This window comes from Colossoma macropomum, unplaced genomic scaffold, assembly GCF_904425465.1.
Source record: "Colossoma macropomum unplaced genomic scaffold, Colossoma_macropomum, whole genome shotgun sequence".
NCBI classification, from domain to species: Eukaryota; Metazoa; Chordata; class Actinopteri; order Characiformes; family Serrasalmidae; genus Colossoma; species Colossoma macropomum.
Window position 1 is genome coordinate 7,067,964 of NW_023494784.1, and position 144,179 is coordinate 7,212,142.

At 39.7% G+C, this 144,179-nt stretch overlaps 1 protein-coding gene across 2 annotated transcripts; it reads left to right on the forward strand.

The window, feature by feature from the left end:
- Positions 1 to 30,354: 30,354 nt before the first annotated feature.
- Positions 30,355 to 78,966, forward strand: wnt10a (wingless-type MMTV integration site family, member 10a). 2 transcript variants are annotated; one of them, XM_036576900.1, is made up of 4 exons: positions 30,355 to 30,758; positions 35,285 to 35,547; positions 47,571 to 47,944; positions 78,175 to 78,966. In XM_036576900.1, exons 1-4 carry the CDS (start codon positions 30,697 to 30,699, stop codon positions 78,640 to 78,642), a joined length of 1,167 nt encoding a protein of 388 aa, XP_036432793.1. In that variant the 5' UTR covers positions 30,355 to 30,696; the 3' UTR covers positions 78,643 to 78,966. The 2 variants fall into 2 exon arrangements, with proteins under 2 accessions (XP_036432793.1, XP_036432803.1); XM_036576910.1 differs by having other exon boundaries at positions 35,290 to 35,547.
- Positions 78,967 to 144,179: the final 65,213 nt, after the last annotated feature.

Genomic DNA, 144,179 nt, shown 5'->3' on the forward strand with positions numbered 1-144,179 from the left:
CACACCTGTATGTCTAGAAAACCTCACTGATCTGGGAGGGGGATCTAGAATACTTATAGACCTTCAAGGGTATCAAGTACAGTCAGTTACTCATAAAGGAATCTCAACACTCATTTATCCAAACTGATTGCAGGGGAATCTGCAATACTGGGTGTGCCTGCAGGAGTTACTACATCACTCTAAACTGCAGGGAAGTCTAGAAAAGTCACGTATCTGCAGGGTCTAGAACACTGTAGTGGTACCTTGAGGACCAGCACACCAGCAGGGTATGTAGGATACTCACTCATATGCAGGGGGATCTAGTATACACTCATATGTGGGGGGGCTCTAGAATAGTAACTATCTGCAGGGAATCTAGAACAGCAACTCACCTGCAGGGAATCTAGAACAGCAACTCATCTGCAGGGGAATCTAAAACACAGACTGCTCTGCAAGGCAATCTTAAGGACCAATGCACTTCTAGGGAAATCTACTGCACTGCATCGTCTGCAGGGGGAGGGGGTAGAACATTAACTCACCTTCAGGTGAGTGGGGAACACGTAATCAACAGCACTGCTTCATCTGAGCGTAATCTAACACACTAACTGAAGGGGATCTAGAACACTCAACTGCAAGGGAACATTGAACACTCACTCACCTGCAAGGGACCTAGAATAGCAACTCACTCACGGGGGGATCTAGAACACTCATGCTCCTGCAGGGGGATCTAGAACAGGAACCTGACTGTAGGTCTAGAACACTCACGTATCTGGGAGGGGGATCTAGAACACTCATTGACCGGCAAGAGCATCAAGTACAGTCAGTCACTCATCAAGGAGCCTAGAACACTCATTTTTCTTTCTTTGATTCACCTGCAGATGAATCCACAATACTGGGTTCACCTGCAGGGGTTTGTAGAACACTCTAAACTGCAGGAAAGTCTAGAACAGTCACTTATATGGGGGGATCTAACACTGTAGTGGTTTCTTTGGACCAACACGCCTGCAGGGTATGTAGGATACTCCAGTGCATATTCACATGTGGAGGGATCTAGAATAGCAACTCACCTGCAGGGAATCTAGAACAGCAACTCACCTGCAGTGGAATCTGAAACACAGACTGCTCTGCAAGGCAATCTAGAGGACTGATGTACTTTCAGGGGAATCTACTGCACCGCATCACCTGCAGGGGGATCTAGAGGACTGACGCACACGCAGGGGATCTAGAACACATACAGGGGAGTCTAAAGCAGTGACTCTGCAGCACCTGCAGTGGCATCTAGAACAGTGACTCCTCTGCCGGTATAGTCTACAATACAAGAATAGACATAATTTGTTATCCATACAAACACTGAAGCTGCATGTATGATCTGAGTGTTCATAAAATAATAATTTTTTAGTATCATATTTTATTTTTGAATCACATTTTCCTTGCAACACCCTGCATGTACTTCCCTACATAGGATAGACCAGGTGTCATTTTACTGTGTTAGGAAATTAGCATGTGATGCACGTTATGCTGAAATTTTGACCAATCAGTGGAATTCCCTTTTAAACTGAAGCACATTGAGGAACGGTTTTACCTACATGTCAGTCAGACTTTGCTGAACACTACAGGATTTATCTTCGTTTATAGAACCTCAATAGCAAATTTCAAAGAATTCCCACATGCACACTTGCAGGACTGTATTAACAGACATAGCTTGTCTTACATCTCATGTGATTGGTTGTAAATTCTTCTCAGAGCGGAGGAAAGAAACTGCAGCTCATAAAATCAGAGAAATACTGATGTTCAGCGTGAGCGGATTGTGGAAGCAGAGTGACTGAAGTGTGATTGGAATGTGGGAGCGGCATTTGGTCTTTATTGCATTCCCTCACTGTTTTATTCTTCATTCCTAGCTGCAGGGCTGATGGGTCGAGTGCCATTGTTTCCACTGCACTCAAACAGCACTCAGGCTGATCAGCAGTGCCAGCCTGCTGTTACTCTGCTCGACCTCCGGCACTGTCTGCACAACAGAACACGTACATCAACTCTGACACTGTGTTTGTTAGACTGGTGGGTTTGCTCAACTGATTAGTCAAAGTTCTTCAGTCAGTGATGTTTAACTTCTCAAACTTCAAACAACAGTGTTTTTCCAGATGTTGCTGGTTTTATTTTGACAGATTTTATTTCCAAAGGTACAATGGTCCTTTAACTCACTGATATGCATATGCAGTTGTTTGGAAAAGTTTGCAAAAATCAGTATACAATTTCTGTTTTTTAACATATTGCAAAAAAATAAAAAATAAAACCTAAACCATAAAATGTGCCATAACTTTTGCACAGGCCACATTTCATGCAGGCCAATATTCTTTCCCAATATATTAAATTCAGCAAATAAACAATAATTAAAATGTATACATTGTGTTAAATTTTGTTCTTTGGAGATGTATTAACTTATCACTTCAACAAAACACGTCATTTGAGTTTGGAGACATCAATATTACCCATCATTACATTTTCAATAACCTTATAATTAGCTAATCGATAATGGAAAACTTCGGGTCTACATGAGTCAGACAGTAATCAGATTTCTGCTTTGTAACCAGCCAATAAACTCACAGAAGAAGACGTGATGTAAACGTAACGTAAAACTGAAACTTGATGCCGTGGCTTTTTTAAAAATCATCGCGCCACTTTACCTGAAAATATGAACACACATCATCTAGAAGATGATGAATATTTAAATCCTTCATTTCGTCAAGTATGTAGTTGGTTTCAGCGTTGCTCCAAAAGTTTTTTGCTGCCATCTTGTGGCAAAGCTGCTCACTTATTTCCAATACCGGCGTCTGTTTTCACCCATGCACAGACTGAGAAATCTGAAAGATCGTAGTATCGGCACTGTGCACTTCGGCACTCGGCAGCCCCACTCTGTGAGTTTGTGTGGTCTTCTCCTTCGTGGGTAAGCTGTCGTTGCTTACAGTTGACAGGGGCAGATCTAGCAGGGCAGAAAATTCATGAACTGACTTGTGGCAGAGGTGGCATCCTATGACAGTGCCGTGTTTAAACTCACTGATCTCTTCAGTGCGACCAATTAAGTTCAACAAATAAGCAGTTATTGTGCATTAAAACGAGCAGAAGTATGTTTTCTGTAGAGAATGCGCCACTCAAATTAACCAAAACATGGAATTTGACCAGGGGAATTTGCATATGGTCATAATTGGTGACCCCTGGTTCCTATCACCACCACTGTAAAGACATCTGAGTCTTTACAATCAACCATTTCACACCAATTCACTCTCAATGACTCTATTTACATCTCAACCAAAAGAAATTTGGAGAATTGGGTGGAATTGCTGTTTAAAAATATGTGTTATATTTAGATGTTTTGTTTTGTCTGTTTTTGTCCCCATGAACTAGAAGGATAAGTGGCATAGAAGATGTGTGTGTGTGTGTGTGTGTGTGCGTGTGTGTGTGTGTGTGTGTGTGTGTGTGTGTGTGTTTGTTTTTGTTTTGGACACAAATTTGAAGCATTGGAGCAAAACACTCAGACTGAAGCACCTTTAAGGATTGTAAAAACATGCAGTCAGGCGGGTCCGAGCTTTTGGCTGGAGTGTGAATGTTGAAGGTAATGAGATAATGTATGTACTGTAGTTTGTACTCACTGTGACTCACAGAGCTCTGAAAGCTGAATTTACGGCTGCTCACCAGCTAAGCAAACATACTCCAACAGGGAGCGTTTAACAGCACACAACTGCAGTTTTGATAGCCGAGCAAAAATCTATTTGATATATGTAAACAGGTGTCTTTTTCCTATTATATTCCTGGATGCAGGTTACATTTTCCAGGGCTGCAGTAGGCTGTTATGCTATTTTTTGGATTTCTAGACCAGATTCCAGGTTTTTTAAAGGGATAATAGCGTGGATGCTAACGGGAAATGTCAAATAAATATTATTTCATCTGCTACGTCTCAGTTATGCACAAGTAGGGATGGGCGATCAACAACACAGTGATTTTTCTCACTCGTTGTAAAGGTTTAAATAAAAGTCTGTCCTGAGCGAGAAGTGTTTCAGATGGTGGGTTCGTCAGAATTTTAACCCTCGGGTTTTTAATCTGAGCTCTTGTACTCGTTGGGCTCCAAACACGCTGGCCTTAATGAGCCGGTCGGTGGTGGATGAGGTGTGAGAACGTTCATCTCTGACCTGAAGTTCAAACTGAGATCTGAGACTGAAATTCAGACTGAAATATTTACACAGACTGAACAATGAAGATTAGCTCACACTTTCCTTCCACTGACCTGAAGCAGTTACAGGAGTGATGTAGAGTCTCTCTGTCATCCTCTCTCTCTCTCTCTCTCTCTCTGTCTCTATCTCTCTCCATCCTCTCTCTGTCTTTCTCTCTCTCTCTCTCCCTCTCTCTCTCTCTCTCTCCATCCTCTCTGTCTTTCTCTTTCTCTGTCTCTCTCTCTCCCTCTCTTTCTCTCTGTCAACCTCTTTCTATCTCTCTCTCTCTCTCAACCTTTCTCTCTCTTTCCCTCTCTCTATCTCTCTCTCTGTCTTTCTTTCTCTGTCTCTCTATCTCTCTCTCCCACTCTCTGTCTTTCTCTGTCTTTCTTTCTCTGTCTCTCTATCTTTCTTTCTCCTTTCTTTGTTCGTCTCATTTCTCTTACTCTCTCTCTCCCTCTCTCTCGTTCATTCCTTTCTTTGCCACTGTCTCAGATTCTCTTTTCTCTCCCCTTTTCTTGCCACTTGCCTTCTTATTTATTTATTTATTTGCTTCTCACTCTCCAAGCTTTCTCTTGGGCCTAATCCCATTTCACCCCTCGCCCCTGCCACTTAGCCCCACCCCTCCGGTTTGTGTGTTCACGTCTAGGGGTAGGGTGTCCTGATTCTTGTTGAGATAGAGGGGTAGGGTGAAGTGTTGGGGCTACATGACCCTCCAAACGGAGGTTTATCAGAGACTCCAAACAGAGTGATATGGGAAAAAAAGAAAAACCGGCAAGACGGAGAACAAGAGACCAAAGAAACACACAAATGTGAGAATCTTCTCTGTTAAAAAATTACAATAACAACTGTATTATCTTAGTTTAATGTTGTTTCGGTGTATTTTGGTCATTTTCTTCATAACAAGCTTCAAAAATTGCTAATAGCATGCTAATGTTTCGGTAGCTAGCTAGCTAACTTTCCCGTTCCACCTTAAATAGTCAAGCAGTTCTGATGCCTGAAGTGCCAGAATGTAACTGCTGCTCCATTTAAGGTGCGAGAAGCTGGAGAAAATCTGACTTCAGCTTCATATCACTGAAGAATTAGTGGTGGGTGATAATAAATAATTGCCCCCCTCTTTGAAGTCATATGATGCCCTAAATGTAACTAAAGCCCAGCAGTGAGGAGCTGAACTTTACCCTCCTCTGCTGTCACTGCAGACTGGCAGGGTTGCCTAAAGAGCAGCGCTGGTAGCTGTTAATGAAGTGATGCTCTTTTTATTTGAGGGTCCCATTTCAGAGGGAAGATTTCAACCACTACCTTGTAACTCAGTTCCAAGGGGCAACACTCAAAAACAAGGGTAGGGGTAAAAATAAGAAAAGGGACTGCGCCTTATTCTCTTAGTTCTCTCTACCTCTCTCTCTCTCTCTCTCTCTCTCTCTCTCTGTTTTCTCTTTTTCTTTACCTCTTTCTCTCTACTTTCTCTTTCGCTTTCTCTGTTTCTCTCTCTGTTCTTTGTCTGTTTCTCTTCTTAATCTGTCATATTTTTCTTTGTCTTATTCTCTCCTTCCATCTCTCTCTCTCCATCTTTTTTCACCTTGTCTAATTCTCTTTCTCAACCACTCTCGTTCTGTCTCTTCTATTTGTTCTTCTATCCTTGTCTTTATTTTTTATCTTTATTTTTAGCTGTTATTCTCTCCCTCTCTCTCCCTCTCTCTCTCTCTCTCTCTCTCTCTCTCTCTGTTCAATCTCGCCCCTCCTTCTCTCTATATCTCTATTTACTTCTCTCCTTTCCTCTTTTCCTCTCTCTGTAGCTCTACCTCTCTTTTTTCTTCTTCACTGTTTTCACTCTTTCTTGTTTCACTCTCTCTCTCTCTCTCTCTCTCGCTAGTATAAAGGTGTTGTTTGGAGTTATTTATCCCTCTTTCTTCATCTGAGCCTGGCAAGTCGGCACAAGTTCCTATTTTCCAGGAATTCCACCAGCGCTGAAGAGCGAGAGAGAGAGAGAGAGACAGAGAGAGAGAGAACCAGAAGCCTCTAATGTAGAAGTGTAGCGTGTAAAACTCCCACACGGCCCACAGATTTATAGAAGTGCACATTTAATTCAGCTACTGTGTGTTTGAATAGTGATGGATCAATTTACACACACACATATACACACATTGGTTTCTGGGAATTGTGGCGACAGACTTCAATTAATTTCCTGGAGACGTACCCAAACCTTCACCACAACTACTACTAACCCTAACCTTAAAAAATGTCTTCACCTTAAAATGCAATGATTTACAGCTTGTAGTCCCCAACAGGAAGAACAGTCCCCACAATGTGCAATGTAAATGCACAAACAGATTTTGTTCCCACAACATAACATAAACCTGTTGTACACACATGTATTTGTTTTTACACAATGTCAGGGTGTGGCCCCATATGCAATGTGTGTGTGTGTGTATATATATATTTAGGGCGGCACGGTGGCGCAGTGGGTAGCGCTGTCGCCTCACAGCAAGAATGGCCTGGGTTCGATTCCCGGCCGGGTGACCAGGGTCGTTTCTGTGTGGAGCCTGTTCTCCCCATGTCTGCGTGGGTTTCCTCCGGGTACTCCGGTTTTCTTCCCACGGTCCAAAAACATGCAGTCAGGCTGATTGGACATGCTGAATTGCCCCTAGGTGTGAGTGTGTGAGTGAATGTGTATGTCTGTCTGTCTGTCTGCCCTGTGATGGACTGGTGACCCAGGGTGTATCCTGCCTTCTGCCCAATGACAGCTGGGATAGGCTCCAGCACCCCACTGTGACCCAGAAGGATAAACGGTTTATATATATAAAATATATTAATATTTAAAACGTATATATATACGTATATATTGGTGCTGTCAGAAGAAAACCTTGTATATCCATTTTTGTCGTTTTTCAGTTTTTGCCTGTTGTCCTTGGTTGTGACTTGGAAAAAAGTCTGGTTCCATTGACTTACACACACACACACATCATCTAAACCGTTTATCCTTCTGGGTTGCAGTGGGGTGCAGGAGCCTATCTTAGCTGTCATCGGGAGGAAGGCAGGGTATACCCTGGACAGGTCATTGACTTACATTGAAAGTAAAATAGGGTTTTCCTTTTCCTGTAAAGGTTTTCTTCTGACAACAGCAATACATAATATACATATACTGTCCAAAGAAAAACAAGTATCTCCAAAATAGTAACTTTACAGGAGAAGGCAAAACCCCTCTTACCTTGAAATGTAAGGTAATGTAAAGATATTTTATTCCAAGCGATTTTAGAGCATTTCTATTGGTCCATTAGTCATGAAATGTAAAGGACAGCTGGTGTGTTGAAATGATGTAGAAAAATAAAATTCACCAAAAATGGAGATACATGGTTTTCTTTGGACAGTGAATACATATGTCTATATAATAACAATATGTCCCATGTGTTATATTTTTATGTGTGCATATGTGTGTGTGTATGTGTGTGCGTGTGTGTGTGTGTGTGTGTGTGTGTGTGTGTGTCTAACTTTTCAGGAGGAGGCAAAAACACTCAACTTTTAATGGAAGTCAATATAAAGAGATTTTATTTCAAGTAATTTCATTTAATTTTGGAGCATTTCTGCTGGTCCATTCATTATGAACTCCATGTAAAGGACTGCCGTGTTCAAATAATGTAGAGAAATACAAATTTGAAAAACTGGACAAACATGCTTTTAATCTGTATTTATGCATATGTAATAATATAGATCTGTAATAATAATATTCCCATATATAAAGGCCTAGGTTTGCCCTTTCAGCTTTAAACCTTCAGTTTGGAATGTGTTGGGTGGTGAAATGCTGTGTTATTGCCTGCTGGCTTAATGAAGACCTGCCACTCAGTCACATACACACCCTAATGGGACTGTCTCATTTCCTCTAATCAATCACACACACTTACGACCCACCCTGAGGCCACCTGCACAAGAAGATGTGCTTATTTGTTATAGTTGTTTGGTTATTATTACTTTATTGTTTGTGACAACATGGTTGTCCACAATTTACTAATGGTGTCACGAATTATTATTAATGCCACACATTATTTAACACTGTTAATGGGTTTTTCTCGTTTGACCCTTCAAACCGAACCATCCAAAGTTCCACACTGAAGCGCAGCTGCTCACGCAGCCACTATGACTCTGTGACTGTGGTCTTTTTCTGCGGGCCTAAATAAACAGCACTTCTTGTAGCTCCTTCTCTTGGCAAAGAAGGGATTCTTCTCCTTCCTTGCCAAAATGCTGCATTGGTGTCAGAAGTGGGATAGCACCTTCCTGCATCAAGGAATGGAACGGCACTTCAAAGAACTTCAAGGTGAAGGTAAGGCAAGGCGGAAGGCGAAGAAGGTCCGGCCAAAGACCCTGAAGGGAACAGCACAGCGGGACTCAATGGCAGGGACGGCACAACCAGGCTCAACAGCAAAAATGGCAAGGCTCAGCAGTGGTAAAAGAGAAAGCTGAGTAAGCACCACGGTAGGGTGGGTTTGGTGTTAAACATGGAGAGAAGTAAGCCCCTATTTTTGCATATATACATGTATGCTTAAAGATGATTCTTCAAGGGTTCCTTAGTAAAGGCAATGGCTCAATTTAGAATTTTCTATATAGTATAAAAAAATGACGTAACAACAGCAGAACCTTTTTGGAGATATATAAAACTAATTAAAAACTACCACAGGTTTTGCATCACGGAGAACAATTGAATAATGCACTCAAAAAGTCTCTTTTAAGTTATCGTGAGTTCTACACAGATTCTTATTTCCCTACATTCTTAAAAAGGATGGTTCTTCAAGGGTTCTTTAGTAAAGAAAATAGTTCTAATTACAACCATGTCTTCTGTATAAAACCATTTGCATGCTTAATTGGTTCTTAACGTGGTGAAATGGTTCTTCAGATTGTTGGAGAAATGTGTTGCGGTTATATATAACACCGAACGGGTTCTACTATGGTTACGATGTCAAGCTTATAACAATACAAGAACTCTTTTTGGTGCTATATAGAACCATTTTCAAAAAGGTGTTAAGTAGAACCACCTGCAGCATATTCTCCATCAATCTGATGAACACTTTAATGATGCAAAGAGCCCCTTAACCATGCAAAGGGTTCTTTGAGTATTAATGGTTCTAAACAGAACCATTTTCTTTGCTAAAAAACCCTTGAAGAATCATCTGTTTTAGGTGTATATTGTTACGATGTCAAGCTTGTGATAATAGAAGAACCTTTTTTGGTTCTATATAGAACCATTTTCAAAAAGGTTCTATATATAACCATCTACAGCACGTTCTCCATTAGTCTGAAGAACTTTTTTATGATTCAAAGAGCCCTTTAATCATGCAAAGGGTTCTTTAAGTGTTCATGGTTCTACATAGAACCATTTTACTAAAGAACCTTTGAAGAAGCATCATTTTTAAGAGTGTGCAGGTTTTGTGCAATGTTAACATCAATACAACTGGAATTTTACCCACAAGAGCATTAGTGAGGTCAGGTACTGATGTTGGATGGTCAGTTCTGAATCTCCAGCTTATCCCAGAGGTACTGGATGGAGCTCCATCACTCCAGAGAACGCAGGTCCACTGCTCAACAGCCCAACACTGGGGGGCTTTATACCCCTCTAGCCCATGCTTGGCATTAGGCATGGTGACCTTAGGATCATGTTTGGCTGCTCCAGAGTGTCCCATTCTATTGGTCAATGCTTTTGTATGGAGATTATAATATGAGGCCTGTTTTCGACACTCAATGTTTCAGTATCTGTATCTGCTTTGGAAAGGTGATAAAAAGCTGACCACTCACAGCTCCTTACTGTGGAATTCCTGGATGGAGCCAGAGCTTCTGTTCTCATTAGCGTCCTGATTGGCTCGTCTGGAAGCAGGATTGTTTATGATATGCAGTTTGACAGTATGAGTTCCCCTGAGATTTAACCAGGCCAGACACTCACACACAGACACATCCAGCTCTCAGACAGCAGATGGAGCTGTTTGAGCAAAGAGGTTTCGTTTCACGCTTCACATCCCACACTGAGGGACACTGAACACCACCGAACAACCTTAACAAGCCATGACTTTAACTTACCAGTGTCCTGGTAAACCTGTCCTACTTCTGTCCTACAAATGAGGCCAAGAGAAGGACAGAAGGAGACTTTTGAGTCTGGGTTCTTCTCAGCGCATCTTATTCAGTGTTTCTTCCTCATGCTGGTAGCGACGCTAATTAGGGGGCTGCACTCTTTCATCTGGGAAGCATCTTTGGGACAATGTCTGATGTCGATACTGTATTTAATGGTTTTATAAAGTTTTGCCTTTTGACTGTTGGTTTCTTTCAGTGGTCAAACCTTAAGATCTTATTCAGTTTCTCCTTTTGAGTGTGGGTTCCTTTCAGTGGAACTTACGATCTTAGGAGGTTATTCCTTTTAAATCTTGATTGCTCTTAGAGGTTCTACCTCATGGTTTAGATTTTTTCTTTTGAGTCTTGGTTCTTTTCAAAGGTTCTTTCTCATGCTCTAAGAGAGTTTCTCCTTTTGGGTCTTGGTTCCTTTTAGTGGTTCTTCCTCATTCTCTTATGGAGTTTCTCCTTTTGGGTCTCGGCTCCTCTCAGAGGTCCTCCTCTTGATTTCATAGAGATTTTCTTCTTTAGTTACTTGGTTCCTCTCAGTGGTTCTTCCTCATTAACTTATGAAGTTTTTTCTTTTGAGTCTTGGTTCCTCTTAGAGGTTCTACCTCATGATTTTATTTAGATTTTTTTAATTTGATTCTTGGTTCCTCTTAATGGTTCTTCCGTATGCTTTTAGGGAACTTCTACTTTTGAGTCTTGGTTCCTCTCCGTGGTTCTTCCTTATGCTCTTCGGGAGTTTCTCCTTTTGACTCTTGGTTACACTCAGAGGTTCTACCTCATGATTTCATTTAGATGTTTGCTTTTGTTTCTTGGTTCCTCTCTGTCTCATAAGTGATTCTGTCTCATAGTTTCATTGAGTTGAGATTTTACTTTTATTACTTTGTTTTGGTCACTGGTTCTTCTTCAGGCTCTTATTTAGTTTTTCGTTTGGAGTCTTGTTTTCCTCAATAGTTCTTCTTCATGCTCTTTGTTTGTTCTGGGTTCTTCTTCGTGGTTCTACTTCATGATCTTATTTAGTTTTTCATTTTGAGTCAGTGTTTCTTCCTCATGCTGGTAGCGATGCCAATTAGGGGGCTGCACTCTCTCATCTGGAAAGCATCTTTGGGACAATGTCTGATGTAGATACTGTATTTAATTGAATTATTTAATATGTACACAGTTTCATGGTTCACAGAATTATAACCACTATGCAGAAAAATCATCTGCTGTCTATTGAAGTACTGGGTGGTAAGTTCGGTCTCACTGTTGATATTAATACTTAACTACACTCTTAAAAAATGGTTCTTCAATGGTTCTTTAGTAAGAAAAATGGTCCCTTTGCGTGATTAAAGGGTTTATGGCATCATGAAAGTGTTCTTAAGAATGTGCTGTAGATGGTTCTTTTTGGAAAGGGTTCTATATAGCACTGAAAAGATTCTTCTATTGTTAGGATGTCTAGCTTGTAACAACAGAAGAACCCTTTCCATCAATCTGAAAGACGCTTTCATAATGCAAAGAACTCTTTATTCATGCAAAGGTTCTTTGAGTGTTCATGGTTCTATATAGAACTATTTGTTTTACTAAAGAATTCTTAAAGAACCATCCTACTTACTTGATGTAATCGGTTACTTGTAGTGTTGGCTATTTGTTTGTCATTCACCAAAGACTCCAAATCTTAAGAGTCTTGCCTCCTTTGTTTCCAAATAAATAGAACCTATTTGATGGGTTCTAAATGCTTAATATGCCACTGTACTAAACCTGTTAAACATGTACAACTTAAAACTGACCACACAATGCTGTGTGTTCTCCATTCTAACATGTACACTCTTAAAACATGGTTCTTTAGGGGTCCTTTAGCTAAGGCAGTGGTTCTATATAGAACAATGAACACTCAAAAAAACATTTCCATGCTTAATTCATTCTTTGCATGGATTGACAGAGAATGTAAAGGCAATGGTTTTATGTAGAATCATGAACACTAAGGAACCATTTGCATGCTCAAAGCGTTCTTTGCATGGTAAAATGAATAGAGAATGTGTTGTATATGGTTCTAAATAGAACCTTTTTGAAAGGGGTTCTATATAGAACCAACCCTGTTACAAGCTGAACATGGTAACAGTAGCACACTCTTTAAAAAGATGGCTCTTCAAGGGTTCTTTAGTAAAGACAGTGGTTCTATATAGGAACATAAGCACTCAAAGAACCATTTGCATGATTAAGATGGTTCTTTGCATGGGCTTTGCGTGGCTCTTCAGATTGACAGAGAATGTGTTGCATATGGTTCTATACAGAACCTTTTTGAAAATGGGTCTATATAGAACCAAAAAGAGTTCTTCTGTTGTTACAAGCTTGATGTCGTAATAATAGTACACACTTAAAAAGGATGGTTCTTTAAGGGTTCTTTAGTAAAGATGATGGTTCTATAGAGACCTTTGAACACTCAAAGAAACAACTGCTTTACTACAGAACTCTTAAAGAACCATCTCACTTACTTGATGTAATTGGTTACTTGTATCGTTGGCTGTTTGCTTGTCATTCACAAAAGACTCCAAATCTTAAGAGGGTTTAACACATAAAAGGGTTTTAACAGGCCTCTCCACGAAGACGTCCATACTGAGATAAACAGACAGCAGAACCGCAGCTTTCCTCATGTTTAATGTGAACAGTGACGTTCCTCAGGTGAAAACTGTGCAATGCAGAATACAGACGTTCTCCACTGACCTCTGCTTGTGGGTTATTTGGTTTCGGTGTTCTGACCTCTTGCCTTGTCTGGTCTGTCACAGTGTCCAGCTGTTGGATCAGAAATGCTCTGACTAATTCTGGGTTTTATTATCTAAACCCAGATCTTTACAGCCTGCACTCAGACACAGCTTCTTCCCTGATTCCTATCTGAGACGTGAGCGGCTGATGGGCTAATGGCTCAGTCATATCTTCCTCTCTCTCTCTCTATCTGCATGTCTATCTAACTCCCCTCTCTTATTAATGTGCACGTTGATAGAGCAGTAAAAGCTCATTGTCAGTGTGGTCTGGGTGAATCATTCAGTCACGGAGCCGTGAGGACGACCTCCAGCACGAACAAGCGCACAACCCGTATTAACGTAGTTAGCAGACAGGTTTATTCATGGTTATTTACAACGGGGGGTAAACAGTGACCCTGTGTTCTGTTTGGTAAAAATGTTAGGCATATAAATTCCATAACTGGGACAAACTGTAATATTTGAAGTGTTATTGGTTTACTTTGGTTAAGTATTTGGAATGTTCTATTCCCAAAGTTGTGGATAAACTTTTTTATTAGAAAATTCCATCAGATAATCGTCCTGGACGAATGTGCTACGGCCAATCAGTATCTATGTTCTCTGTAGTGTTGGGGGTCCTGCTATGCCGCTGGTGGTATTGCATAGGCCCGACCCCTTGGCTCTTTTGTCTCAAAATGAATAGAACCTTTTTGATGGGCCCTAAATGCTTAATATGCCACTGTGCTAAACCTGTTAAACACTTAAAACTGTCCCTGATTGGTCGTGTCTATAATTAAAAAAAAGGGCTTTAAAAACACCAGCCTGAGCTCACAGTGCTGCTCGTTCTCCATTCTGACGTACACTCTTAAAACATGGTTCTTTAGGGGCTCTTTAGCAAAAACAATGAACACTGAAAGAACCATTTCTATGCTTAAATCATTTGTTGCATGGATTGATGGAGAATGTGATGCATATGGTTCTACATAGAACCCTGTTCTATATAAAGCCATTATCTTTTATAAAGACAATGGCTTTATAAAGAACCATAAACACTCAAAGAACCATTTGCATGCTCGAAGTGTTCTTTGCATGGTGAAATTAATGGAGAATGTGTTGTATATGGTTCTAAATAGAACCTCTTTGAAACGGGTTTTATGTAGCACCAAAATTGTTACAAGCTTGGCATGGTAACAACAGCACACTCTTAGAAAAAAAGATGGTTCTTCAAGGGTTCTTTAGTAAAGACAGTGGTTCTATATAGAAACATAAGCACTCAAAGAACCATTTGCATGATTAAGATGGTTCTTTGTGTGGTAAAGTGGCTCTTCAGATTGACAGAGAATGTGTTGTGAATCGTTCCATATAGAACCTAGGGTTCTTCTATTGTTACAAGCTTGACATTGTAACAATAAAACACTCTTAAAAAAATGGTTCTTCAAGGGTTCTTTAGTAAAGTTGATGGTTCTATAGAGAATCTTGAAAACTGAAAGAGCCCTGCATGCTTAAATGGTTCTCTGTATTGTGAAATGGTTCTCCAGATTGATGGATAATGTGTTGTATATGGTTCTATACAGAACCATTTTGAAAGGGGTTCTATATAGCAACAACTTCATTACAAGCTTACCATTTTAACAATAGCACACTCAAAAAAAAGATGATTCTTCAAGGGTTCTTCGGTAAAGAGAGTGGTTCTATATAAAACCATGAGCACTCAAAGAAACATTTTCATGCTTAAATGGTTCTCTGTGAAATCGTACTTTAGATCGATGGAGAATGTGTTGTGAATCATTCTATATGGAACCTTTTTGAAAATGGTTCTATATAGAACCAAAAAGGGCTCTTCTATTGTTACAAACTTGACATTGTAACAATAAAACACTCTTAAAACAGATGGTTCTTCAAAGGTTCTTTAGTAAAGATGATGGTTCTATAGAGAATAGGGGTGCGGGAAAAAATCGATTCTTAGATGCATCGCGATGCGGACGTGGACGATTCTGAATCGATTCACAAATGTCAAAAATCGATTTTCTAAATATTTAATTTATAACGTAATGTTGACGGAACGCAAAGGGCGGAACTGGAAGTGGGTAAGTGCAGCGCCCGGACAGTCTGTGGCGGCACACAACAAAAACACCACTGGATGAGTGAGAAATCCGACCGGCTCCCTCTGCATTAAAGCCAGGTTAGATCAGGAGTCACAACACAAATGATCAGAAGAGCCATTTTGACCTTTCAGCAAAGTCAAACTACCTTGGGAGCCACAACATTTAATGTCCAGTATGTGTTAATGTCCTAGTTTAGGCTAAAAATATAAACGAAAACACAGACTTACTCTGCTCTGCTTTAAGCTTTAGGTTAGCTCAGCTACAGCTGCTTTTCTTCCATCTCCACCAGAAAACTTTTCTTCAAAAGTTGAGTAGTTTTTTGTAAAATATCTTTCAGCTTTCGGCTGTTTTACGAGGCTGAAGTCGCTTCTCACTCGCCAGCTTCGTGCTGAACTTTCCCGTTCCGCCTTAAATTCTGACTGAGGCGCCGAATGTAATTGCGGCACCATTTAAGGTGGAACGGGAAAATTAGAAAGCGAAGCGACTTCATCTTCGCAACATAAAAGTTAGTGTTTGAGTCTCTCGTTGCAGATTTAACGTACCAGGAAACCAACTGCACTGCTTATAAATGCGAACAAGTCCATTCGTCTCCAGATGTTCGTCTGTCTTTCTCTTTTCCTTTTTTGTTCGCTACTCGCTCTGCAAAAACTCGTTGCTACGTGACCTGCAGTCTTTCGCACCCCCCCCATCACGAGACCAAACCGTAGTTATGAAATCACTAACGAAAACGGGTAGGACGGCTGTAACATGCTGCGTGGTCATCCATTACCACTGGACCTTATTTCACCTACCGCATCACTCCCATTTGTATTATGAATAAAAGATATTGGACGTAAATGCATTATGGATCATTACAAATACTTTGCTTTAAAACTACAAAGTCCTCAGACAGTAAACAAAATAGAAATCATGTACAGAAAATAGACGCATCGAGATGCATTGATAATCGTTTTATAATCGCATCGCAGCCTCTGAATCGTAATCGAATCGAATCGTGAGGTGCCTAAAGATTCCCACCCCTAATAGGGAATCTTGAAAACTAAAAGAGCCCTGCAGGCTTAAATGGTTCTCTGTATTGTGAAATGGTTCACCAGATTGATGGAGAATGTGTTGTATACAGTTCTATAGAGAACCATTTTGAAAGGGGTTCTATATAGCACCAAAAATGTGTTGTGAATCGTTCCATATAGAACCTAGGGTTCTTCTATTGTTACAAGCTTGACATTGTAACAATAAAACACTCTTAAAATGGTTCTTTAAGGGTTCTTTAGTAAAGTTGATGGTCCTATAGAGAATCTTGAAAACTGAAAGAGCCCTGCATGCTTAAATTGTTCTCTGTATTGTGAAATGGTTCTCCAGATAGATGGATAATGTGTTGTATATGGTTCTATACAGAAACAATTGGACAGGGGTTCTATATAGCAACAACTTTATTACAAGCTTACCATTGTAACACTAGCACACTCTTAGAAAAAAAGATTGTTCTTCAAGCGTTCTTCAGCAAAGAAACTGGTTCTTTATAGAACCATGAGCACTTAAAGAAAGATTTTCATGCTTAAATGGTGAAATGATTCTTCAGATTGATGGAGAATGTGTTGTATATGGTTCTATAGGCTTTTCTAGGCTAAAAACTTACTTGTATAGTCAAGACTTTGGTAATTAGTCTTCCCTGTCAGATCCAGACCTGCTGGAGTCTCTGCTGCTCTGTTTATACTGTAATCTGTGATCAGTCGCTCATTACAGAACTGACTCTCTGTGTGTTTTTCCTTTCTTTGCCGAGTTGAACAGCTGCCCATCCTGCACGTCTGATGCTGTTGCCTTGCCTGCCTTGATCGGGAGCCCACTGCTCACCAGCCCTCTGGACCTGCTTGACCACCACCGAGCTTCATGCTGAACAACGCTGTGCAAACCTCACCCTCATGAACTGACCATCCCGATGCTGCTGCTGCTTAAACTAAACTAATCAATTTAACCATTTGCTCCGCCTGTTTTCCCCGTTGTGTACTACAATACCTTATACTAACAATGTTTTGCTATCCGGTGTCGACCAGAGGAGGATGGGTTCCCCTACTGAGTCTTGGTTCCTCTCAAGGTTTCTTCCTCTTGCTCTTAGGGAGTTTTTCCTTGCCATTGTCGCCACTGGCGACGCTCATGGGGGCTTGGACCCGGATTTCTTTCTGTAATGCTGATTTTTCTGTAAAGCTGCTTTGTGACAACACCTGTTGTAAAAAGCGCTATATAAATAAACTTTGCTTGCTTGCTTGCTATATAGAACCTTTTGAAAGGGGTTCTATATAACAATAAAAAGTGTTCTGGTCAAGCTTGTAACAATAGAAGAACCCTTTCTGTTGCTATATAGAACCATATACAGCACATTCTCCATCATTCTGAAAACGATTGCACCTGCAAAGAACCATTCAAGCATGCAAATGGTTCTTTGAGTGCTCATGGTTCTAAATACAACCATTGTCTTTACTAAAGAACCCTGAAAGAACCTCTTTTTTAAGAGAGTAGTGGGTACAATGTCAGGTTTAGTCTTAATCTCATTTATCCTAATGAGAAACTGTAGTATATTCAACATTCCTCAATTTAGAGTGTGTTATTAATATGAAACAATGTAATCTGGGTGGCTGGTAGCCCAGGAGCAAGAGATTAAAGTTTAACCGGGAGGTTGCAGGTTTAAGTCCCAAGACCGACTGGCCATTCCTGGCTGTGCCCTTGGGCAAAGTACCCAACCCTCCATAGATCCAAGTGGTGCTGTTCTGCTGGTGAAGCCATGCTACTCTTAGGCCCAATCCCATTTCTTCTTTTTACCCCTACCCCTTGTTTTCGAGTGTCACTCTAACCCCTTGGGTAAAGGTAGTTTAGGTAGTTCAAAGGTAGTTCAGCGCGTCTTCAGTGATAGCAGAGAAGGGAGACGTTCAGCAACCTCGCCGCTGAGCTTTAGTTACATTTAGTGCATCAAATGCTTTCAGAGAAGGGGGGCAATTATTTATTATCACCCACTCCAATTATTTGGTGATATGAAGCTGAAGTCATCTATTCGCTAGCTTCTTGTTCGAATTTTCCCATTCCACCTTAAATGGTGCAGCAGTTACATTCTGGCGCTCCTGGGGTCAATACTGCCGGACTATTTAAGGTGGAATGAGAAAGTTAGCTAACTACTGAGAAATTAGCATGCTATTAGCGATTTTTTTGTGCTTGTTATGAAGAAAACGACCCTAATACATTGAAACAACATTAAACTAAGATAATACAATAGTTATCATATTTTTAAACGGAGAAAATTCTCACATGTGTGGGTTTCCTCGGTTGCTCGCGCAGCCGTCTTGCCGGTTATTCTTTTTTTCTCATATCACTCTGTTTGGAGTGCCTCTGAAAAACCTCCATTTGGAGGCCATGTAGCCCCAACACTTCACCCTACCCCTCTATCTCAACTAAAATCAGGACACCCTACCCCTGGGATTAATATAAAATGGAGTTGTTTCTAATGGTTTGTTTTATAGTGCTAGATTAATATAACCTGAGATTATTTCCATGATTTCTTTTATGGTATGGGTTTAATATAATTAAGTTTAAAAGAATTAGGATATTATAACCTGAATTTATTTCTATGGTTCCTTTTACAGCACAGAATTAAAATAATCTGAGATTATGTGCCTTTTATAGCATGGGTTTAATATAACCTGGGGTTAATTCTATAGTTCATTTTATAGCATAAAATTAATATAAACTAAGATTATTTCTATGGTTTCTTTCACAGCATGGGATTACTATAATCTGAGGTTACTTCTGTGGTTCCTTTTATAGCAAAGGATTAATATAATCTGAGATTATTCCATGATTCGTTTTAGAGGAGAAGATTAATATAATCTGAGGTTATTTCTGTTATTCCTTTTACAGCATGGGATTAATATAACCTGAGGTTATTTCTATGGTTGCTTTTACAGCACAAGATTACTGTAATCTGAGGTTATTTCTGTGGTTCTTTTTATAGCATGGGATTAATATAAACTGAGATTGTTTCTGTGGTTCCTTTAACCACGTAGGATTACTATAAGAGTTTTTTCCATGGTTCAAGGTGGTAATTTGTACCATTTATACCACAGGATTAATATAAAATTGAGTTGTTTCTATGGTTTGTTTTATAGTGCTGGATTACCATAACCTGATCTTATTTCTATGCTTTCTTTTACAGCATGGGATTAATATAAACTAAGGTTATTTCTATGGTTCCTTTTACAGCACAGGATTAAAATAATCTGAGATTATTTCTATCATTCTTTTTATAGCATGAGTTTATTATAACCTGGAGTTAATTCTATGGTTCATTTAATAGCATGGGATTAATATAAACTGAGACTGTTTCTATGGTTCCTTTTACCGTGTCGGATTACTATAATCTGAAGATTTTCCATGGTTCATTCTAGGACAGGATTAATATAATCTGAGGTTATTTCTATGGTTCAATTTACAGCATGGGATTAATATAACCTGAGTTTATTTCTATGGTTCCTTTTACAGCACAAGATTACTATAATCTGAGATTATTTCTATCATTCTTTTTATAACATGAGTTTATTATAACCTGGAGTTAATTCTATGGTTCATTTAATAGCATGGGATTAATATAAACTGAGACTGTTTCTATGGTTCCTTTTACCGTGTCGGATTACTATAATCTGAAGATTTTCCATGGTTCATTCTAGGGCAGGATTAATATAATCTGAGGTTATTTCTATGGTTCCTTCTATAGCATGGGATTAATATAAACTGGGGTTATTTCAACAGCTCGTTTAATGGCACAGGATTAATATAATCTGAAATTATTTCTTTTTATAGCACAGGATTAACATAGCCTGGGTATATTTATGGTTCCTTTTTACAGAAGGGAACCACTACTGAAGAGGGAGAATACAGTCAGCAAAAATAATAATTGCTGACATATGACATAGTGACAGATTTGGATGGGACTAAAAAACACAGCAAACGTGAGAAAACGTATCCCGTCCAAAAAGCGCTTAGTTAATTTCAAGGTATTAAAGGTACGGTATGCACATTTGTGCTTCCCCTCATCCAGCACACCTGATTCCATTCATTAACTAATTAACAAGCTAGGTCAGGTGTGTTAGAGTAGGGAGAACACAGAAATGTTCTAAATATTATCCCAAAGGTTTTGACATTCTGCTACCAGAAATTTCCCCGGTGAATTTCCTCGATGCGGGACTAATAAAGGATTATTTTATCTTAAGAGAAAAACAAACATAGGTGATGTTTTGTCTTCTCTATCTGTCAAGAATGGGCTTTTTCCAAGTGTGAGAGTGAGAAAGTAAAGTAGTTTGTATATGAGTGAAGGCTCCGGCCTGTATGTGAGAAAGACTGATGTATTTGTGTGTGTGCGTATGTAAAGGAATGTGTGCTCTGTGTGTTTCTGATGCAGAGTGGTAGCGTTCAGCCACCCAGCCTCTGTGTACATATCCTTCTGCCACACAGCGAAACGTCCCTTATCTCCAATTCAGCGGTTTACTTCCCATACCTCTGGAGTCCTATCATCCGCTCAGCCAGCCCAAACAGTTTCACAGAACGAAGAAAAGCAAGCAAACACGCGGGTAATTCCATCTAATTAGTGGCACCCAGAAGTAATCCGAGCAGTAAGGAAAACAAGCTACGCTCCGCTGTCTCTCAATAGCCGCTGCTGAGTCTGAGCCAGCGTATGCGTGAGCGTACCTTACTGAAGGAATCCCGGGATATAAATGCGAAAGGAATTAACAACAGACTCCAGCACTTTGCTCCAAACCACAACCGGCACGATGATCACTGTAATGAGCTGCCAGCGGCCACCAGGGGGAGCCTCCGGTTTCTGTTTTCAGTTTTTCTCATGGCACACAGCCGACACTTACTGGCCACTCTGCTGGAAACAGCTACATTCTGCTGCACAGTTGGAGACTGTACATCATCTATTGATGCACAGTTTGTGTTAGCCCTTCATCAGTGGTCAGTTTCTGACCACAGTCTCCTGGACGGGGTAGAGGAGGGCTGATAAACAGTGCAACAACAGATGGAACACAGTCTGTAATCATACACCTATATAGTGGAGAAGGTATGTGGAGCTTATAAAGTGGCCAATGAGTAGAAGTACAAGGTAGGTGTTTCCGATAAAGTGGCCAGAGAGTGGAAGCACAAGGTAGGTGTTTCCGATAAAGTGGCCAGTGAGTGGAAGCACAAGGTAGGTGTTTCCGATAAAGTGGCCAGTTAGTGGAAGTACAAGGTAGGTGTTTCTAATAAAGTGGCCAGTGAGTGGAAGTACGAGGTAGGTGTTTCCAATAAAGTGGCCAGTGAGTGGAAGTACAAGGTAGGTGTTTCTAATAAAGTGGCCGGTTAGTGGAAGTACAAGGTAGGTGTTTCTTATAAAGTGGCCAGTGAGTGGAAGTACAAGGTGGGTGTTTCTAATAAAGTGGCTGGTGAGTGGAAGTACAAGGTAGGTGTTTCTAATAAAGTGGCCAGTGAGTGGAAGTACAAGGTGGGTGTTTCTAATAAAGTGGCCAGTGAGTGGAAGTACAAGGTAGGTGTTTCTAATAAAGAGGCTGGTGAGTGGAAGTACAAGGTAGGTGTTTCTAATTAAGTGGCCAGTGAGTGGAAGTACAAGGTGGGTGTTTCTAATAAAGTGGCCAGTGAGTGGAAGTACAAGGTAGGTGTTTCTAATAAAGAGGCTGGTGAGTGGAAGTACAAGGTGGGTGTTTCTAATAAAGTGGCCAGTGAGTGGAAGTACAAGGTGGGTGTTTCTAATAAAGAGGCCAGTGAGTGGACGTACAAGGTGGGTGTTTCTAATAAAGTGGCCAGTGAGTGGAAGTACAAGGTGGGTGTTTCTAATAAAGTGGCCAGTTAGTGGAAGTACAAGGTAGGTGTTTCTGATAAAGTGGCCAGTGAGTGGAAGTACAAGGTGGGTGTTTCCGATAAAGTGGCCAGTGAATGGAAGTACAAGGTGGGTGTTTCCGATAACGTGGCCAGTGAGTGGAAGTACAAGGTAGGTGTTTCTAATAAAGTGGCCAGTAAGTGGAAGTACAAGGTAGGTGTTTCTAATAAAGAGGCCGGTGAGTGGAAGTACAAGGTGGGTGTTTCTAATAAAGTGGCCAGTGAGTGGAAGTACAAGGTGGGTTTCCAATGTACAGGACCACACAGTACCCATGAACTGCAGTGTAATGCTACATTACAATACAATAAATACACAACAGGCAAACTCAAATTGTTAGGCTCACAATCCAACAATAAATATAGTGCAATAAGTTAAAAGGCAGTAAAATATAAATAATGTGAGTAGAGCAAAAAATTACAGACCCGAGTAAACTGACTGTGCAAATTCTGTGTAAATAATAACAGCAGGATCTCATAATGTGAATGATAAGCGCACTACTGCAGACAGCAGCGTAATAATAGACTATACGAGCTGCGTGATGAACAGCGGGAGGTGCGGACAGTTCAGAGAAGAGTCTGTCGTGTAATAAAGTGACTTCCAAGTGCACGTGGAAGAGTTGAGCCGCCTGTATAGGATGAAATATGACATAAGAAAGTAAATGACACTCAGTCTGATGAACTTAGTAGCTCACGTCTTCATAAATCAGTGTTACTGACTCTCTGCCCCCCTCTTTATTAGATAAGACTATACACCAAATGCGAGATTTAGAGATCTTTTTAAGAAAAAGCAAGGAATTAACAATAATAGATGAATTAATAACATTATGAGTGATGAGTAACGCCCGTCTGCAGTAATATACGATTGGAGAAACTCTTTTTGCTCGGCCAAAAGGTCTTCGGGGGATAATGTATAGTTTCTGGAGCTGCTCGCAAAGGCCTTAAATTAGCCTCAGCTTATTACTGAAGACAGGCACACATGGTGAGCTGTTTAGAGAGACAGAGAGAGAGAGAGAGGGAGAGAGAGAGAGAGAGAGAGAGAGGGAGGAAGGTGAAAGAAAATAGAGAGAGACAACAGAAAGAGAGAGAGAGAAAAGGGAGAGAACAGGAAGAGAGAACAGGGCAAGAGAGAGAGTAGAGGGAGAGAGAAGAGGGGAAAGAGAGAGGTAGAGAAGAAAACAGAAAGAGAGAACGGCGGGGAGAGAGAGAGCACAGGGAGAAAGTAGAGAGAGAACAAGAGAAAACACAGAGAGAGGGAGAGAACAGAGGAACAGAGAAAAAGAATGGTGGGTGTGAGAGAGAAAATGAAGATGAGCAGAGATAAAATGAAAATGGGAGAGGGAGCAATAAAGAAAGACAGAAAGAAAGAAAGAAAGAAAGAAAGAAAGAAAGAAAGAAAGAAAGAAAGAAAGAGAACAGAGAATAGAAAGAGACAGACAGAAACAGGTAAGAGAAAAGTGAGAGGTAGAGTGAGAGAAAGACAAAAAGGTTGAGAGAGGAACAGAGAGAGAAAGAGAGAGAAAAACGGAGACAAGAAAGAAAGAAAGAAAAAAAGAAAGAAAAGAAAAAGCAAAGAGAGAAGAAAGAACCGAGAAAGAAAAAAGTGAGAGAGTGAAAGAAAGACAACAATGTTGGGAGAGGGACAGAGAGAAAGAGTGAGAAAATGGAAACAAGAAAGAAAGAAAGAAAGAAAGAAAGAAAGAAAGAAAGAAAAAGTGAAGAGAGAGGAAAGAACAGAGAAAGAAAAAAGTGAGAGATGGGGACAAGAAAGAAAGAAACAGAGAAAAAGAGAGAAGAGGAGAGAGAAGAGAGAAGAGGAGAGAGAAGAGGAGAAAGACAGAGGAGAGGAGAGACAAAGAGAGAAAGAGAGGAGAGAGAAAGAGAGAGAAAGAGAGAAGAGGAGAGAGAAAGAAGAGACAAAGACATTTCATCCTTTCTTTTTCAGAGACGTGACGCTCCTCTCTGCCTCAGAGGCCTCAGCTCATCGGCTCTCACAGCGCAAACAGCTCCGCTCTCAGCCAGCTGACCGTCACTACGTCCACCCAGAGCTTTGATCAGAATCATTAATGAATTGCCCATGAAAATATTTAGCTGGAGCTGGTATGAAGGCCTTTGTCTGTGTTACTAAGATAGTAAACGACAAAACTCATCTGAGGCCCCAAATATTTTCATTCCTCAGAAACGGCTCTTTAATTGTTTACAGTCGCGCCGTCTTTCACTGCAGCGGGTCAACAGACAGATCAGGCGGCGTTCCTCGGCTCCGCTCGTGCTGCGCAGGTTCTGACGCCGCGTGTTTTCCCTCCGTTCCCCCGGGCTCTTCCTTTGTGTGTTTCACAGGCCAATACCTACAACATGAGGCTCCTCAAAAAGTCATTTTTCCCCCTCATGTCCTGAAGCGCCTAATGACAGGAGGAAGATAAATACTCCCTCGAGACAAAGCAGCACTGAATGCTCATTGTTACTACAGGGGAGCAGAGTTTTCTCTGGAAGTGCCTGATGTCCTGATCGTGTGGGGGAGACGACTCCGACTCCAACTCTGATTCTTTAAAGCGATAGTTTAGCAATAAACCAAGGCCCAGTCCCATTTCACTCCTCGCCCCTACCACTTAGCCCTACCCCTCTGTTTTGTGTGTTCATGTCTAGGGGTAGGGTGTCCCGATTCTTGTTGAGATAGAGGGGTAGGGTGAAGTGTTGGGGCTACATGACCCTCCAAAAGGAGGTTTTTCATAGACTCCAAACAGAGTGATATGAGAAAACAGCAAGACGGCTGAACAAGAGACCAAAGAAACCCACAAATGTGAGAATTTTCTCTGTTAAAATTACGATATCCACTGTATTATCTTAGTTTAATGTTGTTTCAATGTATTATGGTCATTTTCTTCATAACAAGCTTCAAAAATTGCCACTACTTTGCTGATGCCTCGGTAGCTATGAAGCTAAATTTCCTGTTCCACCTTAAATGGTGCAGCAGTTACATTCTGGACTTCAGCTTCATATCACTGAAGAATTAGAGGTGGGCAATAATAAATAATTGCCCCCCTCTTTGAAGGCATATGATGCCCTAAATGTAACTAAAGCTCAGCAGTGAGGAGCTGAACTTTACCCTCCTCTGCTGTCACTGCAGGCTGGCAGGGTCACCTACAGAGCAGCGCTGGTAGCTGTTAATGAAGTGATGCTCTTTTTATTTAAGGGTCCCATTTCAGAGGGAAGATTTCAACAACTACCCTGCAACTCAGTTCCAAGGGGCAACACTCGAAAACAGAGGGTAGGAGTAAAAATAAGAAATGGGACTGGGCCTAAATCTACACAGTTTTCTATCTTTCTTCAAATGCAGCCAAGACGTTTGGCGTCTTCAGTTTACTTTGCTGGAAATTAACTCTTATTTCACAGAAGCTATAACATTTCTACCCATGTTAGAGGCTCGTCAGTTCGACTATTTCTTCTTCAAGAACACAGAATACATTTTGAAAGAAATATACTGACCGTTCTGCTGAAATAGTTCAAACTATTTGAACTGGCACAAACAGTAAAAATGAATAAATTAGTAACAAATAAAATAAAAAAACAATAATATTCATAGCTTAGAAATTTACAATAAGTGCATTTTCACGCACTCAATAATCCAATTATAATATATAATTGTATATATTAATCGGATTTCTGCAGTTATCTGATTATTCAAATGGTCATGTAAACAGCACACTCTGATTTCCTAGATCAGAGAAATCTGATTGATAAATCTGATACAGAGGCTGGATTTTAGCTCAGTAATCAGATTTCTCAGTGCATGTAAACTCTTACTCTGATTTCTTTCGGATTTCTCAGTCTGAGCATGTATGAAAACAGACAGCGGTACCGGAAATAGGCGAGCAGCGTCGCCATGAGACGCAGCAGAACACTTTTAAAGTAACACTGAAACCAAATACATTCTTAACAAAATGAAGGATTTAAATATTCTTCATCATCTAGATGAAGTATGATTTTTTAAAAAGCCACTCCTGACATTTGAGTTTTACGTGACGTTTACGTTGTATCTTCTTCTTCTTGTCCAAATTATTAAAAACGACAGAGAAAATCCTAACAACCACCTGGAAGACCTGGTAGACACCAAAGCTGCCCCAAAGCTGAGAAGACAACTCAGCGCTGTGGGTCTGAAAGGATGTGTAGCTGTTCAAGAAGAACCTCACTGAGAAAAGGAGACGGACACATCAAACAAAGAAGCTGAACAATGGACTGACCACCCCAGAGTCCAGACCTCAACACCACTGAATGTGTTTGATTACTTCAGTCATGATCAACCAGCTTCTAAGACCGAACTTTGGAGGTGTGTCTGCAGATTCTTTGAGGAACTGAAAGTGAGTCTCCTGAAAAGAATGGAAGCTGGAATGAAGGTAAAGAGTGACTCACTGACAGTCAGACAGCTGAGAGTAGATTTAGCTGTTAAGGCTTCTGTGTTCTGCTTTTTGTCCTGACACTGAAAATGGAACAACTTGTAATTAATGGCTGTTTTGAATGGAAATTAAAGAAATGAAGGGTGGTCTCTGACTTTTGCACATCACTGAATAACACTAACACTGCTGATATTCATTTATGTTATTTATTTAAGTGGTAATGCACACATATGAATCAAGTCAGTTCAGTATGTTTTCGGAGCAGAAATAATTCTGGCACTAATAAACGAGTAAATAGCAAGTTTTCCCTTCACTGTAAAAAGATTTTAAACTCTTCCTGGAGTATTTTCTGTAAGAAATAACTGATACAGTTATATAACTTATACAGTTCTTCCTTTTCTTCGAGGTTATCACATCTGTTCTGTCCCATTGTGGAACAAAACGAGTGTGATGAATCATCTGCCACCAGAAAAAATGACTAATCAATATTACTTAAGCACATTTACCAGACTTGTATTGCTTCGTAAGCAAATAATTACATTCACACGCCCTGAGAAATGCCGTGTGTGGGTTGGAGTCTGATATTGAAAGCGTTTTGACTCTTATTAATCTTTTACACAAAACATTGTTTATGCCTCAGGCTTAAACGGGAACTCTCGAAATTTCTAATTAAATGATTAAGATGTAAACAAAGTCAGTCAGAGTCTTTGGCTGAAATGCTCAGTTGTAGAGAAATGAACTGAGTCACAGTGGTTATGATGGGAACCAGACGTCTGAGTTTAAAGCCTTGAAAAGCTTCTTTACAGAAAGTTATTGCAAGAAATGGTTATGAATTCTCGTCCGGCTGTCTGACACAATGTTTTTATGATAATCTTGGTCTAAAACCTAATTTTAAAATGTGCAAAGTAATGAGGGCACGTGCAGGATGTTGTGAGGCAACAGAAACCCGAAAGAAAACTTATTATTTTCAGATTTTCCTCTATTTTACCATCATCAACATCACATATAAACTCAGAAGACTCGTGTAGGTTCACTGGTGGTTCTGGATAGTAAATAAAATGTCTATGTTTGTGTTGATCTATCTATCTATCTATCTATCTATCTATCTATCTATGTATTTCTATTTTCATCCACCTCTATCTATCTATCTATCTATCTATCTATCTATCTATCTATCTATGTATTTCTATTTTCATCCACCTCTATCTATCTATCTATCTATCTATCTATGTATTTCTATTTTCATCCACTTCTATCTATCTATCTATCTATCTATCTATCTATCTATCTATCTATTTTCATCCACCTCTATCTATCTATCTATCTATCTATCTATCTATCTATCTATCTATCTATCTATCTATCTATCTATCTATTTTCATCCACCTCTATCTATCTATCTATCTATTTAAGGGATAAAGAGAGGATGAAAATGTGGAATACAGGTCCTTTGAAGTAGAAACTGCCATCAGTGAATTTTGCCCCACTTCAGAAATCAAGACCCTCTGAGTTCATTTGAAACTCATAAGCTGCTGAAAGCCTGTGAATGAAAAACACTTCAGACGCTTTCCTGACACTTTCTGATTAAACCGTCAGAGCCGCAACTCCGCAGATCCTTCAGTGAGAACAGAGAAACACTTAGCAACAGCATGTGTTAGCTTCTTGACCACAGATTTAGTTGGCTCTCATCCACGGCAGATGGAAGCAGTATTTCTATCCCCCCCCAAGGTTGCGACATCTAGCGGGTAATCGTTTGAGAGGGAGCTCGTCTGTTGTGATGTTTCTGACTTGTAATGAATTAGCTATAAACAGTGAGGCTCAGACTGCTGCCTAATTGAAGACAGAGATGTTCTAGCATCATCTCATGGTTTTATTTTCACATCAGTAATCCTTTAAAGCCACGGGGGGCCATAATGGGCCCAAGAGCTTATGCCTCCACCATATGCAGTGGTGCCAATTCAGCTTCATTCAATTTCCAACAGACACTGTCCCGAAGCAGAATTACAGAAATGTGTGTCCAGCCTCCTAATAAGCATCGGCAAGGGAGACCGTCAGGAAAAACTCTGTAAAAGCATGAGGAAGAACCACTGAGAGGAACCAAGACTCGAAAAGAGAAACTCGCTAAGAGAATGAGGAAGAACCTCAGACAGGAACCGAGAATAAAAAGGAGAAACTCCCTGAGACATGAGGAAGAACCCCTCAGAGCAACCAATATTAAGCAGCAAAACCCTCTTGAGGACATGAGGAAGAACCACTGAGAGGAACCAAAACTCAAAAAGAGCAACTGCCTGAGAGCATGAGGAAGAACCCCTGAGAGGAACCAACACTCTAAAGAAGAAACTCCTTAAGAGAATGAGGAAGAACCCCTGAGAGGAACCAAGACTCAAAAGGAGAAACTCCCAAGAGCATGAGGAAGAACCACTGAGAGGAACCAAGACTCAAAAGGAGAAACTCCTTAAGAGAATGAGGAAGAACCCCTGAGAGGAACCAAGACTCAAAAGGAGAAACTCCTTAAGAGAATGAGGAAGAACCCCTGAGAGGAACCAAGACTCAAAAGGAGAAACTCCTTAAGAGAATGAGGAAGAACCCCTGAGAGGAACCAAGACTCAAAAGGAGAAACTCCTTAAGAGAATGAGGAAGAACCCCTGAGAGGAACCAAGACTCAAAAGGAGAAATTCCCAAGAACATGAGGAAGAACCACTAAGAGGAACCAAGACTCAAAAGGAGAAACTCCCAAGAGCATGAGGAAGAACCACTGAGAGGAACCAAGACTCAAAAGGAGAAATTCCCAAGAACATGAGGAAGAACCTCTGAGAGGAACCAAGACTCAAAAGGAGAAACTCCCAAGAGCATGAGGAAGAACCAGTGAGACGAACCAAGACTCTAAAGAAGAAACTCCTTAAGAGAATGAGGAAGAACCACTGAGAGGAACCAAGACTCAAAAGGAGAAACAGTTCATGGAATCAGTTAAGGAGTTATGATACAAGTTAAGTTGTGAAAAAAGTTATGGCAGCAGTTCTGGATTTTGGTGCAGTTATGATCAAGTTACATAATAAGTCCTAGAGTGATGATATAAGTGATGGTATGACACAAGAGGAGTTATGCTACAGCCTGAAGTACGAGTTCTGGAATTAGGACAAGTTAAGGAGCAAGTTCAGTGTTTATAATGCACTCTTTAAAAAGATGGTTCTTCAAGCATTCTTTGGTAAAGGGTATGGTTCTATTTAGAGCTGTTTAGAGCAACTTCATCCTTAAATGGTTCTTTGCATGGTGAAATCGTTCTTCAGAGTGATGGAGAGTGTGCTGTATATGGTTCTATTAAGCACCAAAAGAATTCTGCTGTTTCTATCTATCTATCTATCTATCTATCTGTCTGTCTGTCTGTCTGTCTGTATCCTTCTGTCCTTCCATCTGTCCATCTGTCCATCTATCTAACCGTCTATCTATCTATCTATTGGTCCTTCTATCTATCTATCTATCTATCTATCTATCTATCTATCTATCTATCTATCTGTCTGTCTGTCTGTCTATCTATCTATTGGTCCTTCTGTCTGTCTGTCTATCTATCTATCTATCTGTCTGTCTGTCTGTCTGTCTATCTATCTATCTATCCTTCTGTCCTTCCATCTGTCCAACTATCTACCCATCTATCTATCTATCTATTGGTCCTTCTGTCTATCTATCTATCTATCTATCGGTCCTATTATTCCAGCATAACTCTTTTCTTTCCCTGGTCCTTGTAAGACTCTAGCAGTTCTAGTAAGACTTAAGTTCCACTTCGCGGTGAGTGGAGCGTTCAGGAGACCGTGCGAGCGCACCTACCTGCGCGTGCTGGGAGCGAGCGCGTGCGACTGTGCCTGTGTGTGTGTGTGTGTGCGTGTGTGTGACGCAGAGGTGGGCTGGCAGAGTTGAGTGTGTGTGTGCTGCAGTGTTGATGAATCCTCAGCAGAAGCGCTTCAGCCTCTCCACAGCGATGTACAGCAACTCCGCGCGCAGCACGCTCTCACTCACACGCGCTCGCTCACTCACGCACTCACAGGTAAAGCGGCGGCAGCAGAAGCAGCAGGGTCCACCTGAGCTCCGTGGATGAGGCTCTCTCTCTCCCTCTCTCTCTCTCTCTCTCTCTCTCTCTCTTTCTCTCTCTCTCTCTCTCTCCCTCTCCCTCTCTCTCTCTCTCTCCCTCTCTCTCTCTGGACAGCTAAAGTCCAGCTCCGATCCAAAAGGCAGCCGTAGAGCGCGCGCGTGAGAGCGCGAGGGAGTGTGTGTGAGTGAGTGTGTGTGTCGACTTGAAACTCTCTTCAGGATGGAGCTCCTGTCTCTGCGTCTCCTCGCGCTCTGGATGGTCGCCTCGGTTCTCACTCAAAGGTAAGAGCTCTCTAACTTCAGCCTGTTGTAGCGCTGAGTTGTCCGGGTTAGTGCTGGGCAGGTATATCGCTCCTAACGCCGTACCGGTATTACCGTCTTTCAACGGTACTGATTTTACATTTTTATCGGTTTTAACAATAATAACGGTAATTAAGCAATGTTTTCTTTGCATAACATAAATTAAACATTTACGAAGTTGTTGCGCAGTGTACACTCTTCAAAAGGAGGTTCTTTAATTTAAAAAAAGGTGCCACAAATGGTTCTTTGAGCGATGCCGCAGTAGAACCACTTTGCAAATTAAATACACGAGTCTTCTAAAGTCTTCGTTCAGTTTAAAGGTTCTTCCTACAAGACTGGCATTGCATGGAGGCTCTTCGAGCTTCACATTCACTCATCTGATTTTTTAAAGAAAGATCCATTGAGTGGTTCTTTAAGGGTTCTGTAGTAAAGGAACAGTTCTATTTTTAACCTTGAGTCCTGTACAGATCCGTTTGCATGCTTAAATGGTCCTTTGCATAGTGAAATAGTTCTTCAGATTGATGAGGAATGTATCATATATGGTTCTATGTGGCTCTGACATTGTAACAATAGAAGAACCTTTTTGGTGCTATATAGAACCATTTTTTTAACACATTCTCCATCAACCTGAAGAACAATTTCACCATGCAAAGAACCATTTAAGCATGCAAATGGTTCTATACAGATCTCATTCATTGCACACAGAACGCTTTATTTTTGAGTCAATGTAGAACCCATGAGAACCATGAGAATAGACTATTTGAATGCATGATTGAGTGGTTCTCCGTGATGCAAAACCTGTTGTACTGTTTTATATAGCTCCAAAAAGGTTCTGCTATTTTTTATACTATATAGAACCCTTTTAAAAATATTTGCTACAGTGAAAAGTTCTGTTTGGACTGAATACTTCAAACAAAATAAGCAATGTCAGGTTTGTAAGACTTTTGCTTAGCAAAAAGCGTTCTATACAGAACCAAATTAAGGTTCTAGAAGCCCTTTTTGGTGGTTTAGAAGCATTCTTTGAAAAACAAGTGTACCATTAAAGATTTTAGGTTTATCTATGCAAAGAACCACTTATGCATTCAGTAAATGCAATGACTGAACGGTTCTCTGTGATGCAAAACCTGTTGCACCGTTTTTAAATGGTTCTACAAAGCTCCAAAAAGGGCTCTGCTATTGTTCCAAGTCTTTTTATACTATAAAGAACCCTTTAAAAAATGTTTGCTACAGTGCAAAGTTCTGCTGGGACTGAATAATTCAAACAAAATAACCTGTCAGGTTTGTAAGACTTTTGTTTAGCAAAAAGTGTTCTATATAGTACCAATTTAAGGTTCTAGAAGCCCTTTTTGGGTTTTGAAAAAGAGGTTTACAATCAAATATTTCAGATTTTACCAAAGAAAAACCTATGCATTCAGATGCTTCTTTGAGCTGCCAGGGTTCTACATGTAACCATTGTTTTTACTAAAGAACCGTTGAAGAACCCCTTTTTTAAAGCTGTAGACCGCTGGATCAACTTTATGAAAACGAACTCAAGTATCTGACAGATTTGGAAAACACAGTGATATTAAATTCTATAAAAACTCCTTCTGAATGACTCCGGCTCGCCGCTGTATAACCGTCCTCGAAGCTGATCTGCTTGTTTGATAAACAGGTTTAGTGACTCTCTTCATAAACTCATGCTAAATAAACTCTCTCCCCTTTTCTAACCACAAGAAAACAAACTCTTGGCCTCGCACGGAACGAGCGAAGCTGCCTTTTAATGCACGTTACAGACGCTGAAGTTGATTAAAACTTCTTTTTGTGGTTGGCCCTGGTGTCAGATGTTGCTTCTGAGTGGAATTAAACCAGCTTTTGACCACATGAAGTAGTTTTGATTTGAAAGAACCTTGTTTTTACAGTGTAGATCACTGATCTCTCTCAGAGCAATGAACTATTTGTGGAGATTAAGATCAATTCAGACTCTCTGTGGTGGCTTCAGCTTGAGCGTGTGAAGTGTAAACACACAAAAGTTTAGAAGGTGTTTAAAACGCACGTTTTGGAGCGACTGTAACTGCGACTGCCTCAGCGGCGGCTGGATTTGTCTGCAGGGCATATGCGCTACTGTAACAGAGAAACAGTTTCAGGTGTGCTTGGCATGCATTTCCTTAATGCCACCTCTTTTTGTTCTCTAATTTGACGGAACTGCGTGTTCTGTCCTTTGTAAATGAAGCAGATGAGCTGTCGCCAACTTTTTCGTGCCAAATTCATTAGACTGCTGTCAGCTCTGGTCCCTCATCTCGCCTGATCTATGATCTCTGCTCGTAACAGGGTTTTGCAAGTGTTTGCGTTTGTGTTTCGGTGAATGGAAAAGTGATGTTTGTTAACTCGTCTCGCTGTAAAGCCGTAAGGCTGGTTGCCTTTTAATGCTAAATTGACAGAAACAGAAACAGAAACAGTTTACTAGCCGAGTGCACCTGCATTTTGCATGTATGTGGAATCTGTGGTGGTTATGTAAATAAAAGAAACAAAAGGGTAAACAAGTAAATATGAACACAGTACCACAAATAAACAAAACATACAAATCTCCAGTATGTAAACTGAATGTATATAATATTTTCTACAGTATAGATTATGTGGGATGTGACTGACAGGCACTTTGAAAGAAATGATGCATTGAAATTTGCTTGAACTCCCAATAATAAAATGCATAATATCAACACAGTTACTGTCATTTTCGATATTTGTCATTATTGTGATTAATTGCATCATAATATACCTTTCAGAGTATTTCACGGACACTGTCAGTACTTAAAGAACTATGTTTCGTTCCGAAGAAAAAAGTGGTACAAAGGGTTCCCTAAAGAACCACGTTTTTTGAAAAATGTGCCTGAACCTTTCGCATAATGCAAAGGTTCCTTCACCAGTTTAAAAGTTCTTCCTGGAACTTTTACATCAAATAGAGGTTCTTTAAAGTTTGTATAAGGTTCTTAGCAGTTACACACCTTATTTACAAAAATGGATCTCCAAAGAACCATCCAGAAAAGTTCTTTAGGGAACCAAAAGTGGCGCCTTAATTTTTAAAAGTGTGTGATGAATTTGTGGTGCATAATAAGCAATCATATAACAAAATGTATACATATATAAATTTTATATATATATATATATATATATATATATATATATATATATATATATATATATATATATATATATATATAAATTTTGTTATATGATTGTTTAAAATGCACAATCATTTAATCACATACACAAGCAGTAAACTATTATGTAGGACATTTATGACAGTATACAGTTGTATGCAGAGGTTCCACACGTTTTGTTAATTTTCTTAGTCTCCTCTACAGAGAACACACTTAAATACAGCATTATTTCAAATTTTAGCGCATAATTTCTATTTATTTACTGAGTTTAATCATGTTCCAATACTAAAATGTGCAGACGTTTGTTCTCTGTGAAGGATAGTTTGTCCAGGATGCTCAAAACTTTTGCATGTGACTGTAGATCGTGTGGGATATGACAAACAGGTACACTGAAAACTGATTAAATGTATTTCATTGAAACGTATATTTTATTGTGATAAAAATGATTGTTTTGATTGTATTTCAAAAGCAGCCGCACGTTTTTATCTGTAGAAATGTCTAAACATTGTGATGCCTCTAAAGATCATGGTGCACATCATGTTTTGGGAAAAGGTCAGTTGCAAAAATTACACATTGTAAAATTATTGCAAAATTATATTTTTTTGCCCAACACTCAAAAAATGATGGTTCTTCAAGGGTTCTTTAGTAAAGACAATGGGTTTATATAGAACCACGAACACCCCATGAACCCTTTGCATGATTATTTATTTTTATTTTTATTTTTTTATTTTTTTGCATGTGAAATGGTTCTTCAGATTATTGGAGACATTTTTGTATGTGGTTCTTTATAGCATCAAAAAGGGTTCTGTTATTGTTACAAGCTTGACATTATAAAGAGAGCAGAATCCTTTCTGGTGCTAAATAGAACCATAAAAACACATTCTTCATCAATCTTTATCAATCTGAAGAACACTTTACCATGCAAAGAACTATTTAAGCTGGCAAAGGGTTCTTTGATTGCTCATGGTTCTATCTAGAAACACTGTTTTTACTAAAGAACCCTGGTAGAACCTTTTTTTTAAGTGTGTACTCCTTGAAATGCATGTTCTATGTAACATGTAATTGCTGTCAGACCAAAATCTTGTATCTCCAGTTTTGTTTTTATTATTATATTTTTTTTTTACATAGAAAATGACAATAGGTACAGTTTCACAATGAATGGACCAATAGAAACAGTCCAACATTCCATTGTTTTATTAATTTCCATTCAAACTTTAGAAAGTTTTCTGACAAAGTTTCAACAGTGCTGATATTTTATTAAATTTAGTGCATTATTTTTCAGCACAATCTGGGTTTGTATTGTTGTGGGAGTCGTTTTGCCAGTCTGTCTGTTGATCTGTCCGTCTGTCTGTGTGTGTTTATCTTGTTTAGGGCAGATTCCAATGAGATTTTGGGGCTGAAGATTCCTTTTGACCCCATTCTCAACGCCAACACCGTATGCTTGACCCTGCCGGGGCTGACACGGAAGCAGCTGGACGTATGCATGCGGAACCCAGACGTAACGGCGTCGGCCATCCAGGGCATCCAGATTGCCATCCACGAGTGCCAGCACCAGTTCAGGGGCCATCGCTGGAACTGCTCCAGCTTAGAGACCAGAAATAAAATCCCCTACGAGAGCGTGGTCTTCAGCAGGGGTAAGAGACCGAAACACACGCACAGGCCTTAGGAGCGGTCAGATGAGGATCACTGTGGTCAGGACAGGGGGGGAGGTTGAGGTGGGGTGCCATCCCCCTGTTCAACAAAAATGACAAAAAGTCATCTTTGTTTGTAAAACTGTCTTCAATGTCGTTATGTGGTGGGGAAATTCCACCAAAATTTCAGCATAATTCAGTGTTTGATATGTAAACAGAGTCATTCAGAGTGGTTTGTTGTGAAATGGTTACTTGCCGACTTTACAGTGGTGGTGATAGGAACCAGGGGTCACCATGTCTACAACACAACCGTGGATGTTTTATTTACTATACAGATCTGACAGTGAACCTACACGTGCTTGCTGAGTTTTTATATGGACTGTTGGTGATGAAATAGTGGAAAATCTGCTGTTTTCTTTAGGGACTAAAAAAAAATATTCCTCTTCAGCATGAACGTATTTAAAAAAAACCTTTTTAAAACTATTGTTAACAGCGTCTCAGGGGTTAACAACAGTATCGGGATGAACTTAGCATAACAAATAGCAAAGGCCAACATTTTTGGGATTTTTATATCAGAATCACAGGTGCCTGTTCAGTTTAGCAACTGAAATAAGAGCTGAGGACATATAAGTAGGAAGAAAAGTTCTTAAAGTTCTGAAATTCCACAATTGTTTTCAATATTTCTGCCTAATTCAGTGTTTCAGATGTAAACAGAGTCATTCAGAGTGGTTTGGTGTGAAACGGTTCAGATGCCTTTACAGTGGTGGTGATAGGAACCAGGGGTCGCCATGACTACAACACAAATATAGACAACAGATTTCTTTGGGGACTATTTTGCCTGTTTGTATCCCTCCACCATGAATGGGTTTAAATTATAGTTTTTTTAGGCCAAAATCTTCTCAGAACTATCAGAAAACAGCGTCTCAGTCATCAAGCAATGTATTCATAACCATTTTATGTAATAACTTTCTGTGAGGGAGCTTTTAGAGGTGGACGTCTGGTTCCTATCACCACCACTGTGAACAGTTCTGACTCGGTAAGTTTCTCTAGAACACATTTCACCTCAAACCACTCTGACGTTGTTTACATCTTTTGCAGTTGGCAAAGTTCTTTAGAGCAGTGCCATAGAAGACCCACTTTCATGCTTGTAAATGAGACGTGCAAGCATGAAGATCCTTTTTAGTGTTTAAGAATCTTCCACATCATTTAAAGGTTCCATATCGAACGGATTTTTTCTGTGAACACATGTCCAAGCCAAGAACCACAACCTATGCTTTTGATGCATCATATAAAACCAATGCATTCCCATGGTCACGTAGAAATGCATGCTTTATGCTGGTGGCTTGAATCCACCATGCTCCTTGAAAATGTTCAGAGGTCAACTGCACACTGTGGTCAGGAGTTCTCCACCCCTGCTGCGTTTTGGAGATATGCACGGAAATTCTAAAGCAGTGTGCTAAAGCAGAGCTGGAGATCTATGGCTGCGTTCACATTACCAGGTTGAAGTAGCACAGATCTGAATTTTTGGCCTAATGTGACTCAGATCTGATGTTTTCAGGGCTGTGTGACACACAAATCTGATCTTTTCAAATCTGACCTGAGCCACTTTCATATGTGGTCCTAGATCGGATACGTATCCGATTTGTGACCTTAATGTGACGCTCAGATCGGAATTCATGTGCTTTTTTTACACTGAGGGTGCGCCATCATTCAGCGTTACCATGGCAGCAGCGCCGAACAGAAGTTAAAGCCTGTAAACGGTGGAAAAGCAGCTCATCTCACCTTTTTCTCCTTCGTCTCGCTCTAATAATGAAGCTGAGAGCTGATCAGAGTTAATTATCTTCTCAGCGAAGCTCGTTCTGCTCGTTAGTTTGTGCTGATGATGAACGTGATTCATTCACGTGACGTTACTGAGTAGGATGAGCTCATGAGGGTCATTTCAGGACGCCGGTTCGATCACATTAATGACAGATCGAAATCACTTACCTAAACGAGTGTGAACCATCGTGTCAGAGAGATCGGATTTGAGCAAAAAATCGGATTTGAGCAACGAGGCTTTTAATGTGAACGTAGCTTAACTTACCTTCCTGCAGGTTTCTTCTCCAACCCACGCCTGATCAAGCTAATCGAGGACTTCTGAAGGGAATTACACTGCAAAAAATGGTATGTTGTCAAGCAAAATGATCTGAAATCTACTCGAAATATCTCACATTTCCCTTTTTGAGATGGTTGTGAACTTTATTTCCAGGACTTTTTTGCTTGGTTTAGGTCATTTATTAAGTAAAATTATCTCACTATACTGGCAGATACTTTTGCTCTTTCATGCTCATTTTTAAAACAAGCACAATTATCTGCCATTATAGTGTGATACTTTTACTTGATGAATTACTTAAAACAAGTAAAAATGTCTAGAAATTAGATAAATAACCTTAAATCAAGCTTACAACAATCTCAACAGGAGAAATATTATATTTCATGACTATATTTAAGATAATTTTACTTGACAAGATACCATTTTTTTGCAGCGTATTAGCCGTGGTGGACTGGAGTTAAACGCCTAAGCCAATAGGCATGCTTGTTCCAAAATCAGGACTGCTGATTGGCTGTTTAAATTACATTCCACATGCATGTTATAAACATCTACTCTTTTTGATTCGTCTACATTCTGCTACAGTCAGTAAATCTCTACTTCTTTCAGTTCATACTCAATGCTGATTGAAGCCACATCCACCTTTGGTTTGTAATTTAGGAGAAAATTTCAAAAAAAAGCATTGAATCTAGGTATTGGTATCAATATCAATCAATACTCAGCCCTAATTAGGAGTGTTCAACTCCTGGAATCCAGTGCAGTTTGGTGATCTACCTTCTCTATCACACCTGATTCAATTCAGCAGTTATTTACCAGGTTTAGTTGGTAGGTTTGAGCAGAGAAACCACAAAACTGTGGCCTCAGGACTGGAGTTGAGCATTTCTGCTTCTCAGTTCTTAAAGCTTATGAAGATTTTCCAGCTAGAAATGTTTTGTCCTAAAGGCGTTCTGAGAATATTACACACCTGTTCTATTAATGTTTTCAGTGGGCAGTTTTTTTTTTCCCTAAAAACATCATCATGTACATAATCTGTTGCCCTGACAACATCCTTAAAACATGCTCCGAATGTCGCAGTTAAAATGTTATGTCTTGGTTAATATGTAAGCTTATAGGAACATTATTAGAAATGCTAAACATCCTTAAAACATTCTTTGATCATTAGATTAAAAGGTTTTCTTTAAACATTAGTAGAACTTGTAGGTAATGTAAGCCAAAGTTATGGGAACGCTCCCTGCTAGCTGGGATTGGGCCAAATAGCAAGTTCCAATTTGGCAACGTGGACCAAATAATAAAGCAATAAGCCACAAGAGGTCATGGGTTACTGCGACTTTGTCACAAGGAAGGGTGTTCTTAGGCCTAAAACTCCCTTCCCTGTGATAAAATCGCAGTAACGCACGTCCTCGAGTGCCTTATTGCTTTTTTAAAACATGAAATATGATAAAATACACAATTGTTCAGAAAATGACTTGAGTTACTATTAATAATAATCAACATAAACAAGTATTCCACCAGGAAATATGGTTCCTTTAAAGTATGATATTGTTACCAAGCAACCATGGACTGAATGAGGAGAAGAACTTTTGGTTGCCCATCGCTGTATATTGTGAGCATTTCATGAATTTTTAAACTTTTTCTCATATAACAATGAACATATGATAACTTTATGCTTTAAAAGTAACAAAAAGTACCAAATCACCACCATGAGTCTTATTTAGCACCAATCCAGCGGCGCCCTCCTCTCACTCTTCACTGGGGCTGAATCTCAAACGGCTCCCTGCTCCCTACATAGTGCACTACGTAGGAGTTTAAATACTGGATTCTGCAGCCCAACAGAGCAAAATACAGCTAAGAAACAGTCATTTGGGATTCAGACACATCCACACTCGATAAATGATGCACTGTTTGACTGTAGAGGCTAGAATTTCTAAACTATCATAGCTAGAACACTATTTAGGGAGTACAGAGCCGTTTTGGATTCAGCCTGGGTTTGACGCGACTTCTGACTGAAACACAAACATTTTAAGTGTGTAAGACATTCAAGTGACATTTATTAGGCATTTAAACTACTGTTTTACAGTGAATCTTAACGTAAGTGCTTTAATTCAAGCCTGTGATATTAATGATAGAGCTGTTTAGGCTGTTTGCTCTTTTAGCCTGTTAGCTAGCTGACCAGTCGAGTTCTAGTTAAGAACATAAGCCGTCAGCCCCTCAGTTTGAACAAAAACAGGTTCTTACTTCATCAGTGCACTCGGTGCTCCATGTGAGCAGCATGAGAGTGCCATTAATGGCACAAGGGTTTTTCGTGCTGTGGCTCAGCAATACAGAGTCCAGTGGCTGTGAGGCGTCATAGGTGTGGGTATATCGTGGATTTTACGTCTTGACAGCTCAGCCAATGAATTTGGCTCCCGAGTGGCGCAACTGTCTAAGCATTGGCCCTGTCATTAGGAGATCGCGAGTTCGATCCCTAGAGATGCTGCAGCCATCTGTAGCCGGGAGTCCAAGAGAGCACAATTGGCCTCGCTCTCTGGGTGGGTAAGATGGCCCCCCCCTTCTCCCCCCAGCACTCAACGCGATGCTAGTCAGCGCAGGCGTCTGTTAGCTGACGTAACAGATCTGGCGGTTGGCGCTTTCCTCCGAGCGCGTTCAGCTGTCCAGTGACGTTGCGTGAGCGGCAGTTTGAAAAGAAGCAGTGGTTGGCTTCACAGGTCTGGGAGGAAGCCTGTGTTGGCCTTCACCCTCCTAGTGTTAAAAGTATCGTGTGATTGGGGGTGTCTTGACTAGCGGGTAGAATTGGAGGCGACTAAATTGAGGAGAAAATTGGGTAAAAATGAAAAGAAAAAATAAATAAATCAATTGGGATTTGAAAAAAATCTAAATTGCCATTTTAAACAAAGACGGTGGATAAAAACAGATTTGTCTACCAAACAATAAGGTAATCAATGCAGGCAGCAGGACAGCCAACAGTTTTTTCTACAAATGTACACAGCAGCGATGAATACAGGAAATTGTTCACATAGCAAAACTGCTGCTGGCTAATTAGTTAGGCCAAGTCATCTTCCTCTCTCTCACTGCTCTTCACACTGTAGAAAGAATGTAGAATGTCTTCTCTCCTCTACTGTAGGTTCCTCATCTCCTCACTTACCGTACAAAACACTTCTTCTGAATATCTGGCTTTCAGCCAGCTGACAAGTCTATGTTCCAAAAATGTACCTAACGTTCCGCTTCGGTTGCGGGAATGTTGATTTGTTTAAAAATGTCTTAATGGTTCGTGGAAGTTAGTACTTTCCAAGAATGTCACATCAAACTTTTTTCCAATTATAATTGTACATTCTAGGAATGTTAAATGTTCAAAATATCCTGAACATGCAACTCATCAAACTCTGTTAAAAACAAAACAACATCACATGTACAGTAGAGTTGTGTGCAAATGTTTGGGCGCCCCAGGTCAAATTATGTATTTGAAAGTGAAAAAAAAGTGAACACATCCTCTATGAAGAGCGTACTTAAGTGTGGCACTTTGACATGAAGTTTAACATGAAAAAATAAAATGTAACATATAAAATGCACATTTTATTAGGTAGTATTTTATTATTTTCCATGTTATTCTAAATTCAGCAAATAAACAGTAGTCGTGCATCAAAATGTGCAGAAGTGTGAGGATGTGTTCACTTATTTTGACTTAGAAAACCAACAAAACGTAATTTTTGCAAACTTTTGCATACAAACTTTAATCAAAGCTGTGATGTTATTAGATCGGCCCACTGTTACTTTGAGAAAGTTTGTTAACATTTATAGCCGAAGTTACGGGAAAGTTCCCTGTTAGTTGGGCCAGGAAGTGTTGTAGAGTCATTAACTCCGGCTCTCAGGTGTGAGTTTCAGGCCGTTTGAGCGTTCTGAGCTTCTAAATATTAGAACGACCCAAAAGAACAAGAATATCTGAGGTGCGTATTGTGTAAATCTGAAAATGACTCACATTGCCAAGTAAGTGTTTTAGGTATTTCAGTCCAAACACACATTACTTTTTAACACAGGGAAAACTTCATAAGGCCGCTGTTGCTTATGGACCGAACGGTGGGTTTTGTGAGGGAGACCCCCGGATCGGGCTTCTTCTGGCAGGATAATGCTTTTTAGTCCCAGACAGTGCAAGTGCTGTGAATTTGCTTTCAGCACTTTCCCAACTCCGAGTGGCAAAAGCATAAACCTGTTTAGTGGGTTTCTGTAAGCCGAAGTGACAGTTTCCTTCAATCTTTAATTCATTTTCCCACTTCCTCTGCCATCAGCGCAGCCGGGCGTGCTCCTTGCACTCTGAATTATTTGTTAGATTGATTTGTTCCATGTCTCTGGTTGGCTCGGGAGGAAGTCTAAAACAGCATTTTCATGTCCCCCCCGTCTGCCGGCTGGGTCTAAGTGCCACTCGCCCCCTGCGGAATCGTGGCAGGACAGCACGAAAAGAGCAGCGTGGCTCTGAGCGCCAGTGTGTGAGGGTGCTTTCTGTACGCGTGTGGGTTGGGTTAATAGGTTTGCGCGCTCCCGTGTGTTTTGAAATGATCAATTGAACATCATTCAACTATTTCTGGTCCGTGCTCCAACGCCCCGAGGGCTCCGGAGCCGTGAGCGATGGATAGCATGCGTTTTTCTAGTACATAGTAGTGTCAGAGACTCATTAGTCACTGAAGGCAGACAAAACAGGACGCAGAGGTGAAGAGTGGAGGCACTAGGAGGACGCTAATAAGCGCTAACATGTCCTGATCTGTACACAGCATGCCTTCTGACATGCAGGAAGGAGGTCAAGGGCACCTTCTATAAGTATAGGAATGCGAAAACAGTGTGAAAACCCCATAGCACATTTTTGAAAACGTGAATGCTGCATGAACATTTCAGTGCAAATGCAGTGCTGTGCAAGTCGAAGAGCACCCTGCATTTAATGAATTTAGATTAAGATAATCCACTTGTAAAAGGAAAGGACAAAATCAGAGGAAAATTAGTATAAAAAAGCAGACGGTTACAAAGAAAATGAGACTCCTAACACCCACCTGGAAGACCTGGTAGGCACCAAAACTGCCCCCATCAGATAAACAGCACTTAAAGCTCTCATCTCTGAGAGAGAGGAGAAAATCAAGCTGCTTCAGATCTGAAAACATCCACAGGTGTTTCTGTCCATCCTTCCACTGTGAGAAGACGACTCAGCGCTGTGGGTCTGAAAGGATGTGTAGCTGATCAAGAAGAACCTCACTGAATCCAGAGTCCAGATCATTTGGACCATGAAAAGCAGAAAATGCTAAACCAGCTTCTTTTTGGCTGGATTTTATTCTTCTCAGTTTCAATTCCACCCACTAGCTGGGTCTCCTTCTATCACTCGAAGTTGCCAAACTGGGAGGATGAAGCTCCACCACTGTTCAAATCACCTGCCAATTCTATTACTTCAGACATCCTTGTTTGCTGAAATTATGCTGAGAAGGAGGACCATCCTACTAGCCCGAATCATGCTGTCTTGGACTCCGAGCCTCTAATGACTAACATCACTGAGGACTAAACTCACAAGCTCCCAATGGTGGAGCCAACACTTGTACCATTGTACCATTGTACCATTCAGGAGCCCATCCAAACCAACTTTTAAGACTGAACTTTGGAGCTGTGGACAAATATCCCTACCTGACATCATGTCAACACAGCAGCTGCAACAGAACGAGAAGAAATAGTGTATTTTAAGCTTTTTAGGCAGAGCTTTGAGCTATTATGTGTATAATTTGACTGAATGAAGAGGGATAACTGGATAAGCTCAAGCTTGAGTTGTTCTGCGCAGTATTTTTAGCCAAACTGTGCTTTCCTGTTATTTCCGGCACTATATATTAATGGTGAATTTCCAGAGCCAACAAATAAATAAACTAACTAAACTAAGCTTTTATATGCTTTCAGCAGCCAAACAAGCACTAAATTGCTTTTTTCCCAAACTGTGTGCTTTTATGGCACTATATTAACAGTGAAATTCCAAAGCCAACATTCACTTTTAAATTAAATGAACTAAACAACGCTTTAATTCCAGTATAAAAAGCTTTTCTTCCAAACAAGCTTTTAAGAAGCCCTCAGGAAGAACATTTGCACCAGAACTCCAAAACTGGACATGTGAGGTATGGAAAATGTTGTGTGTAAATCTGTAATTGGGATTGCTTGGGGAGAAGCAGAAAGTACAACCAACTTCTAAGACTGAACTTTGGAGGTGTGTCTGCAGATTTCTTTGAGAAACTGAAAGCGAGTCTCCTGAAAAGAATGAAAGGCAAAAGGTGGACAGACTAAATAAAAAAAACACTGTCTGTGAAAACAGTTCATCACTGCATCCACAAATGCAAGATAAAACTCAGAAACCAATATAGAAACCAAATATAAATCCAGAAATGCTGCCACCTTCTCTGGGCCCGAGCTCAAAATGGACTGAGCTGAAGTGGATAAGTGTCCTGTGACGAATCAACATTTGAAATTCTTTTTGGAAATCATGGACGCTGTGTCCTCTGGGCTAAAGACCACTCAGTGCACTCAGTGTGGTATCAGTGCACAGTTGAAAAGCCAGTATTCATGATGGTATAGGGGGGCATTAGTGCACAAGGTATGGGTAACATGCACATCTGAACAATAGATACAAGTTTTGTCAACATATGCTGCCATCCAGAGGACGTCTTTTTCAGGGAAGGCCTTAATTATTTCAGCAAGACAATGTAAAACCACATTCTGCATGTATTACAACAGCATGGATCCGTAGTAAAAGAGTCCAGGCACTAAACTGACCGGTGTGCAGTCCAGATCTGTCACCACAGAAAACATCTGGCTCATTATGAAATGAAAAATACAACAAAGGAGACCCTGAACTGTTGAGCAGCTGAAATCCTGTATCAAACAAGAAAGGGAAAACATTTCACTTTCAAAACTACAGCAGTGTCTCCTCAGTTCCCAAACACTTACAGAGTGTTGTTAAAAGAAGAGGTGATGAAACTCAGTGGTAAACAGGCCCCCGTCCCAACTTTCTTGGAACGTATTGTTAGCATCAAATTCAAAATGGGCAAATATTTTTCAAAAATCAATAAAGATTTCTCAGTTTCAACATTTGATATGATGTCTTTGTAGTATTTTCCTTTAAAAATATGGTTTACATGATTTGCATATTATTGCATCCTATTTTTATTTACATTCTGCATAGCATCCCAACGTTTCTGGAAATGGGGTTGTATATTGCCAGCAGTTTAATACTTTCCAAACGAACAGCGTTCAGAAATAACAGGCTCGCTCTTTTGCCCCTTAAACACATCTTTTTACTTTTTACCAGCTTGATTGAGTGTTTCTGATTTCAAGTTCAAAACTCAGCATTAAGCACGTACATTCGAGGACCCTTTCTCGTTAAAGTAATCTCCTTTGATTCCAGCAGGCCCAAAGAACTGTAAACTATTTAGCTGTAAGTGGCTCTTTCATGTCCTTCTTTAATTCTCCATCCGCCCTTGAAAGTGATTTAGGGGGGAGGCTTTATGAGCCCTCCATTTATTATTGTTCGGGACCATTAGCTGAGTGAGCTGCGGTCACCTGCGGAGAGGAACCGTCTCCGTCTTAGAAACCAACAAAAAACAGTCAGGCATTCTATGCGCGCTATAAGTCACCACTGTTAAAGGAATAGTTTGGCAAAAAAAAATCAAACAAGTAGCTAAGAAGTAATGAAAGCTTCGGCTACGTTCACTACTAGAGGGCACTTTTCAAACTCTTCCTACTTCCTGCCTCAAAGCGCTCACCCAACTTTGGCTGTTTGAGTTTGGAAAAAAGGCAATTTAGTGCTTGTTTGGCTGATGAAAGCATATAAAAGCTTTTATACTGGAATTAAAAAGTTGTTTAGTTAGTTTATTTATTTGTTGGCTTTGGAAATTCACCATTAATATATAGCGCCGGAAACAACATGAAAGCACAGTTTGGCTAAAAATACTGTGCAGAACAACTCAAGCTTGAGCTTATCCAGTTCTTCTCCTGCATTTAGTCACATTATACACAACAAATAACAAAGTTCTGCCTAAAAAGCTTAAAATGCACACTTCTTCTTGTTTTGTTGGCGTGATGTCAGGCAGGGATGTTTGTCCACAGCTCCAAAGTTCAGTCTTAGAAGTTGGTTTGGGCTCCTGAGTGGTTCAAATCTAAGTGCTGGCCCCACCACTGGGAGCTTGTGAGTTCAGTCCCTAGTGATGCTACAGTCATTAGTGGTTGGGAGTCCAAGACAGCGTAATTTGGGCAGGTAGGATGGTCCTCCTTCTTAGCATGATGCCAGCCAATATGGATGCCTGAAGTAATATCACTGGTAGGTGATGGTTTGAAAAGTGGTGGAGCTTCACCACCCCAGCTTGGCAGCACGGAGTGATAGAGGGAGACCCAGCTGGTGGGTGGAATTGAGATTGAGGAAAAAACAGTAAAATCCAGCCAAAAAGAAGTTGGTTGATCATTTTCTGAAGTAATCAAACACATTCAGTGGTGTTGAGGTCTGGACTCTGGGGTGGTCAGTCCATCGTTCAGCTTCTTTGTTTGATGTGTCTCCTTTTCTCAGTGAGGTTCTTCTTGAACAGCTACACATCCTTTCAGACCCACAGCGCTGAGTCGTCTTCTCACAGTGGAAGGATGGACAGAAACACCTGTGGATGTTTTCAGATCTGAAGCAGCTTGATTTTCTCCTCTCTCTCAGAGATGAAAGCTTTAAGTGCTGTTTATCTGACGGGGGCAGTTTTGGGGTCTACCTGGTCTTCCAGGTGGTTGTTGGGAGTCACATCTTCTCTGTAGCGTTTAATCCTTTTTGGACTTTTGGAAACTCCTCAATTCTCCTTAAAAACATCTCACAAAAAATAAATAACTTGTTTTACTGGCTGTTTGACTGTAAACTAAGCAATCAAGGTTGATCTTAGATATTTGCAACTATCGCTTTAATGGCTTTACTCATGTATCTCCAGTGTGTGCTGAGCAATTTTGTGAGGAATTTCTTGAATGAAGTTGTAAAGCTATAAAGTCTGACTCAAGGCTGAAGGTCTGATGAACACAGTTAAAGCGTTTTACACACACACACACACACACACACACACACACACACACACACACACACACACACAGTGCTGGAGATCAAACGGCTGCCCGCAGTAGCAGGTTAATTACTCCCACGTTTCAGGAGTGAAGAGCCTCTCAGGAGTTCTGGCTGTTACTGAAGAGATTCTGGATGACGCCTCTTCTATCTCATCTTCTCCACTGTGATCTTCCCTGATTTCTTTTGTCCTCTCTCTCTCTCTCTCTCTCTCTCTCTCTCTCTCTCTCTCTCTCCCTCTCTCTCTGTCCCTCTCTCTCCCTCTCCATCTGTCTCTCTCTCTCTCTCTCTTTGTCTGTCCCTCTCTCTCTCTCTCTATACTGGTGCTCCTGTCAGTGTCGTGCGAGCGTCACGGTTTTTGTGGTTTCCCTTGTGTTGAGCCTGATAGTGATCAGCCCACCACAGTGGGGGGAGACGAGTGGGTTTTAAATCTGAGGCCCTGAGTCGGAGTCTCTCCTAGTAAAGCTGCAAATAACGATTATTCCTAAACTCAATTATTATAACAACAGTTATTCAGTTGTCTAACTGAACCGTTCTGACTTTGTAGGTTCCTCTCTCTCCGTCACTTCCGTCTGTCTATCTGTCTGTCTATCCATCCATCTATCTATCTGATAGAGTATTGTATTAATAGAGTATTGTATTGATAGTGTTGTGTTAATAAAGCATTGTATTAATAAAGTATTCAGTGTTATATTAATACAGTGTTGTATTAATAGTGTATTATATTAATAGTGTATTATATTAATATAGTGTTGTATGAATATAGTGTTGTATTAATACAGTGTTGTATGAATAGAGTGTTATGTTAATAGAGTGTGTGTGTGTGTGTGTGTGTGTGTGTGTGTGCAGGGTTCAGAGAGAGCGCGTTTGCGTACGCCATCGCGGCGGCCGGTGTGGTCCACGCCGTGTCTAACGCGTGTTCGATGGGGAAGCTGAAGGCGTGCGGCTGTGATGAGAAGCGTCGGGGGGACGAGGAGGCGTTTCGGGTCAAACTGAACCGCCTGCAGCTGGAGGCCATCAACCGGGGAAAGGGCATGGTGCACGGCGTGATGGAGCACTTCCCCTCGGACACGCTGGGACCGCAGGACTCGTGGGAGTGGGGCGGCTGCAGCCCCAACGTGGAGTTCGGTGAACGGTTCTCCAAAGAGTTCCTGGACTCCAGAGAAACCTACAGGGACATCCACGCCAGGATGAGGCTCCACAACAACAGGGTGGGCCGGCAGGTGAGAGAGGGATCTGACCGCGCTGCGGTGCTGAACTGTGTGGTGGGCTTAATCGCACTGTGCTGGTTTAGTGTGTTAATGTGTTAGCGCACTGTGTTAGCATTAGGGTTTAGAAAATCATTTCTAAAATAATTCAGTCCAGTCCTGATTTTTGGGCCAAGAATCCAAAATATTTAGTGTGTTCCGTTCTGGCCTGCTCTCTAGTTGGGCAGCATTTTAACCGAAAAGGAACCTTAGTAGGCAGCACATTCAGGACGGTGCTTCAGAGCCATCATACGTCATAAGTTTCACTGCGCAGTACTCGTACATCTGTTCACTCGCAGTCACTGGTTAATTTACACTCACCTCCGACTGTAAAGGTGCATCACCTCAGTGTAAAAGGACGGCTCTGAATCTGCAGCAGCTGTTTTCCTGCGTTGACACTGTTGTGGACGTCTGTATATGAAGAACAGGCAGCTTTAAGGAGTCGTATCTGTCATAATATACTCCACCCCAGATAAATACTGATAATCTTTACTATTAGTCTGTGAATCATTTCAATTCATTCGCTGTCCTCATCCACCTTAATGAACCTGCTTTATTTCTAACACACAACAGATAAAAAACTATGTATAATTTTGTTTTAAAGAGCCAGCGTGTTTACACAGTTAGCCCGCTAGCTAAGCTAGCTAACGTTAGCTTCACCTAACGAGTTACAAACGCTGCCTGTCAGGTCACGTTAGACAAGCGAACCACCAAAATGTTACCACAGGAACAATGTCTAGAGATCTAAACACAAATCTGTTAAATACTTTACACAAATAGAACAATCGAAACAGAAAAGTCAGAAGTCAATAAATAACATTTGTCGACTCCTCAGTCAGCAAAAACGGCCGCTTCGTCGAGCGATGGAGCTCTCGGCCAGTGAGCATTTGAACAGTATTGTGGGTTTGCCTTCGCTGAGAAGGATACATGCGATGCTGCCTTCAGAATTGGTCAAAGCACCTTAGAAGGCAGCTGACCTTCCGAATGGGACAGCCTTCGTCTCGGGAGAGCAGCAAATGCTCCCGATTGGAACACACCAATTGAGAGCTGAACCGATTGCCTGTTAGTTGCAGTTGTCATCAAGATCATGTGGGTGCTTAGTTTCTTCTGATTGGTCTAATTCATCTACAGGCAGTTCACAAGTTTTTAAAGTTTATTGGGTTAAAAATTTACCACTTCAAACTTGCAGGTTATAATTAAAATGGCAGCTTTTACAGTTAGAAAGTTGTGCTCTTTTAAATTTAGATTTCAATGTGAAAACAACTCATCTTTGTGCTCTAGTTAGCGTGTCAGTGTGATGCGTGTGAGTTGGTTAGGATTCCAACCAATGTTGGATCAGCTGTGTTAGCATGTTTGTGTCTTAGCGTTGTAGAATTTTGGTATGTTAGCGTCTTAGCATGTTGGTCTGTTAACATTTTAGCATGTTCACTGATCGCGAGCTTATATTGGTCCACTGGCTTGATAAGGTTGGTACCCTGCTGACTGTGTGCCACTGCTGGTCCACCCTCAGACCACCCGGTTTACTGTCCTGTGTAGAAGGTCTAACTAGTTTTTAATCTCCTCAAACAGACTTTAAATGCATACAGCTTTTATTTTGGAGAGAAAACGAAGACAATTATTACAAACAATTGGTAAAAATTAATGACTAGGCCTGATACAAAACAATTTTGTTGAAAGTGTTGTTGCTGACGCTGTGCTAAATTAAAATTACTCATTAAATTAATTAGCAAAAGAACTGAGAAAAAAGCCAACCACCTTTTAGGATTAGCTGTGGAGCATGCCATCAGTGGGCCAACTGATGTGTTAGCATGTAGCTGTGTTAGCATATTGCTGTGTTAGCATATTGCTGCTTTGTTTGCCAGCGTGTTGGTGTGTTAGCATGTTGTCCCTTCCAGAAAAACTAACATAGACCAGCATCGCTGGCCAACAGCAAAACCAAAATATTGTTTTTTGCATGCTGGTGTGCTGGTCAACCAGCATGACCATCCTGGGTGACCAGCTAAACCAGCATGGACCAGCTTAGACCAGCATGTTGGCATGTTGCAGTGTTAGCGTCTTATGTTAGCATATTGTAAGTGTATTTTATCACTGTGTTGTGGTGTTAGTGAGTTTTGTTAGCATGTTGTAGTGCTAGCGGGTTAGTATGTTATTGACGTGTTAGTGTGATAACCATGTTAGTGAGTTGTGTGTTGCGATGTTAGGGTGTTTGGGGTGAAATAGCATGTTGGTGTTTTAGCATGTGTGTGTATGTGTGTGTGAGAGGATGAATCAGCAGGTTTTGTGTTTCTCTGTGTGTGTGTGTGTGTGTGTGTGTGTGTGTGTGTGTGTGTGTGTGTGTGGAGAGGATCAATTTACCGCTCCTTTAAAGTGTGTTAAAGTGATGCGCTTCTTTTCTTTCACTCGCCGTAACCGTGTCACACACACTAACACGGACAAAAGAGACTGAGAGCTTTTCATCTGACTTTGATCTTCACTTTCAGGGAGAAGGTCGCTAAACTATTGATGTGACGGTCATTGTTGTAGTTCGGGCTCTGTGTCGCTTTATTTCAGAATTCAGACATAAAAGCAAAAGAACTTTATTTGATTCTTAATGTTTCAACATGTTCCCAGGTGTGTTGTCTTGGTGTTGGTTGCACCAGCTGTATGCAAGTTCAAACATTGGGTAGTTATAACAAGAGCTTTTATGAGAAATATTACATGTGTCCACACAAACAAGCTCTTATTTTAGGCACACAAACGAGCTCTTATTTTGAGCTTAGTAGCTACTAAATGTTTACACGCCACCATCGTGTTGGGAAAACCAAAGGAAACCACACAGATAGCACAAAGAAAACAAGAACCAGCCAAGAAAAGGCGAACTGCTAATGTCTTTTGCTTAGATAAGATAGCGCTAAATACTGTGTGCTTTGGTTTTACTTTCAGAGCCAAACATGACGCTGGTTTAACTTCCAGTCCTATACATGAAACTAACATCCACAGCTCCAGTTCCAGGCCAGTTAACCTCCACAGCTCCAGTTCCAGACCAGTTAGCCTCCACAGCTCCAGTTCCAGACCAGTTAGCCTCCACAGCTCCAGTTCTAGACCACAGTTAGCCTCCACAGCTCCAGTTCCAGACCAGTTAGCCTCCACAGCTCCAGTTCTAGACCACAGTTAGCCTCCACAGCTCCAGTTCCAGACCAGTTAGCCTCCACAGCTCCAGTTCCAGACCAGTTAGCCTCCACAGCTCCAGTTCTAGACCACAGTTAGCCTCCACAGCTCCAGTTCCAGACCAGTTAGCCTCCACAGCTCCAGTTCTAGACCAATTAACATCCACAGCTCTAGTTCCAGACCAGTTAACATCCACAGCTCCAGTTCCAGACCAGTTAGCATCCACAGCTCCAGTTCCAGACCAGTTAACATCCACAGCTCCGGCTCTCACTCAGCAGACTGGATGCCAAAACTTGATCGATTGATTTGAAAACAGCTGCACAGTCCGCTGTGAAACGCGGTCCTGAGCCATATGAGCCACATACACCTTAACAGTTAGCATTAGCCACAACACAGGCCTGTTCAAATTTCACCAGAAACTCCCTCGGCTTCCTTATCTGAACTCAACACACTCACAATTAGTCCCCTAAGGCAAAAGCAAACATCTGCCCCCTCACAGCTCTGAGACCGGAGAACGTACAGAAGCTGCTTTCTGTACTCTGTCGCTTGGTGTGGCCGTCATAGTGAGACACTGAGGGACGGAGGTGTTATTGGGCCACTGCTGGACTAACAGGACAACAGATTACCAGCAGAGCAGAGAGCTGGGATTAGTGTTAGAGTTAGGATTAGTGCTGGGGTTAGGTTTAGTGTTAATTAGGATGAGCGTTAGGCTGGGGTGTTGGAGATTAGAGTTAGTTAGGATTATCTTTAGAGTTAGTAGTTAAAGTGTTAAGGTTAGAGTCAGATTAATGTTAGAGTTAGGTCTAGTGTTGGATTTAGGATTAGTGTTAGTTAGGATAAGCATTAGAATTAGAGTTAGAATTAGTGTTAGTTAGGATTAGTGTTAGTTAGGATTAGCATTAGGATTAGAGTTAGAGTTAGGATTAGTGTCACAGCTAGGATTAGTGTTAGGATTAGTATTAGAGTTAGGATTAGTGTTAGAATTAAAATTAGTCGTAGGGTTATGATTGGTGTCAGCATTAGTGTTTGGATTACCATTAGAGTTAGGATTAGCATTAGAGTAGGGATTAGTTTTCAATTTATGAGTAGAGTTTAATTATTGAGTTGAATTAGAGTTAGAGTTAGGATTGGTTTTAGAGTTCAGATTATTATTAGTTAGGATTAGTGTTAGGATTATTGATTATTAAGATGAGCACAGGAGTATTTGATTTAGGATTAGCATTAGGATTAGTGTTGGTTACGATTAGCATCAGGATTAGTGTTAGAGTTAGGACTAGTGTTGGTTAGGATTAGCATTTGGATTAGTGTTAGAGTTAGGACTAGTGTTGGTTAGGATTAGCATTAGGATTATCATTAGTTAGGACTAGTGTTGGTTAGGATTAGCATAAGGACTAGAGTTAGGACTAGTGTTGGTTAGGATTAGCATTTGGATAAGTGTTAGAGTTAGGACTAGTGTTGGTTAGAATTAGCATTAGGATTATCATTAGTTAGGACTAGTGTTAGTTAGGATTAGCATTTGGATTAGTGTTAGAGTTAGGACTAGTGTTGGTTAGGATTAGCATTAGGATTATCATTAGTTAGGACTAGTGTTGGTTAGGATTAGTGTTAGGATTAGTGTTAGGATTAGTGTTAGAGTTAGATTAGTATTAGTTAAGATTAGTGTTGTAAAGTCATAATTAGTGTTATTTAGGTGTTTTGATCATTTGGGACAATCAGTTAAGCTATGATTAGCTTTTATAAGTAGCATTTGAGTTAGAATTAGCATTAGAATTTGAATTCATGTTATAGTTTGTATTGATGTTAGATTTAGGATCAATGTTAGAGTTTGGATTAGTGTTAGGGTTAGCGTTAATTAGGATTAGATTAGAATTAGTGTTAGAGTTAGGATTAGTGTTAGCCAAGATTAATGTTGTAGAATTATGATTAGTGTTAATTAGAATTAGGATTGCAGCTAGGAGTAGAGCTGGAGTTGGATTAGTAATAGAGTTAGGATTAGTGTTATTTTGGATTTTTGAAAGTCAGGACAAATGGCTAAATTAGGATTAGCGTTACTTTTAGAATTAACATTAGAGTTAGGATTAGGGTTAGAATTTGAATTCATGTTATAGTTTGTAATAATGTTAGATTTAGAATTAATGCTCGACTTTGGATTAGTGTTAGGATCAGCATTAGTTGGGATTAACATTAGAGTTAGGATTAGCATTAGACTTTGGATTGCTGTTGTAGTTTGGACTAGCTTTAGTTTAGGATTAGAACTAAAATTAGGAGTACTAGAGGTTACAGTTTGGATTAGCATTAGGATTAGGCTGGTTTTAATGTTGGGATTAGTGTTACAGGCAGAGAGTACCTGGTTACACATTCCTCACAACACAGATCATTTAACTAGAATCCAGCAGCTAAAACTGAGGACTGCATTGTTCTACAAATTAGATCTGGCCCTGGTTTCTCTCCTTCTGAAGTGGAGACGAATTCTTTTGGGGTGGAACGATCCCAGCTGTAGCGGCTCAGAGCTGAGATGATTTGATATGCTTTTCCATTGAGTGATAATAGTTAATTACTCTTCTGTACTAGATAAGAGGAACACGAGATGATCGCAGATGAATCTGATAGGACGCTTTCACAGGGACACAACAGGGCCGTGGTGTGACGCTGGTTAGATCACTCCCACAGTTGTAAATTAGTCATTGTTTGCTGCTTCCTCCTGTGCAATTTGTCCCTGTATCGGCCCATCAGTCCATTTCTGCTCCCCTTGATTATTCAGACAAAACACGGCTGTGTGGTCAGCACAGAAGCACACAGCAGATAATAGGGGGCTTTTCTTCTGAACTCGTTCTGATAACGCTCTGATCCGTCTCACTGCCAGTCCACTCGCCCACTCCGGACACACAATGAGGCATGAAACTATGTCTCTGCTCTGATGCAAAAAGGCCAACAAGTTCTGTTACATACTTATATACACACACAAAGGGCTGGAGATGTAGATGTTCCACGGTTTTGCTTTACGCATTCATCGGCTAAGCTGAAGGAGCATCAGCTGATTCTCTTAGGAAGCAAATACACAACTTTGTATTTAAAAAGAAATAATGTTTGAAACAAGTAAAATGATCTGCCAATGGAAGAAGATAAAACTACTTAAAACATGTAAAGAAATCTAGAAATAAGTAAAATTAGCTTGTAACTATACAGTGGGGCAAAAAAGTATTTAGTCAGCCACTGATTGTGCAAGTTCTCCTACTTAGAAAGATGAGAGAGGTCTGTACTTTTCATCATAGGTACACTTCAACTATGAGAGACAAAATCCAGGAAATCACTTTGTAGGATTTTTAAAGAATTTATTTGTAAATTATGGTGGAAAATAAGTATTTGGTCACCCACAAACAAGCAAGATTTCTGGCTCTCACAGACCTGTAACTTCTTCTTTAAGAAGCTCTTCTGTCCTCCACTCGTTACCTGTATTAATGGCACCTGTTTGACCTCGTTATCTGTATAAAAGACACCTGTCCACAGCCTCAAACAGTCAGACTCCAAACTCAACCATGGCCAAGACCAAAGAGCTGTCGAAGGACACCAGGACGAAAATTGTAGACCTGCACCAGGCTGGGAAGAGTGAATCCACAATAGGCAAGCAGGTTGGTGTGAATAAATCAATTGTGGGAGCAATTGTAAGAAAATGGAAGACATACAAGACCATTGATAATCTCCCTCGATCTGGGGCCCCACGCATGATCTCATCCCGTAGGGTCAAAATGATCATGAGAACGGTGAGCAGAAATCCCAGAACTACACGGAGGGACCTGATGAATGACCTGCAGAGAGCTGGGACCAAAGTAACAAAGGCTACCATCAGTAACACACCACGCCGAGAGGGACTCAAATCCTGCAGTGCCAGGCGTGTCCCCCTGCTTAAGCCAGTACATGTCCAGGCCCGTCTGAAGTTTGCCAGAGAGCATATGGATGATCCAGAAGAGGATTGGGAGAATATCATGTGGTCAGATGAAACCAAAATAGAACTTTTTGGTAAAAACTCAACTCGTCGTGTTTGGAGGAAGAAGAATGCTGAGTTGCATCCCACGAACACCATACCTACTGTGAAGCATGGGGGTGGGAACATCATGCTTTGGGGCTGTTTTTCTGCAAAGGGGACGGGACAACTGATCCGTGTTAAGGGAAGAATGAACGGGGCCATGTATCGTGAGATTTTAAGCCAAAACCTCTTTCCATCAGTGAGAGCATTGAAGATGGAACGTGGCTGGGTCTTCCAGCATGACAATGATCCCAAACACACCGCTCGGGCAATGAAGGAGTGGCTCCGCAAAAAGCATTTCAAGGTCCTGGAGTGGCCTAGCCAGTCTCCAGACCTCAACCCCACAGAAAATTTGTGGAGGGAGTTGAAAGTCCGTGTTGCCCAGCGACAGCCCCAAAACATCCCTGCTCTAGAGGAGATCTGCATGGAGGAATGGGCCAAAATACCAGCTACAGTGAAGCAAACCTGGTGAAGACTTACAGGAAACGTTTGACCTCTGTCATTGCCAACAAAGGTTATGTTACAAAGTATTGAGTTGAACTTTTGTTATTGACCAAATACTTATTTTCTACCATAATTTACAAATAAATTCTTTAAAAATCCTACAAAGTGATTTCCTGGATTTTTTTTTTCTCATTTTGTCTCTCATAGTTGAAGTGTACCTATGATGAAAAGTACAGACCTCTCTCATCTTTCTAAGTAGGAGAACTTGCACAATCAGTGGCTGACTAAATACTTTTTTCCCCACTGTATGTTTCTGTTATAGCTACTGTTTCTATGGTTTACAGAGCACTGGTGAAAATCCCATTGAATCAAGTGACAAACTGTAGCAAAAGTCATGCAAATAAAGCATGTCATTCATTTCACATATATGTATTTCATTTATATATCACTGCTGTTGAAACAAAACCTTGTACCTCCATTTTTTTTGTTTCTCAGTTTTTGGCATAATTTGAAAATACCTCTTGCCCTTTGCATTGTGTGTAAATTTCATGTTAAATGAACAAAAAGAAACGGCCTAAAAATACTTGGTAAAACGTCTGGTTCCATTGACTTACATTAAAAGTAAAGTATGTTTTTCCTTCTCCTGTAAAGTTACCATTTTGGAGACACACGGTTTTGTTTTGACAGCAGTGATGTCAATGAAATATGTGAATGAAATAAATATATGTGACATTAATAATTTGCTGGATTCAAGCACATTTCTTAAAACAAGCAAAATTATCTGCCAAAACAGTGAGATAATTTTACTTTAATTAAAATTACTCAAAACAAGTAAAAATGTATAGAAATAAGTTAAATAATCTTAAGTGTTTGGTTTAAGTGTAAATCTTTGAACATGATTTCTTGACTAATAAGAAATCATGTTCAAAGATTTACACTTAAACCAAATATATATGTAATTTTTTGCAGTGTAAGAAGTAATAGAACCCTATGCTGCATCTGACTTGACTCAGAAGTGGGAATTGGTAAATTGTGAAATTCTAAGATTCAAAAATTTGGAAATGATCTAATCTCATTGCTTTTCTGTCTCTAGTCGAAAAGTTCACGGTTGTGTTTCTGAAACTGATCGACCCGTAACCCGTCTGATGTAGCGCCGCTGCGTTTGTGTTGGACGGAGGATGAAAGGATGAAAGGAGCTGGAAGCTGCTGATTGTTTGTGTGTGAGCTGGATTACGCGGCGCTGTGTTTGATGACGGTGTCAGTGCAGGGTGTGAGGAGAGAGAGCGAAGCCATTGTTCAGAAACACTGCACCGAAGCTTCTGCCAGGAAGCCTATTTGGCACTCGTGATTGTGAGAGAAGAAAAGAAAGAAAGGAAAAAAAAAAAGAAAAACAGGCAGCTACTGAAAAATGTCAAGCTGCTGGCAGAACTTCAGCTGAGAGTGAGAAGCTGAGACAAAAAAGCTCACGCATGCCAGCTCAGGGACTTCACTTAACAAGTTTGCTGTGATGAAAGACACATTACCCAACTATCAAACCATCACTGTCATCAGAGAACCTCATAAAGCCACTGTTTTCTTTCTGTTTAGTTTTTTATACCATCTGAAAGTGGCAGCTTCTCTGAACACAGTGTGAACATTTGATTTCATAATAAATGGACCAGCGCAATTTTTTAACTGTTCACAGTGGTGGTGATAGGAACCAGACGTCCACCTCTAAAAGCTCCCTCGCAGAAAGTTACTACATGAAATGGTTATGAATTCACTGCCTGATGTCTGAGACAGTGAGTGTGTTTACATGCACTTAATAATCTGATAACTGCAGAAAATCTGATTTTGTCAGTCATCCGATCAACGCGTTTACCTGCAGTAATCAGATAATGGGGAAACTCCGGGTCTACATAGTCAAACAGTGATCAGATTTCTGCTTTGCAACACTGCTTACTTATTTCCGGTACCGCCGTCTGTGTTCGCACATGCTCAGACTGAGAAATCCAAAAGAAATCAGAGTAAGGGTTTACATGAACTGAGAAATCTGATTACTGAGCTAAAATCCAGCTCTTTTTATTGGATTTCTTAATCAGATTTCTAGATCAGACTATGCTGTTTGACCATTTGAATAACCGGATAACTGCAGAAATCCGATTCTGATCGGATTATTGAGTGCATGTAAACGCACTCATTGTTTTGTGATCTAGGATTTTGGCCCAAAACATATTTCAAGAAGAATACATGCAGGCAAAATAGCGCCCGGAGGAAACTTATTTTTTCAGATTTTCCACTATTTTCCCATCATCAGACTCGTGTAGGTTCACTGGTGGTTTTGGATAGTAAATAAAATGTATTTATATATTTGTGTTGTAGTCATGGCGACCCCTGGTTCCTATCACCACCGCTGTAAAGACATCTGAACCATTTCACACCAAACCACTCTGAATCACTCTGTTTACATCTCACACACTGAGTTATGTAGAAATATTGAAAAAAATTGTGAAAGTTTCAGAACTTCAAGAACTTTTTCTTCCTTCTTTTACATTCTCAGCCTTTATTTCAGCTGCCAAACTGAACAGGCGCCTGTGATTCTGATATAAAAATGCCAAAAATATCAGCTTTGCCATTTGCTATGCTAAGTTCATCCCGATACTCCCTCTTTCTCTTCCTCTCTTCTTCTCCCTGTCTTAGGTTTTCTTCTCCGCGTCCTTCTTCTATCTTCTTCTTATTCTATTAGCATTTATCGATCAAGTAAACATTTAATTTGCTAAATGTTTGTTTTTTTTCTCTTATTAGTTGCGTTTATTTGTTTAATCATTTATCCGCCTGCGCCTGGTCGCTGTGACCAATAACACGGACGACATGATGAGTTTACAGCTACAAATGTAATGGGAATGTGTGCAGGTGAGATAATAACTCATTTCTATCTCTCTCTTTCTCTCTCTCAGAGAGAGAAAGACAGGCTCCTGTTGAGGAATGTGGTGGTTTTAGTGGGGTATACATGCCTCCTCATGCCCACCCTCTGGTTCTCACGCCGTTCAGTCTTGTTAAAAGCTCTAATTAGTGGCTGCTGGCTATTTGGAAACAGATGTTTAAACCCAGCAAAAGATTTTAGACATCAAACGCAGCGGGAAGTAGAAAGAGATCGGTTTTTCCTTCTCCAAATACCGCTCACCGATGGCTTCGGCAGGGCAAAAAGGCGACACGGGGAGGGAAAAACAGTGCAGAATTAAAGTAAAACTCGGTTGATGTAATTGTTATGCAGCTCGGTTGTACGGCTGCACCACGTGGAGCAGGGGAGGACGCGCACACAGCGTGTGTTTTGTGTTTTGGAGCGCACTCAGATTACATGGCAACCCTCTAGTGAGGGTTGTAAATTATTTTATGCGAGTTTTCACTGGAGCCGCTCAGACAGCCTGACAGGATTCTACATTTAGCTCTAGGCAAGGCCGGGTCAGAGAGGGGCGCAGGCCCGGAGAAACGAGCGCCGTCCAGGAGCACTAGAGCCGCTCAGCACACACATCAGTTGACGTTCCTCAGAACCAGACGCCCAGAGGAAAAAGTTATAATGAGCATTTTCCATCCTCTCTTTGTCTTTTACAACTAAACAGGCTGTTTCTGTTACTGTGCCTTTAAGACTTTATGTAAATTAACTCTATTTTGATTGGTTGGCCTTTACTGAGCCACACTCAAAAAGCAGTCCAGACTGAAACACTCCTTATAACTTCAGATTGAGTGGGCGGAGCCAAACTGCTGTAGACATAGGCAGAGACATGTAAATGTGTTGATTTTCACAATGTCATAAACAGTGATTTCCAAATTAATTTTTATTGATTTTTCTAATGTGTTTCAAGTCATTGCACCTCTCTAATTCTATTGGTCATTCATTTTGTTTCAAGAAAAAATTTTAACATAATTTAAGTAATTATTTTTTAAAATTATGTAGTCTTTGTAGATAAAAGGTCACAACAAGTACAAAATGTCTAGAAAGAAGTTAAATAAGCTACAATACTCTGAAAATGTGTAATATTAGATATATTGACTAGATTTTAGAAGATTTCAGCTGCCAGTTTTTTACTTTTTTTTGCTCTGGAGCTACAAGGCTAATGTAGCTGAGCAGTAATGGAAGCCTCTGCTTCATCCGACTTCACTCAGAAGTGGGAAGTCGGAGCTGGGAATTATGTCAATTTGACCTCCACATGTTTGAGCTGCAAAGTGTGGACAAACATGAAAGCCGCCCCCTGATAGAACAACCAGCATGTGTTATGTTTTAGATACTGATATGCTGATCAACCAGCATGACCATTCTGGGTGACCAGCTGAACCATTACCAGACCAGCATAAATCATGAAAGCGAGTATTGTTGACGAGCTGGTCTGCTAACGTCACTGATTTGAGTGATAGCTTTAAAGTTCCTGATGTACCGTCTCAAAACAGCAAACGTTATAAGCAATGAAATAGACATGCATATATGTTTGTGTGTATACATATATATACATATATAAATTTCCATACCAACACATTTATATATATTTAGACACACACACACACAGAAAGTGCAAAAAATGTCTTAGCAACTGGGAAATCTTAAATACAGTCATTTTGTTTTAAGAATATTCTAAGATTAGTGAACTTATTTTCAGCCATTTTTACTTGTTTTAAGTAACTGTATCTAGTGAAAGCACTACTTCTGTTGGCAGATCGTTTTGCTTGTTTCAAGAAATAATATTTGAAACAAGAAAATGACCTGCTTAAGAAAAAAAGATACTGTTTTAGAGAAATTTGCTTAAAACAAGTAAAACTTTCTTGAGCATCATTTTAGCAATATTGGTTTTTAAATCAATCATATAGAATCCCAAGCACCACTCCAAGTGCTTGCCCTCACAGTCATGTGTGAAGGCTGAGGCCATATTTTGAGGTAAAAACTTTTTTTCTGCTATTTTAATTGCAGTAATCTATACATGACTATGAAATATATGATTTAAATGACATAAAGAAAATAAATAAATATTATAAAATATATAATGAAAGTTGTTGTCCCCAGGAGTCGTGTCACTGGTGTTACTGCATAACAAAAAATCTCTTATTTTGAAATAAAAGTCACACTGATGACATCACGACTTCCTTTTACCTGTTTTCTGAGGATCTATGAAGAAAAGCTCATGGTGAGTCCACTGTGTCTTTCAGTTATCAGAGATTTTCTCATTTAGCTCATGATTTCATATGAAGCTTTTAGCTGAAGTCACTGGTGCGACCGACTTTATTCTGAGGTAACTGTGAAAAAAAGAATGCAAACGGATTAAATTACATATTTTAGTGGATATTCCATGATTGACAACATGTGGTTTGATGCTCTGTAGCAGTTATTTTGTAAAATACATTTTTCATTAAACTTATGTGTAACACCAATGACGATCAGCAACACCAGTGACTCCTATAGATAGATAAAAAGTGGACGTTTCTGTAGAATGGCCCGTATATTGACTAGATTTAAGTTGCTAAGACATCATTTTTGCGGTGCAGTGGCTGAAAAAAAATGAATGGTGGGTCGGGTGGATGCAGGAAAAAGCCTTTTCAGATGTGTCGTCTTACACTGTGACTGGCCTGCCGTTTGGTGTTTCTTTATGTTGACAAAGTGTGTTCTATATAACTATAACCTCTTTCACGTTTATAGTTAACTATGTATTAACTTCATTATAACAGTCTTATGTGTGTTTGGGGATGCACGCAAAATACTTCAACCTGAATTAAACCACTTTCATGTGGTCAGTTAGCATCGGGTCACAGCCTCTGTCAGACTCTGTTTTGTGGTTTCTGGAAAAACGCTCAGCTCTCTAACGTAGTCGTCTTCCATCCTTAAGAAAGTGGTGACATGAGCCACTCAGTGCTGCTCACTGTAAGCAATTCCTGATCATTTACTGACCTGTTGGTTCTTTGATCAGCATTTTATTCACCCTAGCAAAACTCTGCGCAGTGATTATCAAAAACATTTCGAATTTTAGGGATTATGTTATCACCCATCATCGTAACGTTAGCAGAACTGCAGCAGTTCTAATTCTGGAGATGGCAGCGTCTCCAGTGCCTTTTATTTGGTTAAATATTAAGATAATGTCCAGATTTTTTTTCAGTTTAATTAATTTCAAACACTTCTCACTGGTTAACACTGCATACAGCTACGTTAAGTAGCTTCTAAGATACTTGATGTATTGATTGATTTAAGTAAATTCTAGTTAACTGTGCAGGTCATTTTTTGTGTATGACTCTAATTCAATTTAATCAATTTGCTGAGTGTAATTATCATACACTCTTAAAAGAGATGGTTCTTTGAAGGTTCTTTAGTAAAGAAAATGGTTCTGTATAGAAACATGAACACTCAAAGAACTGTCTGCATGATTAAAGGGTTCTTTGCATCATGAAATGGTTCTTCATTGATTGAGGCAGAATGCAGCACCTTTTTGAAAATGGTTCTAAATAGCACCCAAGAGGGTTATTCTATTGTTATGATATCAAGCTTGTAACAGTAGAGGAACCCTTTTGGGTGCTATATAGAGCCCTTTTCAAGAAGGTTCTATACAGGACCATGTTTAGCATATTCATGCACACTTTCCATCCATATGAAGAACGCTTTCACAATGCAAAGAACCCTTTAATCATGCAAAGCGTTCTTTGTGTTCATGGTTCTATATAGAACCATTTGCTTCACTTAAGAACTCTTGAAGGACCATCTTTTTTTAAGAGTGTATCCTGCCTGTTTTTCTCTTTAAAGCGTGTCCACAGATCTTTGCTGTACTTCTTAGTGTTCCCTACGCTTGGCAGGGTTGCCAGGTCCAGCAAAAACTCCAATCCCTACTTTGCTGAAAAGCCGTCCACCAGAAGCTGCCATTTGTTACATGCGCAATTTGACAAATGAACTGAGAACCTGGCAACCCTGATGGTGGGTCCAAACACTGTACCAAACACTCCACAGCATCACTGAGGAAAAGCGAATATGCAAGTTTACATAAACACTTAATTGGCAACTTGTTTTGCATGAAGAACTCCCATAGTGTGTAAATCTCACATATAGATGGAAATGATATGTTGACATAGACATAATAGACAAGGGAGCCAGGGGGGATGGATAGGGGGTATGGTTGTTTTACAAGGTGGGGGGTGCGGTTTCAGTCATGTTGGCCTCCCCTCACATCCCCCTCAAATGGAGCTCTGACTATAACCTCATTTAAAAGTTGAGTGGTGGTGCTTTATCACTATGAACAATGTAAGCAGTACAAAAAATATTTTTGTCAAGTGAAATTATCTTAAATCTAGGCAGTATATCTAATATTTCTCATTTTGAGATTGTTGTCAGCTTTTTATAAGATTATTTAACTTATTTCTTGCTATTTTCTGCTTGTTCTAAAGTCAAATTATTCCACTACACTTGCAGAACATTAAGTAGTACGAATTACTACATTAGTAAGAAATATGAAACAAGCTAAATTTTCTGCAAATATGGTGAGATCATTCACACTCACTAAAATCACTTAAAGTTACAAGTAGAAAATGTTTAGAAATAAGTTAAATAATCAGTAACACTTTATTTGGATGGTCCACTGCAGATGCTTTGTAGTTACTCAGTCTGTCTTTAACTAACATTAATCTAAATATCAATGAAATGCAACTGAACTTGATATTGAGTCTGAAAGAATATATTAAATCTAACCCTAAACCTAAACCTAACCTTAACTTCAACCCTAAACCTAAACCTACTCCTAAACCTAACCCTAACTTTAATGTTGTTAAGACTCAATTGAGTATCACCAGAAAGTTTGTTAACAATTTAAGTATCTGTAGATCATCTATAGCGGACCATCCAAATAAAGTGCGACCAAATAATCTTATAATAAGCTTACAACCATCTCAAAATGATTCATATGAGATATATCACCTAGACTTAAGATAAATTCATTTGACAAGCTGCCGTTTTTTGTAGTGCATGGTTGCCAGGTATCACTCTGGTTTTAAGCTCCAGTGTACAGTTGATGTGGTGTGGTATCAATGTAATTATTACAGCCTACCTATTTTGAACATAGTGTTTAGTACATTAGTGTATGGATTGAGACACAGCCTCAAAGGCACACAGGCAAAGTTAGGCTACGTTATGATGGCGTTTAGAATAAAAAACGAAAGTGAACCTGTAATTTCTGAGTTACAGACGCTTTCAAAGAACAATTAAATACGTGCCTTTTGAATGTTCTAAGAAATATAAGTCTGATTTAGCCTTTAGGGTTAGCCAACTGGACATACAGAGAGTAATATGACTCATAGAGTTACATATATTAGGATAAATTAAGATCCAGGCCTATTATATGGTTCACAAGCTCATTGTTATCAGGTTAAATTTCCCCACTTAAAACTTGCTAATACAATGTTGTTGAGAATGTAATAAAATAATGTATATTATTAATTAATTATTTGGTTAATTAATTATTGGTTAATTGTTGGCTTATTATTAATCAATAATAAAGTAATAAAAAATTGCACCTCTTACAATTTGAAAATTGCACTCTATAATATAGAGCTGCACATTCATCTGTAGCAAAAATAAAGTGCAGATAATTGTTTGGCAGCAATTAGTTGACTTTGTGAAGCTGCAGTTAGCCATGGAGCTAACACTGCAGTTAGCAAGCTGGCTAACTCATCTAAAACAAACAGTAAAACCACAGAAGTAAATATAGTAATAAAGTCTTCCAACTGACTGTTGGGAAGAATTGTTTAAAGATTTAACCGGTGGCAATCCATGACTATTAGAGCAAGGCCTTCAGTTCGGACTGTAAATGTCAAAACTCGGTCAAAACATAAGGAAAAACTCACCTCAGTGATACTGCTAGCTTCTGCTAGCGTCCCTACAGGATTCTAGTAGTTTGTTGGTGCTAAGGTACAGCAATTCGCATGAAGCTGAAGTTAGCTTTGAATTTTCTGTTCCACCTTAAATAGTGCAGCAGTCACATTATGGGGTGTTTAGTCACCTGAATGTAACTGCTGCAGCATTTAAGGTGGGGCAGAAAATTTGAAAAAGGCAGTTCTAGACTAAACACAGACATCTGAAGCTTCTAAAAGACAAAACATGTTTCACTTGAATCTTGTAACAGACATATTTTACCTTGCAGCAGTTTCACAGTGACTCTCTCAGCAGTGAGCTCTGGTGTAGAGCTGCCGCCGCTGTTTTCAATTTCTAACCACCCACTGACTCAGCTGTTACTCGTATTCAGTCAGTGATGTATCTGGAACTTCCAGAAGGCGTAGAGTGACGTTTTTTCTCAGGAAATTGGTCCCAACCAGAATCAGAATCAGAATCAAGCTTTATTAGCCAGATTTGCTAACACATACAAGGAATTTGGTTTTAGTTACAGGAGCTCACAGTGCACAGTATCAGACAGACATTTACATGTAGTGAATACAATAAAAAAAATAAATAAATATAAATAACATATAATAAAACAAGCATTCCTACCACCACTCACTCATACATACACACACACACACACACACATACACACACACACATACACACACACATACACACACACACATACACACACACACATACACACATATACACACACACACACATATACACACCGTCATACCTGTAAACCTTATAATGTGCAAAGTATGAGTCTAAAGTTTAAATGCAGTTAAAGGGTGTATAGTGGCAAAGAAAGGGATCAGTGAGGGAACAGTCAGATAAGTGGGGTAATAAGGCAGTTAAGTGAGGGAACAGTCAGATAAGTGGGGTAATAAGGCAGTTAAGTGAGGGAACAGTCAGATAAGTGGGGTAATAAGGCTGTTAAGTGAGGGAACAGTCAGATAAGTGGGGTAATAAGGCAGTTAAGTGAGGGAACAGTCAGATAAGTGGGGTAATAAGGCTGTTAAGTGAGGGAACAGTCAGATAAGTGGGGTAATAAGGCTGTTAAGTGAGGGAACAGTCAGATAAGTGGGGTAATAAGGCGGGTAAGTGAGGGAACAGTCAGATAAGTGGGGTGATAAGGCTGTTAAGTGAGGGAACAGTCAGATAAGTGGGGTAATAAGGCGGGTAAGTGAGGGAACAGTCAGATAAGTGGGGTAATAAGGCAGTTAAGTGAGGGAACAGTCAGATAAGTGGGGTAATAAGGCAGTTAAGTGAGGGAACAGTCAGATAAGTGGGGTAATAAGGCTGTTAAGTGAGGGAACAGTCAGATAAGTGGGGTAATAAGGCAGTTAAGTGAGGGAACAGTCAGATAAGTGGGGTAATAAGGCAGTTAAGTGAGGGAACAGTCAGATAAGTGGGGTAATAAGGCTGTTAAGTGAGGGAACAGTCAGATAAGTGTGGTAATAAGGCGGGTAAGTGAGGGAACAGTCAGATAAGTGGGGTAATAAGGCAGTTAAGTGAGGGAACAGTCAGATAAGTGGGGTAATAAGGCTGTTAAGTGAGGGAACAGTCAGATAAGTGGGGTAATAAGGCAGTTAAGTGAGGGAACAGTCAGATAAGTGGGGTAATAAGGCTGTTAAGTGAGGGAACAGTCAGATAAGTGGGGTACTAAGGCAGGTAAGTGAGGCGCTAGAATAAACACTGGTCTGTGACGGTGGTTTCAGAGGATGGACTGTTGAGTGTGATAATATATACCAATATATTTAGAAGTGCATTTTAGAAGCTGGAACATTGTTTATGTGTTATCTTTTAACTGTTTAAGAGAGTGATGGCTTGTGGGAAGAAGCTCCTCTGTAGCCTGGATGACCACTGGAAATCAAAACGTGATTGGTTCATTTCTCTGTCAGTTCATAATTATGTTGATGGGAAATGTGACGCACTAGGGCTTCTTTTCAGCTCCTGAAGTCCTAACCAGTAGGAGAGCTGTGTTAACCTAGATACCACAGAGAAAACAATCCTGATTGGCCAATTTAAACCTTTTGTTTCCATCCAAAACTCTAAAATGAAACAAGAGTAGTGCTGTAATACTTGCAGAGATTAAATACAAGCATGATTCTATTGAATTAAGATGAATTAGAAAAAGAAAAAGCATTTTTAGTTCCCAGAAATCATTGGGCCTTCTCTGAAGTCCTAGAAGGCCCTGAATGTTCATCTTTGGCTTGAGTACTGGTTAAATTAGCACCTCCCCCATTTGGGATTTTCAGTACTGCTATATGAAGCCCCGCCCCTTTTGAGGTCAACACAGCCAAAGCAGTAGCACTACTGGTCATCATCACCACAAATTCCACAAATGCTAATGTTAGTTTGACTGAGTCTTCCTTGATGCTGAGCTTGGAGCTGAGAAAACCTTCCTGACTTTCCAAGTACACAGTTAAAAAAGATGGTTCTTCAAGGGTTCTTTAGTAAAGGAAATGGTTCTATATAGAACGATAAACTTTCTACACACTTAAAATTGCTGGTTCTTCAAGGGTTCTTCAGTAAAGACAGTGGTTCTATATAGACCCATAAGCACACTTACAAATGATGGTTCATCAAGTGTTCTTTAGTAAAGAAAATGGTTTTATATAGAACCATGAACATTCTACACACTTAAAAAATGGTGGATTCTTCAAGGGTTCTTTAGTAAAGAAACTGGTACTATATAGAACCATGAACATTCTACACACTTAAAAATGATGGTTCTTCAAGAGGTCTTTAGTAAAGGAAATGGTTCTATGTAGAACCATGAACAGTCCAAGAACCCTTTGCATGATTGATGGAGAATGTGCAGTAGATGGTTCTACATATAACCTTTTTGAAAAGGGTTCTACATGGCACCAAAAAGGTTTCTTGTATTGTAACAAGCTTGGCATCATAATGATAGAAGAACACTTTTTGTTGCTACATAAAACCCTTTTCAATAAAAGTTCTATATAGAACCATCAATCTGAAGAACCATTTCATGATGCAAAGAATCCTTTAATCACGCAAAGGATGTCTATATAGAACCATGTTCTTCATGAACCTCAAGAACCCTTAAAGATCTTTTTTTAAAAGTGTTGGAATTTCCAGTTGAGGGGAATTTTTTGTTGTTGTTTGTTTGTTTATTTTTTGGTGTTTCCTAGTCGGAGGTTGGAAATTCCGAGTTTTATTCCAAGGCAGGAATATAACCGCCAATTAGCATGGTGCTAACTGCGTGCCTAACTCATCACTCACTCACCTCAGACCATGTGGAGCAGCTCAGTATCTCTAATAGACTTGATTATGTGGTTTCTGATGCCGTATGACGCACTGTTATCTATAAACATGGATAAAAGTAAATGCTTCTGCTGCTTGTGTCCATTTTTATGGATAACATACCGGCGCACTAACCACACGTCTTTTTCACCACACCGCTCTTTTTAAAGCCTGGTGACACATCTATGGAAGCCTTTGATGAAGACGTGTGTGGACTTTGAGGTTTCGCTGGGACACCCCCTCAGCATCATCAAAGCGGCCGTGTAATGCTAGCTGAGCAGTTCATCAAGTGCAGTCAGATGATGAAGGATCAGGCTGATAGCCGCCCCTGTCATCATGCGATCCCACTCAGGTCCTGTAGACTCCCTCGCGCTCAGCCTGAGCACTTACACACACACAGCGCGCTGATATGCAAACACACTGAGACGGCTCTCCAGCGAGTGGGTCTTTTTGGCGGCGGTGAAGATGGAGACGTTTTGTTGCCGTCCGAGAACATTTAGAGTGGGATTATAGAGTTTATACTTAAAGGCGAAGTATGTATTTACATGACTGTTGAGGCTTCAGGTGAACTGAGTCGTGGAGTTTAAACGTGAACAAAGAACTGTGATTAATTTCAAGGTGAAGCTGAATGTGACTGAAGTTTGAAGCGCACGTTGCATTAAAGGGCTAATATCTTACATTTTTCTGTATTTTGTAATTTTTTGAGATACTTTTTTATACATTTGCATGGTTTCGTGTACTAAGAACAGTCATAATTCATTTTTTCATACCTATTTTGTAACTTTTTAAAAAAATAAAATGGTCTGTTTATGTTACACTGTAAAAATGGCATCTTGTCTAGTCAAATAATCTTAAATCTAGTCGATATTTTTAATATTTCCCATTTTGAGATGGTTGTGCACTTATTATAAGATTATCTAACTCATTTCTAGAAACTTTTCACTTGTTTTAAGTCATTTTAGTTTATTTATGTATTTATTAAAATAGCACATTTCCTAAAACAAGCAAATTTATCTGCCAATATAGTCAGATAATTTACTAAATTAATCAAATAAAATGACTTAAAACAAGTAAAATGTGATAAATAATCTTAAATTAAGCTTACAACAATCTTAACATTAGAAATATTAGATTTATTGACTATATTTAAGATCATTTTACTCGACAAGATACCATTTTTTGGCGGTGTACTGTGCCTTTAAGAGTGATCTATGTAAATAAGCTCTGTTCTGATTGGCTGCCTTGTATTGTGGCTCATGTAAAAAGCAGTCCTGGCTAAAACATTCCTGATGACACAAATGGGAGGAGCTAAATTGCTGTAGGCTGAATAGGCACATATATGTAAATACGTTGGAGTCTGTGACATCACAAAAGCAATGAATTCCATTGGGGCCGTTTTGGCATCCTAATTTGCATATATTTTGAAACTTAAGCAGCGTAAACATATTACGTCTGTCTATTCTGCTGTAGATATAGTAGGCAGATATATGTAAATGCATTGGAGATTGTGACATCACAAAAACAGTAAATTGCAAATGGGCTGATTTGGCAGCTTATTTTGCATATGAACTTTAACAGTGTTTCATCAAACTTTCAGAAAGGAAGGAAAGTTCAGTTTTCCTGATACTGGCCCTTTAAAGCGATAATGTTGAAAAGAAGCAGAGCGTACACTTCGTGTTTTACTCTATATGGCCTGTGGTCCTAAATGTGCTCCCAATATGTCGTATTTGATCTCAGTGTGGTGCTGCTTTATAGCAGAGTCTGTCTCAGTCTTCTCCAATTAAAACAGCCCAGATGTGCCTCTCCGTTCGTCCTCCGCCAATGAAGTCGCAACACGCTCTTCAAAACAGCCACTCCGCATGTTTGAGAAGAAAAAGACGTGCAAATTTATGAGCGTTTTTTGCTCAGAGGGCCTTTTGCTTTGCTCTCTGCTGTGTAATTGTGAGTGTTTGACGTGCACATGTTGTTTTATATCCTGTGCTAAAATAAATGCTTCCTGCGCTGTACAGTAGTGAAGTGTCGCAGAAGGGGACGGTTTTACTGACAAGCTGTTTTATTTTATAAGTCTACTGTAGTGCCACCGCACTTTGATGCTCTAGTACATTATCTTTTATGATAGATATTGTGGAACAAATGGGATCAGGCTCAAATTGACGGTTTTAAAGGGCCCATATGATGGAAAAACAAATTTACCTCACTGTGTTTGTAGAAATAAAGGAGGCTGATATAGTATGTGAACATTGTCAAGGTCTTAAAATGTGCCATTCACTCCTCAAACCATACAACACATGAAAACTAAACTTCAAAACAGCTGAATTCATTGTTTCTGTGTATATTTACATATATCCACTTCTTCAGCTTATAGCAGTTTAGCTCTGCGCACTCGTACTGAAGTTATAAGGAGTGTTTCAGCTTGAACTGCTTATTGAAGGAGGCTTAATACAGGGCAGCCAATCAGAACAGAGCTTAGTCAGTCTTAAAGGCACAGTAACAAAAACAGTTTAATTTTAAGGGGTAAAGAGAGGTTAAAAAATAGTAACACAAAATTGAATTATGACCATTTTTAGTACGTAAAAAATAATGTTATGAGTAGATTTTGAGGGGAAAAAATGATTAGAAAAATGAAGCATATGGGCATTTTAATATCTCTTTTCTTTTTAAACTATATTCATAATGGATGATGGATGTCAAGAATCAAACTTCCACAGTTTCTCCCTTTTCGCAAACGTAGTTGATCAGCCAAAACATATTGGGGTCTGACACACTGTTATCTATAAAATGGGCAAAAGTAGGCCTGTCCTAAACTGATCCAAAGGATCGGGGATCCACTAGTCTTTTATTTGTATTTTTTATCTTTTATTTTTATTTATTTATTTTTTCCATTGTATTCACGCCACATATTCCTTTTTTAGAAGTTAACAAAGATGTCTAAATGTCTGCAGTGCAGAGCTATTTCACAGTGGAAGATGAAAACCTGTGATATCCGCAGCTCCAATGTTTCCACTGTGTTGGAGCCACATTTCATCTAAATATGGGCAGATAAAATATGAGCGAGCAGCTGTTATGCTTCAAGTTTATTTTCTGCCACTTACTGCACGAAGCGTGCTGCCAGAAGCACATGCAAAATGGCATGTTTTTCACTCGCGAGTGGCTGAAAACGAAACTATTGTAGAAATATTTTGCTTCACCAGCTGTGCTGCTTCTGATTTGAAAGGAGATTTAGCGGAAACAGAACATCCAAAGCTATGACTGCAGCTACTGTCTGCACATCAGTGCCATAAGAAATGATACCATAAGTACATAAGTAAACTAAAAAAAAGCTAGCAGTTCAGAGTGTATAGTACTATGCACATATTAAGCAATTTCACTGTAGAATATTAAAATAACTAGTAGACAAATTCTCAAGAGATCAAATTGGATCATAAAACAATATTAAACACAATATAAATGATCATTTAAAAAGAAAGTGTGTTCAAAAACACAGTGTCACCAGGGGACACCTTATTCACGTACTAGAAATGAAGTAATTTATTGCAGTATTATTTGGCAGTCTAGTGTGTCTTGTGTGGCTCCATGAAAATACAAAGATCAGATTGGTATCAGCCAACGCTCAACATTAAAGTTCATGAGCCAAAAACAGAAATACATTACATAGCTTAAAGCAGCAGCAGCCTGAATTTTTCCATACTTTTGTCCATTTTTATAGATAACAGCACATCATACAATGTCAGAAACCTCATGATCTGTTATGTAGAGATTACTTAGTTTGAGACAAAGTGTGTGATGGTTTTAGGTATGCAGTTTGCACCATGCAAATTGGTGAGCTGTAAGCTTCCAGTACTTGTTAGCTACATTAGCCTTGAGGCATCAGTGAAAACTAAAGAGATGATCTCCAGACACTTTGAGAAAGTTCTAGATTTAATCTTTGGCTGAACTATTTTTTTGCAAAGAGTAGAAAATGAAATCTTCATTTTGAGCATGATGCCATTTGTTTACCTTGAGATAAAGTCTAGAATACTGTGTGTCTTTAGGTAGTTTGCGTTCATTGTTAGTGAATCACGCTTCAGTTTCACGCTCTCTGTTTCTGGCTGTAGCATCTTATCAAAGCCCTCCATCAGTTATCATAGTTCTGACTGTGCTGGATGTGATGGAGGGGCTGATAAGGCCAGCTGGATCGTGGGAGCTGACAGTGCTTTGTGAGATGCTGATGTGGTTGTCGCAGAGGAAGGAGCTCCAGATCCTGCTCGTCATGGCCACGTTATCTGCCTTCCAGGCTACGCTCAGATCCACCATAGATTGCCCTGCTGTCAGTCAGACTGCGTTTCTGATCTGCCCCACTGCCTGCCCTGCCCTGTGCACAGGCCTGGACAGTAAACTGATAGTTAAAATGACCAAAATCAAAAGGTTTACATCAATAATGCACATGTAAGTTATTGCTCATAAAATAATGATGCTATTTTGATCTTTAATTCAGTATTGAGAGGTGGCACTGTGTACCTTTTTCATGCTAGATGGGAAGGAAGAAGTCTAGCTGTTCAGTCACAACAGCACATTGCAACAAGACAGTTAGCAGAGTTAGCTAGCATTAGCAATTTTCTGTGTTTAAACTGCTCAAAACAGACATTATATCTCTCTCAGCCTTTTCGAGAACAACAACAACAATAACTATAAAACTGAAGTTCAAAAAGCTGCAGAGAAAATGAGGCTCCTAACAACCACCTGGAAGACCTGGTAGACCCCAAAACTGCCCCCATCAGATAAACAGCACTTAAAGCTTTCATCTCTGAGAGAGAGGAGAAAATCAAGCTGCTTCAGATCTGAAAACATCCACAGGTGTTTCTGTCCATCCTTCCACTGTGAGAAGACGACTCAGCGCTGTGGGTCTGAAAGGATGTGTAGCTGTCAAGAAGAACCTCCCTGAGAAAAGGAACATCTGCACTGGAATATTGGACATCTGGGATGTGGCGTGAGGTTTTATAGACTGATTAATCAAAATTTGTATTTGGGATTACTTTGATCGTGAGAAGCAAAAAGTGCTAAACCAACTTCTAAGACTGAACTTTGGAGGTGTGTCTGCAGATTTTGTTGAAAAACTGAAAGTGACTCTCCTGAAAAGAATGGAAGCTGTAAAAGGCAAAAGGATGGACAGATTATATACTGAAAAAATAGAATTATACTCCTTTTTGGAGGCGTTTGAGTAATTTTCCATCAGATACATGTTTCCTGCTTTTTTCCTAACACTACATTTTGCCTGAAAGTAAAATAAAGTGGGGCTGGGTTGTTACTTACAGATGGTACACTTGCAGAAAAATGGCATCTTGTCAAGTGAAATGATAAATCTAGTTGATATATCTAATATTTCCCATTTCGAGATGGTTGTGCACTGATTATAAGATTATCTAGATTACCAGGTATTTTTTACTTATTTTAGGTCATTTTGTTAGGGTAAATTATCTCACTGCACTGGCACAAAATTTGCTGGTTCTAGCTCATTTCTTACAACAAGCATAATTATCTGCCAATATAGTGAGATAATTTTACTTAATAAAATTACTGAAAACAATACAAATGTCTAGAAATAAGGTAAATAATCTTAAAGTTGCTTAATAATCTCAACAGGAGAAATTAGATTTCTTGCCTATATATAAGATCATTTTACCTGACCATTTTTTGCAGGGTACACAAGGATGTGGGTTTGAGGAAATCATCTCAGAACAAGCAGGAAGTAAAAATAAGGCTGCACATTCTCTGCAGAGCAGAATTGGATTGATTTTCTTAAATGAGATGATTTGACTGTGATTCTTTTGGGAATGATTCAGTGCATCATGAGATCTCAAATTCTGATTCCATTATTTTGGCATGATTTCAAATTATTTGGCAAAATCTCATGAATACTCAATTGTAGAAGAACCAGCTATACTGTAGTGAAGTATAGATCATAAAAACAATTCACCTTCTTTGGTTTGAAAATAGCCAAAATTGCCACAGTAGAATCACTGCCTTCAGAATAACGTATCACAATGCATTTTTACCCTAACAGAACATCAAAATATGTTTTACCATCTAAAAACCTAATAAAATGAGAAATATTGAATGCGTGGCTGAGAGCGAGTGGCCATAGGAATGAGCTGCGGCTCCAGCTTGATACTGTCAGTCCCTCAGGTCAGCACTCATGCATTTAGATCCACTGTAGATCGTCCTGCTGCCACTCACAGAGCACTTCCTCTCTCTCTGTCCCACATCCTGCCCTGGCCGAATGCGCCCACAACCCTCCTGCCCCCAGGTGCTGCTGGGGCCAGGCCAGCGAGGAAAAGGCTGCAATCATAGCCACCATCTCTGGTCTGATCAGAGAAGCCTGGACCACACAGGGCAAGTTCAGGCAGGTCCACTTCCTAAATGGCTGGAGGTGACAGCTTTAACCTTTAGAAGTGGCAGTTATCAACGGCGATAACACTGCAATTGTATGTGAAATATTTATGACCAATAGTTCACTGGAAAATGCAGGTTTGTAAGTAGAAGAGGAGATATTTTATTAGGACTTAGTTTTTTGCTGAAAGAAAAGCTGTTCTTTGCATTCTGCCATGTTTTTGTCAGTTTTGACATTGAAACAAATAGAAAAAGTCCAGAGTGCTGACCCAAACCTGTCAAATGTAAATCTAATACGATTCAAAATGACAGTAATAACTCTAGACTTCTAAGGGTTAAATTTCCACCCGATCCTCCGGGTTCAAAGTTGGAGGCATTTGAATATCTATATTTGGCTGTAAGCACAGAGCACTGGGCATTTGTCCTCAGGGCGGCTGCAAATGCTTCCCCCAGGATGTCTCCCATCTCCTGCAATGATTAGCCATGATTATCCTGATCATAAAATACGCCCACGCTGATCTGCATAAAGTGTTAAGCATACCACAGATGGAAAGAGAGATTGTGTTGAGACTTTTGTGTTTGGATATGCAAAATCAGTATAAGAGGCTTTGAAGTGTGACATGTTACTTGCAGCTTGGACGGTTTGTTGTGATCGGTTGTTGTTAGCTTTGGCCTGGACTGCCTGATTTCATTTGCTTATCCGCTTCATTAAATGGAAACCGCTTCCTCTCATAGCCGTTGTTAAGGACCTTTTTAGGTAAATTGAGTCAGTCTTCATACCTACAGGAGATAGAGGTCTCGAGAACAAGCCACCAGCACATAAACCACAGCATAAAGAATTCATGATGCCTCCGAGGGTGGGTGGGTGTTTGACACCTGGTTAGGGCGACCTCCCACTTAAAGAGCTGCTGATAACAGAATGCAGCGGAACAGTGGGTTGGAATGGAATTAAGTAAGAAACAATGGGAGAAAACCATAGATAGGATCAGGCATCTGAACCAGTAGTATGGCATTAACCAACTAACCCACCACCCTGTCAGCCTTCTAACCAACTAAGCCAATACCTCAGCACCAAACTAACCCAATACTCCAATATCCCACCACATAACTCACCTACCAGCCCAATATCCCACCAGCTAACTAAGCCAAAATCTCAACATCTTATCTCTCTACTACCCCAACACTGCATCACCCAGCTTACTCAATACCTCAAGATGCAGCTAGCCCAATCCATCATCACCAAGCTAACCCAATACCTCAACATGCAATTAACCCAGTAATCCAATACTTCATCACTCAACCCAACAGCTCAACTAACCCATCACCCATACCGCAACACCCCACCATCCGAATAATCCAATACACCAACTAGCCCAGTACATCATCGCCCAACTAACCCAATAGCCCAACATTCCACCACCCAAATAACTCAATACCTGATCACCCAGCTGACTCAATGCCTCATTAACCAACCATCATCACATTCCCAACTAAATCAATACCCCAGCTACCATCACCTAGCTAGCCTAATACCCCAACATGCAACTAGCCAAATAACCCATCACCCTGCTTACCAATCATCCTATTAACCAGCTAATCCACCATCCCAAAACCTAACTTAATACCCCAGCACCTAACTAAATCAGTACTCCAACATCCCACCACACAATAGCCCAACACCCTGCCAACCTACTAACCCAACACCTCAGCGTCCCATCTCTCAACTACCCCAACACACCATCACCCAGCTTACTCAATAGCCCAACATGCAACTTGCCCAATAACCAATCACCCAGTTAACCAAATACCCCACATCCAACTAACCCAGTCCCAGTGAGGCACCCAAGTCAATACCCCTTCACCCAGCCTAACACACCAACATCCCTTCACCCAACTAACCCAATAGCCCATGTGTTAACTGACCTATGACCCTGGTATATCACCACTCAAATAACCCACTATTCTATGGGCCTACCATCCGACTACCCCAACTCATGCAAAACCACGCCATCACACCACTCCGATACACCACCCCAAATTCCACCCCTCTATCCCACAACTCCCCTACCGCAGTCCACCATCCAACCCTGAGCTCCACCCTCATGTAAGGGAAAGCACACCCAGGCTGAACCATGGCCGAATGACAGAAAATAACGCAATCGTCTTTTTAAGCGGCAACTGCTCACACAACTGAAACCCAATCCTTCAGTTTTGACAGACAAAACTCGACTTATCTCTCAAGCTGTTCAAGCTGTGCTGTGTCCCGGGGCGGCTGTGAGGTGGGGGGGCTATAGAATGTGGGAGAGCAGTGGCGGGGGGTTGTTTGTGCAGAGGCTGTTGATAGGGGCGGGTGCTGGAGTGTCTGTCAGTACTAAGGGTGGCCTCTCTTCCTCCCGGTAATTGGATCTGAAAGTTTATAACTGGGGCTGACAGATGAGCGCATTGTTGAAAGGAAGGGAGGGGCTTCCTCAGCCAGACGCTGAACTTGGCCTTGTCATGCAGAGCCGCACAGGTCCAACGGTGACTCACAACAACGTTTTCTATTTATAGCGATTTGTTTGTGGCATTATTCTAGCAAGATGTGACATTGTTTACAACAGTTTAATGACTACTGACATGAGCAGATATCAGTCACTGCACTGGTGAATCACTAACATGATTTTGGCTAAAGGGGAATTCCACTGATTTTCTGCGTAATTCGATTGATCAGATGTAAACAAAGTCATTTAGAGCGGTTTGATTGTAGAGAAGCTGTAGCAACAAGTAGCAACAAAACGAAGTGTGCAAATCACTCACGTACGTATTTAAATCTCTGGTAAGACACTTAGAATAGAAATAAACAACAACACCGGGTTTGTAAATGAGCACTTTAATGCAGCTGAATATTTATATACAGTATAACTGAAGGCAGTCAAAAGTATGTGCACCTCTGGTGACATGTTTTGTAGAATTCCACAAAAATAGTGAACACATTGTCTATAAAGAACATTTTAATACACAACTACTGTTTATTTACTGATTTCAACATAATTAAGAAAAAGTAAAAACATAACACATTGAATAAAAAATAACATGTGGCCTGTGCAAAAGTTATGGCACACTTTATATTTATGCTTTTTGTCCAAAATGTTGCTCTCCTTGAAGGAATTGTTAACTTATTTTCACTTAGAAAATCAACAAAACGTCATTTGACCGATGGTTTTGCATATGATTGTACCATGTATTGATGATAAAACTAGTAGCAAATAACACAGAACAACTACACTGTAGAAAAGAGATGTTGTTTTAACTTAAACAAAGTAACCAAGTGGCCTTAAAATTTTGAGTTCATTCAACATCTAACAGTAAGTTAACGGATCAATAATGTGTATGTTACATTCTTTTAACTGATTATTTTAACACAGAACACTAAAAACATCATCTTAGCAAGAGAAAACTTTTTAAATCTAGCCAGTATATCTAATATTCCTCATTAGTGGGTTGTTGTAAGAATATTATACAAATATTTAACTTATTTCTAGACATTTTTTACTTTTTTAAGTCATTTTATACTATTAAAGTGTTTTATTCCATTGGCAAGTCATTTGTTTCAAGCATTATTTCTCAAAACATGTAAATTCAATGACGAATTCACTAAATAAAATGACTCAAAACATGTAAAAATGTATAGAAATAGGTTGTGTATGCTTATAATACTCTTACAGCAGCCTCATAGTGATAGATAGACATGAATAATAGACATGTCAGCTAAACTTAAGATGTTTTCATTCACTAGGATGACATTTTTTGCAGTGAATGAACTCAGAATGTTAAGGCAGCCAGGTTGCTTACCTAAAGTTTAAAAACTCTTTCCACAGTGTACAGAAGTGTTGTGATGTTGCAGATTGTAACTGACATTAGCTCTAGTTACAGTAGCAAAACATGGCATACAAATTGAACCAATCTGCTGTTTTTCCCCACCAAACTGCTCTAACAGTCGTTGCCCAGCTGCACTGCGGTTGGTTGCTAGGAGCACTGCTGTTTGCCAGACGTTAACCTGCGTTTCCTGCGCCATGTGTGTGTTTTTTGCAGGTTGTGGTGGACCACATGAGGAGGAAATGCAAATGCCACGGCACGTCGGGCAGCTGCCAGCTGAAGACCTGTTGGCAGGTGACCCCTGAGTTCCGGATGGTGGGCTCCTTGCTGAAAGAGCGCTTCAACCTGGCTACGTTAATCAAAGCCCACAACCGCAACACGGGGCAGGTGGAGCACGCTCACCCGCACCACCGCAGACGGGCCAACAGCCACGACCTCGTCTACTTCGAGAAATCGCCGGACTTCTGCGAGAGGGACCCCGGGTCAGACTCGGCCGGGACGCAGGGCCGAATCTGCAATAAGACCAGCCAGGGCATGGACAACTGCGAAAGCCTGTGCTGCGGCCGCGGACACAACATCCTGCAGCAAACGCGCAGCGAACGATGCAACTGCAAGTTCCACTGGTGCTGCTACGTGGTGTGCGAGGAGTGCAGGATAACAGAGTGGGTCAGCGTCTGCAAATGAGGACCAAAGAGACACAAAACACATTATAAAAAATGATATATATCTAGAGAGACGTTTCATAACAGGGAGAGACTGAGGCCTCCTGTTTTGCGATGGACTGCCGCCGCGCTGTTGCCAGCAGCCCAATGGAAACTGGGTGAAGAGCTCATAAGAGACTGACATGCTCTTGACCCCAGCTGTGCACCCCACAAGTCCAGTCACACTAGTTTGGACTTGCACTGTGTGTCATTTCAGAAAGTATTTTTTAAATTAAATAAGTTAAGGTTATAAGGTTGTTATTAAAAATATATATATTGTGGAGTCTATTGATAATAGAGCACTCAATGTTAACTCGATGTCTTATTTTTTAAAGCAATAGTTTGTCTCTAATTCAAATTTACACAGTTTTTCCCTTATCTGAGTGTAGAATATCAGACATGTTTGATTCTTTAGTTTTACGCTGGAGCTACGAAGCTTAGATGTAGATAAGAAGTAATAGAGGCTTATAACCACTGACCACGTATCCACACTCCGCCCATAAATGCATCTTTTTGTAGCTGTTGTTGCGAAGTTGGACAAGCTTTACACTGTGATAAAACACTGATAAAAGCCCCATACAAATTAAAAGACTCCCTTTTAGTTAGGTTTTAGTATGTAAACCCTCAAAATGTACCATCCATACAGCCCATATATGGAAACTAGACTGCAAAACTGCTTGTTTTAAACTAACTGCTTTTGTGATGTCATCAACCAACTCATTTACATATATCCACGTAAGTTATAATGAGTGTTTCAGTTCGGACTGCCTTTTTAATGAGGTACAGCCAATCAGAACAGAGCTCATTTACTTTAAATTGACTCTAAATGTAGGTATTGTGACGTAAACCGAGTCTGTTCTACAGTTTCTCATTAGGTTGAATTAATAACCGACTCTAAATGTAGGTATTGTGATATAAACCGAGTCTGTTCTACAGTTTCTTATTAGGTTGAATGAATAACCGACTCTAAATGTAGGTATTGTGATATAAACTGAGTCTGTTCTACAGTTCCTCATTAGGTTGAATTAATAACCGACTCTAAATGTAGGTATTGTGATATAAACCGAGTCTGTTCTACAGTTTCTTATTAGGTTGAATGAATAACCGACTCTAAATGTAGGTATTGTGATATAAACTGAGTCTGTTCTACAGTTTCTCATTAGGCTGAACGAATAACTGACTCTAAATGTAGGTATTGTGATATAAACTGAGTCTGTTCTACAGTTTCTCATTAGGTTGAATTAATAACTGACTCTAAATGTAGGTATTGTGATATAAACTGAGTCTGTTCTACAGTTTCTCATTAGGCTGAATGAATAACCGACTCTAAGTGTAGGTATTGTGATATAAACCGAGTCTGTTCCACAGTTTCTCATTAGGCTGAATGCATGAAAGTTTGTCCAAGCAACCGACAGTTGCTCTAAACATATTTATGGGCGGAGCCTGGATAAGTCAACTGCTCCAGTGCAAAACAAACCAAACTTCTGATCGACCACATTCGGGGTAAAATGTGTAAATTTGAAGAAAATAATGGCTCATAGCACAAAATAGCTGCATGTAATTCCGGTACTAAAAGAAGAATAAGAAAAAAACAAAGTTGGACCCCAAATGACTGCTCAGGCCAGGCGTCCCGACAGTGTCACAGCAGGATCGTCCAGTCTTAGCGCTGCAGTGCATTTTTGGACACTTTAGGCCAAAATTGGAAGATACACAATGTTTAACTGTCCCTATTTTTTTGCACAGAGCCATTGGTTAAAGAGTTTACTCCTAAACTCTGAGTTTAATGATGGTATTATATACCATTTATACCAGCTTTGAAAAGCCAGCATGTGTGTACTACCATTTTATTACATAAACTACACTAGTGCAGGTAAAAATACTGATCCGCTCAAGGACTGTTCTGCTTGGTCAAGTCTGCTGAGGCTTTTTGAATACGGACATCAGTGGTTTTGGAGATTCTTGAGCAAGCAGTCGAACACAACGTGGGGGAGGCGTTCCCTCATTATGCATTTATTTATACCTGCAACCCTACTGAGATCTCACAAGTCCTCAACGTTCCTGTGAAGAAACTGGACCGAACTCTCTGTGGACGCATCGTGTGGATTTATGTGGACGCTGGTTTTTCGGTTGCACTCGTCCTTCTGTGTACTACCATTACGCTCGTCAGAGCTCTCCATGTCTGTCAGCCGATGTTGTTGTATAATCAGTCTTCTGACCACACCCTTGCTGAAGATCATCTCCGTAACCTTGTTCACCGACTCCTCAGCCAAACTAAGTCGAACACAACTGTTTAAAAATACTTTTTCATTCACAAAGCAACAGTTATTTTTAGCACTATCAGTAATAATGTGCTGCTTACCTCCCTAAGCTGATATTTAATATGTTTTATATTTCTTTCTTTACCAGTAAGCCTCTTAATTTGCCTGTAGAATGAGGGAATCATGGTGTGTCTGTAAAAAAAGATTCAGGCTAGGGCTGCACAATATGGACAAAATAATAGTATTGCGATTATATTGCTATATATTTTGATAGCAATGCACTGTGCATTAGATTAAAATGGATTATTGTATCAGAAAATGATATTAGTTAAAGGGTAATTGCAAAATTTTGGGCAATTCCTGCATAATTTAATCACTGAGATGGTCACAAAGTCATACACAGTTGTTTATTGGAGAAAATACATATTTCTTTACAGTGGTGGTGATAGGAACCAGGGGTCGCCATGACTACAACACAAATATAGACATTTTATTTACTATCCAAAACCACCAGTGAACCTACACGAGTTTTATCAGAAAAAAAATAATTTCTCCTGCATGTGTCTCTCCACCATAAATGGATTTTAAAAACATTTTTTAACCAAATATTATAATTAAACTGTCTTAAAACAGCGTCTCAGTCATCAGGCAGTGAATTCATAACCATTTCATGTAGTAACTTTCTGTGAGGGAGCTTTTAGAGCTGGACGTCTGGTTCCTATCACCTCCACTCTGAACAGATTTCAAAATAGTTTTATAAATTTTTGAGTATTTTGAGCAAAACACTGTATTTTGTTGGATTATACTGGCACACAAGCTCATCTGGAGCTGTGATGGGTCAGGATGCTCCCAGTAATCACTGTATTGGTTAGAGGCTCAGATTTCTGTGCCAGTTTGGTAAAGGCCAGTATCGTGATAACGATTAACAATACTCTGTGCAGCCCTAAACAGACGAACATGCTCCCCTCCAGTGTAAACACATCATTTTTACACAGTGGATGAATCCGTAATCCTCACTGAGCTCAAAGTTTTTGCAGTGCTATAATCTCTTAATTAGGAAACAACAACTTCCAGCTCAAAGCTGCTCCCTCAGGCACAAGCTCCTACAGGGGAACCCCGACCTGAAGCGGAGGGGATTTTTACTGCTTCACTGATGTTCTTTTACCTGCAGAAGAAAAAAAAAAATGTTCCTGAAAGCACATTTGTCAAAATGTCTCACAGCCCACTGATTTTGCATGTTTGGTTTTCGTCCTTTTTTTTTCGGTTGAAGCTTCTCTTTCCCTGTCATTCGATTAAGTTTTGTAAGTTAAATTTGACTGTTTGCACATTTATAGAAATTCTGTTCTGGAGAAAAGATGAAATGACTGACCTGAAACTCTTTGTGCGGCAAACGTGGATAATATGCATTTTTTTATTTAAAATTGTATAATTTTTTTAAGTTTGAATTTATAAGTTATTTTATTTTGTGGATAACTTAATATTTGACAAATAATAAAAAAAAAAATATGAAAGAAAAGATGTACATCCTGACTAATTTTAATATTCAAGCATCCATAAGAGTTAATGAGTGAATATTTGCTTAACCAACAGGAAGGAAAAATAAAAACAAAAACAAAAAAAAGAAAATGCAATTCCTGAAAAATGTTTAGAGTGATTGCATAGCATAAGCATTTTCCAGATGGTTGCTAGGGTGTTGCCAGGCAGTTGCTATGGTAATTTAGGTGTTCGAAAGTGGTCACTGTGCTATCCTGGGTGGTTGCTAGAATGTTTAGGTGGTTGCTAAGGTGTTCATAAGTGGTTGCTATGCTATCCTGGGTGGTTGCTAGGGTGTTGCTAAGTGGTTGTGATGGTGTTCCAGGTGATTAATAGGGTGCTTATAAGTGGTTGCTATGGTATCCTGTGTGGTTGCTAGGGTGTTGCTATGTGATTGCAATGGTGTTCCAGGTGATTGCTAAAGTGTTCATAAGTGGTTGCTGTGCTATCCTGGGTGGTTGCTAGGATGTTGCTAAGTGGTTGTGATGGTGTTCCAGGTGATTGCTAGGGTGTTCATAAGTGGTTGATATGCTATCCTGGGTGGTTGCTAGGGTGTTTCTAGGTGGCAATGGTATCCCAGGTGGTTGCCAGGATGCTGCTAGGCAGTTGCTTTTTCCAAACTTGCTTTTTTTGTGCTTGTTTTAAGTAATTTTATTAAGTAAAATTATTATAATCTCACTATATTGGCAGAAAATTTTGCTTGTTTTAATAAAATGTGCTTGAAACCAGATAGATTGTCTGCCAGTAAAGTAAGATCTTTTTACTTAATGAAACTACTTAAAACAGGTAACAAATGTCTGCAAAAATAAGCTGAATGATCTTATAATAAATGCAAAACCATCTCAAAATAAGAAATATTGGATATATCAGCTAGAATTAGGATAGTTTTACTTGACAAGATACTATTTTTTGCAGTGTGAATTCAGTGAATGCAGGACTCCAAAACACTTGTGATGAAAAGTTACTTTTATGGTATAAAAACAGTCTTGAAGGTGAATCTGGAGAAATATTTGTTTGATCGCTGTTAAAATTCACAGATGACATTGCTACAAGGACACTTAAAGATGACCAAAAGCACATTCTACTGGAACCTCTATAACTAGATGAAAACTCACATCTTAACCCATTAGTTTGGGCCCTGCTCTCCCTACTTGAGCACCTGCACTCATTCCTGTATGAAAGGCATGGATTCTACGGCAATTTCTGACCAAACAAGCACAAACTGCAAAAGCATAGAGGTGAAGAGCTTTTTCCACGGCCATGTTTGCGTGCAGTGGGCGAGAGAGAAGGAGCGTGTTACATTATACAGTGTGTTTTTTTCCCCTGTGTAGGATATAATCACCAAGTCAAGTGCAAGGATGGGAGAGATATGCTTTCAGAGCAAACAGAGCTGTTGATGTGTCCATTCATACAGAAATATTCTTATCTAAACACAGAGAGTGAGAGAGACAGAGAGAGAGAGAGTGGGGCTGAGTGGGCGAGAGAGCAGAAAAAGCTTTTTCTCTCTCCTCTGGTCTCAGGATCCTCCGCGTGGTGCATTTTCAGACAGAGCTTGTTGCACTTATAAAATAAGCCTTTCTAAACAGGCTCATCTAAAAAAAAATAAAATCATACTGTAATTTTATATGAAATATTTCTCCCTCGTTCTGTTTGTTAGTGGAAGAGGAGATATTTTATTATGATTTCAATCTGAAAAAGTTCTTGTCTACAATTAAGTTAGCTTAAAAAAAAAGCCAAATTGTTGCTCTTCATTTTATTATTTTGTTATTGTTTTCATATGCTCACAGTTTTCGAGCTAGAACCATGAAAAAAGTTTAATAAAGCATATATGAGAATAGTGTGCTTGTGCTTTTGGGACCGATCGCATGTATTATTTTTAGAAAGCATGCATTCACACATTTTTTTCCCATAGGAAATGAATGGCAGAATGTTGAGAAAATTTAAATGAAAACTACCACAATATATGTCACAAAGGACATCTCTCAAACTGCCTATAGCTGCAGCCTAGCAATACCTTAGCAACCACCTGGGATACCATAATAATGGCCTAGCAACACCTTAGCAACCTACTTGGATAACAAAGCAACAGCCTAGCAGCATCTTAGCAACCACCTGGGATAACATAGTAATGGTCAAGCAACAGCTTAGCAACCTCCTGGGATACCATAGCAACAGCCTAGGAACACTTGAGCAACCACCTGAGATTCTATATCAATAGCCTAGCAACATCTTAGCAACCACGTGGGATAACACAGCAAGACCTTAGCAACTACCTGGAATATCATAGTAATGGCCTAGCAACACCTTAGGAACCTCCTTGGATAACAAATAAACAGCCTAGCAGCATCTTAGCAACCACCTGGGATAACATAGTAATAGTCAAGCAACAGCTTAGCAACCTCCTGGGATACCATGGCAACAGCCTAGGAACACTTGAGCAACCACTTGAGATTTTATATCAATTGCCTAGCAACATCTTAGCAACCACCTGGGATAACACAGCAACACCTTAGCAGCTACCTGGGATACCATAGTAATGGCCTAGCAACACCTTAGGAACTTCCTTAAATAACAAAGTGACAGTAAAAGTAATTTATTAGGTACCAATTTAATTACATACTTATGTTTAGGTAGTACAAAACAATGGTAATAATTCCTTTTATTACAATTTTTCAATTCTTCACATCAAAGCATTGATAGAGAAAGTATGTAACTACGTGATTAATTATTTAATTACTTAAATATAGTACTTAGTAGGTATATCAAATTTAATGTGTTTATGAAGTGATAAATTACTAACGCCACTGATTTTTAACATTTAACACTAATTTCTACCCATCCGTAGTAGTGCAGGCTGAAGCCCAACTGCAGCGTTCTGTATGCTGCTATGATAGAATGCATGACTGTAGCACTCTCGTTCAAAGGCAGCTTTTAAATGGCTTTTAAAGTGACACCTTCAGCAGACTGCACTGGACAGTGCAGGCAGTGTGGGAGATACATGGATAAATCAACCAGCAGGAAACTAACAAATGCAACAGCAAAGTGGAGCTCCAGTTCAGTTCCCCTCGAGAGCCTCCACTGTAACAAGAATCCACAAGCCGTACGAACGAGAGTGAGAGGCTACAATCACACAGGAGCTGAACCACTGACTGTAAACACGGATGAGCCAAAACATTAGGTCCACCTACTTATTATGCTGTTTGTCCTCCACAACCCACTGAGGCATGGACGCTACAACACCTCTGAAGGTGGACAGCCTGTCACCGCTTCATGGTCTACTACCTTTTTTGCTGTGTATAACAAAATATACTGCTTTGTAAATCAAAACAAGTCTTACTTTAGGGTCAAATTTGAGGAAACAAATTTGAGGAAACATTTAATGAACTCTGAGATTCTATAACAATGGCCTAACAACACCTTAGCAACCACCTGGGACAACAAAGCATCATCCTAGCAGCATCCTAGCAACCACCTGGGATAACATAGTAATGGCCTGGCACAGCTTTGCAACCTCCTGGGATGCCATAGTAACAGCCTAGCAACACTTGAGCAACCATCTGAGATTCTATAGCAATGGCCTAGCAACTTCTTTGCAACCACCTGGGATAACATGGCAACACTACCTTTTTTGCTGTGTGTAACAAAATATACTGCTTTTTAAACAAAACAAATCTTTCTTTAGGGTCAAATTTGAGGAAACGTGTAGACGCCCTGTTAATTACATTTGCATAATGAACTCTTGTAAAATTCAGTATATAGAAAACCAGCAACCGTTATCATAGGCTTCTAAGGATTAGCTTGATGTATGGTGTATGCATTTTGCTACCTGTGCTCAGGTGTTCAGACGTACACGGCAAATCCGTCCAATATTTTCCATGATACAAAGTCAGGAGAAAAACATTCTGACATTATTCATCTTGTACCTGCAGGGAAACTCAGCAGAAATGACATGAAGGGAATAGTTAGGCAATAAAATGTAATTTACATGATACGCAATTTACCTTATTGTAGTCGATCAGCCAAGACATATTTTTTAAATTTGACAGGAAGCCATTGTAAACTGAATAAGGCCAGAGGAACGTGCTCAAACTCTCTTTTCCTGGTAAGCTCACAGGCTGCTGCATTCTGAAGGAATTGAAACCAATTTAAAGAGACAGGAGGGAGGCCAGCAAGCAAGGTTAGCTTTACATGGGAACCTTAATGCAATTTCAGTTGCTTGAAACCTGCATGAAACTAAATTGCACTTGAGTTGCATAATGTAAAGTGTCTTGCAACTCTTTTGAAATTCAGTTGCAACAGCTCCAAGGGTCTCAACTGAAACAAGTTGCATGAAACAGCCAATCAAAATGACGATCACGTGATCACATCAGGCCGACATTCTTTCAAACCATAGATTTCACTGAATCACTGGACAAGACAATAAAACAGAAGCTGGTTTATTGGTAGTTTTTAATTTTGTCAGTTTCCTGATCCTGAGTTTCTCAAAACTAACATTTCTGTATCCAGCTTCTTTATCTAGCCTGCTAACACTAACAGCTGTTTAAACAGCTGTTTGTGCAGCATTTAATCTTCTTTAGCTGCTGTTATTAATTTACATAGCTAGATTTATTTTCTCCTTTAATGCCCCCCTAATTTTACCTAGAGCTGAGATCCATTTGGGATCCAAACAATAAAAATTATTAGTGAAGAATAGAATGAGATGCAGGTCGCTTCTAGAACAGAATGAGCGAGATGTCAAATCTGTCTAACCATAATGGCTATTAAAACACTAATTTTCAAAGCATTGGCATAAAAACTCAAATATATAGTAAACAACCCTAGATAAATAGATTGAGACACATATATAAATATAGTAAAAATGGCTATAAGAGTTGGAAAAAAATCATAAAATGCAGCAAATATGTAAATTACACATCACAATTGACTTCATTAGCGAGAACAATATGGTGAACAAAATGTGAGCTGATAATTTGGGTAACTAGTGCAGTAACAATGTGTTGCGTGCAACTTTGTTTTTTTTATTTGTTTCATGTAACTGTCAAATTGCACTGAAATTGTGTTGCAGTCAACACACAAAATGCAACTAGATGCATATAAAGTTGTCACCATGTAAAGCCAGCCTAACACATCACAGCAGTCTATCCTGTCTTTCTGCAGACCTCTAGAAATCGACCCTGGTGTTTTTAATAAATATAATAAAAATAAAATGTTCTTTGTCTGTAACTCTGCTATAAACTAGGACGCTGTTGTATCTCTGTGTCTGAAATGTTGTGACTCTGTGTTGAGCTGCTAGTGAGCAATGAGGGGTGAAAGGCAAGGGGTGAGAACTCCTGAGTGGTGCAACCTTCTGAGCACTGGCTTTATTGTCAGGTGATCACGAGTTCAATCCCTGGTGATGCTACAGCCGTCCATGGCTGGGAGTCCAAGACAGCACAATTGGCCTCGCTCTCTCTGGGTGGGTAAGATGGCCCTACCTCCTCCCATCACTCAGCTGATGTAACAGAACTGGTGGTTAGTGTTCTCCTCCAAGCACGTTGAGCTGTCCACATTAGTGGCAGTTCATCAAAAAGATGCAGTGACTGGCTTCCCATGACACCAAGGAATCTTGTGCTTGTGAAAATTGGAAACCTCCCACCAAAAGAGATGGGCAGAAGCCTGAGGGGCCTCCAAAACAGGTGAAAATTGCATTGCATTTTATTATCATTGCAAAAAGGGGCTAATCTAGTTGGCATGAAAGCATAAACAGTGTCTTCTCTTTATAGATAAGAGTGTCATACAATGTCAAAAACATACATACATACATCATCTAAACCGCTTATCCTTCTGGGTCGTGGTGGGGTGCTGGAGCCTATCCCAGCTGTCATTGGGCGGAAGGCACGATACACCCTGGACAGGTCGCCAGTCCATCACAGGGCAGACAGACAGACATACACATTCACACACTCACTCACACCTAGGGGCAATTTAGCATGTCCAATCAGCCTGACTGCATGTTTTTGGACTGTGGGAGGAAACCGGAGTACCCGGAGGAAACCCACGCAGACACGGGGAGAACAGGCAAACTCCACACAGAAATGACCCTGGTCACCCGGCCGGGAATCGAACCCAGGCCATTCTTGCTGTGAGGCGACAGCGCTATGTCAAAAACAACATTTATCTATTTGAGATTACACCACCACATGGTTTGAGGCAATCGTGAGAAGATTTAGCCATGTTGTTAGCATTGTGCTAATTAGTCACATATACGCTTCCATTATTTTTAAGTTACATTACCCTTCGCAGCTCCACTACACTTGTCTGGGCTGAACAACTAAAACATCATGTACATTTCATTCGTCACCTATTGCTTTAATAGATTTAGATGTATGTGAATATGAATAAGACCCAAAAAAAAAAACATACATTAATCAAAAGGAGAATCCTACAGTAACCACAAACACAAATGTCTTTACTGCAATGTTCATGCAGTGTTCTCTCTGTGAGTGAGTACTGACTCAGTACTGACGTCTACATGCCTTTGCTCTGTTCTTCTTTTTGACTTCGCAAGACTGAAAACTTTGAAATAAACATCCTCAGGCAGAGTTTAAAGAGGTTTAAACCTCAGCAGAAACATGTTGATTTAAGACTGACACATTAAACCCTATGGCAGGATTAAGAGGGCACACCTTACATAAGTGAATAACGATGAGGTTAATTCCTTTTGTACGTTATGAGATTCCAATTCAGGTTAGGGGTGAGCACTTACTGTAAGTATCTTTCATAATGAATTTTACACTTGAAAATGTATCAAATAATTACAGATCAACCAATGAACACTCTAATATTGTTCACCAGATTTGCTAAATGAAATATTGTAAAGCAATCCAGACATCAGAAGGATATTTCTTTCCCTGTGTCAACACTTAGGATACATTTAAAATATATAGTTTGGTAAAACAATCATATTTACATCAATTTTCACTTTGGTACGATCATTCAAGACATGTTTGGTGTCTGAAATCTGCTTCTTTAGTTTTGCACTAGAGTTGTGAGACATTGTAGCCAGAAAGCTGTAAAATCTTACACACCACCACACAAATACAGCCAAAAGTCAGGCTTTAGAAGCACTGCTACTACTTTTAGCTATGCAACATACATGAAATGTCCAGACAGCCCATCTAATGAGTGAATATGGCTACTTTAAGGTGTCTGTACAACACATAACCTGTTTAATCTAAATAGAAAAACACTGACCAATAGTTTGTGAGTTCAGACCATGCCTTCAACATGGTGGTGGTAGTATGAGGGAAGACTGATTGAGGGAGGGGGAGAACTCTGAGAACTTGGGCTGGAGTTCTGGGCAGCTTCTGCCTGTAGCTAGAAGGTCAGACCGCCCCGCCACCCTCTCATACCTGAAGTAGGACTGATGTAGGACTGAGGAACAGGAAGGAGATGGGGTGGCGGTGGGGATCGCGAACACTTTGTCATGGGAACGGAAGGTGAGGATGTAAATTTATAGGGTGTTAGATTGGAACAAGGAGGGGTTTGAGACATGTTCCTCCCTCACAAACCTCAGTTTTAACATTACTACATACTGAGATGCTGGAGCAGCCAAACATGAGTCTGAGGTCACCATGCCCAATGCTAAGCATGCACTACAGGGGTATAAAGCCCCCCAGCATTGGGCTGTGGAGCAGTGGAACTGTGCTCTCTGGAGTGATGGAGCTCCATCCAATACCTTTGTGATGAGTTGTAGATCCAGAACTGACCATCCAACATCAGTACCTGACTGCACTAATGCTCAATCAAATCCTCACAGTAATGTTCCAATATCTAGCGTTAAGCCTTCCCAGAAGAGTAGAGGCTGTTACTGCAGCGAAGGGGGACAAACTCCTTATTAATACCCTTCATTTTTGGAGATATAGTGTAGGTTTCTGTCCATGTTTATAGATAACAGTATGTCAGAAACCACATAAGCAGGTCTATTAGAGATTTCGAGATTAGCACAGTTTCAGGCAAGCAAAAAACAAAAGAAGCAAATTTCAGACACCAAACTAGCTTTGGCTGATTGATTACATTCTGGGGTACGAGGGCAAATTGGGGAACTTTGGTGCTCTATCAAAATATTCCTCTATTTATCATATGAAGGAATATAAAAACAAACGGATAGTATCAAGCTGCATGAGAAAGAAAAGTAAACTAAGTAAACTCTAGTGGCCTGTGGCTGACCCTACAGCCGGCCTCTGTGGACTACAAATTAAAAACCAGGACTGTGTCAGTGCTGGGTATTTTGAGGGTTACTGTATTTTTTTTTTCTTTTTTTTCCATCTTGAATGTTTGGTGATGAGAGTCCAGAGAAGCAAAACAGCAGAGATGCAATGCAAAGTTCTGAGGATAAAGAGGAGCCCAGCAGCAGCTGTGGAACAAGCCTGACGTGAAATAACTGTTCTGTGTTTTTCCCCCGAGGGACGAAAGCTAAAGTGAGGGACCAGTCTCTACAAGCATGACACAGAGCAGACACAGATCACGCACCACACACACACACACACACCACACACACACACACACACACAACCACTTTCCACTACAGAGTTATTCACTACAAGTGAAAAGTCGAATTTCCACCCTTTTGTCCTTTACCTCAAATGTACTTGATCAACCAAGACATGCTTGGTGTCCGAGTCTTGTGCTGCTGATCACTAGCTAATTTATTAAGAACAGAATAGTAACTTTAATAATAACATGCTTAATTTATATGCCGCCTTTCTTAAACCCAAGAACACTTTAAAATTACAAATCGACTGTAAACAAAACATAAACACACAGTTCTCCAGTTGGCAAAATTTCCAGCTCATGAAATAGTCAAACTCTGCTACTGTGGTGAAAAGTGACCAGGCTTGTGGCCTTGTTACAGTGCAAAGTCCTTGACTCGCAGTCCAGTTAAATTGTGCTACTGCAGTGAAAAGTGACCTGGTTAGCGATCAAACTCAGCTGTTACAGTGCAAAGTTCCTGGTTCGTGGCTTAGTTAAACTCCAGTGTCATGATGCAAAGTCCCAGGTTCAAAGCCTACTTAAACTCTACTATCACAGTGCAAAGTCATTGGCCTAACACTCTGGGGTCGACGAACGTGCCAGCACATCAAATTAGATGTTTCTCAGTGGTTCTATTAATTTGTTTGTGATAATATTGCACAAAAATGCGATTTAAAGAGTTCTTGAGTCTGTAGAGTCGCCTTTTCCATTCCATCACATCACAACATCGTACACGACTCATGTCCGGAGTTATGAGCCTATGAAGAGGGGCTGAGATACACGTCATCAGCCTCTCACCGTGTGGAACTGGTGGATTTGTGTGTCTGCCTACATTTTACATGAAACTGACCAATGAACACTCAGGAAATCACTAAGCACTGACCATCACACTGGAAACCCTTCATTTTTCATTCTGTCACATCAGACACAGACTTGAAATGGTGTATAAAAAGTTTGCAGCCGCTGAAGTTGCTGCAGTGGTTTTGGAAAGGAGAGATGAGTTATCTACTGTTTCATTCATCCATTCCACTACTTTCGTGAGCCTAAGGCTTTGGTAAAACAATTTCAAGCACTAAAACAATTTGTCCACATGAGTAAAGCTATGTTTTCACAAGAGATATTAAGAATTTATAAATCCAGATTTCTTTTTCAGCTTTCAGGCCCAATTATCTCTTTACACAGAGCTTGAGGTTAGAAGGGCCTCATTATAGAGAGAGCTGAGATTCTTCTGAACATTTTGATATATAATGTGGGCATCATGTCATTTCAAAGGCAAATTTAAGAATATATAGCTGTTGTCAGAACAAAACCTCGTATCTCCATTTTGTCATTTTTCAGTTTTTTGACATAATTTGAAAAGGCCTCTTGCCCTTTACATTATTTCAAATTTTCAAAATGACTTGGAAAAAAGTCTGGTTCCATTGACTTACATTAAAAATAAAATATGTTTTTTCCTTCTCCTGTAAAGTTACCATTTTGGAGATACAAGGTTTTGTTCAGACAACAGTGATATGCGAAAAAATCAAGAAAATTCCCTTAAACTCCGGAGGATTAGAACTAGCCAAATTGCAATGTGCCCAGTGCCCAGTTCATGGCCTAGCCAAGCTCAGAAGTCACAGTCCCCAGCTTGCTATCTAGTCAAACTCTGTTATTACAGTGAAATGTGCTTTGGCTTGCTTAAGGGGCAAAATTTGTGCCAAAAAATCATTCCCCACACAATTACACCATCAAAGTAGGTTTGGTCCATGCTGTACAGTATGTCACAGCACAAATCAAGATTCATCAGATTAGGCAAAATTTTTCCTCAACTGTCTAGTTGAGTGAGCCTGAGCCCACTGTAGCCTCAGATTTCTGTACTTGGCTGACATGAGTTGAACCTGATGCGTCTTCTGCTGTTGTAGCCCATCCACCTCTATGTGTTACTTGTTCAGAGATGCTTTTCTGATCACCAGCTTTGTAAAGAGTGGTTATTTCTGTTACTGCAGCATTCCTGTCAGCCTAAACAAGGTTGACCATTCTCCTCTGACCTCTCCCATTAACAAGGAGTTTATGCTGCTCTCTGGATGTAAACTCTAGAGACTCTTGTGCATGAAAATCCCACGAGATCAGCATTTTTTTCAAAATAACCTGAAATAAATCTACTGCATGACTTTATACATTGAAGAGCTACCACATATTTGGATAACTGGATGATTGAGCAAAGGTACCGGTGTTCTTGATAAAGTGGCAAGTGAGTGTATGTTGTATCTACAAAAGTAGACAAAAATATAGAACATATTCAAGCTAGAAGAAGCCTGTTATTGATGTTTTATCTATGCAAAATATATGTCCATTTTCAAAGATGATGATACACCGTGTGGTGTCAGAAAACAAGTCTATTTGCAGTTCCAAGCAAATATGTGATGAATTAAGTGTACAATTTGCACCAGCTGATGGGGCTTTCTTTTTTCTTTCTTTTTCTTTCCTTGTTAGCAACATTATCCAGTGCCAAACTAAAGAAGGGAATGTCAGGCACCAAACGTGTTTTGGCTAATTGGTTACATTTGGGGTACATTGTGTAATAAAACTGTTGTGTAATGACTCAGAGCACAGAATAGCTGCAAGGAATTCCAGTAGTAAAACAGTACAAACGAAAAAGAAGACAACCTTCAAATGACTGCTCAAGGCCTTGTGGGCTTTGACTGACTGATTACACTTGAGGTAAGAGGGAAAATTCGGAAAATTAGACTTTTAACTGTTTGAATTTTTTGCTTTAGTTTTTAAGTAAGACAGAGCTAAGACAGGGGCCGTGGTGTGTGTTCTGTGGTGTGTGTTTTGGAAGCTGTGTGTAGTTTATCCATGCTTGTTTGACCATGCTGAAGGAATTAAAATCTGCTGAGGGCTGTGTTAGGCTGGGTCCTTTAATTAGCTGTGTTCAAACACAGGTGAACCACACAAGCACGCTTGAGTAGGCACAGGATTACAGGTACATTAAAGAGCCAATGCGACGGTTGTGTGTGTGTTTGTATGTACGTAGGCTGAGGCACACAGAAAACCTGGACTTCTAAAAGAAAGAGGAAAGAGTAGGAGCTTTACCACCTTTTCTTAATTTTTAATTTGATAGTGTCTAATGTAAGAATACAAGCTTCTAAACTAGGGGTTTCGATCTCGGTTCCTCTGCAGATTTCAGCATTCTGACTCATTAAACATAGCTGATTCAACTCATCATCTAATTAGTAAAGCCTTCAGGGGTTGAACTCAGTGTTTGACAAGGGAACATGCTAATGTCTGCAGAGCTGTGACCTGTGACAGAACCAAGTATCACTGTTTTAAACAGTGGTTGGGTGATTATTCACTGTAAAATTGTGGTAATAATATGACATGTTCTGAAGACACTGCCTCAAAACAGCTTTCCTGAAATGCAGGTGCAGTTCTCTAAAGATATTAGCAGATAGAAGCCTCATTAGCGTCAACAGAGAAACTCCAGCTACTAAGCAAGGCACTACTGAGGGAGAAGCAGTAGGTGGAGAAAACCTGCACCTCTGGGTGATTTCAGTGAGACAAAACAAGCACTTAACTGGAGGCGATAGCTAGACAGAAAGTGCAACAGCAGCTGGAGGTTCAGCTGGCTGGATCTGCTGAAATTCCTCAAGGCAATCCTGGATAGCAGCTGACAAACCCTTATGGTGGAGGACCAGGAGGCAAGAATCAGGTGCCAGCACATTGCTGCTTTGTGGCCACAGGTGGAGGACTGCACCCACCTTACTGTGGAGCAGCACATGTCAACAATGGGACTGCAAAGCCCATACCCCAAAGGTATGGGCTCGAGAGAAAGCTGCAAGAAGTGGTGCTCGCTAGGATTATCTAACCCACCAAGAATTATGGGATTTACTGGTGGTCCTGTCCAAAAGGAAGACTGGCTCATGGACTCATCAAATTTTGATACATTGGTGAAAAGTGACCCAGCTTGTGGCCTAGTTGAACTCTGCTATCGTAACACAAAGTATTTCGGCAGGTTCTCAGCTGCCAATGGAAAAACTCCTGGGCTACTTGGGAAGTTCAAAACAAATCACAAACACATCACAATCAATGCAAAACAAACAAATACCTGATGTAAATGGCAGCCAAAATGCGCACAGGATTCTTTGAAGACCAGAAACATCATTTAAGATTCAACAAGTTGCTGGAAACTTTCCTTGGAGACTCTGGATCATGTTGTCATGAATTCCTCAGGTAATAGCTGCAGATTCATTAGCTGCGTATGTATGCTGCAAATCTACCATTATACCATCCCAAAGGTGCTGAATTGGATTAAAATTTTTTGAGAGTGCCAAGAAAACATTTCCAACACCACCAACACCAGCTTGAACTGTTGACACAATGCAGGATGACATCATGGATCCATACTGTTTATACCGAACTGAATCCCTAATCTGCATGCTGCAGCAGAAATCAAGACTCAGCAGACCAAGTGGCAGTTTTGTGTCAATTTCAGGCAGCTGATGCAGATTCCTACCCCTTACCACAAAGATGATGGCTTTGATGCCTTGGTACACTCCTTCTATTTTCAGAACTCTTGGTCTATGGAGTGGCTTTCTGGCCTTGGAGCTGCAACCTAAAACAGCTTTCCCCTATTGGGAAAGGATTCTTGCAATTCACTGTGATGCCATTTGGCTAATCCAACAATCCTGGTACCTAGGAAAGGCTGATAGAGATGTTCCACATGTTTCTTGTACCTGGATGACATCCTAGAACATGCAGCCAACCTTGATAACCTGTGCTGGGTCACACTTGAGAGGCGAAATGTAAGTTGCCCCCAAACAAGAGCTAGTAGTTCTGATGCCAAACCATCTTCATGGTGCATTTTGTCACTGTCAGTGGTAATCACACAGTTACAGTTGTAAATATGTGTGATGTGCGTACACTGTCCACACTGACTATGCTTCCCTGAAACCATGTTTCTTTTTGAAGCCTTTCACAACCTGAACAGTCAGCGCCTGAGTCAGGCTGGTGTCTAAAAGAAATGAAAGCTTTAGCGCAAGTTCTGCCAGGGAGAATCCAATGCTATGTCACTAAATACTCTGACCAGTCAAAAGCTTCCACCTGTCTTTAAAATGATTCGACTTTGCTGCTACTTTGCTGCTTTCAGCTGCTGACCTTTTGTCCTTCCCCACCTTCCTCCCCACCAACACCAGTTTGGTCCCCACCCAGTTGCCCAGGGTGTAGGCTCTACCCCTGCCATCCCTATATGGCAGGATCTGCAAGGGTCTAAGCTAGGGGTGAGAACTCCCACCCTGTATAGCTTAGTTCCATCTCTAATAAAACACACCTCATCCAATTAATGAAGGCCTTCAGGAGCATCTGGATCTGAGAGCCAGGTGTGTTGGATCTGAACTCTCCATGGTGGTAGACCTCCAGGACGAGGATTGAGCACCCTTGGTCTAAACGTTCCAAGACCTGGGCCAATGACAGTGCCTGCCCCAAGGACTGTAACTTACAAAAATGTGTTATCTATCAAATTGTTAAATCCCATTGAGATTAAAATTTTCTTCCTTCACACTCGTCTCTGGAGTCTTTCTGATAGAACTCGAAATACAGCAAGAAGTATGAAAGCCAGTGGCTGCAGGCGGAAGAGTGGTAAAACCCCAAAAGCAAGAAGGTCTACTGACCAAACCTGCACTCAAGTCTGGAAGGGCATTTATGAAGTCCTAAAATGGGCCCCTGTGAAATCATAACATGCCATTCAAGGTGAGGCTTGGTTACTTGGTTACTTCAAGGACTATGTTAGAGCTTTGTCGTCATTTAAATATGCCCCAGGGGTCAATGGAGGAAAAGAGACTGTACCTACCATTTGGGAAAACGTTCTGATGTAGAGTTACTGTGGTTTAGTTGCATTGATTTCATTGTTGTTTTTTTTTTGTTTTGTTTTTTTGTTTTTGTTTATTCAATGCCTCTACTTTTTAACTGCTCTGAAAAAGAGATGAGACTCTTTTCTAAGCAAGCATGGCTACGTACAATACATACATACAGAGTTAAACAATGAAGTTACAATTAAAACGTGCAGACTGATTATACAAGCGGTCATAGCTTTTAAAGGATATTTAGATCAGTTATGATTACACCACTTTTGTGAGTGACGCAGAGGAAACTGTTAGCATTTCTTGTTATCAGTGTGGGTGTGTGGGGGAAACGGGTCTGTGATAGCGCAGCAGTGCCACCCAGCCCATTACCTTTGTGGTCAGTGATGCTTCTCAAAACAAAAATTCTGAAGCAAGGCACGCTAATTTCTCAATATCCTCCCACTTCAGGCAGCATGGCATATGATCCTCTGATCTTTCTGATCTCTAAAACCATCATATGATGTAAATCCATCATTTATTTAACCTGACTTAACTTAGAAACTAGAGTTATTGGGCAAACTGGTCACTGTGGACCACCTGTAGGAAAAAAATGTAATTTGTCCTGCTGCATGATGTAATGCCTGCTTTATCATTTTGCAAATAGATAAATTTACACCCATCATCTTTGTTGGCAACTTATATATGTATATCGCTGCTTTCGGAACAAAACCTCATATCTCCATTTTTGTCGTTTTCAGTTTTTGACGTAATTTGAAAATACCTCTTGCATGTAATTTTTTTGATGAATGGGCCAAAAGAAATGGCCTAAAATGACTTGCAAAAAAACTCTGCTTCCATTGACTTTCATTAAAAGTAAAGTAGGGTCTTTCTTTCTACTGTAAAGTTACCATTTTGGAGATACAAGGTTTTGTTCTGACAGCAGCGATATATAGTTAATAGCCCCTTACTCATGAAATTTGTGCAGATTTGACCACCTTTATGCCCAAATACTCTGCATCTGATTTGTGAAATTCATGATTCGCAAATGATGAATTAGTTTAAGAAGCGCCAGCCTACCAGCATCTCATTTACATATCATTTACATGAAGCACTCCCTAATTCATGCATATGTTTTGGTAGGGAACCAATAAAATGACAGCGACCATCGTTTTTAAGTGTGTATATTTAAGAACATCTTGTCTTGAGACCTCTGTAGAGCTTTAATGAGTCCGGTCAGAAATTCAGAATGTTAGCTGTGAATTTTTGTCTTTGAGCTGTTTCTAATATGAAGATCTATTGTCCATTTGTCTTCATTCTGTTTCCATTTGTGAGGAATGGGAATCTCTTGATGCTTGTTTGTTGCTAAACATGAGGTCCAACGAAATTTACAAAAATAAAGCCTGGTTTAGTACAGGGTTGATATGTTACAGGTCATATAACCAGTAAAATAAAAATAAAGCTAAAGTGAGTATTAAAGGCAAATTGACATTGATAGAGCACAAAGAAAGAAGCCAAAGGAGTTTGAGGTCGAGCACTGCTCCTCCCACTGACCAAACTTTATTTATCGTGTTAAAATTACAATGACTGGAAAGAATAAAATGTGAAACACATAAAACATCCTATTTTTTAGGACAGTAGAAGGCAGTGCAATCATCTACCTAAAATAATACATTTAAACACTGTATTATTGCAGTGTTTGAGGTGTTTCTTCACTAGCTGTGTTTTGTATTGTTTATTTTTTGGGTGGTATCAGTAGAATAAAACAAAAGCACAGTGTATATAATCTAAGTATCTTCTTGTATACTGGATTGTGCACAAAATATTAGTATTGTTGTTATTTTTATTTTTATCCCTATTATTGGCACTTTAGAAGATACAGATGCATTACTTTTCAGGCTGTTCAATTTTATTACTCAAATGTACACGTTCTCCTATAAGGCGTGAGTTTGATGGTACAGAGATGAAATTTGATCAATATCAAAACTGTCGGTGAAATTAGTGTGCACTCATTTTACTATTAGATTTGACCATCCGCAGTGTGTCTGCTGTCTTTGCTAAATTGCAAAACATTTGCTCAAAAATGATGGTTCTTCAAGGGTTCTTGATTAAAAGGCTGGTTCTATTCAAAACCTTGACTTCTATATAGAACCATTTCATGCTTAAATGGTTCTTTGCATGGTGAAATAGTGATGGAGAATGTGTTGTAAATGGTTCCATATAGAACTCATGGTTCTTCAAGAGTTCTTGAGTAAAGGGAATGGTTCTATATAGAACCATGAGTTCTATATAGAACCATTTCCTGCTCAAGTGGTTCTGTGAATGGTGAAATGGTGCTGGAGAATGTGTTGTAAATGGTTCTATATAGAACTCATGGTTCTTCAAGGGTTCTTCATTAAAAGAATGGTTCTATTCATAACCTTGACTTCTATATAGAACCATTTCATGCTTAAATGGTTCTTTGCATGGTGAAATAGTGATGGAGAATGTGTTGTAAATGGTTCCATATAGAACTCATGGTTCTTCAAGAGTTCTTGAGTAAAGGGAATGGTTCTATATAGAACCATGAGTTCTATATAGAACCATTTCCTGCTCAAGTGGTTCTGTGAATGGTGAAATGGTGCTGGAGAATGTGTTGTAAATGGTTCTATATAGAACTCATGGTTCTTCAAGCGTTCTTGATTAAAGGAATGGTTCTATTTAGAACCATGAGTTCTATATGGAACTATTTCATGCGTAAGTGGTTCTTTGCATGGTGAAATGGTGACGGAGAATGTGCTGTAAATGGTTCTTCTACAAGCTTAACATCATAAAAATAGCAGAAACATTTTTAGTGCTACATAGAACCCTTTTCAGAAAGGTTCAACATAGAACCATATACAACACACCATGCACAGAACCATTTAAGCATATATGGTTATATAGAACTTATGGTACTAAATAGAACCATTCTCTTTACTAAAGAACCCTTGACAAACCATCTTTTTTTAAGAGTGCATGAAAATCTGAAGGTCTGAAAGAGTTAAAATACTAAGTTGTCCTTGCAAATCAACACAGATTAGTCTCTTCTCTTAGATGTGGCCCATAATGCCTTAAAAACAAAAAGAACCTCAAATGATCTGCAGCAGCTTCTAAGAGATTGTGCTAACATGGATTAACCCTTGTGTGGTGTTGTGTTACTCAGTGGTCTGGTGGACCCACCACGTTATTGTTTATTTAAATCAATACAGCCATAACAGTTTATGTACAAATACCAGATGTTTAAACTATCACAAGCGTCCAGCACAGGGTTCTCCTTTAGCAGCTGTAGCCAGTCAGCAGCCTGTCCATGTTGTGCACCCTCACACACACACACACTAACAGCAGGTCATGTAGGAGGAGAACAGAGTGAAGGACACAGCACCTCCACACTTTTACTCCCCGCAGTTTCACCCAACACCACATGTGTAATATAAATGTGTGGGGGGTGAACAGAGTGAAGACACTGAAAATGGGTTATTTTATATGTTCTTCCCAGAAAAATGAGCAAAGGCCAAAAATCTGAGGTTGAAATAATAATAATTTGCATGATTTTTTCTTTTGGTAAACATAGAAAATGGGTCCCACAGACCCCAACACCACACAAGGGTTAAGACCTGAGTGCAGAGAAGACAACAAATACTGAATGTTCAGAAAAGTAACATGCCGAAACAGAATGCTTTGGTGAGTTAAACAGAAAAAGATATTATATTTAATCTCGATTGAATGCTGTTTGCAAATTTTCAACAGGACATCCAGGAGGAGTTCACTCAGGTGTAATTTCACAGATCTAAGATAAGCCACTGTCAGAAACGATAGATCCTCCGGGGACTGATCAGAGGAGAACTCCCACACGCAGCTACCTTTAATCACTCTAATCTCCGACTTATACCCCGAGATTACACTCTTACAAAGCCACTCTAATGTGGTCCGAAGACTCGATTTGCACTTTGTTCCAAGCATATACTGTGCCGTGAAGTGATCTTTCTCCGGGGGTGAACATCTAATCCCTAATTCTTCTTGAATTTAAAGATCCCACCCGATCGTTCTCCTCTGAGGTGGGTCTTACAGAATAATTCCTTATGTTCTTCCTCTCCACCACCCTTAAGTTGACTGGCCTCATATTCCCCAGCTAGAACTCATAGCTCATATCTGCGGAGCCTCCCACGGGTCCTCATACCCCATTCTGTCAGCTTCTTTACAAATACTTGATCTGTGCTAACATCACAGTTTGATCCTTATAATTATTTAATAGCCCGCATTAGCATGAATGGCAGGAAGTGGGATAATTTTCTGTGCGGGGTTCTTTAAATATTGACGCCGGGCTAGCAGGAACATGCTTTTAACACCATTTGCAACATGTTCGGGGCAACCTGAGGCAGCACGGCCGCTGGGGTTGGGTCCATTTTCAGGAAGACAAGGAAGCAGCGGCTGTTCTACTTTCTTCTAGATTACGTGTGTGGAGATGGGGGCTGACACAGGGAGCCATTCGCTGAAATATTGATCAACAGGGTTAAATATTTCCTCACTACTCGTGCTATAAATGGACCCAGAGTCTGACTCTTTCCCCCAGTGTAAAACCTTTAGCTCGTGTCCTGCCCACTCGTGCTCCGGGGCTCCCCGGCCTGTCCTTACGCACAAATCTGGCCTCCAGCTAAGTACACCCGGCTTACCGCCTCTCACTGAATACTGCATCAGTCCTGTTTCAAATGGGCTCCTTAAGTCACTTGTTGCGTCCTTTATGAGGAACGTTGTGTCCTTAGCTCGCGCAGCAGGACGGCTATGATCTAACAGAGGAGCAAACTTTTTTTTTTCTTTTCTTCTGCAAAAGTTTGCAAATGTTCCTCGATGTGATGTGTCTTACAGCCTGATTCATGGAAAGGTCTAAATAAATAAAGTCTTCTTAATTTTTTTCTTAACCTTATTTATTGTATTTGTAAATATCATTCCAATATTACCATAGCTGCACACTCGACTTAGACAGAAGGACTTAATAAGGTAAGTCTCTAAAAGTATAATTTCATGTAATATAGTCCTGAAACTGCTAATTTCTTATGATTTAGACTGTAAAACTGTAACTTCTTACGAGTTTAGTTTTAAAACTGTAACTTCTAATGATGACTTAGGCTTTGAACTGTAACTAATCATATTTTAATCAATTAGATTCTTAAACTGTCAATTCTAATGATTTAGACACTGTAACTTCTAAAGATTGACTGGAATTTCTAATGATGATTTCAACTCTAAAAGAAAGTTCTCGTGATTTAAATTCTAAAACTGTAATTGTAATAAATATTTTAAGGAGAATTCTGAGTGATTTTTCTTTAAAAAGATTGTTCTTCAAGGATTCTGTTCTGTTCTTCAGATTGATGGAGAATGTGCTGTAGATGGTTCTATATAGAACCTTTTTGAACCTTTTGTTCTTCTACTGTTACCGCCTTGACATCGTAATAATAGGAGAACCTTTTTTGGTGCTATATAGAACCCTTTTCAAAAGAGTTCTATATAGAACCATCTACACTACATTCTCCATCAATCTGAAGAACACTTTAATGCTGTGAACGGTTATTTGAGTTCTATATAGAACCATTCTCTTTACTAAAGAACCCTTGAAGAACCATCATTTTTAAGTGGAACATCTTGTCTTGAGACCTCTGGAGAGCTTTAATGAGTCCAGTCAGAAATTCAGAATGTTAGCTGTGAATTTTTGTCTTTGAGCTGTTTCTAATATGAAGATCTATTGTCCATTTGTCTTCATTCTGTTTCCATTTGTGAGGAATGGGAATTTCTTGATGCTTGTTTGTTGCTAAACATGAGGTCCAACGAAATTTACAAAAATAAAGCCTGGTTTAGTACAGGGTTGATATGTTACAGGTCATATAACCAGTAAAATGAAAATAAAGCTAAAGTGAGTATTAAAGGCAAATTGAAATTGATGGAGCACAAAGAAAGAAGCCACCATCACAAGGTCAAAAGCTGGGTGCTCCTAATCCTAGTCTCTGAAAGACCTTGTGACCTGTAGGGGGCACATTAACACAAAATACCAAAGAAAGCATTATGATAAATGATCAAATAAATGGCTCCTACAGAAGACATTACTTTACTTATATTTTTAATTATTTTTATTTTTACTAAATTTTTCTCCACCTCCTACCTGGCTCCCCCATCACCCATACATACAGACTTATGCACATACTAACACACATATATACCGATGAGCCAAAACATTATAAATAACAGCTGAGTTTCTCATAACAATGGCACAAGTCAAGGTATGGGATTCCATAGCAATGGCCTAGCAAAATATTAGCAATCACCTAGGCTAACATAGCAATGGCCTAGCAACAACTTAGTAACCACCTGAGATTCCATAGCAATGGCCCAGCAAAACCTTAGCAACCACCTGGGATACCATAGCAAGAGCCCATCAAAACATTAGCAACTACCTTGGATACTGTAGCAATGGCCCGGCAACAGCCTAGCAACCACCTGGGATTCCATAACAATGGCCTGGCAACAACTTAGCAATCACCTAGGATTCCATAGCAATGGCTCAGCAAAACCTTAGCAACCACTTAGCCGAGTAAACGACTTTTCCAAGTAAACGACTGCCCACCTGTCCGGCCAGACACTGATGGATGATTGTCTGTCGAGCTCTCCTGCTACCCACTTCAGACCAGTTGCCCATGCCCCAGTCACCACCACTTGCCCAGCTACCGCCACCTGCCTTGGACTAGCTGCCCACCCTACACTGAAGTGGACTCCTAACTATTACTACTACTACTACTATTAATATTAGTAGAATAATAATTTTGTAGGTAGTTTGACTAGAGGAGGATGGGTCCCCCCTTGTGAGCCTTGGTTCCTCCTTGGTTTCTTCCCCAGCTCTGAGGGAGCTTTTCCTGGCCACTGTCGCCCCTGGCTTGCTCACCTGGAAGATTTACATTTCATGTTAAAACTTTGTCCTTAATGGATTTCTGTGAAGCTGCTTTGTGACAACATCAGTTGTAAAAAGCGCTATACAAATAAATAAAAAAATTGACTTAGGATTCCATAACAATGGCCCAGCAAAACCTTAGCAACCACTTAGGATTCCATAACAATGGCCTGGCAACAACTTAGCAATCACCTGGTATTCCATAGCAATGGCTCAGCAAAACCTTAGCAACCACGTGGGATTCTATAGCAATGGCCTTGGATACAATAGGAACAGCCTAGCAACATCTTAGGAACGCTCAGGGATTTCATAGTAACGGCTGTGTTGAGTTTGTTCACAAACTTTCCCCTTTTACTTTTGTCTGTTCTTAGTTTAAAAGGATCTTATTATTCTTCCTCTGCATCTGTTCTGCTCTAACACACATAATTCAATTGATGATAAATATCAAGCCAATAAAGAGCTCAGTCTGGTGTGTTGGCGGCAGAAAAAGAGTAAAAACATGTTCTTTAAAACTGAGACTGTTCAGAAGTCCAGCGCTGCGGAGTGGGAGAAGAATGCTACTTACTTACCCCACACATCCTGGCCTGATTGCAGGTGATCCCATTAATTACAGCATGAAGTTATACTCTGTGGGATCAAAATGTCTGTTTACTTAAACTTCTGGAATGAAGTAGGCTAGACACACCAGCTGTGGGCGAAAGTCTGCTGAATACACACAGTCTGCACTATGCAAAGTACAATATATGTCCAAAGGTTTGCAGCCACCTTCTAATGAGTGAATTCAGCTACTTTAAGGTCAGCTAGTGCTGACAGAGGCGTTCATTTGTGCATCCACAGCTTGTGTAATCTCCATAGAAAAACACTGACCAATAGAATGGGACACTCTGGAGCAGCCAAACATGAGTCTAAGGTCATCTTGCCCGATGCCAAGCATGGGTTAGAGGGGTATAAAGCCCCCAGCATTGGGCTGTGGAGTGTTCTTTTGAGTAATGGAGCTCCATCCAACACCTTTGGGATGAGTTGGAGTGAACTGACCATCCAACATCAGTACCTGACCTCACTAAATACAGACAGTTGATATTGCTGTCAGTGAATACACTTCTGCAGAAAGTGATGAGTAGCATTAATATGAGCCACTTCATTCATTTAATTAAAAAAATTATTTTATGCATTTACACCTTGTATTATACAGGATGGCGGTGAGTGACGTTTGTGTATTTGATGTTTGTTAATGACGCCTTTAGAGGGCAGCGCTGAGCGACGTTTGTTTATTTGATGTTTGTTAATGACGCCTTTAGAGGGCGGCGCTGAGCGACGTCTGTGTATTTGATGTTTGTTAATGACGCCTTTAGAGGGCGGCGCTGAGCGACGTTTGTGTATTTGATGTTTGTTAATGACGCCTTTAGAGGGCGGCGCTGAGCGACGTTCGTTTATTTGATGGTTGTTATTGACGTTTTTAGAGGGCGGCGCTGAGCGACGTTCGTGTATTTGATGTTTGTTAATGACGCCTTTAGAGGGCGGCGCTGAGCGACGTTTGTTTATTTGATGTCTGTTAATGACGCCTTTAGAGGGCGGCGCTGAGCGACGTTCGTGTATTTGATGTTTGTTAATGACGCCTTTAGAGGGCGGCGCTGAGCGACGTTTGTGTATTTGATGTTTGTTAATGACGCCTTTAGAGGGCAGCGCTGAGCGACGTTTGTTTATTTGATGGATGTTAATGACGCCTTTAGAGGGCGGCGCTGAGCGACGTTTGTTTATTTGATGTTTGTTAATGACGCCTTTAGAGGGCGGCGCTGAGCGACGTTTGTTTATTTGATGTTTGTTAATGACGCCTTTAGAGGGCGGCGCTGAGCGACGTTTGTTTATTTGATGTTCGTTAATGACGTCTTCAGAGGGCGGCGCTGAGCGACGTTTGTTTATTTGATGGATGTTAATGACGCCTTTAGAGGGCGGCGCTGAGCGACGTTTGTGTATTTGATGTTTGTTAATGACGCCTTTAGAGGGCGGCGCTGAGCGACGTTTGTGTATTTGATGTTTGTTAATGACGCCTTTAGAGGGCAGCGCTGAGCGACGGTTGTTTATTTGATGGTTGTTATTGACGCCTTTAGAAGGCGGCGCTGAGCGACGTTCGTGTATTTGATGTTTGTTAATGACGCCTTTAGAGGACGATGTCTTTAGGTTGGTCGTTGTGTCTTTTGCATTTTTAAAAATTATCACTGTTTCAAAAGTTCACTAAGATAGCGTTACCTAGCTTGGTAGCATTATTAGCATTCCAGGCCCTGTAATGATAATTTAACAGTAAGACTATCTGTGTATAATATAATCAGTTTAACTTAATCAGAATCAGAATCCACCCATGCTCCTGGACAAGGCTGGGTCTACATTCCTGGCAGGCCTCTGAAAGTTGATGCTTCTACGTAAAGTACAAGGATCCTCAGTAATGTAGGAGAAGTTTCCTACAGGCTTGCCAACAGAGATTCAGTTAAATTATCAGGGGAGGTGTCTTGAGTAATGTTGGACGTGCTTTGGGAGAGGCCCGATGACGTTCACCACTGGGTGTGCATCACTCCAGCCAGATTTTACTTCAGAAAACAGAAAACTGGCACGTGAACACATCCCCCCCCAACAATGTGTATTGTTTGAACACCTGTATGTTCTAGATTTTGTGAAGCGCGTTTTAAACCACCCTGCAAAGCGTTCCACCATTGTGAAATCCCACTTAATCAAAACGGCTGTGATCTTTGATGTGTGAGATTAGGCTGTAGTCCAGTATGTCAATTTTATTTACACACTTATTATAGATCTGATATATGTTTGTTGAGAACCCTCAGGACTAATAATTTCTGTGTAACACCAAAAATACATGTTTGTCATTTTTAATTATCTTATTGAGCTGAATCATCATGTTTGTTGTATTTACACTTGGAGTAATTGTAGTTTTTTTTTTTTCATTCTGATGTTTTTTTGTTTTATTTTTGAACCAAAAGAGATAAAATCTCAAAATGTCCAACAGAAAGTTATCTATGTTTTCCCCTGTGGTGTTTCAGTAGATACACCCAAGCAAGCTATCCCATTGGTTAGGACTTCAGAAGCTGGACTTACATGTTAGATTAATTACCAACATAATCAATCAACCAATCACATTTTTATTTACAATGGGTTGTGAACTCTTTACTGAAAGAGTCACTGAGTGTGTTTACATGCACTTAACAATCCAGTCATTTCTGATTTCTGTGATTATCTGATTATTCAAATGGCCAAGTAAACAACACACTCTGATTTCTTAGATCGGTGTAAGGTCTAGAAATTTGATTCATAAAATCCAAGAGGCTGGATTTTAGCTCAGTAATCAGATTTCTCAGTGCATGTGAACTCTTACTCTGATTTCTTTCAGACTTCTCAGTCTATGCATGTGTGAAAACAGATGGCGGTACCAGAAATAAGCAAGCAGAGTTTAACACAACACCACAAGACAGCAATAAAACACTTTTGGAGCAACGCTGAAACCGACCATAAGCTTGACAAAAAAAAAAATTATCTTCTAGATGATGTACATTCGTATTTTTTGTTTAAATAAAAAAAGCCACGGCATAAAGTTTGAGTTTTACATTACGTTTACATCACGTCTTCTTCTGTGAGTTTATTGGCTGGTGGGAAAGCAGAAATCTGATTACTGTCTGACTCATGTAGACCTGGAGTCCCCATTATCTCAGATTTATAAGATTGCTGACGACATCTGATTATATATCCTCACAAAAAAACAAGTATCCGTGTGGGAATTTCATGAAGAATGGACCCATAGAAATATTCCAAAATTACTTGAAATAAAATATTGTTACATTAAACTATATTCAAAGTAAAGAATGATAAAGTAAATGATGATATATATATATATATATATATATATATATATATATATATATATATATATATATATATATATAAAACTCATTTCCAAAAAAATTGAGACACCATGTAAAATAAAAGCAGAATGTAAGGTTTATATATATATATGGTCTTTCCTGTAAAGTTACTATTTTTATTATAAAGCAACAATATTTTAATATTCTTAACCTATTTCTAGGCAATTCACATGTTTTAAAGAATTGCATCTATTGAAATATTCCAATAATATATATTGGAATCCAAAAATTCCAATAACAGATCATTTTACATCCGTTCACTACTTTATACTACATGTTTAAAAGTAACTGCCCGGCCGTTCTAATGAGTGAATTCAGCTACTTTAAGGTGACCCATTGCTGATAAAGGTGTTCAGTTTCACTCACACAGCTTATGTAATTTCCATAGAAAAGCACTGACCAATTGAATATAATCAAATCCTCACAGCAATGTTCAACATCTAGTGTAAAGCCTTCCCAGAGGAGTAGAGGCTGTTACTGCAGCACAAACTCACTATTAATACCCTTCATTTCAGAAGAAACGCTGGATGAGCCGGTGTCTACAGACTTTTGGACACATAGAATAATTATACTTGTAGGTTGCATAATCGTACAACAATCTCATCAGGAGAAATATTTTATATATTGTCAACATTTAAGATGCTTTTACTCATTTGTGATGATTAAGAAGGCCACAGGATGTGACTGAGCGGACGCTGTGTGGTTTGGTTGTCCTGAGTGACCAAGTCTAAAGCAGTAGCATGTTCCTGGGGTGAGGAGCATTTCTGAATGAGCTCTCTGCGTCCGCTCTGCTCTGCTTTACAGGCGGCCCAGCCCTGTTTTATGTGATTCTCCAGATGTGGCCAATCTTTGTGTGTCAGACTTATATTCACGACAATGTCCTCAGGAACACAATCGCACATGTTTAAGAAAAAAGGCTTCATGCATTTTGTTTTTCTCAGAAAATATCTATATTCTGTATTTTTCTTGTCCTTGTTTACTTTGCAGTGCACTTATGACATGCATGGGTTTATTTACCAAAATCAACCATAATTCATTCACCAACCTCTCTTTATCCCTCACAATGAGTAAACAGGCTCATTTTGTTACTATGCCTTTAGGACATATTTCATATATGATGTATGTAAATGAGCTGTGTTCTGATTGGCTGCCCCATTTTGTGCCCCATTCAAAAATCTCTCAGAGCTGAAACACTCCTTATAACTTTAGTGTGAGTGGGCGGGGCTAAACTGCTGTAGGCTAAAATAGGGGGATGTATGTAAATGAGGTTGGCTTTCATAACATCATGAAAATATTTCGTTCAAGGTTTTTTAACCTTAATTTCCATATATGACTTGTACGGACTGAGGAGTGAAAAGTACATTTTGAAAGTTTAACGGTGAGCGTGTTTACATGCACTCAATCATCCGATCATAATCGGATTTCTGCAGTTATCTGATTATTAAGTGGTCATGTAAACAGCACACTCAGATTTCTTAGATCGAAGTAAGGTCAAGAAATCTGATAAAGCGAGCTGGGTGCAAATACGTCATCTGGAAGATGAAGAATATTTAAATCCTTCATTTCGTCAAGCATGTATTTTGGCTCCAAAAGTGTTTTGCTGCTCACTTATTTCCGGTACCACCATCTGTTTTCGCACATGCTCAGACTGAGAAATCCAAAAGAAATCAGAGTTTACATGCATTGAGAAATCAGATTACTGAGCTAAAATCCAGCCTCTTTATTACATTTCTTAATCAGATTTCTAGACCTTACTCCGATCTAAGAAATCAGACTGTGTTTACATGACCATTTGAATAATCAGATAACTAAATTACTAAATCTGATTACAATCGGATTATTGAGTGCATGTAAACACACTCAATGTCTGTTACATTATATATTAATAAATTGCTTACTAGCTGCATTGAAGCAAGTTCTGCTTCTTTATCAGCTTGTGCTGGTTATGATAACTAATAGATATAGATAACTGCAGAAATCTGATTACGACCAGATTATTGAGTGCATGTAAACACACTTGCAATCATTTGCCAAAATCTTATACTTGTAATGTTGATGTGTGAATGTGGTTATTTAGTCAATATCAGTGTAAATGTGCAGGTCTTGGTGAGCTCAAGTAAAGTGTGGATGAATCAAAGCAGCACTAAATATGAATCATGTGTAGGTCTGTTTTTAAAACATCTGTAACTACACACATTAATCCACTGCGATGGGGAGAATGTGAGGGCTTTGAGCGTACTATTTTATCAGCTGACGAGCAGCGAGGAAAATGCCAAAATAGTTCCCTTTGTCTTGTTCAAGAAAGACTTGAGTAGATTTTTGGCCAATTTCACCCATGATTGCCCTAAAATACAGGAATGTACTTAGAGGGGTGGGGGGAGAGAGTTGGAAAAAGGCTTTTTATCAGACTTCATGCGCATATTTTTAGCCATCTATCTGGCATTTTGCAGACATTAGAATGCAGGCAGCTGGGTTTGCATGCTCTCCCACCCTTTAACACCCCCCAAAAATAAGCTTTAAAAAAGTTTAAAAGCACACAGCATGGAGATCCAGTGTTTCTGACCGTGCCCTCTGAGTTCCCTCCTCTTTGCCATTCCCGACCCGCAGCTTTGATCAAAGTTATCTCCACTAAATGAGTTAAATTGCTGCATCATCAACCAACCTTTCAAAACTTCTAAGGAGTATAATTAGTAATTCCAGCATTAATAACACAAAACGAACAAGCAACTAACCCCTTTAATCTTCAGCCCTACTGATTTTTTTCCCCAACTTTACTTCTACTTCATCCTGAGTGAGTGAGTGACCCACAGAGGCCACAAGCCACAGTGTATGGCCGGCCAGTATGAAATCACAGAGTGGTTTATTGATGGAAGTGGAGGGTAAAGGTTGAGCTGCAGCAGGAGTCCAGAAACTCTCAGGGAAACTCTCCATTCCCAGTGCTGCTTCAAACAGCTATAAAGAGAAAGGAGGACATTTACAAACTATTTTAACTTTATTTACTTTCTCTACATGCATTTTTGAATCAGAGTCAGACTCGCTTTATTGGCCGAGAACACTTGCAGGTACAAAGGATTTGTCTTGGTGAAGTTGTTGCTTATGGAAATGGACAAATCAAATGAAAACAGCAAACAAATAAGAAAAATAACTACAATACACAGCCATAGTGGGTATCACATGGTAATGTACATGGTGGCTGGTGCTTGGCACACACATCATAATACTACTACTGTGCAAAATGGGAAATAAACATGCCTTCAAAGCTTCCATTCAAAATATACAAGTCAAAATTAGACTTCAGTCTTTCTGTACAGTTTACAGTTGGCAATGCTTGCACTAGTTCCTTCACTGTTAAACCCACTGAGCCTGAGGAACAATTGACTCTGCTAAATCTGAGAAGCTGTTGGTCCTAAAGAGTTTAAAAAGAGGTTGATCCTGCTGAGGAACGTTGGTGACACTACTGAGTCTGAGGGGCCCTTAACACTTCTTTTAGCCATTGGCCCTCTCAGGCCTGAGGAGCCATTGTCCCAAGTGTGAAGCTATTGACCCTACCGAGTCTAAGGAAACATGGACATGATTGACTCTGAGCAGTTATTTCTACTACCAAGTCGGAGGAGGAGTTGCTGACCCTACCGAGGAATCATTAACCTTTCTGAGTCAGAGAAGCTGTTGACCCTTCTGAGTTTGAAGAACCATTGACATTGACCTTTCTGAGTCAGAGAAGCTGTTGATCTTACTAAGTCTGAGGCACCATTGAACCTACTAAATCTGAGAAGCTGTTGGACCTACAGAGTACCTACTGATGCTACTGAGTCTGAAAGCCCCTTCCTTGACACTTCTTTTAGCCATTGGCCTTCTCAGGCCTGAGAAGTCATTGACCCAAGTGTGGAGCTATTGACCCTACTGAGTCTAAGAAAGCATTGACATGATGGACTCCGAGGAGTTATTTCCGCCACTGAGCCCAAGGAAGAGCTGCTGACCCTACTGAGGAATCATTGACCCTTATGAGATACAGAAGTTGTTGACCCTACTGAGTCTTAGGTACCATTGAACCTACTGAGTGTGAGAAGCTGTTGAACCTACAGAGGAACTACTGATACTACTTAGTCAGAGGAGTTGGTGACATGAGTCTGAGGGCCCCTTGACAATTCTTTTAGCCATTGGCCCTCTCAGGCCTGGGGAGCCATTGGCCCAAGTGTGGAGATGTTGACCCTACTGAGTCTAAGGAAGCATTGAGATGACTGACTCTGAGGAGTCATTCTGAGGACCCTTCTGAGTTTGAAGAACCATTGGCATTGACCTCTCTGAGGTAGAGAAGGTGCTAATCTTACTCACTTACTAAGTCTAATGAGCGGTTTAATCTACTACATCTGAGGAATCATTGCTCCTTCTGAGTCTACAAGAATCATTGCCCCTACAAAGTCTGAGAAGCTGTTGAAGCGATAGAGGAACAAGAACCCTTTGACACTTCTTTTAGCCATTGGCCCTCTCAGGCCTGAGGAACCATTGACCTGAATGTGAAGCTACTGACCATACTGAGGACATATTGACATGATTGACTCTGAGAAGTCATTTCCACTACTGAGTCTGAGGAGAAGCTGCTGACCCTAATGAGGAATCATTAACATTGAGTCAGAGAAGCTAAGGAACCTATAGAGGAACCACTGATACTACTGAGTCTGAGGAAGAGCTGCTGAACCTACTGAGCCTGAGGAACCATTGGTATTAATGAGTCTGAGAAGCTGTTCACTCTAATGAGCCTGAGCAATCATACATGCTGCTGAGCCTGAGCAGCTATTAACCCAGTTGAGTCTAAGGAGCTGCTGAATCTACAGGGGAACCTTTGATTCTACTAAGTCTAAGGAATCATTGAGCCTGAGCAATGATACATCCTACTGAGTCTGAGTAGCCGTTAACCCAATTGAGTCTGAGAAGCTGTTGACCCTACTGAGCCTGAGGATGCAGTGATTCTATGGCTCAAGGGTCAATGACCCACTTGTGGAGCCACTGATACTGCTGAGGAGTCATTTCCACTACTGAGTCTGAGGAGGAGCTGCTGAACCTACGGAGCCTGAAGAACTATTGATCCTACTGAGTCTCAGAAGCTGTTCAACCTACTGCATCTTCAAAGCTGTTGCCTCCACTGAGCCTGAGCAAGTAGTGAGATTGAGGACCTTACTGTGTCTGATAAGCTGTTGAACCTACTGCGTCTTTAAAGCTGTTGCACCCCCTGAGCCTGTGGAAGCAGTAATTCTATGGCTGAAGGGTCATTGACCCACTTGAGGAGCCTCTGAGACCACTGAGGAGTTGTTGACACCATCGAGTTGGAGGAAAAGCTACTGACTCAACTGAGATTGAGGAACTAAGCTGTTTAAATTGATTGCTCTGATTCAAATGATAAATGCACAGGTACTCTCCAAGCCCTTTATGAGCTGAGGCGTGTGCTAGAGAAGGAAAAACTAAACGAAAGGATGTGGAGCGCAGAGGGACTCCAGAAGTGGAACAGAGAGCCACTGCCTGTCAGCTTCGGTTAGTGATAGTAGAGAGTGAGACCAGCGAGAGACCGGCTGGCTTTCCTGAAAATGACACTTAGACAGATGGGATTCAAACTCGTGATGCATTTCCCAAAAGCTTGACACGGTGATGATCAATGCAATGAACCGTTACATGATAGAGGGAGCAGAGTGATTCTGCATTCGTCTCCGTTACAATAAGCGCTGTGTTATGACACTTTCGAGGAAAAACGAGCTGTAAAAGTGAACGCTTCACTGCGGCGCTCTTTCAGTCATAAAAACATCAAACCAGCAATTCCTGCCAGCTTTGTGACACTGAGGCTAAACACAGAAATGGACCAACCTGTCCTCTTGATGTTTCTGGAAGAGTGTCAGACCATTCCTCCAAAACCAAACCCCAAATTCACATGCTGATCGGAGTTCCTCTTTTTGTGGTCACATGACTCAACATCAAAGAGAAGAGTTGGTGTGTAGGAGCTATAAATCAAGTTTGTAAAGACATGACCACCTTCAAACTCAGACTCTGCAGATGGGCTGGTGGGGTTTTAGTCCCTCAGAGATACTTATTCTGACCGTTATAATGAAAAACCTCATATCTAAAAATGATAACATCACAGGAGAGGAAACAACCTTCTTAACTTTGAACGGAAAGTAATGGAAAAAGATTTGTTATAAAGGAATTTTGGAGTGTTTATCTTTGTCAATTTACCATGAAATTTTACCACAATGTAAATGACAGATTTTTTTTTTATTTATTTAATAAAAAAAACAACCAAAAAGGAGATACAAGGTTTTGTTTCAACAGTGATACAGCAATGTCACACAACATTAGAGTGCAAAAAGTTCTGCAACTGTTTGCCCCAAATTCTAAAACCATCTTTTAGAAATCAGTAGTAATAACAGAAGCAGGATCTAAGATTATATCAATTCTTTCTGACACAAGTGAGGAATTTTGTGGAAAGTGCAGATTCTAAACTTTTTTACTGTAAGTTACTGTTGTGCATATAAGCTTAGGCAATGTAAATGGAGTTATGTGCAAAAGTTTGGGCGCCCCTGGTGAGACTACATTTCGTTGATGTAAATGAATTTCATTAGCGTAAATAAGTGAACTCATCCTCTACAGAGAACACACTAATGCACATTTTCATACACTTGTTGTTTACTTGCTAAATGCAACCTATTGGAAAAAATAAAAAGAACACAAAATGTCACCTGTGCTAAAGTTATGGCACACTGTATATATTGTATATCATTTTATTGTGTGAGCTCAATGTGTTGAATTCAATATGTTAAACACACAAATGGAAATTGTGCATTAAAATTAGTAGAAAATACTGCATTTAAGTTTGTTCCTTAACTTCACTTAGATGTAATTCGAGCAGGGGTGTTTAACATTTGCATATACTGTACAATACACACACACACACACACACACACACACACACACACACACACATAAACATTACATATCGCTGTTGTCGGGACAAAACCTCGTATCTCCATTTTTGTATTCTTTTCAGTTTTTGACATAATTTGAAAATGCCTGTTGCCCTTTACATTGTGTATGTGTGTAATGTAAGTCTGGTTTCATTGACTTGCATTAAAAGTAATATATATACATATATATATATAAACTATATCACTGTTGTCAGAACAAAACCTTGTATCTTGTGTGTATATATATATATATATATATATATATATATATATATATATATTCATATATATATATATATATATACACACATTTATATATACATATATATACATAAACTATATATATACATATATATGTATATATATATATATATATATATATATATATATATATATATATATATATATACACATATATATAACTATTAAGTGCAATCATGTATTTTACATCCGTGGTGACACCACTGCTGACTGTACACTGTATGCCTGCCTACCCTGAGTGAGCTGGATATTGCAGGCTAATCAGTTGTAGGTGTTGTAGGTCTTTGTATAGTGAGAGCCTGGGGCTATATGTGCTACCTCAAACTAAAGTTCAGGCGTTCTGCACAGACCTGCCGCTCTCAACTCTGGGATCATTCCTGGCATTCTTCCTCCGACTCTCTCGCCGCTGCTGCCGCTGCTGCTACATGCAAAAACACCACAAACTGTCTGAATTCACACTAAATCCAGCTAACAGTTTTCTGCTCTGTACCACAAACCTAGCAGTTTGCATGCGCTGTGCTGGAATGTGGCCAGATATCATCTACACATTCCCTCCTAATGAAGGAGATTTGTAGTAACTGGTCATATCTACTCAGTTCTGTGTATTTAAAGCGATAGTTCAGTGAAGAGTAAAGTTTTGGAGCTATGAAGTAATGGAGGCTTACCCCACCAATTAGCACTGAGCATGTCTAAGTCATCACATTTGCCTCAAACTCATGTTCAGGCCTCAGGATTATGCTACTACTGTTTGCTATGCAATGCACTTTTGATAGATGTCCTTTTTCATGGTAAGACCAACTTTATTTGTGAGGAATCTCCTTATTTCTCAATTCCATTTTAGTTATTCACGTTTAGCCCCTAATTCCTTTTTCAGACAGTGAATTTCAGTCTGCTCTCTAGGGTTTCTTGACCTGGTTTTTGATAGCTGCTTCTATTTGAGGTATTGTTTTATTGATGTAATGTGGTTTTTGGCTACTCCAGCCTCCTCTGTGAAGGAATGAATGACTCTGAAAGAGCCTCACCCGCTTAGTAAGTTTACTCTTGGTGTGAGAGACTCATCTCCAGGAAGTCTCTGACAGCAGTGTTTTGGTGTTCAGGCCGTCCTGTCATTAGCTACAGGTGGCCCAGTAAAGTACGTTCTTCCACTTTCACCCCCCAGCACACGCCGTATCAGCTGCACCCCATTACAGAGTGGCAAGAAAACAACAGCAGCCCGAAAACAGGATTTCAGCCTTAGTTTTGACAGGATGAGAATCAGATAAGATGGAGCTAAAAAAGAAAGGGAAGAGAAAAGATGACAGAAAAAAGAAGGGCAGATTGGAACATGTTGGAAGGGGAGTGCCAAGCCTTCAGAGCTTTTTAATGTTAAGACGTGTCAGATAATCAGCTGCTTACACTCCTCTCCATATCTTCCCCATCAATCCAGTTCAGTTCAATTCAGTTTTATTTGTATGGAGCTTTCTACAGCACACACTGTCCCAGTGACCAGAAATGCAGGTGAAGCCCCCTGATGAGCATCACCAAGGAAGATGGGAAAAATGTGCCTAAGAATGTAAGGAAAAACCTCTGAGAGGAACCAAGACTCAAAAGAAGAATCTCCTTAAGAGAATGAAGGAGAACCTCTGAGAGGAACCAAGACTCAAAATGAGAAATTCCCTAGGAACATGAGGAAGAAACTCTGAGAAGAACCAAGACTCAAAAAGATAAATTCCCTAGGAACATGAGGAAGAACCTCTGAGAGGAACCAGGACTCAAAAAGATAAATTCCCTAGGAACATGAGGAAGAACCTCTGAGAGGAACCAAGACTCAAAAAGATAAATTCCCTAGGAACATGAGGAAGAAACTCTGAGAAGAACCAAGACTCAAAAAGATAAATTCCCTAGGAACATGAGGAAGATCCTCAGAGAAGAACCAAGACTCAAAAAGATAAATTCCCTAGGAACATGAGGAAGATCCTCAGAGAGGACTCAAGACACAAAAGAAGAATCTCCTTAAGAGAATGAAGGAGAACCTCTGAGAGGAACCAAGACTCAAAAGAAGAATCTCCTTAAGAGAAAGAAGGAGAACCTCTGAGAGGAACCAAGACTCAAAAGAAGAAACTCCTTGTAACCATTGGGAAGAACATCTGACAGGAACCAAGACTCAAAATGAGAAATTTCCTAGGAAAATGAGGAAGAACCTCTGAGAGGAACCAAGACTCAAAAAGATAAATTTCCTAGGAACATGAGGAAGAACCTCTGAGAGGACCCAAGACAAAAAAGAAGAATCTCCTTAAGAGAATGAAGGAGAACCTCTGAGAGGAACCAAGACTCAAAAGAAGAATATCCTTAAGAGAATGAAGGAGAACCTCTGAGAGGAACCAAGACTCAAAAGAAGAAACACCTTGTAAACATTAGGAAGAACATCTGACAGGAACCAAAACTCAAAATGAGAAATTCCCTTGGAACATGAGAAAGAACCTCTGAGAGGAACCAAGAATCAAAAGGAGAAACTACATAAGAACATGAGGAAGAACCACAGAGAAGAACCAAGAATCAAAATGAGAAACTCCCTTAGAAAATGAGGAAGAACCACTGAGAAGAACTAAGACTCAAAAGCAGAAACTTCCTAAGAGCATGAAGAGGAAAGAAGAAGGAAGGAAAAGAAAAATGAAGGCTCCAAAAGAGAACCTCCATGAAGATGAATTGCAGACCTGCCAAGAACATTAGCGTTAGCTACCTAACTAGCTACTGTTACCGTAGCAAACTGATAATAAAATAACCATCGACAGACCAGCATATGATTCTAGTTTCCACTCTGGTGCACTTGATGGTGAGGGAAAAGTGCTTGGTGACTAGATCTTCAGTTGGACCCAACTAGCAGCAAATAAAAACTGAATATCCTAGCAAGAAACAACACTATCAATGTCAGAAAAGTGAATGTATGACTAAATTTATGCTGTGCATCCCACTTTAATGGATTATAATGTTCAGAGCTCTTGACAAAATCGATAAATGTTGATTGTGATGAAGATTTCCTAACTTAAGATAAAACGCTGTAAGATAAGATTCCTAAATCAAGATAAGTTTTGCTTCTGTAATACGAATTTGTGAAAAATCTTATCTTGACCTGTCAGGTCATATGTTTAGACAAAAAAATAGGAAGTTTCTGCAATACAGCCCCTGGTTAGATATGGTAGGGCTGCAAAAAGTAAATATTTTGATATTACATTATTCGTGTGAATGAACCTACTAATAATACTACTTGGCTTAAATGAGGTCTGTGAAGATCTTTAACTATGAAATGTTTGGCAGTGTTATGACAAACTGAGGGACTGTTTACCAACAGCTAAATTACAATGTGGTGCTTTGTTTAAGCCCACCCATAATTTTTGGGCTGTAGTAAGTAATCAGCAGTAGATAAAAATAAGTGATATAATAGTAAATATGCAAATTAACTTTATGACTGTTCAGGCTACAACATCATTTAACCCAGTATTTCCCATCAGCAGGGCCAACTCCAAAATGTGCAGGGCAAAGGGGCCGGTTTAAGATTTTACTAGACAAACTGTGTGTGAACAGATTTCCAGGATGAGCAGATGCCATTTTCTGCATGAAAACTAAGTTTACAAAATTTGTCATATTTGAATCTAATTAAGCTGTTGCAGTTAGTTAGCTAGCACGGCTAGTGCTGTGAAAGGATGAGCAGCTGAACATCCAGTAGTTTTTTAAGTAGCGGTTTCTAATGAACAGGAACTGATAGGACACTGAGCTTTAGGTATGTTTGTAAGGGGAACGTTAGCTCATTCACACAAAACACTTACTGTGCAAACTGCACATCCTCAGGGAGGAGTTCACTTTGTCAGAACTCTGGTATAGATGGAAAGCTATCCTTTGTTATGAGGCAGACTTTGGCTCCCTTTTCCCCAGTTTCTTATTCGAATTCTGCATTCCACCCTAAATGGTGCAGAGTTTCTATTCCAGTGCATGTATCTGCTGCACCATCAAGTCAAGTCAAGTCAAGTCAGCTTTATTGTCAATACTACAATATGTACAGGACATACAGAGTATTGAAATTGCGTTACTCTCAGACCCCATGGTGTAGCAATAACATTAAATAGAAAGTAAACAGGAAAAGTGAATTTAAATAGACACTAAATAAACACTAAACACTAATCATAAAAATAAGCACAAATTAAAAAAAAATAAAATAAAAAATAAAAAAAAATATATATATATATATAATAAAATAAAATTTGAATAATAAATATATATGTATATATATAAATATAGATCTTGAAAATTAACACGAAGTGACATGAGGCACAACAGATTAAGATCTGTGGGTATAAATAGTGCAAATATAAACAGTAGTGCTATTGGAATGAGCTTATGGAGCAGTTAAAGTGATGAGTGCGTAACAGTCCCTGAGAAGGTCAGAGTTCAGTATTGGAGTTCAACCATTTAAGGTTGAATGGAAAACTTACTGTCCAATTACTCACCATTGCTTCAGAATCAGCACCAGCATGTTTTCTTTTCCGGTGGTTGAAGGTCACATTGTGCTTCCGTGGAAAGCAAAGTCAAACTTGCACTTTCATTTTAAGGCAATGCCCCCAGACTTTGTTCTTTTTCTTTCGCTATCTGCTTGCATAGTTGCGTTCCAAGCTCCAAGTACTCACACCCTTCAAAGGCATTTCTCTACTCGGGCAGCATTTTAGCAAAAACCTTAGCAGGCACTCTTCAGAAGCATCACACCTCATAACTTTTACTACACTGAACACGTGATGTCTACTTACTCACAGTCACTCGTTTGCTGTACCTCACCTCTGACTGTAAAGGTGGATGACCTCAGTGCACACAGGTGGATCCAGAGATTGCAGCAGCTGTTTTTCTTGCAGTGACACTGCTGTAGTGTATCTATTCTGTAAGAAGAACAGGCTGCTTTAAGGCATCCTGTCTGCCATGATGTATTCGACCCCAATATTACAGATAAATATGACTACAAGTTTTTAAATCATCTCAATCAACTCATGGTCCTCCTCCACCTTAAGAAACCTGCTTTATTTATAACACACAGAGGATGAAGCTGCTTATAGTTTTGTACCAGATGCAGCCAGAAAAAAGGCTCATACAGAATCGGCTAAGATGGCGAATATCCATTGTATGAAGATATTTATTGATTTATTGGTTAATTCTTTTATTTTCCACATGACACATTGGTGGTAATTGTGTCTGGTGCATCAAGATGTCGTTTTATTCTGCAGCAAAATACACATAAACATGTAATGTAACACATATGCAGTGAACAGTATGCAATACAATATGCAATGTACAACATTTGGTATATTTGGTATAAGAGATTCATGAAAAATGACACATTTCATCTGTGCATTCCAAGGCTGGAAATCTTATAGACAGGCTATAATGATAAACAGTGCTCAGAAGAGTTTAGTAGCCTTACCGCCATAAGAAAACGCCGTTCTTAAAGCAGGTCGTCTTAGTTTTTAAAGATCTGTAGCGCCTCCCAGAAGGAAGTGGTTGGAAAAGTTAATACGCTGGATGAGAGGAGTCTGTAATTACTGTCTTTGCTAGCTTAAGAGTGCGCTGAGTGTAAACAGAGTCAACTGAATGAAGCGATATTTTAATTATCTTTGAAGCTTTACCGACAATACCTTGCAATTTGTTGCAAGTTTGAATATCGATAATTCCATAGCAAACTGTAATAGATGACGTAAGAATATCTCGATAATGGACGAATAAAATATAACCAATAGGTCTCTTCTTAATTTGTATTTTTTTTAACCGTCACAAAAAGAATGACCTTTGTTGAGATGCCTTGATGCTATGATCAGAATTAATGGACCACTTCAAAAAGTCGCTAATGTGAAATCTGAAAGAATTTACAGTAGATATTGATTGTCCAAAAACCTGCACTGGAGTTTTTGCATTGTGCTTCTTCCTATAGTCCACAATGATCTCCACTGTTTTTTATGTATTAAGCTGGAGGTCATTGTTAGTACACTAGACTCTCAGAAATAAAGGTACTAAACTGTCACTGGGGTGGAACCCTCAAGGGTCCATCTCAGTACCTTTAGTCAGGGAACATAACTGAACCATAATCCACTGAAATGATATGTTCTAAGCTGTACTGACTCCACACACCCCGTCTCGACTCCAGGCTTTTATTTTACTGTTCTGTTTTAAAACATTCGGTTATGAAAAGGTACAAATACGAACTTTTCACCTGGAAAAACTTATTTAAGGTTCACAATCAGACCTTAAAACCACTGTTGTACCTTTGAGGGAACATTTACACTGTTTGTACCTTGATGAACATAAAACATACCTGAACAGAACCTTTATTTCTAACAGTGTATGTTACCAATCGATTCGCCTCCTGCTGATACCTAAGTTCTTCACCATCTGTAATAAGGCATATTATGGTGGTAACATCTGCATATTTCACAATTTACAGATTCATTGTGAGATAACAGATCATTGGTTCAGAGAGAAAAAAGCAGCAGAGACAGTACGCGTGTAGTATTGCCTGATTTATGTGCTCTTAGTGTGAAATTCAGCTCTTAGTATTCACCTGTGCTGATGTGGCTGTGATAAGTGTATCAATACAAGACAAAACAGAGCAGGTAAAAACGACTGTCTGTAGCGTTGGACCCCTCTGTGTTTTTCTCTTGTCATGCTGGAAAAGTGAGCTGATTTCAGCCATTCAGAGCAAAGTTTTCTCACCGTAACAGCCCCTCTTTCTCAGCCCCTCAGCCAGAGCCTGTCAGCTTCTGCAACGTTCATCTCTTTAGTCCCTGAAATCTGAAAAAAATCTAAAAAATCTAGCAACATCTCAGAGTGTAGAATTAAATCAACGTGAGTTACAAAGTGCTACTAAACTGTGAACAACCAGTATTTTAAACTGGGTTCTCTCTTGAATTGATGAGCCAGCATGTTTAGATAGCTAGCCTGCTAGCTGTGTTAATGCATTCACATAATGGGTTACAAACGCTGCCTATCAGGTCATGTTAGACAAGCAAACTGCGTAAATGTAACCACATGTACCATTTCTAATAATCTACAAACACAAATGTTAAATATGTTTTTCTTGCTTTTTTGCATATCTTCTTAAATTCTCCTTTATGATACTCAAAATGCTCCGTTATCTTCATCACTACTTTCCAAACCCGCGGCAGCAGCTTCAGCAGCTGTAAACTCTCTGCACGCCGTTTCACATGAGTCCCCGATGTGGACTGAATGAAGAATGAAGGGTTTCCGGCGTGATGGTCAGTCCTTAGTGATTTCCTGAGTGTCCATTGGTCAGTTTCACACAGAATGTAGACGGACACACGAATCCACCAGTTCCACACGGTGAGAGGCAGATGACGTGTATCTCAGCCCCTCTTCATAGGCTCATAACTCCGGATGTGAGTCTCGTATGATCCCGTGATAAGATGGAATGGAAAGGGCGACTCTACAGATTCAGGAAGTGTTTGAACTGGATTTCTGCGCTGGAGTAATATAAAGATACAGACACAGATATAGAAACATTGAAGTTGGCACATAGGTGAGTTTGTGGACCCCAGAGGATTGAACAAATAAGGCAGTCAATTAAAACCAAGAAACAACTTACATTTATAATCGCATTGGTTGGCCGATCTACTTTGTTTTATCTTTTTCTTGTTTGCTTTGTCTGTTCTCTGAGAAGAATATGTGCGACACTGCCTTCAAATTTGGCCAACATAAGGTCCCTTAGAGGGTACTTTCCAAACTGGACAGCCTTTGTTTTAGGAGTGCGCAAATGCTGCCTTAAAATACTGTCTACTTGGACAGCAGCCTCTCAAATGGACCACATCGATTTATTGGATTGCTGCCCTCTTCAGGCAGAGTTGGTAACTCACTCTGTCACTCGCAATGGAAATATTTGTCGGAGACTTTTTATTGCCAACTTTTTCAATAAAGCTGAATAACTGTTTCATCCCGAGAACAAGAAGATGGCAGAATTATTTCCAGAAACATCTGGACAGTCAGGTCTCTGACCATTGTTTCTCCTGTAAAGGCTTCACATGGCTGAATTTTCACAATAGCTCAGGAAACACAGCACGTTCTGAGCTGGCATTAATGCAGCTGGTGTTTGTTACTTTATTTTCTGCAATTTATTTCACCAAAGCAAAATGCTAATTTGTCTCTGACGTGTTTTATTTTCTGTGCTGTAATGGCTGCCAGAGGGATGACATGTGCACGCTGAAACAATGGGCCAAGGCCATCTGGAGCCGACGGCTATGACATCAGGGTGTTGTCTTACACATACGAACTCAGGAGAAAGATCCAGCTCACAGTCCCAGCAGCACACGGACTGTCACAGGTATGCGCTTCATCCTCAGGTGTCGACCACAACAGAGAGAACACAAAGCTCATGTGTCTTTTGACTGATGGAGAACCAGCAGCCTTAATTGACATTTCGCATTTTCGCCCAAAGGAATAGGCGGCGCTCCATTGTGCCTTTGCGGTCTTCTTTAGGAAATAGAGAAGTCTGTACTTCTTATCTGCACTTTTTGGGCAAAAAATTAAACTATCTATCACAAAGTGGCCTAATACTGTATTTTAATTGATCTCTAAATAGCCTCACATGGAAATCCAACAGGATAATTTGGAGGAATAAGCATTTTTTACTCTTCTCACATATCATCTTGTCCTTTAATGCCTCCAAAAAGAAGGTCGTGGGAAGGTGTTTTAGGTTTTGAGTGCACATACGTGACATACACAGTGATCATGCAAAATGATACGCCAATATTTTGTTGTTTCTGTCATTTACAACAAACAGAAAGTCATAATGTGCAATAATGTGGCAAAAGATGCACATATTGTTGCCACAACAAACAGCTGATGCACACCCTAAATTCTCTGCACTTAGTCATCTTGGACGAACCTTATGCAAATGAGCTGAACTGTAATCAGTCAGATGTTGATATATGGCGTGATATGTTGATACGTAGACCTACACACCTTTAGTCAACACTCAAACGCACATTGAGCGAGAGATATGCAGATTGGAAAAAATAAAGAATTTTTAGAAAATATTGGACATTATTTTTTGAATTTCTAAGCTCAAATAAATACTATCCTGGCCTCTGAACAGCTACATTTGCTTGCATTTTAAAGCAGCTGACAAGGGAAGCTCACTGTAATGAGAACACAGCTATACCTTAAACCCTTAAAATCTCAGGCTTATTACATACTAAGGCTTATTATTCAGTAACTACAGGGACTTTAATACAAACTGGCTGAGCTATTATTATGTTATAGAGGTGTGTAGTAAAACTTTGGGCCGGCCAGCGGGTCCTGACCATTTAAAGGGTTAACCCAGGGGTGGGGAACTAAGGGCCAGAGTCCAGCACAGTTTGGTGATAACAGAAATCTTCCCTGAATATTTTGATGACATTATGCACTGAAGAGGAGGACCTTAAATCTTTGCAATCATTGAGTCTCATTCACCAGTCGTTCTTAAGATTTCTTCTTAAACCCACTTACTCAGTTTTCACGAAGACTCTGATTCACCAGTGTTCTCTTATCTGGGGTTTGTTCTTAGGTAAGAACAGAATCTACACACACTCAAGAGCACAAAGGGGAGAACAGTTCTGCGCTTTAAGAACACGACATGAATCTGACGGAGACTTTATCTTAGGGCCTTTCTCAGGAACACAATTAAGAAAGAACTTAGGAAGGTATTGGAGAATGAGGCCCAATCAGTGAAAAACGTTTTTCTTAAACTGTTGGATTATTAGCTGACATATGTTTTGGCAAAGTGGGGAGCCTCAATCTCTCAAACCCATCTCTGCTCATAAAAAGACTAGGCCTCGTCTGGAGGCTCATTTTATACCCAAACATCTCCCAGCTTATTTGAAATGTGTTGCATCAATACTAGAATAAGCACAACTGAAGTTAAATCATTAAATCTTACTAAATCTTGCCAAACATCTTGGTTTTGTGTTGATTTTGAGTAAATAAAGGTCAAAGCGGATTAATAAATCTGGGATTTCAGCACACAGCTCCAAAACCTAACCAAATTATTAGCATTCTGATAATAACAATTACATTTGTGATTAACTGCTATTCCTTTTCTGAACCATCTATGATCATGAATACCACTGTTGTTAATGTAGTCCTTTCTTTTTGCTTGATTACTTATTACTGATACTCTCTCTTTATCCTGTTAACCGCAATTGACTATCATTAAAATAAATAAATAAATAAATAAATAAATAGTTGTTAAACAACGGGTAACTAAAAAAAAAGCAAAGAGAGAAGTCTCTCTGCACTCAACTGCATGTTGTGCTGTTGATGGTTTTCAGCTAAAGCTGAAAATGAAACTGGTTAAAAAAGGAAATGCCAGCCATTACTGGGCAAAAGTGTGCCAGAGAAAATGCAGCTTTCACAGAGGGAACTCTTTCTGTGCCTCTCCTTATCTTTCTCTTTCTCTCTCGGTCTGTGCCAACTCGGCGGTTTAACATGAAGACAAATGAGTCAGGGCACATTCCTGCAGCGAGAAACAGACAGTAATGACACACTGCCTGCATGAGACATTGTTAAAGCCGAACGCCGCGGCCTTTTGTTGGGCCTGATGAGGAGAGCGGGGCGCGTTTGAAGATTTTAATCAGCTCTAACATTTTATAAAACGAGCTGTAAGGAAATCCAGGGCGTCCCACAAGAAAGAGGAGCAGAGCTGGGCCTGATTCTCTTTGAACGCTGCAGTTTGTTTTGTTCGGCGCTGATGTGGAGGAACGTGAGGGGGAGAAAACACTGAACAAGCGTGAGGAGCGACAGGGAGAGCAGTGGGAGTATCAGCGTATCACAGCGGGAGAATGAGTGAATAAGTGAGGGTGTGTAAACAGACGAGTGAGTGAGTAAGTGAGTGTGTGAATGGCTGAGTCAGCGTGAGTGTATGTAAATGGATGAATGGATGTGTATATGCTAAATGAGTGAGTGAATGAGTGAAGCATTTTTGTAAATGAGTAATCCCGCCCCGTCCCAAAGCTTTGCGGTTTTGTGTACTTTGTGTGTGTGTCTATGTGCCTTCTGATAGCCATTCAAGTGTGTCCCATTTCTCAGTCATGCAAAAGTGCATTGCACACAACCAAAATAGATGCACCCTTTCCTGAAAACTAAAAAGTACAGTACTGTGCAAAAGTCAGGGAGAGTTTTTCACTTATTTTCCTTATCCTATTAGAAATATCTACTGAAAAATCGATAACTTGTTTTTAATATTTGTGTCATTCTATGGAAACGTCCATTATTGTGTCCCTAGTGTTTTAAGATATATTACACTTAAAAACAAGTTAGGGTTACAATTTTTTTACATTTTCAAATAAAACAATAAGTTATTTTAACAATTACACCTTCTTGAGCCTCAATTCAGCAATATTGGTTTTTAAATCAATCATATAGAATTCCAAGCACCACAGAAGAGCTCGTCCCCACAGTCATGTGTGAAGGCTGAGGCCATATTTTGAGGTAAAAAACAGGTTTTTCTGCAGTAATCTATACATGACTATGAAATATATGATTTAAATGACATAAAGAAAAATGAATATTAAAAAATATATAACGAAAGTTGTCGTCCCCAGGAGTCGTGTCACTGGTGTTACTGCGTAACAAAAAATCTCTTATTTTGAAATAAAGGTCACACTGATGACATCACTTGACTTCCTTTTACCTGTTTTCTGAGGATCTATGAAGAAAAGCACATGGTGAGTCCACTGTGTCTTTCAGTTATCAGAGATTTTCTCATTTAGCTCATGATTTCATATGAAGCTTTTAGCTGAAGTCACTGGTGTGACCGACTTTATTCTGAGGTAATTGTGAAAAAATAGAATACAAATGGATTAAATGACATATTTTAGTGGATGTTCCATGACTAACAACATGTGGTTTGATGCTCTGTAGCATTTTGTAAAATGCACTGTTCATTAAAAATGTCTCTGGTGTTACTTTTCTTATGTGTAACACCAATGAGGATCGGTAACACCAGTGACTCCTATGGACAGATAGAAAAGTGGACGTTTCTGTAGAATGACTGGGGTGTCACTGGGGTGGGACCCTCAAGGGTCCATCTCAGTACCTTTAGTCAGGGAACATAACTGAACCATAATCCACTGAAATGATATGTTCTAAGCTGTACTGACTCCACACACCCCGTCTCGTCTCCAGGCTTTTATTTTACTGTTCTGTTTAAAACATTCAGTTATGAAAAGGTACAAATACGAACTTTTTACCTGGAAAAACTTATTTAAGGATCACAATCAGACCTTAAAACCACTGTTGTACCTTTGAGGGAACATTTACACTGTTTGTACCTTGATGAACATAAAATGTACCTGAACAGAACCTTTATTACTCACAGTGTAGATACATAAGCAAAACAACAAATCTCAAGTGTAGATCTTGGGACAGGCTGTAAGTGAAGGCATGAGTGTGTCTGTAAATGTGTGTGTGTTTGAGTATAAATGAGTCGTAACCTGCTCCCTAGAATACGCCCTATAGTGCGGCTACATAAAGAGAAAAGACTGTGGGAATGTCTCTCAGCTGCTGAGTTAGTTCTATCGGTAACTCAGATTAGGATCAGTTTAAGTGAGTGGTATATCAGCAAATGATCAAAATCACCAGTGAAGAGTTAGAAGTACCAGAAACTTACCAGAAACATGGGCACCAGAATCTTTGCCAAATACAACCATCCTCAAAAAATCAAATAAACAAGTAAATTGACAGTTAAGCCCACATTCGAGCAAGCAAATAAGCGCATAGGCAAACCTACAATACATTATATATATATATATATATATATATATATATATATATATATATATATATATATATATATATATACTTTCTGGGCCATGAGCATGTAAAGATGTAAATATTCTTAAAAAAAGATGTTTTTAAGGGTTCTTTGGTAAAGAAAATGGTTCCATATAGAACAATGAACACTGAAAGAACCCTTTGCATGATTGAGTGGTTCTTTAAAATGTGCTGTAGATGGTTCTACATTAAACCTTTTTGAGGTTGAGCTTTTTTTGGGGTTCTACATAGCACCCAAAAAGCGTTCTTCTATTGTTACCATGCCAAGCTGGTAACAACAAAAGAACCTTTTTCCAAACATTCTATATAGAATCATCTACAGCACATTCTCCATTAATCTGAAGAACACTTTCATGATGCTAAGAACCCTTTCATCAGAAAAAGGGCTCCTTGAGGGTTCATGGTTCTATATAGAACCATTTTCATTACTGAAGAACCCTTGAAGAACCATCCTTTTTGAAGAGTGTAGGTGTAAGGAGTACAGAAGTCTTTGAAAGAGTCACATTGTGAAGGAAAGAGATCTTTGCCCCCAAACTGTCGTTAGATCCCAAAGATCTGATAGATGCCAAATATCTGGTTGATCTTATGGTCCCTGACATTGGCTTGGAGCTGAAAGGTTTTAGTGAAGCCAGGTGGAATCAGAACTGGTGCTACTGTCGAAGGCTATTTGAGGTGCTCAAAGACCTCTTTTCCAAATCATTCCCAGGGCCATACTGTGCAATTCCGTCTACTCGTGTGACAGCAGACCACCAGTTAGTGTGAATCAAATCTCCAGTACCACCCACTCAACTTTGCTTCCCCACATTTGAGTCAGTGTTGTCTTAACTCATATTAAGTGACCCTTATTAGTCCCACAACTCCACATCTTGACCCATCCGTGCATAAATGTATCCATCCTTCCAGTCACATGGCTGGTTCCCTAACCTCCAGCCCATGACTGCTCCAGTGTAGCTTGCGTCAGTGTAGCTGCTGTTAAGAATATTTAAATTTCGTCAAGCATGTATTTGGTTCTACAACTCATGGAAATGGTGCTTGCTTAATTCCTGGTATTACCGTCTGTTTCGCACATGCGCAGACTGAGAAATCTGAAAGAAATCAAAGTGAGAGTTCACATGCATTGGGAAATCTGATTACTGAGCTAAAATCCAGCCTCTTTATCAGATTTCTTAATCAGATTTCTAGATCTTATTCGGATCTAAGAAATCAGAGTGTGCTGTTTACATGACCATCTGAATAATCAGATAACTGCAGAAATCTGATTACGATCGGATTATTGAATGCATGGAAACACACTTAGTGAATCCAAACTGAATGATTTCAAACTTTCGAACAGCAAATCCAAACTTTTTAATGATGATTCCACACTTTGAACGCTGGTGTATATGAGCGAGTGAGTGAGTGTGTAAATAAGTATGTGTGTGTTGGTCAGTGCAGCGCAGCATGTGCACTAGTAGCAGTAAAGGCAGGTCTATAATTGAACAGCACTGAGGCTCTCATTATCTCCACGCTGCTCACACTGCTCTCTTATGTGGTCACACAGCTGCAAGTGGCGTGCCTCGACCCCTGAAGCACAGGGGACTTTCCACCAGAGAGAGAGAGAGAGACAGAGAGACAGACAGGGAGAGAAAGAGAGACAGAGGCCCAAATACAGCTTTTAAATGGCAACATCCACTGATGGCTCTCCTGATAAAACCAAGTTATTTCAGCTTCTGCAATGCTGTGAATCGTCAGGTCTAAAGTTTCACTCACAAAAAAACACAGCGCTGGTGCTGCGATGTCAGTAATTTGGCTACACTTGAGAGTGTTCACGGGAGAGAAGCTAACAAAGGCAACAGCAGAGGGGAAAACTCCGGAACAAGATACATGAGAGCGAGAGGCTACAGTCAAGCAGGAGTTGGAGCCACTGTTGCTCTCGGTGATGAAAACAGTCCAATTATACGGCTATAAGTAGCATACAGTCTTTCTTTAGGGTAAAATCTGAGCAATAAAACAAATTCACTGATCGTGGTTCATTATTTTAATCGTTTGTCAGCCCTAAAACACACTTCAGTCCATGTTTATAGATAACTGTGTTATACAGTGTCAGAAACCACATAAACCATGTGTTCATGCAGCCTGATAATGCATTAATAATCTGACTAATAGCTGAATCGGAATAGAACACGTCCATGTAAACACCTCAATCAGAATAGTCTACTTTGATTGAGACCATTCGAAATACAGTTCCTATCCGACTGATCGAGGTGGGTAATCCTGTAAATAATCTGTTAAATAGAAGAATAATATCCGTGTAAACGCCTGTATCTGATTACATTCCCTATCGGAAAGTTTAAGTCCGTTCTGATCATGTTCGTCGTGTCATAGTGAAAGTTTATACCGTTCAACATGGCGGAGCAGAAACTGGTCTGCAGAGGAGACGAAGTTTATGCTCTGATCTTTAAAAGACGGCGGTGGGACGGACGTCCAGCTTATGTGTCTCAGAACACGACGTCTTCCTCTCGGCCTTCTTTAATAAGGACATGTGAAGGACGTTTTCCTGAGTCTGACATCATTTTAAAGTCATTAAAAACACAAGCGCTGCTCACTGCTGCTCGTCTCACTCTGACTGGACTCACATGACGCTGGTTGTCATGGTAACGTCTACATTAAGCAGTTCTCTACGCATATGTGTAATTTTGGATCAGATTACTTGTAATGTGGATGTAGATGGAGATTTTCATCAGATTGTTGAGTAGAGTGAGAATAAACACCTCAGTCTTAACCTACAATCAGACTGTATTCAATCAGATTGCATGTAAACACAGCCACAGTAAGGGCTTTTAGAGATTACTGAATGACTCAATGTGTAGCAGTGTTAATTGTCACATTAGCCTCATAGCTGCAGTGAAGGCGCAAACGTGTCTTGGCTGATCGACTGTGTTTGAGGGGGATTTTTCCTAGACTATTAGGTTAAAATGACATTAGCAGCACAATAGCACACTGAACCTCTCACTCACGCTCGCGTACAGATGCAGGAGCAACACTGCGGTGGAGTGTTTTCAGCGCCTTGTGATCATCAAATGGAGTGTATCGTATGACAATGGCAGCGATAGAGCATTCACAAAATTGAATGAGTCACTTCTCGCCTCCGGCTCAAACCTTCCACCTCACGCAGGGGGAATGCAGCCTGTTTATTAAAATCATACTCTCTGACCACAGAGTGAAGAATGATGACCATATCTGAACTTTAATAGTGTGCATCTGGCTCAAAATGTCAAAAACAAAGTCACAGCTACACAGCGTGATTAGCAGAATAATAGGAAGAAAAAATAAGAACTATCACAATTTTCTTCTTATTAGATAAATAAAAACAAGTGATTTGACCAGGGGTGCCAAAACTTTTGCATACAACTGTATATGTATATGCTGTCGATCTTGTGTGAAGCGTGTGAAGCATTTTGGTCTCCATATTTATGTATGAAATATGCTATTTACATAACATTATTTTTATTATTATTATTATTATTATTATTATTATTGTAGTTGTAGTTGTAGTTGTTGTTGTTATAAAAATGAGACAATAAAAAATAAAGAAATACAATATTGAACTACAAACACTACTGTTCAATAATGTGGACTCACTATATCAACAGTTGTTGATACTTTATATGCAATAATAACTTTTTTGGATATTTTGATATAAATGTTACAAACTATTCACCAAAAGTTATTTTAAATATTATATTCAATGTTTCAATAACTATGTGAACAAGTGAATGAAATGATAAATAACACACTGTAATTATCTGTTTATATTCATTTTTGTGTCCAGATATCTGGCTTGAGATTTGATGTACACTTTTGAAATATGCCAGATTCGGGATATTCATTTTATTAATAACTTCATTACTGACGTGAATCTCCAGTGAAATGCAAATCTAAATAAGTATGTTTCAGTAAGCTGCCTTTTAAAAGGTACACAGGGTTTCTCAGCAGTCGGCAGGCACCGTATCAGATTGTCAAGAAAAAACCTCATCGAGTAAAAACTCTGGCATGCGCTGGAAAATATTTCAGACAGTGGCATCTCTAATTGTTTTCAGTTGAAAGGTTTACCTGAGCACATGGGAACGTTTTGAGCCTCAGCCTCTCAGGAGCTGCATTCCACAATCATCTGGCACCAAACACAAACTCCTATTTACCACAAGTTCATCAGATACGCCAAATATGGCTATAAAACTGCTGCGCACCCATCATCATAACAACGGCAGGGTTTAAAACTTTCCACTGTTATTTATTCTGCAGCATATTTATTTCTGCATTAAAAACACTGAATAATAATAATATCATTACTGTTTCATTTATATGGTACACTTCCATGGCAATGTCACATCAAGGCGTAGAATACATGCGTATCACTGTTGTCAAAAGAAAACCTTGTATCTTCATTTTTGATGTTTTTCAGTTTTTGACATAATTTGAAAATATATGTTGGCCTTTAAATTGTGTGTACATTTCATGGCAAATGGACTAAAGGAAATGACCTAAAATGGTTTGGAAAATATTCTGGTTCCATTGACTTACATTAAAAAAAAAGTAGGTTTTTTCCTTCTCCTGTAAAGTTACCATTTTGTAGACACAAGGTTTCTGACAACAGTGATATATAAATACATGTAGAGAGTGTGTGTGCGAGAGAGAGAGAGAGAGAGAGAGAGAGAGAGAGAGAGAGAGAGAGAGAGAGAGAGAGAGAGAGAGAGTACATGCTCCACACTTAAAAAATCGGTTCTTCAAGGGTTCTTTAGTGAAGAAAATGTTGTATATGGTTCTGTATAGCACCATTTTGAAAATGGTTCTATATGGCACCCAAAAGGGTTCTTCTATGGCTACAGGCTTGACATAATGTAACAACAGCAGAACCTTTTGGTGCTGTAGAGAACCCTTTTCAAAATATACAATGCATTCTCAATCTGAAGAACCATTTCACCATGCAAAGAACCCTTTCATCATGCAACCTTTCTCAAAATGTAAGACTTTAACATTAACTACACAAAATTATCCATAACGTTTCATGCACAGATCAGCTTTTACAGGTTTTACTGTAAGTTCGTGCTGCTCAGCTGGACTGAACTGGCAGGCCGGACATTTTTAGTACAGAAGAATTTTTTACATGCAAATCAGTTTGTTTGTGTTGTGCACCTGAATGCAAATTGCATTCCACAGAAATGACTAACACATACCCCCTGTTTATTCTGCACACTGTAACTTTTTGACTCAACTCTCTTTTTGCTGTAGGGGATTTTTAAGCCGGGATATCTGTGATTTCTGTGCTGTCACTTGAGACACGTCCTCGTGTGTTTGAAGGTAAAGCCTTTATTCAGGTTTCAGAGCTGCTGGGTGTTAAAGTATCTTAAACAAACAACAAAAACAGAGCAAATGAAAAACAACATCAGTGGAGATCAGAAAATAACAGATTTTACACAATCACATTTTCAGGTCTTTAAATGCAGAGGCTATTCCTATAAAGGACTTCAGAAGTAATCTAATATTTTTCTTCTATATTCTTTAAGTTATATTTTTAATATATACCACAGACTGTCTGTTGTCAGTGTTACTCGCCTGTACACGCTGGTTCTAACTGCCTTCTCCACTCACGAAGAATGATTCAAGCAACTATGACAAAAGCTGGGCTGCCACTGCGGTACCTCTGTTCCTCAGTTGACAGCAATGTTCTGTTCTGCAAAAAGTTCTGCAGCTAACTCTTTCTGGTCCCATGTGTCCTTGAGAAACAGCTGGAATCAGTTGGAACTCGGTTGAATTCTATGTGTCTAGCACCTTACAACAACACAACGCACATTGAGCCAAAGAACCTTAACTGAAATGCGAGATCAGCCACCATATAAGCTTTGGCAAGAAAGACAGTTTGAGAAAAGTTCAGAAAGAACATGAGGAAGAACCACTGAGAGGACTCAAAAGGAGAACCTGTCTAAGAGCATGAAGAAGAACCACTGAGAGAGATGAAGATTCAAAAGGAGAACCTGTCTAAGAGCATGAGGAAGAACCACTGAGAGAGACGAAGACTCAAAAGGAGAACCTGTCTAAGAGCATGAGGAAGAACCACTGAGAGAGATGAAGATTCAAAAGGAGAACCTGTCTAAGAGCATGAAGAAGAACAACTGAGAGGAACAAAGACCCAAAAGGAGGAACTCCCTAAGAGCATGAGGAAGAACCTCTGAGAGGAACCAAGACTCTAAGGAGAAACTGTCTAAGAGCCTGAAGAAGAACCACTAAGAGGAACCAAGATTCAAAAGGAGAAACTGTCTAAGAGCATGAAGAAGAACCACTGAGAGGAACCAAGATTCAAAAGTAGAAACTCTCTGAGAACATGAGATAGAACCACCAAGAGGAATCAAGACTCAAAAGGAAGAACTCTCTTAGAACATGAAGAAGAACCACTAAGAGGAACCAAGACTCAAAAGGAGAAACTTCCAAAGAACATGGAGTTGAACCACTGAGTGGAACCAAGACTCAAATGGAGAAACTCTCTAAGAGCATGAGGAAGAACCACTGAGTGGAACCAAGACTCAAAAGGGGAACTGATCCTCCTTTTAACTACACCAGTTAGTGCATTTAGGCAACAAATAGGACATTTTTAAAGGGAAAATAAACAAACACTGGGATCAAACAGAGGATGAGTCAGTGAGTAACATTAGAAATCTATTTAAAGTTTAGGAACAGATCCAGTGAAGGCCACTGCTTTAGAACAGTGATTCCCAACCTCAGTCGCAGGGTCCACACAGTCTGCACATTATCATGTTTCCCTCACCTATCACACTTGATTTAACCCATTAATTAGTTAGCATTAACTAATTAACCCAAGAGTGACTGGAAACCATTGTGTTGAATATATAGATCTAAAAAATAAACATCAGAAAATATATAATAGTAGATGTCCTGAAATTTTCCTTTAGAATCTGCTGGTATAATTCAGAGTTCATTGTTGTATCAATGATGTCAAACCATTCTGGCCCAGATGCAGCAAAACAGGCCCAAACCATAATACTACCACCGCCATGTTTCACAGATGGGATCAGGTTTAATGCAGTGTTTTTATTTGTTTAATTTGGTTCTTTTTATTTACTTCCCACATGCTGGGTTGGTCCTGTTGGGTCGTGGTGTTGGGTTATTTCCACAGTGCTGGGTAGTTTTTAGGTAGTTTTTGGGGAGCCCAGCTGCTGCATTAGCAACTGTGTCACAATAATAACTCAGCCAATGTTTTTATTTAAATGACAACAGTCAGTCTAACGGCTTTTCATCAGGCAGCAGCACCAAGTCGTGGCTGACAGGAATCAGTCAGTTAACTTCCACAAAATAAAGATGTTTTACTGCTTACTCTTCAGTAAAACCAGTAAATATAGTGGCTTCTTTCAAGATAAAATGATGTGATGATTATACCTGTATTTCTCTGGTTGTGATGGGGGAGTGGCAGGCTCTGAGTCATAACATTTTCTCCACTTAGTGGGGGGTCACTGGTAGTTGTAGCCCAATTTTTGATGTTTGGTAAAAGTTATAGCTGAATATTAGACCATTTTATAGTGGATTTTAATGTTATCTGAGTGATAATTTTGTTGTAGCTGATTAACGTTAGCCTACCAACTGGGTTACTCAGCTAACCAAGCTAGTCAAACAAACTTGATTAGACTAGTTTTCCATCAATGCTCTTCTCTTATTGGATGCTACATTATTTTGAATGAGGTGTTATTTTTGAGACCTAAATGTTTGTCATGTTTTTTGCTGTGTGTCAAAGTTTTTTGGTCTCAGATTTGCCATCTTCTCTTTACAGGTTTGGAAAAACGTGTTAGATTATCAGGCAAGCAGGGAAGAAGCTTAAATATCAAAAAAGGTTTAATTTTAATTTAACAGTTTCTCATTAATGGAAGCTTTAGTGAGAGCTCTGCTAAAACGACTCTAATGCTACATTATACATTCATTACTCCTGACCAATCGCAGGCCTACACCTGTCTTTAAAACGACTCAACTTACATACCTATTCTGCTTTCAGGTGCCTACAGGACGTTCCCCTCCTTCCTCCCCACCACCATTTGGGTTCCTGTCTGGTTGTCCAGGGGCTAGGCTCCGCCCCTGCCATCTCTATCTGGCAGGATCACTAGGGTCTCAATGCTCCAAGACCTGGACCGAGGACGGGGCCTACCCCAAAGACTCTTTCATTTCTACGGAATTGTTATATTTCAGCGTGTAAAAATTCCATTGAGGACATAAAAAATTGTCCTCCTTTACTTGTCACTTACGTGTCTCTCTGGCAGAATTGGGTGTTTTTTTTGCTTCCATAGGTCCTATAAGACTAGCTGAATGTATTAAGAGAAAGAAAATAAAGTGTAATATAAAAAATAAACATTAAAACAAAATAAATAACAGTAACCAAATAAAAGAGGTAATAATAACTCAATGCTGGGTCAAAGTAACCATATATGACCCAGCTTGTTGGTTTACTCATATGACCCTGCTGGTTTAACCCAGTGTGTGTTCTGCTGTATAGTGATTCATCAATAGGTTACAAAAATAACACAAGCTGAGTCATTTTTACCCCAGCATTTCTCAGAATACAGACAAATTTCTCAAATCTTTATTCAAATTTAGCTTCTTCTCAGCCTGCCACTGATATTCTGGCTTATTTGTTCCAAACTGTAAAGTGAAGATGACTCTAACAAATATTTGGCATTCGAAAACAACGCCCTGTCCAAAGTGATGTAGCATTATTATCACACATTAAAAGAAGAATGGTCATAGATATGGTCTCTATACTGTCCAACCAAGTTTGTTTGGCTAACTAGCTAGCGAACGCAGTGTTTGGGAAGGTAAGGATCGGTCATGAGTGACGTTTGGACAAACGGCCGCTGCTGGGTTCCAGCTTCACACAGGTCTAAATAAAGCAGATTCCCGCTGCCAGATGCACTCTTCAGTGGAGACCGCAGGCCGCGGTGCAGGCCCAGCTGGCCCTGAGCTACCCATCAACTCACACTGCTGAACGGAGCAGGATGAAGGGACTGGGGAGAGATCTGCGGTCTCCATGAGGACTCGCTGCCCATTCACTCCCATTCACCCAGCCTACGGGTCAGCCTGAGCCAGCCAGCATGAGCAGTAATGTCTATCACATGTTCACCAGTGCTGTACAGGCCATGTGGACTATATCTCCACTGCATGGAGCTCACAATGTAATTTTTTTAACCCATTGAATTAATAGTAATGATGGGAAGAGAAGGTGGCATGAAATGATTAGTGGGCAATTTGAACAGACAGAGAAAAATGCAATGATAACAGCTGCAATAACACCTTTAGAGGGTGGTGATGAGTCACATGTTAATGTGATGTTGGTTAATAGCACCTTTGTAATATTTTGTTTTTGATGGTTGTCAATGACACCTTTAGAGGGCGGCGCTGAGCGACGTTTGTTTAGTTGATGGTTATTAATGATGCCTTTAGAGGGCGGCGCTGAACGACGTTTGTTTATTTGATGTTTGTTAATGACGCCTTTAGAGGGCGGCGCTGAGTGACGTTTGTGTATTTGATGTTTGTTAATGACGCCATTAGAGGGCGGCGCTGAGTGACGTTTGTTTATTTGATGTTTGTTAATGACGCCATTAGAGGGCGGCGCTGAGTGACGTTTGTTTATTTGATGTCTGTTAATGACGCCTTTAGAGGGCGGCGCTGAGTGACGTTTGTTTATTTGATGTCTGTTAATGACGCCTTTAGAGGGCGGCGCTGAGTGACGTTTGTTTATTTGATGTCTGTTAATGACGCCTTTAGAGGGCGGCGCTGAGTGACGTTTGTTTATTTGATGTCTGTTAATGACGCCTTTAGAGGGCGGCGCTGAGTGACGTTTGTTTATTTGATGTCTGTTAATGGCGCCTTTAGAGGGCGGCGCTGAGCGACGTTTGTTTATTTGATGTTTGTTAATGACGCCTTTAGAGGGCGGCGCTGAGCGACGTTTGTTTATTTGATGTTTGTTAATGACGCCTTTAGAGGGCGACGCTGAGCGACGTTTGTTTATTTGATGTCTGTTAATGACGCCTTTAGAGGGCGGCGCTGAGCGACGTTTGTTTATTTGATGTTTGTTTATGACGCCTTTAGAGGGCGGCGCTGAGCGACGTTTGTTTATTTGATGTTCGTTAATGACGCCTTTAGAGGGCGACGCTGAGCGACGTTTGTTTATTTGATGTTTGTTTATGACGCCTTTAGAGGGCGGCGCTGAGCGACGTTTGTTTATTTGATGTCTGTTAATGACGCCTTTAGAGGGCGGCGCTGAGCGACGTTTGTTTATTTGATGTTTGTTTATGACGCCTTTAGAGGGCGGCGCTGAGCGACGTTTGTTTATTTGATGTTTGTTTATGACGCGGTGAGCGAGGCTTCTTGAACAGCTACACATCCTTTCAGACCCACAGCGCTGAGTCGTCTTCTCACAGTGGAAGGATGGACAGAAACACCTGTGGATGTTTTCAGATCTGAAGCAGCTTGATTTTCTCCTCTCTCTCAGAGATGAAAGCTTTAAGTGCTGTTTATCTGATGGGGGCAGTTTTGGGGTCTACCAGGTCTTCCAGGTGGTTGTTAGGAGCCTCATTTTCTCCATTTACAGTGTTGGAAACTTCTTCTTTGACTTTCTCTTTCATTCTGCAGGTGGATACTTTTACATCTAATCTCCTCAGAATCATCTCCTGAAAAAAGTTTATACTTGTGTTTTAATGGATGCCTTCTTTGATGTAATCTTTTTGAGCATGTTTTTTGATCATCTACACCCTTAAATATTGTTTTTGTTCGAAGGTTTGTTAATAAAGACAACAGTTATTTATATAATGAAACTTGTTCTTCACTATGATGGAGAACCTCTTGTAATTTTTTTTTTTTCAAAGAACCTTTCAAAACAAGTTTTATGTAGCACCAAATCCCAAGTCAAAGAACCTTTTTTGGTGCTGTATAGGGGCCGTTTTTGCTAAGAGTATATTTATTCTAGATTCTTGTCAAATCTTGATTAGGGTCATTTCTTTAATTTTTTGATCATATGTGTGATAACACCCTACTAAAATCAAGAAGTTATGAAAATTGAGGATGTTGTGTCAAACAAACAGACTCCAGATTGTTGATTTGTTCCCAGAAAGTTTGCAGCAGCCTTAGTTTTGTTAAAATATATACAAAAAGCAAACAGAAAACAATTTACTGAAATCAAGGTCTGTAATTTGCTTACAAGTGTTAAACAAAATGTTAAACCAATCCAGACTATCCTTTTTTTAGGTTCTCCAGTAGCCCACCCTTTGCCTGCATACAGCTTCATAAGGAACCAGCTGAGATGCTTTTCCATCAGGACTGAAGATGATAGATTTGAAGAATTACATATAGACATATACAAATAATCTTAAATCTAATCATTATATATAATGTTGTCTAATAGAGAAACTGTCTGATTCTTTTAGGAGATAATTTTGCTTATTTCCAGAAATATCCAGAAAATTATCTGCCCGTAGAATAAGACAGTTTCACTAGACAGAAGGATTTAAGTTAAATAATATTATAATATTTTTACAACAATCTCAAATTGACTGATTCAATTGATTGAATATATATACTAGAATTTAGATCATTTCGTCTTTGTTTCAGGGAACACTGTGAGGACTATTTAAGAATGCTTAATGACTAAAGGGCCCAAACTGACCCAACATTCGCTACACTCTTAAAAAAGATGGATCTTCAAGAGTTCTTCAGCAAAGATAATGGTTCTATATAGAACCATGAACACTCAAAGAACCATTTAGCACCAAACAGGGTTCTTCTGTTCTTACAAGCTTGACATCATAACTATAGAAGAACCCTTTTTGGTTCTATATATAACCATATACAACATATTCTCTATCGATCTGAAGAACTATTTTATGATGCAAAGATCCCTTTTAATCAAGATTCTTTGAGTGTTCATAGTTCTATATAGAACCATAATCTTTTCTACCTTGAACCCTTGAAGAACCATCTTTTTTAAGAGTCCAGATAAAACAAGTACAAATGGATAGAAATAAGTTAAACAATCTGCTAATATTCTTACAACCAAACAATTATATTAATATTACATATATTGACTAAAATTAATGTGATCTCACTAGACTATACATATTTTTTTTTCAGTGAACATTGTAAATATATCAAGAATTACCAATAAAAATGGTTCAAAATAATTTACAATAAAATTATACTTTAATACAAATTAAAGTTGATGTTCCAAAATGTACAATTACAATAGAACCATCAATAAATTTGCCAATTTGCAAAAATAAAAAGAAATCTTAACAAGTGAAAACCTCTTAAGTGTGGTCATCATATCTAATCATTTCCCATGATGAGATTGTTGTAAGAATATCAGAAGATTTCTTTATATTTGTACTTGTTTTATGCAATTTTATCTCATTAACTAGCAGATCATTTTACTTTTTTCAGAAATAATGCAGATCATTTTGTTTATTTCAAGAATTAACGCTTGAAACGTACAAATTGACCTGGCGATGGAATTTTTCATTAAATTACAGAAACAATTTAACATATCTAAAAATAATTTAAATAATCTTATCATATTGTTACAACAATCACAGAATAAAAAGTTATTTAGTTATATAAAGTTATATTTGTTATATAAAGTTATATTTAAGATGTTTTTTATTATCTAAGTCATCGTCTTTTTTGCCGTGCAGTAGCTTCATGCACTTGAGGAATTCTGCGAGTTTCTGTGCTCCGGCGCGTTTATCCTGTGTGGGCTGGTCAGCCGGACAGACCACACAATTTGTACAATCACTGTCACCCTGAAGTTTAATGGCTCTCTATCTATCATGACATCCCCTAAAATCTGCGCGCTGAAAATGAAAGACCTCAGCGAGACAAATCAACTGCAGAAGCCTTCAAATTACTAGCCTGGGCCTTTGCGGAGGTAAGATGTCAAACACTGAGTAAAGGGGGTCAATTGTTTGTAATAGCTCCGAGCCTTTGATTTGGAGCTAAGTGCTGACCGCAGGCCGAGTGAAAAAGCATCTCAGATTAAATTGACTCTTTATGGTTCATAAAGAGGTAATTAGCTTTCCTGAGCGGCGGCCTGCGAGCCGGTGAGTGGAGCGTGCTCAGGGCAGTGAGTGTGCTGTGAGTCACCGGCCGCTCCAGGCCTGCTAGAGCGCTGAGATTGAGCGGGTTAGGCTTTAATCTGAGGCTCAGGTCAGAAGGCTCTGTGGTCACTGTGGGAAAATACTCAGAAGATGCTGTGGAGGTTCGTGGTAGAGCTGCATTTGGAGTGGATCTTCAAAATGTCAGCTTATGTTCTCCAAGCATGGTGAAATTCCACAATACTGCACAAATATAGCATCACGATACTAAACATTTTCACTGTACATGATCTATATCATGATGTTCAGTCTTTCTGAGATTTGTCAACAAGCTGGAATGGACAAAATGAGCCAGTAAATCAGTAGTGTCGATTTGAAAAAGGCCATGGAAATCTAGTGCAATACAAAATCGAGTGCAATACATTTTTTAATATAAAAAAAAAACAACAAAAAAAAGCTATTGACTATGTACATATCTCCAAATTGGTAACTTAACTGGAGAAGGAAAAACCTTCAGTAACACTTTCTATGAATGTCACCTTTGTAAGCATCTATAAACACATTTATAACATGTTATAATGTATTCATAAGGCATTATAAACATGGTAATAAATATTTATAAAAAAAGAATTATACTGAATAACATTCTATAGCCATGTTTATTATACATTATGAATTGTTAAAATAATGCATTATAAGTAGTGTTGATAAAATGTTATACGGTGAGTGCCAAAGAAGTCAGTCCCAGCTTGGAGAGCATAAAGTAAAGACAAATACCAAGCTAACGGTGGTGTACATTACCTTTCCCACATTGGGTAAAACACTGATGGCAGCTCTAGTTTAAACTCTGTCATTTGAAGCCTGTAATGTGCTTTATTGTGTATGTTTTAGTGTTTCAGTAAATCCTTCAGTAAATACTTCAACCTGAAGCCTCACTCTGAACACTGGAGGAGGCTTTAGTACAGTGCGCTTCACTTTACTTAGAGCGGACAAATACGACTTATGAGCTCTTATAATTTGTTATGAACAGTACTTATATTATGTTAACAGTTCATAATGCATAATAAACATGGCTATAACATATAATGCATTTTAATAAATATTTATAGCTATGTTTATAATGTCTTATAAATGCATTATAACATGTTATGGATGTGTTTATAGATGCTTACAAAGGTGACATTCATAGAAAGTGTTACCAAACCTTCTTTAATTTTAATGTAAGTCAATGGAACCTATTTATATCGCTGTTGTCAGGACAAAACCTCGTATCTCCATTTATGTTGTTTCTCAGTTTTCGACATAATCTGAAAATGCCTGTTGCTCTTTACGTTGTGTGTAAAAATTTCATGACGAATGGACCAAAAGAAATGGCCCAACATTACTTGGAAAAAAGTCTGGTTCTGATATACATGTATAAGAAGCAAAAAATATTTGGCACATCTCCAAAAGTCAGTATGTATGTTTACACAGTTGACCTAAGATTAAAAAATACTTTTCCCTTATGATTCTCTGATTTTTCTTTTTTTTAATACTTAAAAAAACACCTGGTGGTTAATTGGCAACAGGTCAGTAACGTGATTGGGTATAAAAAAGCTTCCCAGAGAGGCGGAGTCTTTCAGAAGAAAAGATGAGGAGGGGTTCACCACTCTGTGAAAGACTGCACAATCAAATAGTGCAACAATTCAAGAATCTGTGAAGGCGCCATTAATGCTGTATATACAGGTTTTGGCAACATATGCTGCCATCCAGACAGCGTCTTTTTCAGGAAAGCCCTTGATTATTCCAGCAAGACAATGTAAAACCACATTCTGAATATATTACAACAGCATTGCTCTGTATTAAAAGAGATAAGAACTGTTGAGCAGCTGAAATCCTGTATCAAACAAGAACAGGAAAACATTTCACTTTCTAAACTACAGCAGTGTCTCCTCAGTGCCCAAACACTTACAGAGTGTTGTTAAAAGAAGAGGTGATGAAGCACAGTGGTAAACAGGCCCCCGTCCCAACTTTTTGGGAAGGTGTTGTCGGCATCAAATTGAAAATGGGCAAATATTTAAAAAAAAACAATAAAATTTCTCAGTTTCAACATTTGATAGTTTGTCTTTGTAGTATTTTCCTTTAATGATGTGGTTTACATGATTTGTGTATCATTGCATTCAATTTTTATTTACATTCTCCACAGCGTCCCAACTTTTTTGGAAGTGGGGTTGTATTTAAAAAAAAATCATTTGTCACAGATTTTGGTCACTGGTGTTATCAGGACTCTTATGTTACATTAACACAGTATTTCCAGCTCTATTAAACTGCTTCTTTGGGTCGAGGCTCATCAGAGAGGAAGCATCTTAAGGCGTGAGAAGGCGAGTCACACTCGCTCACTATATTTGATTAATTTATTAATGATTTTGACTATCAGGTAGCTCATAACCTTTATGTGTCACTGGTGTTATGTGCTTTAATGGCTGGGTGATTAAAATTTTGTCAAAATAATGTCAAATATCACTTTTATTACAGATTTTAAAATAGTTACACAAGGTCACCTGATCAGCCAATGAATCGGCCGATTTACAGAATCCTCAGTTTTAACCAGAATGTCACTGGAGTCACCGTCACTGGTGTTACACCATATTCATACAACACCAGTGACTGTAACATATGTCCGGAATTAAGCTCTCCTTTTTCATATATGATAATAGGAGATGTTAATGGACATATTAAGATTGTTTGGTTTTGGGATGAAAGAAATTGATTTTTTTTAAACGTATCCACCTGAATTCCCACTCCAAATGGAGAATTGTGCTGGTCAGCTCTACTGTTTGAGCTCTTCAGTGGACAGTAATATATCACGAGCTCCGGTTTCAATCACTTCCCAAACATTGTTAGAGCTGATTTACTTCCCTCTTTTTTGCATGTCGGGAAGGAGTGAGTGTAGTTTTATGGGAACAGTGTGTGTGAACCCGTTTTTTGTCTTTACTTGCCCGGTTTCAGGGCTGGTGTGAGGTCACCGGAGGTCAACCTCTGAGTGTCCTGCAGGGGACCATGTGTGACTAGGCTACGTCCTGTGTGGCTTCATGGCTCTGACCCCCCACCTCCTCTACCTCCCTGTGTGTAGGAGAGTCATTCCCAAAGCGCCGGCAGCTGTTCGGCCCACACTGGCACACACGCAAGACATAATGATCCAATTGTATCCAGATGATAAGAGCTGGACTCTTTTAAGTTGTCACCCAGCGCCATGCTCCATCTGAGCTTCAGCGCCAGTCTGAGGGCACCAAATCCACTGCCATAGACGCTGCTGCAGTCCTGATACAAATCACTGCACAGAAGCTTTCATCTGCAGCTGGACAAGGAGAGAGATAAAGTGTTC

Coding starts and splice junctions, on each gene's coding strand:
- wnt10a (XM_036576900.1), top strand. CDS start 30,697: ATGGAGCTCCTGTCTCTGCGTCTCCTCGCGCTCTGGATGGTCGCCTCG. Junction 30,759..35,284: donor GCCTCGGTTCTCACTCAAAG/GTAAGAGCTCTC, acceptor TATCTTGTTTAG/GGCAGATTCCAATGAGATTT. Junction 35,548..47,570: donor GAGCGTGGTCTTCAGCAGGG/GTAAGAGACCGA, acceptor GTGTGTGTGCAG/GGTTCAGAGAGAGCGCGTTT.